Source organism: Buteo buteo, chromosome 2 (genome assembly GCF_964188355.1).
Source record: "Buteo buteo chromosome 2, bButBut1.hap1.1, whole genome shotgun sequence".
Classification (NCBI taxonomy): Eukaryota; Metazoa; Chordata; class Aves; order Accipitriformes; family Accipitridae; genus Buteo; species Buteo buteo.
Genome location: NC_134172.1, coordinates 20529691 through 20662745, shown reverse-complemented (window position 1 = coordinate 20662745; position 133055 = coordinate 20529691). Strand labels below are relative to the sequence as shown.

Genomic DNA, 133055 nt, shown 5'->3' with positions numbered 1-133055 from the left:
TTTCTTCCTTTCCTTGAGCTTTGGTGCTGTATATTATATGCTGTCTAGATCTAGTCAAACTTAAAAGCAACATAGAAGACATTTGATGGAGATCAGCCTTAAGGTCAGTTCTTTGTTGTCTTTGCAGTTTGCCGCAAATGGTTTGATGAAGGAAAGGGTAGATTCAGTGAGATGGAAAGGAGCAGGGATACTTTTTTTCCAATTTATATTTAAAGTGGTCAAAAAGCCTTATTAATGTAAATCGTAAAGACACAAATTCCTCTTTTTTTTTTTTTTGGTTAGTGCTTTCTTCCTTTTTTTTCTGTTAAAGGGACTTTTTTTTTTTGGTTAGTGCTTTCTTCCCTTTTTTTTTCTGTTAAAGGGACATTTTATTCTGCTCTGGGGTATTGACCGTTTTAATCCTCCAAACACACTACTCAAACCTCCTGGAGGTTTCTGCCAATACAGCTAATTCAGGCTCCTAGGGCTGCAGCAAGAGAAAAGTATGAGAATACATGCAACACTTGTGGAGGCCAAAGGTATTAAAGGGTTCAGGGAGGGGTAGGTCCACTGAGGGCTATTAAATGTAATGGGCCAGATGCAACTGTGGTGTTAGTGGAGATGTGGACTCTAAATGCAAACTGTTTGGTTAGATCAGGAGATTTTGAAGTATTGTGTATGAGGGCTTGGAGATGTTTTTATTTAGTATGTGTCTGTTTTCTAGATAACAAAATCATGTATGAGTGTTGCAAATGTATCAAGTTTTTTATTTCCCAAAGGTAGAAAAGAAAATGTACCCTTTATGAAGCTTCCTTTAAATAAGATAACATATAGGAGAGCATAATAGCTTCACTTTAGGCAGGCTAGACACTGCTAATTTTTGAATGACTTGTTCTGTTCTTTTTGGAAATCCAGTAGAGTTTTACCAACATTAATAGATTGAGCCTTAAATGCTTAAAAATTTGCAATGCTAAATACATGCAATTTAGATAGCCACAAATTACATGCAGTAACAAAAATGAACTGAGTATGATTAGCAGAACACGTAAAGGAGAGTACATATGGGTTATGGTGAGCTTCAGCATTTAGAGGAAAAATGATGAAAAGAAAGAAGAAAAGCAAGCTGCTTATGGAAATCATTTTCCAGCTATCCTGGGTCATAAATAATTTGTGCCAAAACACAAAGCACTAAAAATATTTCTTCAATGCAGGTTTGACTGTTCTAGTATTGGACCAAGCAGCTAAGTTTGAACAACTGCTGTGTGCATAGGTTGCATAATTTTTTAAAATTCTTATCCCTTCAGGTATAATGGAATATCTATCAGCTAGGACACAGAGACAAGTTTGCAGCCTTTAACATTTTACAGAAGAAAAAAGAAGCTGCATGCATACAAAAAAAAAAAACTTAATTTCTTTATAAAACCAAATTACACTATTGTTGACTCCATGTGAACAAGAACATGCGGGTTTTTTTTACCCTGCATTCATTGTCTTTTAAAGATAATGCAAGTTTTGATGGTGCCTTAATGTGCCATCATTCCCTTCATAATGTGAAAAATGCTTTCATGTTTCTGATAGGGAAATGATAATTTGCAATCTTGAAGAGATTGTCACATAAAGGAGATTGCATGTACTGAACTGCATATGCTGCACAGATGAGGTAATGTCTGTGGTGCACACTTGAGATTAACCTGGTTGAAGCACAGAATACCATTTTAATGATGAATTAAAAAGCAAAGGGGTGTGTGTGTGTGAACATATTACTTTGGGCAAAAAGGTGAAATCCTTCTCTAAGAAGGTTAAATGTGAGAGAAAAACGCTATGCTGCAGAAATGAGCTGGAGAATTAATGCATTGTCAGAGGGAGTTTGGAGAAAAAGAGTATCTTCCCAAGTTGACATATGACTTAATGAGGGGCTGAAGAAATGTAGTGGAGGTGTAGAGGGGAAATAGATAAAAATAATTCCAGTTTCCTCTTACCATCAGACTTCCAGGTGTTACGTGTTTTCTTTGCCTCTTGAGTTTAATAAAAGACTTGTGGGAGTCAATGAAAAGACTTTTGTCTCTGTGTTCTATTTTTCCCCAATAATAGAAATTTTCAGAAAAAAATGAAACACCAAGATAGTCTGAAAGGCATTTCTTTAGATGAGGTAGATTGCAAATTATTTCCGTACAGGACAAGCAGTATAATCCTAGATCACAGCTCAGCTTTTAAACCAGTTTTGATGTATTTTCACAAAACTAAGGCTTTAAGAAATATAATTGCCAGACGGTTTCAAAATCTACTTACTACTGCATGTGATAAGCTATGTTGAAACATACCCTTCTGAAAGTAATTTAGATATGATCAGTGCATATACTACCTGAAATAAACTGCTTTATATACAAAGTGGGGGAAGAGCATGTTTCATAGATTACTGAACTGAAGCTTTAGAAATGTGGCACAGTATTGAGTATCTGTATAATTTTTAGCAATTACTGAGACTTTGTAGCTTAATGATTGAGAGTTTTTACATTTCCCAGATGCAAGGAATTTCAGTCTCTGTTGTGCAAAGAAACTTTTTGGTTTAATTATGTATATTTCTTTTAAACTGAAATCATAAGGTGCTTCACTAACCTGCTCCATTTATCACAACATTCTTAAGAGTGCACCTTCAAAAATAGTTTTTGTGTAAGTGTATAAGTGGAAAGGAAAGCTGAGAGGTGGTTTTATTAATTGAAGAAGGTTAATCTCGGATGGTGAATTTCTTGTGTGGATAATCACAAATCTGAGCAAAACCTCAATTGTCTGCTGACGTGCCATTTCCACTAGTTACAATGAAATACATTATATTAACAAGATGAAGGATTATATGAATATAAAAGTCCTTAGATAAATGTTTAGAATGGTAGAATATAATTCTTGATAAGCAAAAAGAAGAAAGAGCTATAAACAACTGTATATAGTGTCAATACTTTCATGCCAGCCAGCGAGAAGCCTTTTCCCTAGGAAGGCAGCTGGAAATACCGACAGAAGCAGGATTGAAGTCGGTGGACTCCAGCTTGAGGATTGCTGCTTGAAGTCAAGCTGCAACCACCAGTGAAAAGTGATTTCAGTTAATGCACCTTCCTGCACAGCATCTAGACAAGTAAGTGGAAGGAGGTGTTATTCCTGGATTCGCTTAATAGTTACTTTTCAGAATATGGGTTAGTCTCCTTGTGTCTCCCAGGCCCAACACCATCAGCAACGCAGCTGCCACGATGTGTTTCATTTTAGCCGCCGAGTGAGGCCACACCATTTGCTGCGTGCAGGGGATTTCCTAGCCAGGAATCGCTATGCTTTTACTGTGCAAAGCATGTGTGATGAGCCTGAAGCTTCTGGGAAGTGTTGGATTTATTGTAAATGTGCAATAAATTTGGCACTTGGGGAGTGTTTGGGGCTTACTGTGAATGTGTGAATCAGCCATGCAGTCTATTAATGGCAAATCTGAAGCTTCCAGGCAGTGTCTGACTTACGGTGTGTGAACGTACAGTTAGAATCACAGGCTGGTTTGGGTTGGAAGGGACCTTTGAAGACCATCTAGTCCAATTCCACCCCCCCCTGCCCCGGGCAGGGACACCTTCCACTAGACCAGGTTGCTCAAAGCCCCATCCAGCCTGGCCTTGAACACTTCCAGGGATGGGGCATCTACCACCTCTCTGGGCAACCTGTTCCAGTGCCTCACCACCCTCATGATGAAGAACTTCTTCCTTACATCTAATCTAAATCTACCCTCTTTCAGTTTGAAGCCATTGCTCCTTGTCCTATCACAGCTGATGTGGACAAGCACTTCAGAAATGCACTGCATTTCCAAATGAGAAGTAGCTGGAAACGGGGACATGTTTGGGGAGACCTGGACTGGGGCAGCTCAGCGCAGATTGTTGCAGAGCAGGTCAGTGCCTTCTGGCAAGTGGGGAGACTTCAGGCTTTGTCTTAGGTTTGTTGTTCCTTAAAGTGAAAATTGTGGGGTACCAAACTCCTGTAGAGTGATTAGAGGGCTGTAAAAGGTCAGAAAAAAAAAATAGGTGGGTTTTTTTTCACTGTGGATTTGCATTCTCTTCTCATAAGCTGTGTATGAGACAGTGATGGAGCAGAGAATGTGGAGCTCCCGGAGAGGCAGCGTTTGGGGGAAACAGCTACAGGCATGAGTCCAGACCGGTTCTCCTCATCAAAGCAAAGTGTGCTGCCGTCTCACTGTACATGTGCTTTGCCTGTTTTAATAAATCAGCTGGAGAATGGACTTTTTTTCTTTTTTATCTCATTGGGAAACATTTTGCTGCTTAGTCTTGAACCTGGAGGCTATTTTTAATTTTAAGAGGATTTCTCTCTTGATGAGGTGATAACCTAAAATGGCACAGAAGGATTTGATGCAGCGTGTTTTCATTCAGGGGCTCTGTTTTAAAGTCAAGCCTAGTGATAGAAAAAGGCAGCTTGAAAAGAAATTGTTAACTTTATAGACCTAAAGATGTTCACTTTTCTGCACATGTGTATTTATGGTTTTGAACATCACACTACAACTTATATGCCAAAGAAATACTTGGATCCCATGCAGTCCTGCAATGGGTTATACATTTCCAGAATCTTATTGTATACGTAGAAATACACATACTGCATAAAGAGCATCTCAGAGAAGAAGCTAGGGAAAGCTGCCTGGCAGAGGACAGGAGGGGATTTGAGGATGGACTCCTAACAAAACACTGAAGAAGATTGGCACTACTTACAAGGTTAAAGACCAAACAAAAGCAAGAGGGCAGAAGGAATGTCACCGCGTTAGGAAATATGCACTGACAGCTAATACTGTTGCTGTGGATGGATGTTTCGGGCACAATAGTTGGTAGCTGTCCCAGGACCAGCACAATTGGTGCTTCTGCCCTACAAACAGCTGGTTGTGGGTGGTGAAATTGCTGCCTTAAAATCAAGTCAGGCCACTACCATCCTTTTTCTTTTCCCTTATTGTTTCTCTCTAGAATGACTGTGACTTCCAGGGGCATCTTTAATAATGTTTCCTTGGCAAATGCACCAGAGGTATCTCTAATTTTTTCACTTTGTTTCCAGAACTGCTGCCTATTTCTTTCTGTTTGCAGCCCCTACCCTCACCCCAGGGACATGATAGAAGGCTGTGAGCTTCTGGAGTCAAGAATCAGTCCCTTAACTGCCATAAAAAGTAAAAAAAATCAATCTCAGTGAACTTTGGCATCTAATTGGTGTGAATGAGATGAAAGGGATAGCTGACTTCTGTGACCTCTGCAGGATAATTGTGTATCCCGTGTTGTGTGAATAAAGGGGTGTGCCATAGCTGCAAAAATGGGAACTGACACCATTTTGCTCTTTAACAACATCCACTGGTATGTCATCCAAGTACATTACCATCTGACACCCTTCATTTCTCTTCTGCTTACCTCCCACATACTTTGTTTATTTGCATGATGTAACTTGGCAAGTTGAAAAGTTTGATGCTTAGAATTGTTGAAACTCTTGTTCCAGCTTATTTTCATAAATGCAAGTGTAATTATTAGTCTGCTGATACTCTTTCCATCTTTACTAAAGCAAGACAGCTGAACAGAGTCAGCAGAACACCTGGGCACGCTCCTCCATGTGTTGCTGTATTGGAACTTGTAGGAGGGGCACATTGACATAGGTCTACATTACAGATAAGATACTTATCAAAGGAATAGGTTCTTCAGTGGTGCAAACTGCCATGTACATTTTTAGGACTGAGGTCTGCTCTCTGATGTTGGGTTGTTTTTTTTTTTTTTAAATTCTTTTGAATTGATTTTGTGGTATTTCTTTCTCAATCAAAAATGAGTAGTATTGAAAAGGCTTTAAGCTAAATGGGTTTTATGTTATACACTTGTGAAAGAAGTATTATTCCCATGTTTTCATTTCATTAAAGCTTTTGTGTCTGGCTGTAAACCAAGCTTGTGCCATGTTTTACTCCTCATGGAAGGTTTCAGAGCAATCCAAGCTGAAGAGCATCATCTTACTACATTACTTCAGTCAATTCAAAAGTTGAAATGTTCATGCTTGTGTTTTAAATTACATATTTAAGCCTCTTTCTTCTGGAGTTGAGAAGAAGGTCTAACACAGACAGTATGAGCTTGCTTTCCCTTCCCTTGGTTAGGATAGAGAGTTATCCTATTGCATAGAGAAGCTGTATGGTACTAATTATGCTGTAGGAAAGCTAGCACATACTGTGTGTGTGTGCAGGAGCTTGATTTGTTCTGCTCTCATCTGGTCTGTGGGAATTTATTTGACAGTTGAAGGGATGTTTGAGCTGGCTGTTAAGTACTATGGGAGCATTAGACAAATGGGACTGAAGATACTACTCAGGAGAAGGTCTGTGCAAACATCTGTCTTGCTAACTAATTATACTTAATATAGTTATACTCAGTAAACCTTTTGCTAAGAAGTTTGACTCTCCTTTTACAGCTGCAGTTATGCTGTAAAGCTTTTAGTACAGGTACAGTCATACTTCTTATGTTGGTACAAGGCAGCATGTACTTCAATAAGCATCCTAAATAAGTATTGGAATATAGGCTAACAACATAAGTACTTTTACCATGATATATCCAGATCCATGGTAAGAAAGACAGGAAATACAAGTTTATGCTGGCACTGTTAAAATGGCAACACCTTTTAGTTTCACAGGGACTAATCTGTGTGAGTCACTGATGATGAAAAGGTTATGCTTGAAGAATCTGGTTCAATAACTATTGTATTTAGATGGAGCCTTTCCTGGGCTTTGGACCAAATTTTAATTTTTAACTTAAGGTATTTGTAAGTTAGAAGATATTTCAAATGCCTCTGGATTTCTTTTGATGTGTTGAATGTGTTCCAAAGTCAATAATGGTTTGAAGGACTGGGTTGTGCTTGACAGAGTGGACTTCAGAAATAGTACAATTTACTTTTTACTACTGTAAATCTTTGCTATGGGAAAGTCATAGTTAAAGCCAAACCTGATTCTGTCTGCAGGGAGGGCAATGCAAGGGAAGTAGGTGAGACTATTTTCTACTACAGTGATTAAGAAACAGAGCAGTGCACTTTAGGCTGTGAATTAGTTTGGAAAGGTAACATTTCAAGTTGTGGAATAAGCGAGAAGGGACTAAAGCACTTATTGTGAGCAGCTTGCTTAAACACAACATTAAGCTACATGGGAGGTCTGTTTAAAATCACTTTGTTTAGCAAAAAAGCAACAATTAGGATTACAAACATTTTGCCTGTTAACATCTAAAACTAATTTCCTGGCTGTGACTTCATGGGAATATCTGTAACATATGAGAGACCTAAACCCAAACATTGATCAAAAAATCTAGAAAATATCCAGAAGTATGTTTGTATGTGATCCCTGGCTGGTTTCTTTGAACTATCTCAACTTTTCGGCCTCTCATTTTCAGGATAAGCTGTGAAATGTAGCTTTCCAGTTATGCCTGGCTGTGAAATTATATTTTCTAGGAGCTGGCAAGTCCTTTAACTGTGCAGACTCTCTTCTTTGGTTGCCCCATGTAATGAGACACCATGTGTTTGGAAACATCGTAAGAGGTTAAGTACATTGGCTTTCCTTCCGACCACTCCTTCCTCCCAGAAGTCTCAGATGCTGCTTGTAGGGTTTTGCTCTAGAGCACAGCCCCTGTCTTTATTTGGGCTGTGGCTGCCTTGCAAGAGCTATGCCTGCCCTGGTGCTCACCAGGCTCGGTGATTGCAGTTCTCTCTGAGCAGGGTTTCAGCAGGGTTTCTGTTTTGCTCACAGCTTGTGCAGAGTGCAGCAACTCATTTACTCCCTGACTTGAGTTACCGTGATCCTATTAAGTCCCAGCTGCATTCTTTACATTGGCTGCCTATAAAGCACGGATTAATTTAAATTGGTAGTTTTGATTTTTAAAGCGCTTAATAGTATAAAGGTTGGCTATGTTTGAGGATCATCTTCAGCCTTCACCTTCTGGGCATCTGTGGTTGGCCACGGTTCACTGCATAATGTTTCCCACCCTCTTGCTCTAAATTGGGATGTATACTCATCATTACGAGGGTGCAACCTGCTTTATTTCTCACCTTTTTGAAAAAGCTGCTTCTTTTTTTTTTAGTGTGTAATGGAATTTGATTACTAACAACAGTTCTGTACCTTCTTTCCCCCCTTCTTTGAAGTCGTTTGACAGGAATCCAACAAATGCTGTCTTAGCAATCTTGCTAATAAGTATATAGCTGCTCAGTGGTAAAGCAGGGCACTGTGCCTTTGGCGAGGGTCTGGATAATGAGCCCTGCTCAGCAGCACAGCAATGTACGGGACAGCAGCTCTTCTCTGGAGGTCCATAAGTACAGAGACCCATTTTGGGAGAGCATTTTGTGTTTAAAACACTTGTATTCTAATCTTCCAGAAGAGCCACATGTTCAAAGCATGAGCCTGCAACTGCAATACACATACGTCAGACTGGGTGACTTCTAGGACATCAGCTGTGATCTGCTCTTCCACTGCAGCAGTGGTTGCATCTAAAGGACTGGTGAGACAGCTGATGCACCTTCCCCAAGAAGGCCAGTTAGAGCGCTGTTCAATAATCTAAAGGCTGGACTGAGGGTCCTAACCTAACCCCCAAGGCTTGAGAAGGAAGAGGGTGCTTCATAGTGGACCTAAAGAGGATGACAGTCTCTTTACATCCATCTCATCTGAAAAGCTTGTTTCTTTATGGATTAGTGCTCCCTCCCCCTTGCCCAAATGTACCTGTGAAAACAATTATCTGTTTTAGGCCAGACTACTTAGTACTCTGAATGATGCCAAAAGGTGTGTTTGTGGGGAGCGTGTCTGAGGAAGAGACTGTGTTAAGAAGGTGGGAGATCAGCAGGCTACATAATGCATGAGGAAATGTTTCGGGGTCTGTCAGAAGAAAACCCTGTCCAAATAAAAAGTGTTTCCACAGACTGGTTTGGGTCACAGAAACAGCTTATTCTGATGATGAAAACGTTCCACGTGTCCATGCTCCTACTCAGAGTCTTTTCTGTATTAACATACTGCCATATGATGTGAGTCCAGCAGTTTAATTATGTTTTGCATGGGTATCTCCTTGAAGCTTTTATTGCATTGTTTTTAAAGATGTTGGTTTTTTTTAATGGGATGCTATCACTCTGCTCTCTAGGATGATCAGTTCTCTGCTTTGCTCTGCTTCTAATCTTATACCATAGCACCTTTCACATTATTTCAGGTGAGAAGGGGACTATTATAAAATGCTTTTATGGTGCCGTCAACATATTTTATGCCTTTCCTTCTGCATCATAATCTTTACGGTCTGAGATTTTTCTCTGCTCCTTAAGAGAAATCCATATGGGACTGTCCTCCCTGACCTTAGAGCAGCTGCAGTTAATGCCAAACCCAGGAACATGCAGCAGACGCCCCTCGCTCATGGATCTGGTAGAGCATGGTCTCAGTAGCTTCTCTGTATTTTGTTCCTCATTCTCAGCTTTATTCCTCTGCTGGCCCCAGTACTGTCTCTTCCTTGCTGCTTCAGAAAAGGTTTTTTAGTTTATGCCCTCCCCTTACGCTAAACCCTCGTTGCTACAATCTGTGGTGTGAGTTTCCTTCTCTCCCTAGAAGTAAATCAATTGCTTCTCTTATCAGATTAGTCCTGCTTGATTAACTCCTCTATCAAGGAAGCTAGGTGCTCAACATTGATCCTCCTGGGAAAGTGAGAACTTGGAGCACTGTGGTGGGACGCTGCTCAGTGGCTTATTATGTGTCTGTCAGATGCCATCATTTGTGGAGGGCTTGTGCAGGCAAGCAGTTGTGCAACGGCGTTGGAGCTGCCTTCTGCCTGCCCCGCGTTTGCCCCTGGCTGCCAAGTTTTGGGTGGAGCAGGCAGCGTCTCTCCATCTGTACCCACTCAGTCTTCCCTTGTGTCTTTTTTTCCCCCACTCCTCTTCACAAATTGAGTCACCAGAGGACTAAACTGGGTGGCTTTATCCACTTTGTCCTCCAGTTTGCTGGCAAACAAGACAGTTACAGGTCCACCAGTCAATGAAGGGGGAAGGAGGAGAGGGATACAAACACAGACAATAAGCCATGCACATCTTCCTAAACTGTGGTTGTGGGGAGTGTGTCTGATGAGGGGACTGGTGTGGGAGATCAGCAGGCCACATAATGCATGAGAAAGTGTTTAGAAAACACTTAAATAACAGGGGGAGACCATCTATTTTCTTCCACTTGCTAACACTCTGGGAGCTGCACTTGTCAGCAGCCCCAGGAGCCGTCTCAGCCCCGTAACACACTTCGGCTGCCTCAGAGCAAAACAGTATGAGGGTAAGCAGGGAGCTGCATTTCAGTTTTGTCAGGCTAGTGGCTGACAGGGGAAGTGCCACGAGGAGCGATACAGGATTTTTTTAAGGACATTACTTAAATCCAGGATGCAGTTTCAAACACCACAATTCCTCAATTAACACTAGCTCGTACAGAAAGCACGTTCTTCTCCCTCTTTACTGGGGCCTCCAAAAGCATCATCGTACAGCTGGGTCCAGTTTTGAGGCTACAAATGTATACTCAGTTTTTCCCCTTCCAACAGATGCAGTGCCATCCCACTCTTCTGCACCCTGGGGTGTAAGTGCAGCCCAGTGCAGAGATGCTGCAGCTTGTGGCATGTGAAACAACTTGGAAACTTCTGCTCCAGAGCACTTTACGATGTAACCAGATCAGACTATCATTTTTCCTTCCACACAGAGCTTTGCTATGACTGAAGCATGCTCATCATTGTGCTTAACTAAAAGCAGATGGTTTCCATTGTACCCTATAAAGAGATGATCATAATTGCACAGTACAATTTGATATTTTAACAGCCTCCCGCCCCAAATACAAAGTCTTTGGCGTAGCACAAATAAACTTCTGTCTAAGACTGACTACTGAACTAAGTGGAAATACTTAAGAGTAAAGCCCTTCAAGGCAGAAAACATTTTGGTTTTGTTATGCAGTTCCACAGTGCGAAGAAAGATAGGGCCCTGACCCAGAATGTGAAGTTCAATTTAGCATTATGTGCCAGGTTAAAGTAGGCACTAATTAATCAGACCTGCTTGGGTAGAAAGGATTCTTATGCACCACTTGAATCCAAGCTGCTGGGGTAAGCAGGCACATCTCGGGAATATGGGACTTTCTCTTAACCAGAATCAAACATGACCCTGTTATCCTCAGGTGGTGGAAGGCAAACTAGAACTGTTGTCAACCCCGTAACTGCAGGTAGCCTGTGCATCTGCCTTGGTATGCCAAATGTGCTGTAGACATTAGAGCGACTGAGATATTCTTGTAACAAAACATTTTTATGCATCCATTTAAAAATACATAAAATGGAAAAGAAAGTAGAGTGCTCTAGCTTTGGGCTTCCTACACAGAGGCAAGGTGAAATAGCAGAAATGGAGAAATGTAATGAGTTAAATCACCTTCCAGGCTTGTATGCAAGAGCCAAACATCTTCAAATCTCAAGAATCTGACAAGTGCCATTTATTCCAATAGGATACACATCACTAAATAAAATGAGTTACTATGAATGAATCAGATTGAGTGGGAACAAAGTAGGAGCTCTATAAACTCAAAGCATATTGGGCAATAACTAAAATGCCTGCAAATATTCAGAGCACTAGGTAAGAATGAATTTATGCCAGCTTGCAAAGAAGTATTTTTTGTATCTTAATACTTACAACCAAATAATTATTTTATGTCATATCACTGATGGAGATGAGAGTAGAAGCTGTGAAAAGGGAATATCATTAGGAAAACTAAGATCATGATATTGTTTACTTCGGGAAAAGAGAAAAGCAGTTACTATTTTATTGAAGTTATAGCAACAACTACAGCTAAGCAGCTGCGTGCTCATTCTGAAACTGCATTCTGTTCAAACAGTAATTGTTACATTTTTTTTTTATTAGACAGTAAATGGATGGCTAGGCAATTCTCAAAACAGAAACCTGTAAATCCATTTATAAAATGTGACTGACAATCAAGAAGCATCACTTTAACAGATGATTTTTTCTAAAACTAGGCATTACAAAAAATGGAATAGGTCATTCTGTCTGGCTTAAACCATTTTGATTATTTTGTTAAATCAGGAAAGGGAATATTCAATTTAACATGTGCAAAAGCTATTATTTACATTGTTCAGTACGTAGAGGCAGGATCGCATTAAGAGAAACTGAAAGAGGAAGAGAATAAACTATTCTCAGGGTCCACTGTAGATAGAACAAATATTAATGGGCTTAAATTGTAGTAATGTAGAGTCAGGTAAGGTATTAGAAAAAACCTTTCTAATGATATAGCTAGCGAGGCATGGGAAGGAACAGCACAGGGAAGTCATGGAACTACCCTCCCTAGAAAAGATTAATCCAATTTTCGCCAATGTTTATCTACAGTTGAACTGCTATGAGACAGACTATAACTATCTCTTCAAGTCCTTTCCAGCCCTGTTTTCTAACAGTTTTAATAAGGCTATTGTTAGTGATTTTAATCTCACACAAATCGCCTTTGCCACTTGAAGATGCTGCTCTCAAGCTCTTCCTCAATCACTTGTTCATGCACGTTCCCTTGTGGTAGCATGAAAGTAGATCTCTCGTCAGTCTCATGCAGGAGTAAACCAGCATCATTGTCCAGATTAGATTAAAGACAGCACACTGCTCTGTCTACGCAGCCTCTGCTCTTTGCTACCACGTTGCATTGTAAAGGATATGCTGATTTCCAGAAACAATACCTGCCATACAGAAATCAGGACAGAAAGGAAGAGATGAAACAGACATCTCCTTTAACTGCTGTTTTTTTTTTTTTTCCCATTAAATATATGAGAGTTTGAAAAAAACAGGTGGACAGCACATATAGAGCAAACACTGGATACAGGTGGGGTATGGGACCATCAGAATGCAATGAACCTACTCACTGCTGGGACTTGCTAACTAGTATTACATTGGAAAAGAAGAGGTAAGCACAAGGGAGGGAGCTGGAAATTCAGATTATGCATTTAGGTTATGTAGTTGACATAGAAAAATATTGTTTCCAAGAATTTTTAATTTAAACATTTCTTTTGCCGCAGTCCTTGCATTAGCAAGCCAGTTGGATCTCCTACCTTGAGTATCATTATTGCCTTCAGGTTTTCTTCAGGTGAGAGGGGAAGAAAACATTTTATCAGAAAATATATTCTTTTCCTATGAATTCTCATGTACACAATTCTACTAAAGGTCCTCCAGCTGCTTGCTGAAGTCAGCAATACCTGTCAAACACAGTGTGCCCTGTAGCAAACTCCACAAAGAGAAATGGCAATCACCCTTATCAATGCAGAAGAGGCACGAGGGAAACATCACCAGCTAGACGGCTTGGGGATGCCCCTGTGTCAAGAGGTTGGGATGAGGAGGATGTCCACAGGTACCAGCAGGGTCTTGTAAATCTTGGCTATGTAGCTATATGAAGACAACTTGGAGTGTCAGCTAGAGAATAGTGCTGTAGGGGACTGCAGGAGTAAACCACCGCTTCAGAAGTCAGGGCTGGCTTAAAGCTTACATGTAGTATACTTACTGGAAAGTTGAATCTGAGCATGTCCAGAAGTCTTAGGATAAAAGAGAGGAGAGCCTAACTATGTAACACTTCAGCTGTTGAACAGTTTGTTGGAGCAGGACAACCGGAGCAGGTTTTTAGATCTGGCACGTTGTGCTGGTTTTGTGTATTAGAAGCTTTCATTTTATGCTGTGAGGGAGGTGGCACTGAGAAATGACCTACCAACAACCACGTACATCTGTATTATAAAAGCAGTGCAAGAATTTGGCAGCCTGTTCAGAGGGCTTGGTAGATGGTTCGCGTGTCATGCACAGAGAACCAGCCAGGGAGCTTGCTGTCTACCATGGCTAATGTGTCCACATAACTTGAGCAGCACTCCTTGAGCACCATGTTCATACTGAACCCTAAACAGCTGGAGCAGCTGTGTGAAGTGCACGCTTAGATTAATACTAGAGACATCATTAAGTGAGTAATTAAGAAGCTGAATCTCTCCCCTCCCTATCACTTCACCTACTTGCAATAGAATAGCTCCTCCACCATCTTCCCTGGGGGAATGTCTACTTTATCATTAATTCTCTCATCTGTATTTTACAGGTAAAAATATTGCTGAAAATATTGTCTTGCTACATCTGTGGAATAAACTGAAAGGAACTGAAAAGTATTGTGCATGTGAAAAACACATGTATTAAGAGAATTAAAAGTTAGTCACAATGAAGACAGAAAGACCCTTTTCTGCCATTTGCCCACAACGTGCAGCACAGGCTGTATCATGTGCTGAAAGCCCTGACAATCAAAGCCTTGAAATTCTAGAAAGAGAAAGCCCTCCCTCCTCCCCATGAATTATTTGGGCTTATTCCCAAGTACTTTTTAAATAACTGGTTTAGCATAACATATTACACACATTAGCAAACTTCTGCCAGTCCTTCTATCAATTAACTATTGTGGATGATCTTCCTGGTTTTGTAGTAATATTAGGATTTAGTCCATAGAATCGTCAATTACAAACCTCCGTATTTGCTCTCAGAGCACAACCTAAGCCCTACAACCCAAAGGCTAATGTTTCAAGCCACTTAAAGTAAGCATGGAAGAAGAAGAGTAAATCTAATGAAAAAGTTTTAAGTTTCTTCTTATCTTTTCCTTTGCGATATAGGCTCCATGTTCATTTTAACATCCAAAATTCATCTGTGAGTGATCAAAACCATAGTTGAAACACAAGAACAAAGGATTTACCTAGTGAGTCATCAAAGTGCTTTATTTTATAAAGCCTTGCTCATGTTTGGAGTGTAATCTAAGCACTAAAATATACAATAACGAGTCTTCCTTGCCTTGTCCAAATAAACAGTTTATCAACAAGAATGAGTGACAAAACTGCTACACAGACAAAAAGAATACTCTGCTGTAAATGTCTAAAACTGTCTAAAAATGTACACTCGTTGGCCGCAATTAAATATGTACTCCAAGTATGTGTACCTCATTTTTACTTCAGGGTCTCCCTGTGGCCTCATACTTTAAGAAGCCACAGCATGCTTCAGAAAATGAAACTTGGCTGAGAATGCAGACAACTGGGGTATATAGGGAGAGGACAAAAAAAATATCAAGCCACAGTACCAACTTATTTAAATACATACAATACAAAAGTATACACATACATTACAGTGCTGCAGACATCACTAAGTCAAATGTAACAAAAAATCCTGTAGGAAAGGTCGGGGAAAGGAGAAAAAAATTAGTACACAGCAACAGGTATAGTATTGCCTTTGGCCGCTGAAGAGAGTGTAATGGGTTGCTATTGTATAGGCTCCTCTGAAGTAAACCACTACGTACATTATGCACAGTTGCAGGCTTAACAGCACTGACATTAGTTATGGAGAAGGCATGCTGGCACTCCTGATTTGAGTTATAAACGATGATGGGGAGGGTTTGACTTCTCTTACATTGCCTACAAAATCTAACAATTTCAATAAAGAAATTTTAAAGGCACAGCTTTAGCACAGTGTATAAGTAGATAAACTTTTAAGCATATGTAAATTTGTCTCTTTCAAGCATGGAGTCTTTCAGGAAAAATACAAGAAGAGAAGAAATACAATGTTGTTGTTTAAAAATTTTAAACAAGTTAAACATGATCAGCACAGTTTTAGGCAATGTACTATACAATCAAACTTGAGTAAACGGTAGGACAGGTCATTTTGATGCTAAAAGACGACCTTGGGAAAAATCCCTCTGAAATATCCTTTCTCATTTTATTGTAAAAGAGTCTATCACGGAGGTGAGCGAGACATTCACTTTAGTACACTACTGCACATTACACCTTGGAAGATGACAAACATTACTTCATTTGTACTGCAAAATAACTTTACATGTAAACTCAAAAGTCATATATTGTACACGGCTCTGAAATTCAGAAATATCCCTGCTTTCCTAATAATGTAAACAGTAAAATTCAGGGTTCATTTTTGAGGGATAATCTATAATAAAATACCGCTGTTTCAACAGTACAACATAAGCATTTAAACTTCAAATTCCCAGTAAATTACAAGGGAATGGATTTTCTATCAGTGTGCACAACTTTCATGATGGGTGAAAGATGAGCTACTATTGCCCAAAACTATGCGCTTCTTCAGTTAAGCTTTTTTTCCACTTGTAACATTATTAGTTCCTATATTGCAAGAATATAAAACAAATGAAAACTTCAGGTAACAAAGTGAAATAAGCAAAGTTTTCCCTTAACATAAGTTTACCGTAGCAAAAATGTACATATAGCATGAATTACGTTAGCTCTTTGTAAGATAAGAGACGCCGGCTCTCAGATGTCTGAGAGGTTGAACTTCCTGATGCAATGTGCTGAAAAGAAGACAAAAATGGGAGAGAGAGAATAAAAAGGAAGAAACCCAACTGCTAGGAACGAAATGGGAAAAGCCTCCGGCACCAAGGGCTGTTGCAGCTGCTTTTTTAAGGAGTGCCAGTGTGCAGGGTGTAAGTGTAACATTCGCAGTAAGGTTTTTATTATTATCATCATCATCATGAAGAATACTGTCATGTATCTTTTTAGTTCAAAATATAAACTGATCCACAGTTTACAATTTGATATCAATATTGTAGATTTAACATGCATTTACTCTTCCCCACCCCCACCCCACACCTCTTTGCTCATTTATTCCGTTTCAGCTGGTAGCATCAGAGTATTACTGTCTCAGTGCACTCTGAGTAAGCTGTTCTATTTATTTAATTTATTTTAACTTTTTTTTTTTTGCACACACAAAAGAGTCAGAAATAGCTAGAACTATGCTGGGAATATCAGGCAGCTGTTAAAGCGAGTACTCCACCCCACTTCAGTCATCTTTGCCAGCAGATGTAAACAAAGGGGTTGCTTTCTGCAAGATGAGCGCTTCTCCGAGTTCCTTTTTTTCCCTACACTTGTAGCCACTGCTGCTGTCCCCAGGTCTTGTGTCTGTCCTATGTAACATGATAGGTTACGTCAAGATGTTGGCAATAAAGTCCAAGAAGCGCTTTGAATACTGTTCAGGATTAACAGTTGAAATTTCTGCACCAGCCTATACAGAGAATTGGGAGGGGAGAGGAAAGAAGGAAGAACCAGTGTTTTATTTGATGCTTTGTCACCGAGAGTGTTACTTACTCAATGAATTTCATGTGCAGTCTCAACCAGACACTAGAAACACAAATTGTAACGGCCCTCAAGCAGAATCTTACTGATGCCTATTTAGGCTTCACACAAGTACAGTGATACTCAGTACTCACTACCATAATTGTAGGACACCCATCTTCCATTTCTGAAACACATTCTCTTTACTTTCTGTACTTCTCTTTACTTTCATTGTACTTCAGTCTCCTATGTAATTTCTACTGCATACTTAACCATGCTACCCACTGATTCATCAACAGATTCTGGTCTGTTGAGCAGCAGCGCCTTCATATACAGAAGACCGAATTATCATACTCGGATCTGGCATGTCAACACTTCTGTAAGGTATATTGCTATCTGAATGCTAAATAACCTGGGTTGAAATATATGGTAACAATTAGTAACATTTTTTCAATATATAGGCATTTAAATCTGGACTCACTGAATAAGCTGTACAACTGCTATTTCAATGAAGTCACAATTTCATTCATATTTTTATTCGAGGTTTTCAGAGCGTTAGCCACATTTTTCTTTATATTCTTCCAGTTTTACAAAAGGGGAAAATTGCATGCATGCAATTAGTGAACAAACTTCAGTGTCAGGTGGCTCAGGATGGAGACAGCGAAATAAAATGGTTGTACGAAAGTAATGTGCTGTAATAAGTTCTAATCACAGTCAGCTTTAATAATCAGTTGTTATTCACAACATATTTTTATCCCTTATTTATGCCAGAAGTGTGAGTTTTTAAAGTGTGCTACATTCAAAGTTCATTAATAATTGCCAGATAATGGCTGCATGTGGTCTGCATCAACTTTCAGCTGCTCTGAGAGCACAGAGAGTAATGATAGCATTGTTTCAGAATGACAAAAAAATACCTTCTACAGGCCTGTGCAGGGCTTATTGCTAGGCATTCCACATCACTCTCTACTATAAACTAAAAAGCCCTGAGCCCAGTGCCCTGATCCTTTAGATACTTAGACAGAGGAGGCATTTTAGCCTCATGAACAATTATGCTCTTTTACAAATATTTATGAAATTTGAACCTTAAATCCCCAGAGGAGTGATAATGATAGGTATAAATTGTAATTCTGGAAGACTGGGCTGCTTCACCATGACTCTTTGGTGTCTGCTGCTAAGCAGCAATTTCAGCCAACATAAAGAAATTCATGGCAGTCAGACAGAAGCCTTCACTGAATGGTCTCTGAGTATTTAACATGTACATTTTATGTTTAATTTTGCAAATTGTACTTTTTTTTTTTTAAGAGGTCTTGTAAAGTGAGCCACATCATATGCTGAAGAACTAACCTTCAACAGGCTGTATCGAATAATGAAACCATCACTAGGGCCCTGCATCTGAAGTAAGATTCACAACAGCTTTCACAGTGCTGTATACTAATACAAGTGTCTGGTGAACAGGTTTATTTGCAAAAGTAAGGTGCATCTCACAAATTTAGGACAAAGTCCTAAAAAGGCATCCCACTAGAGTTCTTTATGGGTAAGAAACCTATGCGTACAGCTGAAAAGGGAGTTCCACTCTGAGTATGTAACATGTAGCAGTTACTCTGTACTTCTGTATTACATATTAAACTAGAGAAAAAATTGAAAAAATTCTGATCTATTTCACCTTTCCCTAGACTTCCTGAACTGTACTATATCAGTGCACTAAACAACAAAAATGCAGAAGTATAAATGGAATCAGAGGAAAAAAACAACCCAGATACTTACCCCATGCTTTACCGTTTTTGCAGCATGGGCAGCTTTCTTTTTTGCATCATAATGAGTAAGAATGTCAATAATGGCCATAAAGTATACTTCCTTCCTAGGTGCATCTGCAAATGGCAAACACATGGCAGCAAGAATGACTTTTGAGACATCTTAATCACGAGTCCTCCTTCTAACAAAGGAGACTGTATAAGGCTCAATCAGCAGCTAAGACAGGTTAATGTCAGTCAGAGTCACAGATCTGTAAAGACCACAGGCTCAAGTTGTCCTTAATTGAGAGTTTAACTGCACTCATATATAATGCAAAACCCCCTAAATGAGTGTAAAATAAAATGCCAGCATACAGAAATAGGAATTACTTCTCACTTAAAGTAATGTGGATTCCATCTTCCTTTATGGAAAAATTATGAAGTTTTCTACGGAAGGTAATGCTTCTGTGTCAACAAACAAGATCATATTTTCATTATGCATAAAAACATGTATTTATCCATGTAAATCTTATAAAAAAAAGGTAACTTTCCTCTCTTGAACAGCCACAGGTAACTAGTTATACTTAGTTTTACAAACATCAAACCCAGTTTCAGGCTTCTTACACACTCCTTATGACAAATTTTTTAGCTGGAACACAGAAATTGGGTATGAGTGCATAAATTTTCAAAAAGCAACCAAAAAAGTGAAATATAACTTGGAATGCTGCTTTTCTCATTCTTTCTAGACTGTTTTTAACAGTGTTATCTTATCTTCCAGGAAAAGAACAATTACAGATACTAGATTTCCTGAAAGGGATGAAAAAACCCATGAATTAACTTCGAACTGCTGTATCTGAATAGCTAAGCCAGTATACAATTTGATTGTGTAACAGGTGAATTATTTGACTGACACATCGTGACACATCACGATATTTAAGAAATATGCTTATAACAATGCTGAGCATTGTAGGTGTCTTCTGCTTTCTGCTGCATCAAAGAGCAACTCGTTTCTTCTTCTGCAGAGTGAATTTATATTTTGCAGTTTAACTTTGCCTTTATGTGGTTGTGAAGACTTTAGGATTCTGGTGTAAGAATCAAAATATCTTAACACAAAAATATTTATTACTGCTTACTTTCATGGGATTTTATTCCATAAACATCAATAGCTGGATCAAATTCCCCTGGAGCCAAAGGCAGTGAGCTGTTCAGCGTGTTTCCTGGACTGTCTGGAGGGGTTCCAATGGGGTGGGTCCCATCACTTTCACCTTCCTCTTCTCCATCGTTCTCTTCACACTCTACTTCTTCCTGTTCAGCTCTTTCAACATCATGAATTCCAACCAGCAAGCTGTAGTCCATGAGTTTTAACTGAGCGAGGAACTAGAAAGTGATAATAAGCAATTTATCAATATCACTGAAAAATGTAAGCCCCACTAACAAACAGAAGTTACACAAAGATCTCATCAGTTGAGAAAAACAGGCACTTCTAAGAGAGAGCAAAAGGGAGGATTAAGTGATAAAGCTATCAGAGAGATACTTGAATTTATTAAGATGCAGTAACAGCACACAGGTCACTTGCAACATATTATAAACAAAAGCTGTAGCCCGCTCTCCGAAAATCCTCAGGGAAAAATCATTTTTCCTGTAGTGAAGACCAGTGCCTGTGCGAGCCGATGACTGTCACTCCTGTCTCGTGTTTCAATTAGGGCTATACTGTCACCGCTCAATGTCCAGAGCAGCCTCTGTGCTATCAGGCATGTGGCGTGCTACGATCTGGTGCTAAATCTGTCCCCTCACTCCCTTTTAAGCCTTATTAAAAAATTGTGAAAAAGTATTTAAATATTCTTGCAGTGGAAAGTAGTGAAGTGTTACACCATGAAGACATGAAATGATGCTATATTCTCTTTACAGTGACAGGCTCACAAATTAAATCATGTAAGCAAAACATGAATGTGAATGGAAGGGTGGTTTTGAATAAAGACTGAGGACGGGAATTTTTAGAAAACTGAAAGATGAATACACTTTATGTATAGACAAAGTGTTATTTTAGTTGAGGAGAACAGGATAAGGCAGAAAACTAAGAGAGGAGGATGGAAATAATGAAGGTATGAAAGCAGGAGGATGGGATAAACAGTTCAAGGGGGTGAGGGGTAGCCAGGGCAGACCTGTGCTGCAGCCTAAAAGCAATACTGTGATTTTGAACTTGTGGAGCCCTTGCTCATTGTATGTACAGAATGAGGCTGAAAATACAAATTTTTTCAGTTTTTAGAAACTAAAAATGGTTATAAAAATGAAGTTAGAGCAGACCAGAGAAGAAGGAATTTAAGCCAGACTTTGGAATAGTGATAGTGATGAAAGAGATGAGTATAAAATACTAGGAAATGAGAAACTGCAGTTTGTTAAAATCCTGATTCTGAGAAAAGAGAGGAATCAGAGATAACAAAGTGACTGTAAATTCAAGTGCTAGAAGAAATACTGTGAGATTGAAAAGAGGTTTTAAGAAGAAAGAAGAAATTGGCTTCTAATATTTTCAATATAATAAAGTGAAAGACTCTTCACAAGACTAGAAGAGATCTAAGTTTGAAGAGATGATGTACAATGAAGAACAAGAAGAACAGATGAGATTGGCCAAAGGTGATGGAGTGGAAGGACTCCAGGTATATCATTAGGTACTTGATAAATATGAAGACAGACAGGAGAAAAATCTACCAATAATCATATAAAAAAGCATGAAAGAGAACAGACTCTTGGGAGAAACAGCGAACTGCACATTAGAAGAGAATGGCTCTTGGGAAGAAAGTGTGCTACTGCTGACAGCAAAAAGACTTAGGGAGGATCAGCACAAGGAAAAGATCATCTGAATTTAAATGGAAAAAATATCCTTATGTGCTTTTTTTCAAGACATTTTCAGTGGAATAAGGAAAAATTACAGGAAAATAGACAAGAGGACACCAAAAGAGCAGTAATAGATACTTGTCTGTTTGAACACAGGAAGGGGACATAAGATTTGATTATGAGAGAAATACAGAAATGAAACTTACTCAGTGACAAACTAGAACAGGTATAAAGTCATGTAGTTTAGAATACTACTCCATAATATGTTTAACTATAAATACTGTATGATAAGATAATCATATGCTAAGAGTTGCACATTTCTTTAATTGTAGTGAAATGCGGGTGTTTACACATTGGGTATAAAGCACATACTATCAGTTAACTAACAAGGGCAGAAGAACCAATAAAAGAAAAACAAGGTTAAAGAACAGCTTGCTGTTGTTAAAATCAGGTGCCAAATCACTTCACACTAGTAGTTTACATAGATATTTAACAATGCCCTGCATAAATTTCAAAACCATAAAAAATAATCTCTCAAGACAAGATCTGGAATCTGCCATTATATTCACAATCTGGTAAATGATGTAGAAGATCACACACAATCCCCTTTCTGGGGTAATAAACTATCTTCCACGTTCCTTGCACATACTTAACATACAGTCTCCAACCTACTGACTGTAAAAGCATTAGTCAGCAACAGCAGTACATGTTATAAGAGCACAAAACTTAAACCCAAATAAACTTATCTCTAGAGCTGCGACATCGGTAGAGCAGTTTTCCAGCACAATATTTTAAATATAAAATAAACACACATTGATATTTCACAACATATTTATGTTTTCATAATTATCATCACCATAAATTTCTCATCGTTACTATGATGGGAAATTAGATTTCCTCAAAAGAAAACCATTGGGTAAATTCTAAAGTTACAGTATTTTGTTTTGTGGAACTAATGAGATACAGATCTGAAGAACTAGACAAGTAAATTCACAGAGCCATTTTGTTATAAATAGCTGAAAGTCTTATTAAGTCACAGACAAATTTTGCTATGAGGTCTCTTCCAACAAGGAAAACAGATTTTAGGCTTTGAGTATAAGGGCTGCAAAATACTGTGTTTAGTGACAATATTTTCAATTATGGAAACTAAAGTCAAGCTGTGTGAACTACTTATGCCAATATTTATTTTCTTTTATTTGCTGAACTAAATCAGTTATAATAAAATATTACATTAAATTCACATATTAACACTTTTCTATTAAATATTGACTATATTCAGCCAATTACAAATTTATATGAAAGCCTACATTAAGATAATGAGTCCAACTGTTGTATACAAATTACTGAAGCACTCTACTGTTGCAATACAAAGGATGATTTAAAACTGGATTACTAATATGAAACAAATTGAACATGCATGGCTGTGAGTGGGGATGCTACATCCTCTGTTATGGACCACAGTCTGTGTACGGCCTCAGCTCTGGTGTACCTCCACCTGTAAAATACAACTAACAACACTCACCTCTCTCTTGGGGGCATTTGGAAGTACTAGGCTTGTAAAGCACTTAAGTACTAAGTAGTACCATCATTTTAACATCATCAAGGCAGTGACAATGTATGGCAACCAGCTATGGCAGCAAGCCATTTATCACATCAGCAAAAGCAGTGATCAACTCCTGAAAGTTTAAATTGTGTCTCATTTAAAACAGTCAGTGCTTACAGTCTTATAAACAAGAGTTTTAATTAATGAATTACAGGTACAATTTCCTGGGATATCTGTAATTTGCCACACATCTTAATCCCATATAACTGAACAGGCACATTCTTACCTCAACATCCTTTTTGAGTTTCTCAAGGAACATCTTTTTGTTATTCTCATCAATATGAATCTTTTGGCCATCGTTAATAAAATCATTGTCTTTGAACGTCGGCAGCTCTTTGGCCTAAAATAAAACAAAACTCCTGTAAGAGCGGGATCGCAAAGAGGCGTGTGGTGAAGCTGCTGGCCCGGCGTGGCCCCCCCGCCGGCAGCAGCACCTCCGGAGCCCCCCTGCACCCGAGAGGGCACTGCAGAGCCACCCCTCCGGGGGAGGCAGAGGCACCTCCATCACATGCAGCTCTCTGTAACTGCACCCATGGAGCCGTTTCCTTAGTTTATCCCTCCTGTAGGTGGCCTAGAAGGTATGTGTTTATTAGGCATGTGGCAAACGTAGCCAAGACAAAATCTCCGACTCAATATTTGATTTGCATCGAACCTTGATTTGCATTGAGCTTCTTCCAAGACGTCATTTGTCAAAGTGACTGGCAATAAGTGAAATCGAAACAGAATCTATATATACTCATAACAGAGTGCTTGCATCAGATCTTACAGATGAAGTCAGATTGGATTGCATTTTACATAGCTACTGAGAGTGTTTCTAAGTGCCTAATACCAAATAATTATTTGAAAGCATCAAGTGAACAAGAATTATGAAAAGCTGCTTAGAAGTGGCAAATGCCAGAGAAGACCACTGCCTTTTAAATACATAATTAAATATTCTTGATGTTGGAGCATTAGTTGATTATCTTCATCTTTAACTCTCCTGTGAAGCGATTTGCAACAGCATTAAGGAAAGCCAGATAGAGTAACCACTGGATTCAGTACTAAGACCCCTCAAACGGGCTCTGTTTTCAAAGGGCAATGACTGGAAGTTCACTTAAAAAAACCCAGCAAGCCAAAAAACAAAAGAGCAGTTCCTTCAGGGTATTTGGTCAAGCAAACTGGAAGTAATAGTAGCTTCTGCAATCAGAGCCTTTAAAAAATTGGCGCATTAAGAGCAATGAAAAGCCTTTCTCCCTGCCCCCCAACTTTATTCAACAGTATGGAAGAACAGGTTTTCTTTACAAAGAAAATGTTGCAGAACAACTGAGTGCTGCAACCGTCAATGAGCATGAACGAATGGGTACTTTGAATAAAATAATTTCCCCTTAATCTGAAAGTCCTTCCACTAGGAATAAAAGACAGCTAACATCAGCCTACTGGAATGTCCTGCATAAGTTTAACTAGTCAGACATTACTTATAACCTTACTGGAGATGGTATTTTTCATAGTTTATTTTCTTCCTATGACACAGTAAGGAAAAGAATCTCAGTGGTTCTTTTCTCTGCTCCAAAATGTACATATTGGAAAGCACAGCATTAAAATGTGAGCATCACAGCAGACCCTGAAATGCCCTCATAGATCTTTACAATGGCCAAAAGTTCTTTTTGCTGTTGGGCTGCACACAGAAGTGGCTGAAATACTCCATTCCCCAACTGTCCAAATTTATTTTTCGGACCTGGAATTTGTGAATTGCCCAAGATCCCACAATGCTGCTTTTGTTTAGAAAAGTGACACTTTTCTTCCAATAATTGCTCAAAACCGCTTAAGCAATTAATAACATTTTAATAGTTTCAATAGTTTATTAACTATTTAATAGTTAATAAAAGTTATTAACTTTTAATAGTTATGAATCCATGTTAAACCCATTGCATCCTGAGACCTATGAACTCTGGAAAAAAATAAGGTCCTAGTCTGGCTGCTCTGAATTATTACTGTATTGCATCTAGAACATTCTGATATATTAAAATAGCCTCTAACAGAGACGCTCTATATTTTAATTTAAAATAAAAGGAAAAAAACCCCAAGCAGCCAAGATGGAGCTATAACCATTCATCCGTCCCAGACTCCTTCTGTGGAGGAGTCATCCTGCAGTGCTCTGCTGCTTTACTTAAACACAAAGTCAGACAGTTCTTGAAACTCACAATGAATTGTTTACTACAATATGACAGCACAGCCTATTCTTAAGTGGTTTAGGATGAAAATGAGTAGGGGAAACATCAGATAAGCATTCCAGACTAACAGCTGTAGAGATTATCATATACAATCTAGCAAACCGTCCCATGGACCAGGGCTAATTCTGCAGAGGCAGGACTGCAGATCCAGGGATGTTGCCAACACTGGAGGATGGAATCCAGTGCGTGGGATGCTTAAGAATGGAGAGGAGATTTGGATGAATTAATTTAAGATGAAACAATAATGAAAAGAATGCAGGAAACCAAGCTCCCTTCATTTCTAGTGCAAAGTCACTAAAAAAAAAAAAAATCCTCAGATTATCTTTCCACCTAGTATATTTGAGTTATTTATTAGACTAGGCAGAGGATAAAGTGAAGTAAACCCATTAATACTGAAAAAAACCCCTATTAATGCTGTTTAAAGCTTAGGTGTGAGTAAAGAGGAAGGATGTGCTTGTGGTTAAGATGCTGAGATGCAGGTTCATCTCTAGGCTCTGCCACAGACTTCCTGCACAGCACAGCATCAGCCAGTCAGACCAGGCAGGCGGTGGGAGGGGGAAGTACTCTTCTCCACTGAAGATGGTCCTATTTTCAGGAAAAATAAACTTAAATTACAAGCAATGTCTTTTTTGGAAGATGCTAGAGCTGGTAAGTCAGTCATGCAGGTGCCATATTGCACTTTAACCTTGTCTCTAATCTATTTTTAATAAAAGTGAGCTAGCAAAGCTGACAGCCGCATTTCTTGCCTGCCATCACAAGACCCAAGGGGTACTCCCAAGGACATCCAGGGCAGTGAATCAGCTCTCCCAAAAAGCCAGACTCTTCACTGCCTCGTGTGCAGACTCCCCCAGTCCTCAATAATCCTTCTGAGGAATTTTATCTGAGGTCATTTTTCTTCACCCAAATGCCCGTAGCTGTGAAGACTTGGCAAGTGCAGAACTGCATAAATTAAAAAACAGTACTGAGGCATGTGAAGAAAAAGGAAAATGTAAAAGCAGTGGGGCTAAAAAGCTATGTGCCAGTGGTTGCCCTCACCACATTATTTGTATGATGCCTCCCAGCCTATTGTCTTCCCTCTTTCTGGGTGTTATTAGACAAAGCTTTTTTTTAGTGTGCTAGGCAATATCATTCTCTCTATTTATTTAAAGCTGAATAGCCCTAGGATACTGTTGCAGTCACAAATATTACTAATGACAGCCAGCACTAGTAGTGATTCTAGTAGTACTTTAACTGAAATTCATGTCTTAAAATTGATTTGTGAATTTAGGAATTAAAACCTATGAAATATGCAACTAGAAGGGGCTCTCATAGTTATTTAAAATTAATAATATATGTGTTCATGTTGAAAAATCCGAATATGTACATTTTCTTCTTATGCACTGAAATAAATAAATACAAGGAAAACCACGCTATGGCAGTTGAAAACATTATCTGAATGAAAAAATTGAGGCTTTACTTTAATGAAATAATTGATTCAGTTAATTTTTAATGAAGTCTCAAATATTTCCAATGAACGAAAATCCTTGTTGGAAAAAGATTCTCCTAGAATGTAATTCATTATAATGAACATATTACTATCATTAAAGAACTAAATATTTTAAGAGCTGCACAGGAGATGAACATCTAACTACTTCCATTAAATTAATAATAGATTTTCTTTCTGAACCATCTCCATCGTTTTTAATCCCCTACTTAAAGATGCAAGAAAGGCACAATAGATTTTACAAATATGAAGTATTTATTTATTAAAAAAGCGTGTTATTTGCACACTTCAGGTTTGCATTCCAAAGTTTGCCATGGTCACAGAGAATTTTAATGGCAGGAAGATTTCACTGCCTTTGAAAAGGCTGAAAAGCAGTAAAGATTTCTTTGACTAAGATGACAGAATGTGTAAAGCCTGATTCAAAAACTAAAATTATGGTGAAACAGCCCACTGATATTGTTTTAAAAAAAAAAAAAAAATTATTGAAAGGTAAGAACCAGATGAATTTTTATTTCTCTATGCATATGGAAATAGTTTTTGCAGATTTCTTAACATATCTCAATTCATCATCCTATCCTAATGTGTTGAAATGAATATTAGCAATTTTTTTTTTCCAAAGGGATTTTTGTGCATCATGATCAAAAATCACGGCTAACATTAATGCTGACATTTTGGAAGAAGCTTGGTAAAACAGCTGTAGGACTGTTAAATTTCAGAATAAGTCTTGGATTGAAAAAGGAAAAAGACTAATTGTCTTCACAATCTGGCAGCGATTTTTCACCTCACAAAGGCAAAGATTAGGTTGTAGGAGAAATGCTGCATAGCAGTCTTATTGTTTGTTTGGAACTAGCCATGAGTCATGTTATTCACACAGCTAACCATGGCAAAATTGGGCTTACAGTTTATAACTTTTGAAAATCGTATAAAACATCTGCCAAGAGTGAAGTTCCACACCCTAGGCTTCTTTTCACAGCAAATGGCTCACATACACCTTATTTAATTTTTTTTTTTTTTAAAGTTAGATTAACTTTAGACTGACTGGGCTCAGCAGTATATATAGAAGGCAGTATTTTTTAAAAAAGGATATAATGTTATAATATAGTTTAAAATAATTTTGCACAGGTGGTTTTGAACTGAATCAAAAGTCTCAAGTCACTAATCTACAAGATGGAAAAATAACTAGAGCTTTCTCTAGAAAGCTGAAGGTTGCAGCTTCTTTCCTCCAGTAGTTATGGGAGCTGGGTCCAAACTTCTGTTGTACAATTTGTCTTGTCCTAGACAGGGGTTTCTAACAGAACAAGGGTCTGCAGCTCCATTTGGCATCACAGGACTATAAATGGCAATGGAAATAGAGCTGTGACCCCAAAATGGGGTTTGAGAGGGAACACTGGAATGGTTTCAGCCAGTGTAGCAGGCATTTTTGTAGGACAAAAAAAGTTGTGCGGAACATTGTAGATGGATTAGGAATTCGAGCATGTACCAAAATAGTAACTATATGTCTTTTCAATGCTCAGGGAAATACATCCAGAATTATCCCTATAGTTAATGTCTTCCTGCTGCAAAATGAACATGCAACATATAAAATGCAACACGAAGTTCCCCTTTTATTTTTTTTAAATTCTTTTAACATATGGAAAACAGACTTTTAAACAAACAAACAAACAAAGGCAAACTAGTGATTTGTTTTGAAAAACAATAATGGGATTGGTGTCATGTGAAGGCTAAATGCTGAAATAGGAATCTGAACTCTGAATGACTGTTCCTATCTTTGCAATGTATTGCAGTGTAATGTTTTGAAAGTTATAATCTCTGTATATGCAACCTTGAGATTCATTTCACAGAGAAATCTAAGACATGATTCACATATCTGTTGTGTGAGATAGGAATATGAAATCACTAAAAGAAACAAGTAAAAAAAATGCTGTTCTGAAATTAGCAATTTTAAAATAGCAGGAAAAAATAGCTCAGATTTTGGGATAATCTAGCTTGAATGAAGTTTTACCTATTGACATCAAAAGAAAAAAACTAATTCAAGACCGAGTAATCTTGTTGCTATGTTCCTATACTAAAATATTTCTTCCTTTAATTATAACTGTCCTCTCAGAAATCAGTTAATTATTATATGTTGTAATATATAACGTAAAAAGTAAAGCTAAGAAGTGATTTGTTGCATCTAGCAGCATCTTCCAATCTAATTATCAGAGCTATGTATTCTGCATACAATTTAACTAAGATGTAACGAAGCTGTCAACTATGGCAATTTTTTTTCCAAAAAGGAACTTGAATAGAAAAATCCTTTGTTCAAATGTATTTACTGTAGTTTTTCTGCATTTAGGCTTATTTATGAAACAACACATACCACAAAGGTGGCAAGGCAACCAGTTTTAGATTCATTTAAACACATGTAATAATCTCTGAAATTGCTCAAGAAAGATGCAATATGATGGGCTTCTGTTTAGTTAGGTTTTATTTTTCTTCTTCTAATTTCCTTCTGAGTTGCTCACTCACAAGCAACATGCTTATGTTCTTTATAAGAACAAGTAGACTCAGCTGTAACTGCTAATTTGATGTCGTACTGCAAGTATAGCATAATTGTGAGCAGGGGGACCACCAGGGGAGTTCTGCATTATCCTGGTTTCACTTAAGAGGGCAAAAATGTCCAAGGAATGAATAGAAAATGCCCACTATTAAAATAATAAGAACAAAAAAAAATAAAATAAAGAGAACTAAAGCCTAAAAAAAATAAGGGAGCAGCTGCCAGAATTTGACAACTGTTGAAACATACTGTTCTTTTAAAATTCAAGACATCTGTAGGTGCACGTTATGATACTTGTTGCCAAGAAAGTGATGCCTTTGTTATTAAAAATATCACTTATAATGCAAATGAGAAGAATTGTGTGTTAAGGTGAAATCTAAGGGATGGAGCTTGTCTTCACACCGATTATCACAAAATATTGAAATGACAGTTTCAGAGCTTCTCATCAATATGTCAGGGTATAAAACAGTTGAAGACAGTCAAACAGGAGATAAACTGAAAACAGGACAGAAAAGTAACAATCTCAAAGTCATTCCAGCCAGCTTGTCTTCCTAAAAACTGATTTAAAAACCAAGTTTGAATACTTATTTTACACTACAAAACTAAAGTAGAAAAATTATTTTCCTGATTTCTTATTTTATAGTCCATTAAATCTTTCTGCAGAATTGCCTCTTCTTTATAAACTAAGTAAATAACAAAAGACTAGTTTGATACGAAAAAGATTTAAGAACATAATTTTAGCCAAGTTTGCCATTTCAAAGTAATTTATCTAAAATTTAGAGTCTGCATTAGAATGTGACTGAAAGACTTGCTCTTCTGTTTTCTGGCTTCTGCGGCTTTAAAAGAGGCTAACATACTATGCTCAATATTCTGAAAACTATTTGATTACTTTAATATTGGCATTTGAAATTAAATGTGAATTACTTAAAAGCCCATTTAAAAACTACAGCATTGCCAGACATTTTAGCCATACATTTTAGCACCAAAAGCTTCCTGTCTTTTATTACTTTTCTGTTTTTCAGATGTGAATAGCAGTGGATACCTTTATAATAAGTAATTAAATAATGCTGCCATTAATTGAAATTCTATTATTATTATTAATGTCATTTCAGGGCGATATTAATAAATGGATGATTTAACTTGTCTCTGGCTAAAAATTAGCTAATAAGTTACTACACCAGCCAAGTATTTGAGATTGTCTGGTTTTGTTTAATCATTCAGAGAAATTTCTTCTAACATAGGAGACGCCAAAATCTCTTCAGAACATTTGCTAAAATGTTTGGGTTTTTTTTTTTTCTTTCTCTTTTTTTCCTCCTTTTCAAGCTAAAATTTTCCAGGCGTTTTAACATCTTTTAGATTGGCTTGAGATTCCCACAGAAGACAACAAACAAAAAGTGACATCTACTTAAGAGAAAGTGGAAGCGAAAAAACATGCTACAGGGCTCTCACTTGCCAGTTATGAATAATGGACTATTTCCATACTTATGTCAACACAATTCTTAATGTGCTGAAATTGGTGCCACACGTGCAGAGATATATCTCATGATAGCAGGTCTTTAGCACTGCTCAGAGTTTCAAAGACAAACTTTCCTTGTCTATTTGTATAAATACACAACCCCCTTTTTATTTAAGCTTAAAAACTGCATTAGAAACACCTGAGTAGTTTAGATGAGTAAACCACTGCAGTTCTAGTGCCTGTTGCAGGAGATTCAGATCACAGCGTCGATGAATGTTCTGAGCATCTACAATACAGACACGCAGTAGTGTATTCTTCTGACCCTTTCAAATCAAACAGCAGACTCCAAATCTTAGACAAAAACCAGGTAATAAGCAAAATACTATTCTTCCCTTGCTTGAATCCCTAAAAGTGTTTGTAAAATGTTTTTCCCTCTATGAACTTAGAGGTTTACCCAGCTAATTCCCTTTCTTAGAAATGTTTGTTCCAAGTGCTAGCTTGTGGCTTCCCTGCTGCACTGCATTGGCGTTTGAGGGGAACAATGAGTAACAGAAGGCTGTTCTAACAGCCTTAGACTGTCTGCTTGCAACATCAATAAGCTTAGTGTAGTTTTGTCTCCAAGAAATCAAATTCTTTTGAAAAGAAAATGATGTGTGAGATTTAAAGTAGCAGAAGAAGAATATGGGGGACCAGGTTTTTTTATATTTCTTTCACAGAAGTACTCAGGATAAAAGGTGAGGTTCTAGATGTGTTGAAGTTGATAGGAATTTTTTATTGGCCTTACTGAAGTTATGATTTCACATCAAACATAGAGAATAGTTGTTGTATACAGTTATACAAAACCACACAACTTTGTTTCAACTTAGCTATAATCAAGTTCAATAGTAATTTTGCCATGAACTTACATGGCAACAAAATTAAGGCACTGTTTCTTTGAGGTTCTCACTCAATGTATTAACTGCAGTACCTATGTACTATTATTAATCTATTTATTATTAGGAGACAAATTCCTAAAACTTCTCAAAACCACCGCACTGAATATCTGTATAGTATCAGCTCCTGTATAGCTGAATATATGTAATTATTGTTAAATTTTACATTACTATGCCAAGCATTAATGTTGCAACCTGAAGTAGTCCCATCAAATAATTTGCTCTCCTAATTTCTGTCAGATTATTTTAGTACTACCAGCAGAGGTTTTCAATGACACTAGGTATTGTTTGTAAGACACTGAAGGGTTAATCCCTCTGCTTCAAAAACACTAGAGTTGTGCTACTAAACAAGAACAAAAATAGACCACAAGAAAAGAATGGAGACCATTCAAGACATGATCTTGGGGGCTTGGTACAGCAAGAGAGAGCTAATGCTCACTACTGTAACTGCAGTTGGCATTTGGGACATGGTAGCTGCCTAATGCTGGAAGAATGCTAAGTGTTTGCTTGTACCTTAGGACCAAGTGGAATAACTTTGCAGAGTTTTTTATGCAGTGAGAACTGTAGGACTGACAGCTTCTGCATGTCCTTAGTGCAGTTGTGCAATCTGTAGAAGACTCAGAGAGGCAGATATGGTACAACTAATGCTTAGGAGAAAAACAAATGATCTGAATGGAATTTGGGGACAACATAAAATGAAGTCTTTTCAGTGAACTGCTGAATGATGTTATGTTAATTCAGAAGGAATGTGCTTGGAAAAATTAAGAAAACAAGGGTCATGGGTTCCTAGACTTCACCCAAATTTGGAAATCTAAGAAGTTTTAGACGATAGAAACTATGTTGCACCTTCAGTTATCTGTAAAATCTCTAGATAAACCTCTCCTGAAGTGCCATCAGGCTATTTCACTGAAACCTCAGAGAAATGTTGATTTTGAGAACATTAAATTTTCCAAATGAGTTGAAGTTGGAGATGGAGAAAACCAAAGTGATCAATTTCCTTTCAGAGCAAAGTTTCAGCCCAGAATTTGAGGGAGACTGTCTCTCATTATAGCTACAGGTACATCTAAGTCTGTTGTTTGCTCTTTTGTATGAGCTTTACGTACCCAAAGATTCTCACAATTCAAGGTTTGGTTCATCTTTGCATTCACTTTAGAAGTGGTGCCACATCACATCATTCCATTAACTGACATGAAGTATCCATAAATCTCAATATTAAAGAGAAAGAGAAAGAGAAAGAAGATGAAGAAGCAGGAGGGAAGAGAAGAAAGTCCTGATGTTTTCCTACCACAGGGCAGGCCCTGAAGAAACTAAGAAGAGAAGAGAAGAGAAAAAAGGAAAAGGAGGAGGTAGAGGATTGGCTCACTTACCTCTGAAATCTCAACACCATTGCAAACCAATATTCAGAGGTCTGCAGAAAATAGAGGAAAGATAAAGGAGGGAATAAGGTAGAACTCAAGAGGGGAGAATAATGACAGAAAACAAAGAAAAGGGGCAGAACAGCACTGGTTATGTTTGTCCTGAGACTAGCTAGCAGGTTAGGTAACTGAAAAAGAAACAGAAATGCACCATACCTTTTCTTTGTCACTGGCTTCTCGAGCCACAGTAGAGCCCTGAAACAGAAAAAATGGATCTAAAAATGTGCATATGTCAGAAACTAATTTGAAAATGTTATGATAACAGGTCAAAAAGTGGATGAGCTGCATCCTTCTGAACTTGAGAGCTGTTTTAAAGAAAGGTGATACAGTAGGTAGAATGCCCAGGGCCACTGAACTGCTGCAATCACTTTAAGAAGATGTATCATGAGAGAAGAAAGATGGATTAAATCCTCAAATGCTCTACATCTATTGTCCTCCTGACTGCTGGAGCTTCTTCCTCATGTCTCATCCTCATTTTGAGACTATCACCCTGGAAGTTCAGTTTTCTTGGCAGACGTCTCATCTTTTTGTGCCAATTTAGCTGTACAGTTATGGAATAGCCTATTCTATATAACTATTTGGACATATGTAACACACATTTGAAAAGGATGTCACACAATATAAACACATAAAAATATTTAAAAGATCACAAAGTACAAACAAGAACAAAGCACCTCACAGCAACATGAAGTTAAAAGAAGAGATGAGACTGTGGATTCACAAGATTTAAAGTGCTTGCTAAAGAAATTTTGGACATATTTTTATTTTATTTTATTTATTTTTTAGCTGAAAGCTAGTAGGCAATATGGTGCTTTCTGAATAAGCTGGAGGTGACAAAAAAATGGCTGTGTGTATTTCCTCACAAATTTCTTGGAACAGGACCACACCTTTAAGTACCCAGTGCTCGTTTATCACATAATAGCACTGGAAGGAATAGTAACTACAAACGTGATAAGTGGACATCGAAAGATGGGTAAATTAGCTCTATCGTTTGTTGGAAGGTGGATATTGTGTAAAGAAATGCTGGAGTGGAGTCATTTTAGTTTAAAGAAGATGAGGATCCCCAACCACATCTTTTTATACCATGTTTATTCTGTTTGCAGAGAGAAACTCAGAAAACTTAGAAAGGATGGAGAGAAAAGATTAACGGGACAGTATGTCTTAGGTATTATGTATGGCCCAGCAGGCAGGGATTTCATCACATTATATCATTAACTGATAATAAAGCCTGGTCAAAGTCTGACATTTTAGTTTACTGATGATATACCTTTTATGTGGTATTCTGTGCTCCAACAGACTGCTCCAATAAGACTGCTGGGCTCAAAAAAAGATGAGCTGAAAACCAAACTGGAGGAAAAAAAGTGGATTTACAATAGTAAAAATTAGGGAGATTGCCAAATTTGACACTGAAGTAATTTTAATAAAATGCCTCAGTGGCCAGAAAAATACCTTTGAAATCCTATGCTGATCTGTGGTCTCTTTTTCTTAGTATCTACACAGGTAGAAACTTGTGCTACTAGTGAGCTCTAAGCCAGTGTCAAAAATACTCACATATGAAAAAGGACCCTGAACCTACAACCGCAGATGCTGTAGCAATGAAAATCGAGAAAAAGTGATTTATAATATACGTAGTGGCACTAAATATCTATTCAGTGAAGGAGTTTTTTTTGAAGAATAATATGATATTGATGTTAAATTTAAATTGCAAGAGAAGTTTATCTTTAAAGCAATTCTGTCCAGCTGGACAAACTGAATAGAGTACAGAAGCATTCACAGAGGTAAATAACAGTAAAAGCTGTTGACACCAATGCTAAGAACATACTGTATATAATTTATGTTTCTTTCTTCATCCCTTTTTTAATGCATCTGGACATTACGATGCTCTAAAACACATACAGTTCTCAAATTAAAAAAACATCTGTCTTGGGTAAGCTCTGCTGCCAGTAATACTAAATACCAAAAAGTCAATTGTTGACAGTCTGGAAATCAGTTTTTATAAATCACATGCAGTCAACTATCTTACCAATTGATAGGTAGATACTTGACAATAGGAAAGGATGGTGCAGTATGTAGCATTACAAATTTCTTAAGACAGAATGCTAAATAAACATCATAAAACAAGCTTGCAGATGTACTTAGCAGTTCAACACGTAGAAATTAAATGTATTATAAAGAAGTAGGTTTCTAAGGGGAGACTTTACAGAGGAAATTAAAATACAGTCCCTTAGGTAGAAAGACTAAGACTGCATTCGTTGTAAGCACTGTACATTAACTACTGGCAAAATTACAATGAACAGATAAACTTTCTGAAACAAAACTAAACCACACCTTATCATAAAAGCAACAGAAATTTTGTTTTTTAAGAACTTCTCTTTTTTGCTTGGGTTATTTTTAAAATATAGAGTGAAATATGAAGCTTTTGTAGTAGCGATGTACTTTGTTAGTAGCATTTAAATGGTTTAAATGATGATGGTATTTAGTTATTTTATAAAAGTCCTCTGCAGAATCAGTTGTGGCTTTCCATAATGTTGATAAAAGCCTATAGGAAGCAGATTTATTATTGTACTTGTGCGAAGGGTTCTACCTTTACCCATTAGTTACATTTACCAAACATACCCAGTTAAATTGCTGCATTTAAAAATGCACAATACAAATAAATTTGTACAACTTCTATAAAACCATCCTTCAGTTTTGCTAAACCTGGGTGCAGAAGTAAACCAGCTAATGCTGGTTCTTACATAACACAATCTTAAATTAATTACAATTCTGAGCAATATTCAAGCATCAGCATAATCTAACATTTATAGTAAAGACTTTCAGCTACTTTGTCAGTTATTTAATCAGCAGTTATTTCTCACCTTTAAATCATATTTTCTATAAACAGATAAACGATGGCTGAACACATTTCTTGTAACAATCATATATACTTCAACTCCATCAACAGTAAGCCGGTACATGCCCAAAAACTGGGGAAGAAGTGTATTCCCATGACACTCCACAATAAACTGCAGAAGCAAAAGAAAAAAACAGAAATAAGGATGGATACATAGAATATAAATATATATTTATACATTTTTAAAGATAAACCACCCAGAAACAGCACATTTATTTGCTGAATATATATTTGTGTGGAGACAAACCTTCAAAAAATCATGCCAAATCAAACCCCTTCATCAGGAGATTATCCTGCTTTTAGGCGAGTGTTTAAAAATTAAATTCTTGAACTGCTTAACTTATAACTCTTTTCTTCTATAGACAATCTCATAGAAAGAGTGGGCTCCATTTGACAGACCCTTCCACTTGTATGCTCCTAAAAGCACACCTAATGCAGATAACGTATTTGGAACTGACATAAAAAAACAGAAATACTTTTTCAAACATCACACTGCTGTATTTTGTACTCTGTTGTCCCAGATTAATCTGTATGTTTCTCCATTCTCAATATTTGTTTATTATGATGAACATTTATGGCACTGTCACCAGCAAGGGGTATTATTTATTATCACCAACTTTTTGCTAGTTCTCACGTGATGGTTGCATTTCAGGGTCAATAGAGTTGAGCAGTGAAGTGCAAGATCCCTATACTTTTTATTTACAAATCATTATTTTTCCTTAAGGTCACCATATTCCATTACAAACGGGCTATTAACCTTGAAAAGATTTGCCACCTGCACCTGACACCTGTGTGGTTTTTTTTAAATCACTTGCCTTATAACTAATAGTTCGAATTTCTGTTCGAAAGACTACTGGAGGAAGCAGGAAAAGTGCAGACTATATTGATGACAAGAACTATTGATGAATGAATATTTATTCCCAGAATAAAAATGCCCATACTGTATTAATCCTAAAACCAACTCAAACACATCCACTTATATTTTGTGGAACTAAGGAAAAGTTAAGCCACAATGATGCAAACCAGAAAATGACTCACCAGCTGTCCTCTTTCTGTTATTACCAAGTCTCAACCAGAGGGACTCGGAGAAAATTTAAAAATTCAAGCCCCAAATAGGAAACATGAAAACTAACCAACAGCCAGCTTTTAAAGCAGATCAGCTTTTAAATATTCGTTGAATACTGAAGCTACTGTTTCTTTTGTGCCAGAGCGATCTGGTTATTAGAAACATATTATTCTAAAATACAGGAGACTTTAGAACAAGTTAACTGAATAAGCCATTTGAATTGTTTAACAAAGGTAGTAAGTGTTTGGTAACAAATAATGTAACAAAGCTCTTGGAACCCAGGAGATTTTGCAATTTTGGGCTCCTCTGCTAATTTTAAGGAATTCCTCTCACTAACTTTATACAGGAATCTGCACACACCACATACAGACTTTCCTTTTGTAAATGGCAAAATAAAAATAGAAAGATTTAAGAGTCCTGAAAACAATCATGTCCAGCAAGAAACGAAGGGAATGAACAACAAAGATGGAAATTGTTGACTGCGAATTGAACATAATTTTGACTAACAACTCTGACACACAAACTCTGTTGAATCTTGCTGGCACAGTTTGGGCTGTAACACTACTTTCTGTCTGCTGTATAGCTGTACTGGAGGTTACAAGCCCTGAAGCAGAGAACACATAGTCATGATGCAGTTGTGCTACTTCACAGCTAAGCATTTTTAAGCTCAAACTGCCGATGAATGAGCAAAACATCTTAAGCTGCTGCAGAGGCTCAGTGAATGCAGGAAATATGATTGCATGCCCCAAAATACAAAGAAGTTTGACAACAAAAGACCACAAAAACAACAGCAGTCCTGAGCAGTGCACAAAGACTGATCAGTTTGCACCTGAGATGACTTCTGTGTTTAACAGATACAGAATTTTTAAGCTGGAGTTCTTGAATTAGAGGACTTTCAATCATAGCGTTGTTATCAACCTCAGAAAGCAGTTATAACGTGTTACAGGATACATAGCTCGCTTTGACCATCAGTAGTTTCTCTTAGAGATGCGATCATAAAGTGAAATTAGAACTATTAATGCTGAAGTTACAGAAAACTTGTTTAAAATACTAATTCCTATTAGTCAAACTACATTGATTATTTTGTTATAAACATCAAGTACTTGGCATATATCCTGCAGGTAAATACTTTTCTAATGCTTTATAGAAGGTGGGAAGGGTTGTTCTTATAAAAACATTTACTGAGTGATTCCTTCTCTACGATGATTAGGTTCTGCAAGGATGATAAAAATGAATCTAGCTTCCAAGAAGAGTTTAGTGCCACAGAATTTCAGGCCACTCAACTCTTTAATGGATCCAGCCATTCCTAATCTTATGGCTTTTAACTACAGAATTTTAGTTAAAGTAAATACTATTATTCCAATTTTCCATATGGGGATGTGAGACGCAGATATCATCTGAAATCATACAGAGAATTTGTGCCATGTGAAAGAACAGCAGCTAGGCATCTTGAGTACCAGACTAATAATTATGCCCCTGCCCTCCCTCTCAGCTGCTAGGGTCACAGTCTTGACACTTAAACCATCTCTTCAACCCTAGATAATGCTAACTCTCTAATTTTAACTTTTCTGGTCCTGAATGTCCCCATCTGTAAAACAGCATTATCATTAACATAGAACATGTGCAACACAACCACTGTAATAACATAAAATAAATCCTTTGGTTAGCAGTATACAACCCCCTCCCAAACTGTTCGGTATTACATAACTACAAAAGAAAGGCAATTAATGACAGTCGCTTAAGTCCTATTTGTAAGTTAGAGTTAGCCATTTGCTAAAACTATTGTTTCATTTTAATATTTTGCAAACAAGCCTTCTGAAAGGGCACTGTTACTAGCATGCAACACAGGACATGAAAAGCTCTGCTAGTACTGCTCTCCACTTGATAAAAAGGGACTTGGCCGTGTTCTTGCAGACTTCTAAGAGACCTTCTCAAAGCAGACCATGTACTGCGACAGTTGTTTCCTACTCGCTGCTGAAAGTGGACACTCATGCCATTGCAATTTAAAGAAAAGCCCCTAAAATGATTTCAGTGTTTCCCATGACAGCATTTCTTATCCTGATGGGGAGACAAAGGAAAGAGGGAGGAATGCCACTTGCTTTCATCATCTACAAGGTTGGTCTAGAACTTCCTACCTTTGAAACTATCAATCCCCCATATCTGCATCACAGAGTAGGCAAAACGTGTCATCTGTTTGGGTGGGAGTCCAGCAGGACTTGCACTGGTGACTGTGGTTGGTAGATTTTCAATTTGTCCATCTTGATATAAATGAAGTAGCAATTTAGTCACCTCAAGGTGCTTTTTAGGAATGATTTCCTGAAGTTTCCCACTCACAGCTGGAATAAAAGTGAGCCTAGAAAATAAGCCAGTACATGCTTAACAGGACTGCTAAATTTCAGTGAAAGAAAAGACCTTCACTCCTTTAGGTTAACTCTTTCTAAAAAGAACATTAAAACAATTCTACCAAGCAGCCTTGCTAAATAAAACTGTAACACTTAGCCAGTACATTTACAAGTCCTTATATGCAGTAACAAGATCCATATTTTTTAAAAAGAGTGTTGTAATAAACACCTCATCATTTTTTTGTTAATTCAGACAATTTTCATTTTTCTGCATGGCATGAGGATAGTATTACCATTAATAAAAGAAAGTATCATCGGCATGTTGACACATTTTATCAGCTATGCAGCATAGGTTTCAAATACATAATTTTCTGAGCTCTCTTGAACCCCATGCTCAAAGGTGAAAATTAGTAAGAAATTCTTTATGACCCTATAGTCCCATTAATTTTTGTATAAATACAGCTTCAAGATTCCTTAATAAGAACAGAACTTTCCCTATCTCATTTTACATGAAAAATAAGATTCTTAGCCTCTTGCTTCCCCATGGTAATGCTAGTAAGATATCAGGATGACTAAAAGATAACATAGTGCATATAACTTATTGGTAAAGAAGTTATACAATTTTTGGCTCTTTTTGGAAAAACACAGGGTAAAATTCCTGTTTCTGTTATTTCTCCTCCTCCCCTTGGAGATAATCTGTGGAATGATTTGACATCAGTAAAGACTAAATCTTGAGTTACATCTATCTTGGTTCTATGTGAAAACTCAACATTCCTATTTCTCCCAGGTAGCCCTATTTTGCAAACATTAATTCAGAAATACACAACATGCTCATTCTCCGTTACACCTTTATATATTATTTTCACGATTTTCTACATCATGATTAAGGCAATCATGCTTGAATTATCAAATGCTTATGTGACAAGCCTATACATTCATTAGGATACTTTCATTAAAGAAATTGAATGGCAAGTGATACAATTATTTAAAAACATTTTGGATGCTGTGAAGGACAAGATGTTGACACTCCTTTTTTGGGCTCAACTTTCTCTTTCAAATCCTCTTGCCTGCAACCAGAAATACCCTCCACCAATGTGTTGTGTGCACATGCATTGACATGTGGAATTACTCCCCAAAAAGGAGGTTGAGAAGTTGTCCGGAATTGTATCAGGTGTCAGAATATTCTGATTATTGCCATTTTCTTGAACCCTAATAATTTCACAGAAAATTATCTATTAGGTACTTATGTGACACATCGAAAGGATTAATTAGTTGAACTACAGCACACAGTTACAGATTTTCAAGGCATATGAAGCTGTTTTCTTCTAGTAAGTCATATAAGAAAGTAATTTCATTTAAAGAAATATACAGGTTTTCGGATACAAGCCCTGTGATTGACAGCCTTACATTTAACGTTGTTTCAGACTTGGGCCAGTGTTAATTTTACTTCAAAGTGCAATTTAATCTAAATGTTACCACCAGGTGTGATTATCTAGGCTGCAGATCTGCTACCAGGAACATTATACTTGATACTGCTACAATCAAATGAGTCATTGGGCATGCTGATTTCTTCTGAAAGTGCTGTGCACAGCATCAATAGCTTATATATATAAAATACAATAAATATATAGAAAATATCTGCTGGTGAAACCCAGGCCTCAACAGAGCCAGTGCTGTCAAGTCCATCTGCCATTTTGTGTAGTTAGATATTTACCTATGAAATTTCACATCATTCAGTGAAGATTTTTGATGTGTTTTTCAGTAACAGTTCTAGCCTGTGTTTGTATGGCCCTTTTGCATATTGCCCTTTTGCAATTCCATCTAATGGCCATGCTAATGAGTCTCCTTTTTTCAGGGTTACTTCTCCTATAGGAAATGGAGGGCCCACGGATGCAGGTGAAATGTAGACTGTTCGGATGAGAACACATATATTCTCATCTCTACTTTTTCTGCTTATCCTGGTTTTTCATATCAAAGCTGCTTTATAGGTCGGTTATCTTAGCACAGGGCAGAGGCCACGTCCTGTGCAGCCTCTTGATTCACATAAGGAACTGGTTGAAGGGGTTTTCTCAACTGTGTTTCTTCACAAACCTCCCATAAATCTTCACCTCTTACTACATTAGGACGTACAGAGAGTCAAGGTCACTGTTACATGGTACACATCCTTCTTCATGCACATTTGTGTTTAAATAATAGTACATTATATTGCCTTGCTTTGCCTTTTAACCTACCCTTTCCCTTCTTTTTGTGATACATACAGATGCAACTCATGAAGAAAAATGGGAGAGCTGGGAGGAAGCAAGCCATTGATAACCTGTGCAAGTAATGACATGGAGGGAGGATGACACAAACCTCAATGTAACTCTGCTTTACCAACCTATCGGCTTGATGTCAGCCCATCTCAGTGCAAATTCCTAGACACCTAGCCCCACTTTCTTTTCTGGGGTATTCTCCAGCCTATGTTGTCACCAATTCTGTGACAAAATTGCTGTTAGTCTACACTAATGTTTTTCTGTCTATTTATGATTTTAATGTTTTCTCCTACCTTCCACTCAATAACCTTGTGCTATTCTTGATTCCTGTGCAGTCCTGAACCCTGCTCTTGGTGCAATTTCCCCCTTTTTCACCTTATTGCCCACATTTTTTTCCCTTTCGTTTGCCTTCCTGTTTCTTTCATATTTTTTTCCTCTCCAGAAGCTAAGGTCATATTATTTTTTTTCCTGCTTTTGTTTTCTTCTTTATGCTGTCATCTCCCTTTTTATCTCATTCTATTCTTTCCTTTCTTCCCATTCACTTCCCCATCACTCCACTGTTTGCTGCCTCCAGTAAATGGGCAGTCTCTCTCCTTTGCCACTATTCACTATTTTTGCTGGTTGCCAGGGAGACAAACAGGCAATGCAGTAGGTGTCAGTTCTGCATACAATTACCTGTATAAGGAAGAGAACGTGCTGTCAACAGGGACTGCCACCTATAGAAAACCTAAAGGGTACCTGCACTCCTGAGTAGTTTTATATTGGAAGGCTTGTATGCTAACAATTCCCTCTTGTTCACCTGCTTTGAGATGGCTTCTCAATTTCTCTTCTTTACCGAAGTCACCTCAGTGTCAGCACTGAGTAATAATAAATCCCTTCTGAAGTCTATTTTAATGGCAAAAAAAAAAGGTGTTCAAAAGGTGTTGGTTTTTCTGAGACACTGAAGTTGCTTTCATTTATTTTTGAAAATTTCTACCCTGCCCATCATCTATTCTCAGAGATCACAGGACTCCACTTTTACACCAATTTAAGATTTAAAGCAAGTTTATCTCACTGGGAAGGGCAGGGTATCTTGATTCAGACATTTCAGAAACTAGAACATCTGCCTACAGAATTTTACTCAACTGTCACCAATTCCTGCCCTTGAAAATCATATCTGTAGTTTAGAAAATATCTACATATATACTAATATCTACAATAGTATATTCTGTATTTTATGTAAATTAATAAACTTTTTGCACAGGACAATACATCCAAGAGAAATATATAAACATAGCTTGAATATATTCTGAAATGAAGTTTTCCTTTAGGAGGAAGCAATGTATTACCTGTTCCTTAAACAGAGGGTGAAATCCTGGCAACAGATTTATCATCACAGATGGCTTTGCTGAGCTCTCCTTTAGCAATGCCAAAGGGAGCAGTAGGTTTAACTCCATTTTTCTGGTCCATGCTCTTGGGGTCAGGAGCATAGGTTTAAAACAAAACTGCACTAGATTTGGAGGTAATTCCAATGAATATTTGATTTTGCTCTCAAGTACTATTTAAGTATTTAACATGAACATGCTTGATTAACTTACACAGTTTTAAATGGTCAAACTACATCTGTGAGCCCATACAGCAACAGCTTTTCTAATGTTTGAAAGTCTGACCCATTTAGGCGTAACAATGGTTCTAGTGCATTTGATAAGTAAATGATGTTCAGCTGAAGTAACACTTGAAGAGTAGCAAGTTCTACCATTAATTGATAGTATATCAATAATATAAGCAGCCCAAACCAATTGCAAATTATCATTAAAATGTGACTAAAAGCAGTGTTTCACACTATGTATCAGAAAATATTACAGTAGTTAGAAACTGGCTAACATGGAAATTCACAGCATAAGAACCTAACATGTCATATATATTTGTATTTACTATAACACTTAGAAACCTAGCTGGTTCACACTAGCCCATTTTGTCTTTAAAGGTAGATAGAAGGCTGGTCCATGCATGATGGACTTTATAGTCTAGTCATAAATAACAAGATGCTTTGCAACTTTAAGTATGGAGAAAGACATTATTCCCCCTGTTTGCTTAGAAGTAGTGGGCTTAGTGTTTTGTTTTGTTGGTTTTTCTTTTTAACTTTGCAAGAGAAAACAATGATCTCTAGTGTTCCTACTCAGTACTAAAAGCATCAGGCTCATCTGATGAGTTGACAGAAAGCTTCAGTGTTTAGACTGAAGTGTTCACCATCTGCTTGAGGTTGTGGGCCTGACTGCCACTAAAAAAAAGGCATCACATCAGACAGGGTAAATGAATGCAAGCAACTCCATTATTTTGGATAGTAACTATAATTTACAATTGTCAGGACTATTATTTACAATTCAAGCTTTAACTTGGAATTGCTATAGATACTTATATGCTGTTTCTGTAGTAACTTCTCCTGACACTCCTTCAAGCCTGGTTCACTTTTAGTTATTCACACATTTCTAGTATGCAGCCTTACGCTTGGAATTTGATCTTTTTGGTTTTACTGTTAATAATTTTTTAAATTTTAAGTAGTGGTAATAATACAGTAAATTGTGATGCACCTAACTTGGTTACTTTTGCAAAATGCCATGCGATATTGCAACAGAATTTTACCCAGAAAGGAGAAAGCTAGTAACTCAGCCAAACTAACTTATTTTCACTCCTAACAAGTTACTAGCCATTCTGTTTCTGAAAATAACTTGATTTCTCTAAGGTGTACAGTCATGTCCATTATAGCTTTGATTAATTAAAAACCAGCCAATATAGACTTAGCATTTTTAGACTTACAAGTGTTTACAGGCTATGCACAATTCCTGTTCCTTTTGTAAATACCTAAGTATATGGACCGTGTAACTATAACCTCAGTTCCTCACAGCTTCAAAGAACAAACGGGCTATTGAATTTTCAGACGGGTGGAAAGAGGAAGGATGGAAAGAGTTGGGTGAGTTTGTGGACTATACATCTCCTCGATCTCCAGTTACTGCTAAAATAACCTTTATTTCTACTTTCCAGTGGCAGTCTACATGTTTTTTCATAACCTTCTGGTGAGTCCACAAAAAATCATTGGTAGTTGGAGTTAGATTTTGCAGGTGTTCCTGGGAAAACTGCCCTACTACATTTCTTTGCTGACCACACTAACTCCCAGATGCCTCATCAGTAGTTTTGTAGTTCCAAAAGGTGCAAGGAGAATGACAGCTATTTTGCAAGTGACAGCAATAAAGACATATCCAGTCCCTCACATTTCTGACTTGGCATGGTCCCCTCGCCAGTATGCTCTGTTTAAAGATAGCTGTCCTTTTGTATTTATTGTAAAGCAGTTCAAGCAGTCTTGGAAAACATTTGATAAGGCTTGTTTGGTCCCTAAGCAAGGACAGAGGTACTTCCAAGGTCTAGAATGATTCTATCAGCTGGAGCTGTTAGCCTTAATATGGAAACAGTTGTGTAAATATTATAGTTTAAATGAAACTTATTCAGAGTTTCAACCTGGGGAAGAAACCTGGAATGAATTTGTAGAGGGGAAAAAAAAAGCCTGACAAAGAGAGAGGAAAGAGATGATCTGTCATAAATGGCATGAATTTCACTCATAATCATGTCAGAAGTAACTGGAAGACAATTACTGTCTTCTTGGGCAGGTGAAAGCAGGTACAAAATACCGAGGGTTTACAAGTTACTGTTCATAATGGATAGATGATCTAGCTTCAGGTCCTTTAAGGGTACTTGATCTCTAACAAGGGACAAAGAGTCTTCTAAAATCCACATGAATCACCTCACTAGTCTTCATGCACCTGAGAAAGGTTATTCCTCCCAGGATGATCCCTGCACTACATAACTGGGTCTGAACATGTCTGCACACTTCCTTCCTTGGAAGGCTGAACCTTTCAAATACAGCTCTGCTCTAAGAGCAGCCTGGCACAGGGTTTGATGTCAGGGCATGCCACTAGAAGTCCCAAACTAGTCCCAAACACAATCACACCTGGGCTGTGAAGCATATTTAGCTGGTCCAGAAATTTTCATATATGTGGTAAGTGCTGCTGACGATCACTGAACTGAAAGTGGAGAAAAGCTAACAAGCAGACTTTTCCCTAAAAATCCAACATTTGACACTTTTGTGTGTAATTACAATTAGCTTCTTTAACTGTAGCAGCAGTTACAATTAAGGAAGATACTGGGCAGTAAGGTAAGTACGCAAGTCAGTACAGGGCACTTGACATTTCTTCTGTTGGCAGAAGAGAGTATGCCAAAATAAAATTGAACACAAGAGAACTTGTTTTATTGACAAAGGCTTCCACAGGAGTACCAGTGCAGTATCTGAAAAGTCTTGTACTACTGCAACTATGCCATCTGACAGAACCATAAAGTTACATCCGTACCAGTGAATTAGATGGGTCTTGGACTGTCCTCTGGCATCAGTTCTAATTGGAATGGAATAACTCACATCCAAATTATTAAGTTCTCCTCTAAAACAGGATGCTTATATTCAAACTCCTAAGTAGGAATAGGAACTGGCCTGAGTTAATACCTTGAACCTTGCCCAGAATTACCTGGGAGACAGCTAGCTTGCCCAAAGCAAAACCATTTATGAGCTCAAGTGCCAGTGGATGTTATCTGGCCTTGCATTTTTTACTAGTAGAAAGTTAGTCTAAGGCCAGTCTGTGTGGGATGACTTGGTCAAGTGAATTATTAAAACCTTTCCACCAGGAGAAGGGGTTCTCTAGACTTTGTCAAGCAGGCTAAGATAAGCTTCACTTGTCTGAAAAACATCTAGAGAAATGGGAGGACAAGCTGCTGTACTTAATGATTCCAAGCATTCAATTTCCAGCAGCAACACACAGGACACAGTATCAGCTGTCACCAGAGTTAGTGGGATTTAATTCAGATTTTCTTTAATTAATTCAAATGATTTTGTTCAGCACATTGCTGAAGATACTGAAATTAATTTATTTCATTAAAAAGTCCAATTATTAAACAGTCTCTGTACTTAAGTTCCTCTGCATTTACAATGCTTAGTAAAGTGCCCTCAAGTTCTGAGACAAAAAGAAATGCAAGTTGTACCTTTATGAATCTTTTGGAGGCACCAATGAGAGCTTTCTTATATGGATATTTATCCAGTATAAAGTGAAATTAGATGCCTGGTACAGATAACTTTCAGATCATTATTCCTTGTAACCTAGCCTATTATGAACCCCGATGTTTGAAAGCACTAATGAAAAACGATTCCAAATTATTAAGTTCATTCATGTTAGCACTGTCTTCATTGACACTCTTGAAAGGAGATGACTGTTTTGAAAAGCAGTATGAATTTTCAGCTGGATAAAGTCTCAAAATCTGGAACATTAATACTAGCTTCTAATGCCAAACACGAAACAGTCTAAAACTTTAATTCTGCTGCATTGCTTCACAGATCAAACTCTTTCAAAGCTAAAATTTTAAGTTTGAAAACTCTAATAAAAAATAACACCCAAATTACAATTAGGTAATAGTTTAGAATTTCTCTTTGGTAAAACTGTAATTAAAAGATGGTCTTATGAACATTTCTGATAGTGACAATGTTTATCCACGTTAAAACAAACACACAGTGGTCCTACATGTTATTTAAACAGAAGAACAACATGCAGAGAAAGAAAAGAGTTAATATCTAACTCACCAAAGGCTACCCAAGCTACTCTGGACTTGGAGGGCATTCAGAGATCTCCCTTCAACACGGGAAGAGCGGAGAGGGAGACAGCCAAGCAGCACTACAAAGATAGCTGGCAATACCTTCAATCCCAAGCACACCAAAAGCATGCTTTTGCCTCCCTTCCATCTCAAAAGATGCCTTTAACACTGCTTTTACAATAGAATCAGTATTAAAAAAAAAACCCAAAAACAACCACAAACAAAAACATTGCAAGACAAAAAAATAAACCACCTAAAACAACAACAAATAAGCCCCAACCCAAAATGTCCTGAAGTCTTTACCTGACATCCCAACCCATGGAAGTGAGCAGGAAGATGGAAAGAAGGGCAAAAAGCCCCTTCTACTGGATGTCATATTTTAGATGATTTTTAGAGGCTTTTCTGGTTTCTGTAGCTTTAGAGCTTATTCAAACAGTTCTGGGGCTAAGAAAATTAGCACTGATTTTATTAAGGCTTCTCATATGTCCCCAGATCTGCTCCCCCCTGTGTCATCCACACAAATTATACACTAGCACAGTATGACAGCTACCAAGGCCGATTTGAGGGATCTCCATTGTTCACTTTTGACTTTACTGTTACCAATTTTTCATTTCTCATACAATACCACTTTAATTGTTTGAAATCCGTTGTTAGTGAAACACAGAACATTCAGTGATCAGACCAGGAAGAAAGATCACCTGCACCATTCATCTACATGTACATAGACATCTCCAAGCTAGCCCAGAATAAAGCAGATTCAAGCCTGGGAGTCCACTAGCTGAAAGAAGGGCATCTTCCTAGTAAGGCGAAGGAGCTTATGGCCTCCAAGGTAGTATCTCTGTATTGTGTACACATATCATTTTACTTAAAGCTAGCTTAGATATTCAGAAAAGTGCAGCCTTGTGAATTGCAGACATATAATAAATTGCTCATGCAAAAGGGAAAAAGTCTGAAGTGTCTCTTTCCATAATTATTCACTTAAAACTTCTAACACTCTAAAAAAGATTAGCATTATAATATTTAAGAAGAGATCCCACACCCCGATAATAATTAGCATACTACCTGATGGTATTTCTTCAGTATGTTGTGCATTTCCGCTACATCTTCACTTGTTATAGTTTTGATGATATATCTTTTGTCGTAAGATGTATGAAAGCGGGCACCACTGCGTGCTTGGGAATCATTGGCAAGGGGTGCACTTCTTGTCAATGAATTCTGTCAATTGATTTAAAACAAAAAAAAGCATCAAATCAGACAAAATTATGCAACTTTTAATTAGAACAAATATAAAGCATTTACATTTATTTTTAAATCTTCTTCAATACATCTGCACCGAGCTGAATTCTGCAAAGCACGTAATCACAGACCATGTTATCTTGACAAATCACTTCAAAAATACTCTGAGAACAAAAGAATGTTTGGGGGAAGGCGTTGCCCATCAGTGGTTCAAAAGTCATTCTCAACGCTGAATGAGAATTTATTGCACTTTGTTATGCACATGTTATCAGCTTTTGGGGAGAAAATGTACAGTAATTAAAAATCCAAAAGGAACACTGTATTACAGTTATTGCAATAACTGTAAATAGAGGATTCATCTGTAGTAACAGTATCACTTTAAAACTGAGCAGGATTTGCTCTTGAGCCCATGTGATCTGGTACATAAACAAGATCACAGCTAGATTTCTGAGTTCTAGTACTAGAGCTATTCCAATAATTTAATACCTAGTGTTAAGCAAGTGATATTATTGTACAGTACCTCCTCTTGTAAAATACACCCACCTTCCTACAGATTCGACAGGGGAAGATTAGTTAATGACTGTACAGTAGTTAAAAGAAAAACTGCTAGAGAATAGTGACCATTTTTAGACTGAAGCCTGAGACTACTTGCGCTTCAACAGTAGCAAAAGAAGCCTTCTGCTTTTTTCAGAAAATAAGAAGTATTCAGATTGGATTTCTTCATATTTAAAAACAGTAAATATAAATTAGACAAAGTATAACTACTTGCTTTTGGCTGGAAACATATTTCTTTACCAGTAAGAGTTTATGCCAATTGTTACATACTTGAATTACACCATTATTTTTTTTTTAAGTAAGTAGTAACAGCAGCAGCACAGCCATGAGAAAACATAACGATGTTCTTACACCCCATGTGTACTTACATAAAAATGGACCATACTCTGAAAAGGTTAAGCAAGTTAATTACAGACTGCTGGAACACTTCCATGTTTATGAAATAAACTTGCAGTACCCATTTGGTATATCCCTACTAATAGCAGAAAACTCCAGCTCCTGCTATCATCCTCATTGTACCATACTGCACAAACAGCTGTTGCTAAATTGAAATATACTTTCCCCCTCTTCCATACTGACATAGCGTAACATTCTCCCTGCTAGAAGAAAAGCCATTTTCACAGGAAGTTTTAATAAAATTTTGTATATAAATGCAAATGTTGCAGATTGCTAAATAGCAAAAGTTCAGCTCCAGCAGCTACAGAATACGACATGTTTGTGTAGTTTGATAAGGTACTATGAACTAAGTCACAAAACCGATTTACACTGGAAGAATGATAATGCTTTCAGAAAATAATTACAAATAGGCTCAGTCTACCACAACTAGGTACCAAACGCACAACATTCTATTTTTATAGGAGCTTGTCTTATTTGGAAGTTTTACCATTGATCAATCTGTTCACAAGCTCTATGGACTTCAGCAGGAGCTGGACACACGGATTCAACCCCAGTGACAGAAGGTCAGTAACGAAGTAATAACCTCGACCAAGAGATAAGGGCAACTAGAGCCCCAATTTAAGAAGGCACTTGAACACATACAGTTATGTCTCCATATTTTGGAGACCCATTGACTTCAACAGGCCTTCACAGCATAGGTAAGTGTTAACCCAAATGCGGGATGCTTTCTGAAATCAGTTTAATATGAAATAAAAACATTTTCCCACAAGGTTACTTTGTTCAACTGAAATACGCAGGAGTACTAGAAATAACAGTAAATCACCTAAAACCACATAGCTCTACAAGGTCTTACAAGAATGAAAACCTTAACTATGACATGTAGGAGAAATAAATCTTTGCACACTTCTCCCTCTATATTTCTAGGCTTGTGCAATGAACTAGAGTCATTACTAATATCTATGATAAAAAGTGATGTCTTTCTCCATTATCCTCTCTATTCACTAAAGAAAGAAAGGGTGTGGGTGCTTCCCTAATGTTTATAAATAAACAGTTTTTCTAGACTGATAGAACAGAGATTTAGGGACAACCAATGCAGATTCAATTCCTTCTCTGCACTGGCTTTTGGACAGCCAATTTTAACAGATGTGAGTCCTGATACACCATCACTCCACATGGTATTTAAGATACTAAAGAAGGGAATTTAAGTATTACTGAAGTTTTCTTTACCTGTTTTCAGATGTTTCCTATTCAAATTAATTTCCCTCCACTCCACCACTGAAATGTTTTTATGTACTGATGAAGTCTATTCAAGAGAACAGGTATCATCATAAATGGACTGAATTTTCCTAATGCTACACTTGATGTCAGTACTCTGTTAGTTTTCAAACTGATTCATGAATAGTTAGTCGTAGAAACCATCCTCTGTAGAAACTCTCTCTGTTCTAGAGTCAGGACTTGTTTCCAGGGCATATATTTAATAGTTTAAGATGAAGAACTGATAATCGAAGTTTTAAAAAAAATCGTGCAAATTCAGTTACCTTCATCACAAACTAGAAAATATGATGTAACATAATAATTATTTTTAATTCTGAAAAAAGCTAAAGCATGGGTAACTGTTAGTGTATGCAGTGAATTAAACTACTACTAAGTTATTAGGCTGTAATTCAGTTAGCAATAATAAAGGTTACTGGGTAATTATTTGTTATTGTTCCCAGCAGAAAAAAGTGCATTATTCTGAGGTTAACTATTGCAATAAAACAGTAACCACAGTTTTCTGAATGTATTTTTCCCATAGAACCCTAGTCTCCAAACTATATGCCATGTGTTATAAACCTCAAAAACAATTAACCTGGGGGGAGACTTAAGTTGTTTTGCTATAAGAAAGCTACAAAAAAGCGTACTTGCTAGTCTGCCACTGAACCTCTGAAGGAGGAGGGAAAGAGGGAAGATGGGAAGGAGGACCTGAACTAGCATGATTCTCCAAAATTTCAAATCTCTTAAGGTATATTTTAACATTTTTCACCAAAAGGCTTGTCAGTTTTGAGTGAAATTCAGACCTGATATGAATTAATTATCTTGCTAGCAATGTCTTGACTGAGATACAACACATGGCAGATACTTTTTCTATGGACTTTTCAGTTGCTGAAGCTCAGTTATTAATTCTGTGGCCAGAAGGGGACAAAAATAACCACTTTTGACTTCAAACCTTCTGAATGCTATTCATATAACCATCTGCTTTTTTACAGTAAGTCTGTCTCTTTTTGTCTTTATAAGCACTATTTGCACAGGAGAGCTTTCCTAAGTTTTAGGCCTTAAAATAATGTTCTTCCTGCTTTCCACAAATCTCCTGCCATACCATCGTTAACCAGGAATATCTAGTATATAGGAATATTTATGTAGCAACCCATCAAAACAAACATAAATTTATTCAGATTTCCCCTCCCCCCCCATGATGGAATACGATGTGGGGGGGAAACATAGTGACAAAGGATGAGGAAAAGGCTGATGTACTTAATGCTGCCTTTGCTTCAGTCTTTAATAGTAAGACCAGCTGTTCTCAGGGTACCCAGCCCCCTGAACTGGAAGACAGGGAACAGAATGAAGCCCCCATAATCCAAGGGGAAATGGTTAGCGACCTGCTACACGATTTAGACACACATGAGTCTATGGGGCCACATGGGATCCACCAAAGGTACTGAGGGAGCTGACGGAAGTGCTGACCAAGCCACTTTCCATCATTTATCAGCAGTCCTGACTAACTGGGGAGGTGCCAGTTGACTGGAGGTTAGCAAATGTGATGCCCATCTACATGAAGGGTCAGAAGGAGGATCTGGTGAACTACAGGCCTGTCAGTCTGACTTTGGTGGTGGGGAAGGTTATGGAGCAGATCATCTTGAGTGCCACCATGTGGCACATACAGGACAACCAGGTGATCAGGCCCAGTCAGCATGGGTTTATGAAAGGCAGGTCCTGCTTGACCAACCTGATCTCCTTCCATGAGAAAGTGACCTGCTTAGTGGATGAGGAAAAGGCTGTGGATGTTGTCTACCTGGACTTTAGTAAAGCCTTTGACACCATTTCCCACAGCATTCTCCTGGAGAAACTGGCTGCTCATGGCTTGGACGGGTATACTGTTCACTGGGTAAAAAACTGGCTGGATGGCCAGGCCCAAAGAGTGGTGGTGAATGGAGTTAAATCCAGCTGGCGGCCACTCACAAGTGGTGTTCCCCAGGGCTCAGCACTGGGGCCAGTTCTGTTTAATATGAGGGGATCGAGTGCACCCTCAGTAAGTTTGCAGATGACCCCAAGTTGGGCAGGAGCGTTGATCTGCTTGAGGGTAGGAAGGCTCTACTGAGAGATCTGGACAGGCTGGATCAATGAGCCGAGGCCAATGGTATGAGGTTCAGCAAGGCCAAGTGTCGGGTCCTGCACTTGGGTCACAACAACCCCGTGCAACGCTACAGGCTTGTGGCTGGAAAGCTGCCCAGCAGAAAACGACCCGGGGTACTGGTCAACAGTCAGCTAAATATGAGGTGGCAGTGTGCCCAGGTGGCCAAGAAGGCCAACGGCATCCTGGCCTACATCAGAAATGGTGTGGCCAGCAGGAGCAGGGAGGTGGTTGTCCCCCTGTACTGGGCACTGGTGAGGCCGCACCTCGAGTGCTGTGTTCGGTTTTGGGCCCCTCACTACAGGAAAGACATTGAGGTGCTGGAGTGTGTCCAAAGAGGAGCAACGAAGCTGGTGAGGGGCCTGGAGCACAAGTCTGATGAGGAGCACCTGAGGGAACTGGGGTTGTTTAGTCTGAAGAAAAGGAGGCTGAGGGGAGACCTTATCGCTCTCTACAACTACCTGAAAGGAGGTTGTAGCGAGGTGGGGGTTGGTCTCTTCTCCCAAGTAACAAGTGACAGGACAAGGGGAAATGGCCTCAAGTTGTGCCAGGGGAGGTTTAGATTGGATATTAGGAAATATTTCTTTACTGAAAGGGTTGTCAAGCATTGGAACAGGCTGCCCAGGGAAGTGGTTGAGTCACCATCCCTGGAGGTATTTAAAAGACGTGTAGACATGGTGCTTAGGGACATGGTTTAGTGGTGGACTTGGCAGTGTTAGGTTAATGGTTGGACCTGATGATCTTAAAGGTCCTTTCCAGCCTAAATGATTTTATAATACTTGATGAATTTAAAAATATGGACAGCATAAGTAATAAGAAATTCTGACTTAAAAAGAAAAAACATCTGTTACACTAAGAATGAATCAACCAGTACTCCTTTTATCATGCTTCTTTCATTTCAATTCAGGCTCGACAGAAAAAAAAATAATATAGAAACTAGTCAGATTCAAATAGAAATTAATAAATTTAGTCATATTTTAAATCAAGTGGAGAAAAACTTCTAAAGTCACTGACTTTTTACTGATTCTTGTTTTTTCCAGCAATAGCTTTTTTTCTAATGGAAATGAATTCTGCCTGATTGCTAACTATAATGACAAGTTAATTTGCAAATAAAACTATCATATTGAAAATGTTGCTAAAAAGAGAATATAATGCATCCGTAGATGATTATTTAGCACACACTTTACTGTTTCTTAATGCTTTAATGGGTTAGAAATGGTGATGCATTTATTTTTTATTAGATGGCTATTTTATTATTAGTAATCTATATCAAGCTTAATTAAGAATGCATACAGCTATCATTTTACCACATGCATATTAATTTGTCAGAATAAACAAACCAACTTTATGCTAAGCAGCACCTTTCCATACATGCACAGGTAACTCAAATGCCCTCTCTACAATAATGACTGACTCTAGTAATAAATTATAGTTTAAGAACAGATGTTTAAACATTGAACATGTTTAAGATAAAAACAACCTCGAATTAAGCAACCTCTTTGACGTTGTATTTTCACTAACTCTCCACTCCTGTGATAACTCTCTCAATAAAATGCTCTCTTCAGATACAGAATATGGTTTCTTTGAACTCTGAAAGAAGGTGGAACATGGAGGATAACATTGTTAATATTACTATTTAGTGTGTTTTCTTTTGATACTTGCATAATTTAATAAATAAGTATGGTTTAAAAAGTTGAAAAAATAAATCTAATTACATCATATTGTGCTGATTACTAGTAATTGCATTACCATTTTCTTATGCTGATAAACGCATGGCTGAGTTTTGTCTGTGGACAGTTTCATTTGTAATGGTTAACTCTCACTTTTGTGAACAGAGAAAAGTTCAAATTCCTTCTAAAGTAAAGCTTCCAGGTACCATGCAAAACACCTTACCTCTCAACTATACTAGTTGTATTTGTTTACAGTCAAAAATCAGTCTTCAATACATATACTGTTGCCTGATTATGACAACAATGAATCTTTAAGCAAGAGATGACAAGAATTGGCCTGCACTGGTAAGTCATCATTTGCAAGTAAGATCAAGGAACAGCTTCACTGAAAGGATAAAACTAGAAGAATTTAAGGGCTTCAAAGAGAAAACAACATGGCTATTTAAAACCACTAATATCCTTCCCTTTTTATGGAGGTGAAGCTAACTTACCTGTTTGACCCAGACTGTTAAGTAGAAACCAAAACATTTTGTGCCCCATTCAACCCTGCCAAATACTAATAAATTAATAGTACATATATTAGAAGTGAAGAGATTCTTTGTTGGAAAATGTTTCTCTTGTAAGTTAAGACACAAAATGGTTAAGAAGGTCCTGCACTTAAGCCACTTCGAAGCATAGCCACTAGTAAACCTATAACTGATAAGAAATCTCAGACAAAAATATCAGTAACACCACATGTGACATCCAATGTGCACTTTACACCACTAAGACTGTGGAAAGTTTGTTTCTCTTTTAAAATTAGACTTTAGACATATCTAGATAAGTAAAAAAGTTTTAACTTATTGTGGGTTATCTAACCCAAGTTTCTAAGTCAATCATCTTAATCTTAATGCAGACAATAATGGGAAAGTTATGCAGTAGTGCTCATCAGACAGACTGAAAATACACATTTATTTGAATTGTACTGCTCTGTAGTTCAGACTGCTATTAGATGCACTGTATAGACTCATTTCTTACCCTCAAATGCAGTTTTGTGAGACTGTACGTGGTAAAACACTCCTATGATCCAGATGACTTTTGCCAGAACGCACAGATACATTTCAGTGATGATTTGTATAAAAAGTGAGTAAAGTAAGTTGTACTATAGACATCTGTGCACAAACACCTTGGAAGAAAAGCTGATTGAACCTGTCTAAAGAGACCAGTGTAGGGCTTTTCTTCTGCTTCCTTGTTCAGCACTAAACTCAGCTAATGGAGACCCATTGCTGTCCCCAGCAACAGTATCTCCTTCTTAGGTGAGACGTTTGTAGGGTACTGGGAAGGAAATAAAGAATGAAACTCAAGCATCTTCCCTTTCCAAAAAGAAAATGTAAGCAGGGTTGAGGGAGGGTGAAAGGAGAGACAGAGAGAGATAGATCATGGCAAATACCAGATTGAATTCCCTCTGGTGCTGCTTCTTAATTAGGGGAAGACTAAGTGGAATATGAACAGATGGGAAACGAGCCACTCCTCACTTAGCACAGATCTATGAGCCACAAAGCCAGAACAGGGATGATATCCTTCAGATACAGACAAAAAAATGCCCGGCTCTTACCCTCCAAAAGATAGAGGTTTGATGATCTAACAACCCTTTTACCCTCACTTACTGCTACTACATAGCACTTCCATATTGTGTCAGGAGCCAGTGGAGCACGTATCTAGCTGTACAATGTTGGAGCATTAGTCATAATAAGTTAATAAAAATCACCTGCTTATACTACAGCCTTAGTGAAAACAAAACTCAGAGAAAAGAGGGTCACACTGCCCTGTCCCCTTCAGATTTTCCCAGCCTTCTCCAACTCTGCCACGGTGTGCCTCGGTCCTCTGGCACAATTAAAACATCTGTCAGCCACACATACCCTGTTCCACTTAACAGCTTCACTTAGCAACTCACTGCAAGTCTCCTGCTCCGAGAGTGCATGTTCTGCCAATTCCCCATTCACTTCTCATTTGTGAAGTTTTAATCTTGTGCCTGCTGTTTTTTTGGTCTCAGGAGAAAGAAAGGGTTTTGTACTTTTAAAGTGTGAATACTTTTATGAGGTCATTTAAAGACTACGCTAAATTACTTGTGTAATTACTTATACAACTGAAGACACATTTAACATGCCAAGCTCAGAGATACTTCTACTAGATAAATTTCTCTTTCATGGAGAAATTTCTACCTCCTCCTCTCTCCCAAATAGTTTTCTTCTGAGAAATTACTGGCTGGAAGTCTCACTACCTTTACATAAATCAATATTAAAAATATCACCTATATTGCACTGAGTAGCAGGCAACCAGAAACACTCATCTGGTCTTCAGTGCTGAGAGGCTACAAATCACAAAGAATTTGTCCCATACCACAGAATTAATTTCTGATAAAATAAAAATACAGTTTTAAATATAAATGTGTAAAAGCTACACCACTTACTAGTATTTCATTTTCCAAAGAGTACTTGATACAGAAAGTTAATCAGCACACCTAAATTACACATCATCATTTCACCCAAGAACAGCATATTCTTCAGCAAATTCACTGAAAGGCTATTTAGTTTTACTATAGATCCACTCTCTTCCCTCAGCAGCTCCACTCTCAGCAATCTGTGCAGAGTTTTATTTCCTACAGTAAATATATATTAGGTAAAGAAAAAGTTTTTTTCCACAGGTGCTCTTAGGATGTGATCCACAATTCTTTGAAGTGAACAAGAGCTTTTCTGGAGCCTTCAACAGAATTTCATAAACTAGAATCCAACACAACACCTACCCATCAGAAGCCGTTTCATTTCATGCAGCCATTCCTAAACTGAATTTCAGTCTCTGGTTTTGGTCAAGGTACAACTTCCAGAAAGGTAGTCTTGATTTTTCCAACCTCAAAAGACCAAGATTTGCCACTGTAGTTTTTCTAGTGTCTAATAATTTGTGTTGCTGAAAAGGTGAGTCTAACTTTCAATTTGAATTATTTCCTTTTCTGGTCATTCCTATTTATTCTTTCCTGAAGTATCTAGTATTGTTTTTCTGCAAGGATACTCACATACTACTTACTTCTCAACTCTAAATTTTGTAAGTGCAGCGGGTCAAACTGTGACTCCCCCACAAGGCTTCCTCTATGTCCTTAAATTCCTTTGACGCCATTTTTCTGTATTTTTTCTATATCCAAACTTTCAACATCCTTTTTTAAGATGACTAGCACCAAAATTATATATAGTATTAGCTTCAGGTATAAAATAAACAGATGTTAAAAAAAGTTAGAGCTCTTTCTGGTCTTATTTTGTACCTTCCAATTTATCCACCCAAGGGTGCAGTCACTCCTTCTAGTCAGGCGCTCACACTAGTGCTAAATTCTTGTCCTCTTTGACCCCTTGTTCATTCTCAGAGCTACTACCTCCCTGAACACATCCTTCACCTCTGTAGTTCTGCACTCCTTTTTATCCATATAGCTATTCATTTGACTATTAAAAGGCATCTCATCTGGACAGGCTCAGAATGCCAGGCAACCAAAGTGGTTTTTGTACAAAATCCTTATCCTTATCCCACTTTGCCATTTGGACAGATTTTGCATCTTTTGCAAGTTTTCACTATGCGAAATGTCAATTGCTCATTGACAACTACATTTTGACTGTTGTCATTTAATCATCTATTACTTACATAATTTTTATTTTTTATTATAAAACCCCACAATAATTGGCATTTTAAAAATCAAAGTCACAAAATATCAAGCCAAATACTTTGTAAGAGGCATCCTCAAGAGTCCTTAGAAGCCAGCTAAAACACCACCTAATGCTCTATCCTTTGGAAGTCTATTTTTACCTTGCACATTGGTCAATAAAAATAGCAGCTTGTTGTTATTAAGTAACAGGAATGATATTATTGATAATGTTAGTTACACCAACACCAGATATCAAAAAGAGTAAACTGATTTCCAGAGAGACTTTGGTTGTTCCTAAGAGCAACAAGTTAAGCTGTTTGGAGCTATTTTTTCCAACAGAAACCATTTTTGTGAGGAAAACACATGGAGCAGAGCCACTAAAGTACAGGAAAAGCTTGTCCCCCTGCTCCCTCCATAATTGCAAGCTATATTTATAACTGGCAAAGCACTGCCCTCCTCTTCAAAGATGAACTGCTGGTGAGGCTCTTCCTCCTTTGCCCACTTTGCTTAAAATGTTCACAGCACGGATATTTATCTCCACAGTGGGAGGCCAAGGATTAGCCACAGCCTCCAAGAGGGTGGAGAGATTTAAAGGTCAATTTAATTAGCTCATTCTAATCTCTTACACATCCAGTGTAAATGTCATTGTTTTCTAACGGCTACTTTAGCAGACAAGATTATATTTTAGAAACTTTGAACACGTGAACTATGTGCTGGATGTAATACAAATACTTCATGTAACTAATCTAAAAAGGGAGCCTAATAAAAATTGTCATTGAGTCAGAGCTTTTCCTAAAAAAGAGAAAAAGGGCAATAGGAAAATTCTGGTGCTAAAGCACGGATAGCTTCAGAAGAACAGTAATCTTTCAAACTGACTGGCTTAACAGCTTCTCATTGATTTAAATCTTTCCCATTTCGCGATGTCTGGACAAAGGCAAACAACGGTTTCTGGTACTGTGATCTCATCCAAAAGTCGTGGAACGCAAAAACGAGCTTCACAAGCCCAATGTACCCTAAAGACAAATCAGATCACATCCCAGGCTATTTAAGAGTGCCTCTGGGCAAGCTCTGCATGAACGAATAGGCAAAAACAAGTGCACAGATGATGCTCTGTGATGACTGAAATCATAGGTCAGTGTAAAAGCCTGGCAGTGGTTCATCACTGTTGGAGAATTACATACACACGGTCTGGCTGTTCTTCTGTGACAGCAGTTACAGTGGTGCTGCCTGGCCCACGCACAGCTTCCCATGAAGACAAGCCTGCAGCTCCCCCCAACCTTTTTTTCTTTTTACAAGACCTCAGCAATCATGGATATGGATGAATTAGACCTGGATTACTGATTAAGAAGCATATCAGAGAGACAGTGTCATACAACTGGACATAGATGCTCCAAGTTTTTTTGCTGGAATTTGAAACAAGCAGCCCACTTCTGGGATGGTTCAGGACAGTGTTTTGCCAGTGATTTCTAGAGAGAAGAGAGGTAAAGCGCTAGTGTTCTAATGTAACAACAGAAGCACCAAACCCAGAGATGTCTGGTTTTGTCGTACGGCGACAGGTAGGGAAGACTTTTGGGTTTACTTTGTATGCTGGCACTGTGCACTCTACCGTTGCCATTGAGCAGGTTCACGTCTGGAAACACTGATGAGGAAATGTCATCAGGAAACACTGATCTTTGACACTGACGCGTGCTTAAGAAGTCTGGCATGTAGCAAAGCATACCTGTATGGTATTACAGGTACATACTTTACATATGGTAACATGTTACAAGCACATTCAGTGGTATGACCTCCTCTCGCCTTTGGCAGCTGTATGGGCAATACTGCATGACGATTTCCTGAGAGCCCTGCTTTTGAGCTGACAAGAGACCTACAGTGAATGTCATGGGACCTCCAAAAGATGAAAACAGGACAGCACTGGTCCTGTGATGCACCTGTCAGAAATATCGAGTCCCTTCTATGATCTTGTTAAGATGTGGATGTACACACTCTCACTTTGAACATCTATGAACGTTTATAAGCAAATTGCATTCAGGGAATGATTACTGTGGTGAAAGACATGAAAAACTTTGACAGAGGAAGGTGAAACACCAACTTTTTTTTTGCACTGAGCTATCCTTCCAGGAGAAAGGTTATGGGTTCCTTGTGTTGGTTGGATGAGAGTTTAATGAAGAAAACATGTGATTCTCTCCTTAATCAAGTTATCCTATTGAGCCTGTAGGTCTGGATTTGGAGCTGTCAGCTTAAGGCATGCACTTGCTTTGGAAAGAGTTAGGGCTCTTTTTATGGGAGCCTGTCCTCTTCAGCCCTGCATAGCTTGGCTTGATGCTTCACTTTCAACGGCTATCATCATATGAGCTCAGGGAGTGCCTATCAGCTCATTTTTTTGATGTTGCCAGCACATGCTAAACTACTTTTTTCCTAGTTTGAATACCCAATTGTGAATGATACTTAGTTTAGGCAAGGAACTGCTGAAAGCAAAGCAAATTAAATGCTTCTTCTAGGGAAAACTAAGAGAAACTGGAGGTTAAAATTTCTGTTGCCATACATACTAAGGTTAAGTCCCACAGTCACTAAATTCTTATCTGGGCTCACACTTAAAGCACCAAATCCTAGAACATAACATTCAGACTGAAAACCTCACTTTTTACGTGCTGGAAAGACCACAAATGCCACAGTTTTCCTTAGTACAGCTGGCTCAACACCTTCGTACCACTACTGCCTATGTCCACATCAAATAAGATGTCAGCAGTTCTGAACATCTTGGTGCTAATGTCCATTTGGGATCCGCTGTATACTCTGCTACAGGAACCTCATCTGACAGATGAGCTCAAGGACTTTTCATGCACTGACAGGTGACCTACCATGCTAAAATGACCAGCACAGGTATTTTCTTTTCAAGACAGTTCTTGCTTCCAGGATTTTTTAATGCATTTTAATTAAACATTCAATGAAAGGATCATGTCTTAGGAAGAAGATCCAACTCCTAATATAGTTGTTGCTGACATATTTATTGCTGACCTTGTTGTCTGTGGTTTGATGCTAGAGGTGGCTCATTCCTTCCCAAACCAAGGGCCAATAAATGGAGGCATGAATTTCAGTGCAGAAGCACCAGCAGAGAGCTCTGATTAATATTTGTTTGTCTGAAGAAACATATAATCTTAGATTGTAAAATAGTTTTTAAGCTCTTAATATGATATCTTAGGATTGGATAAGTCACACAAAATGAGCAAAAATAGTAATAGGTTGACAAGAATTTAGGTGATCTGAAGTTTAGATACTTAAAAAGAAAATTATATTAAAGGCTGACCTCTGAAAAATGGACCTAGAATTTGCATTATTTTCCTGATGTCATATTAGACTCTGGACTATAAATCTGTCTGTACAGAAAGCTGTGAGATGAAACGTAAGGAGACACCCATGTCAGGAGAAATGAAAGATACTGAGTTCATATTTTTTTTATTAGGGAAATTGCTTAAAAGCAGGAATTCTCAATTTTCATTTTAGATTTTAATATTTTATAAGGAAAAATGCACATAGAGAAATAATAAGCATCTCTAAATTAAAAAGAACTTATAGACCATCTGCTAAAAGTTCTTTATGAATTCTTTGTCCCGTACAGAGAACCTCTACAAACTGCTCCAGCAGACAGGCAAAGTCAGATCTGAGCATGTCTCCTATTACACTAAGTACTAAAACTTTAAGGGAAATCAGTTGTGCTCACCCCCGTCCCCAGCAGAAGTCTCATTAGGTACATGGGGACATTGGTGCCCTCTGGTATGAGCAATTGTATTTTATTGGGCAAGAACCCAGTCTCCCTCTTTTGCCTAGCAGAATCCAGATGTAGGATTCAGCAATAACTTTAAGCAAGAACAGATGTGTTGGAGCATAGTAAAGTTAAGTTTCCTTTTCCAGAGCAACAGCAGCAGAAGCATTTGTAACAGTAGTAGAGCCTATTTTTCTAGAGTTTGTTGGAGGCCGTTAAGCTAGCTGCTTGCCTGTTAATCTCTCATAATTCTGCAGTTTACAGAAGCTAGTCCTATAATTCTTCTGACAGAATTGTACTCTTGGATTTTGTATGATAAGAAATTATGTCTACCGAGTTGAAAAGAAACTCCGAAGTTACAACAGCTACTCCATATACTTTGGAAAAAAAAGAGGCCTTTCTGTAGAATAACCTTTGCAAAACCAATGTCTACAGCTGAGGGGAACACATAAATTAAAAATGAATTTAGATCTGCAGTGAGGAATTTAATTTGACATCTGTTTTCTAATCCATTTTTTTTCTTTTCTGCTAGGAAAGTTAATGCTCTCAAGTATTTTCCTGTCAATGTTACAAGGATCTCAAGAGTTAAGGAGTCTTTCTCAATGAAATAAGAAGACACCAACAAAAATACAAGACCAAGATAATTTACCCTATCAAGGCAAAATCTGTCATTATTTAATGCTCTGGCTTGTGGAATTACTTTGACACTTTGAAAATCATCTTCATTCTGAGCTCTGTATGTACTTACTTGTAACATCCAACAGCACAAAGCAAAACAATAATCTCTTTACCTTTGACAATTTATAGTCTGTGTAAGTGGTTAAAATGGTTTTAAAGTTTTTCCGTTATTCAAATGCAATTTTGATTCATACTAACTAATAATCACTTGTGTTCCCCTTTCTAAGCAAAACCAGCCAGACCATTTTTTAATTTGATGCAATAAGTATCTTAGTAATATGTGATCACCAAGAAGGAAGATCAGGATCATAATAAAAGATTTTTTTTGACATAAGAACAAAGTTTCTTAATCTAGATTGAAGACTTAATTTGTCATAACAAGTTTCTATAGGCGATCTTTGAAGGTTTAACTAACTCAAGGTTTAACTAACTTCATACTTTGTTTTCCACATTGCTGTCCATAATAAAGAACGAATCACCAAAAAACCCCACTCAGTATTAGCAACCACACATGAAACTTTAATCCTAGTTCAGTACTAATCAAAATGTCTCTCAGAGATGCCCAACTAGCTATGAAAGACAGACAGATGTAGTACAGATTACCAAAACTGCCTCAAAAAAGGAGTTGGTTGGCTATGTGAAGGGAGGGAGTCCGTTATAGGAACTGTAATTGCCATTACTAGAAATGGCTTCCTGTAAGGCATGAACCATATACAATTTAAGGAATTCACCTGACTCTGAAGTCAGACTACTTGTAGGAAAAAAACTGTATGAGATTTAAATCTCTCTTCAGGGATAAGAGGAGACCTCTGTAAGAGAAGATCCCTATACTAACCATTTCATATGTGAACTAAGCCTATGTGTTAAGCAGTCCACAAAACTACTGTACAAAGTGAATAATACAGTGTCAAGAATTAAAATGAGTGTTGCTTAGTAATTAGAGCATACACTACCAAATTCTTTTCATGAGGTAGGGTTTTTTTTTAGTCTTTCCTTATGAGTAAGCACTATCTGCCCTCTGGAACAACTCATCAAGGATATCTGCAGAACATTCTGAAAACAAAAACATTCTAAATGAATGTTCTTCCTGATTTAAACTGATGTGTCTGACTAATGAACATGGTAACTGGGTTTATTTATCGAAACCAATCCTATCTTGCTCAATAATGGGAATGACATTGTTCACAACTGATAATCGTTCCCTTCCTGAAAATCATTATGTAAGAAAAACTATCCAGAGAAAGTTATTTGCTATCTCTTCCATAAGCCTTCACTCAGCTCAATACTGCACAGGCTTTTTCCAATTCATGTTTGGCTCTGAGTATAAGGCAATCATTTTAACCACCATTCATTGGAATAACTTCCTTGAAGACAAAGATTATCTGGAAAAAAGTATACACAGTGAGTCTCCCTTTGTCAAACTAGATTCCCTTTTTAGATCACAGAGAATGTAACATTAACATGAAAGCAACTTTACTTTTAATAGGGATAATCCCCATCTTACACATGGGGTGACCTGAATTTTCATTTATGTGTATTTCTGTAAAAACAATTTGATTTTGAAAGTGTGTTCAAAATACATTACTACTTTGAGCATTAAAAAAAAATAAATTATCAGAACAGTCCAGTAGAATAAGAATTCAGAGTGATAAATTGCTTTGGTTGAGGAAAAAAAGAGTAGTGAATGCAGACATTGCCTTCCCTTGGGTCAAAATTAATATTAACTATCTTGTGTTTTTCACTAAATATCCTTGAAATACTAAATAGCACTGAAGATTTTTTCTAACTAATACATAATTTTGTTGAATTAAAAACCAGGATGTGCTTATATTTTCTTTTTTTTGTTTTTTTGTTTGGTTACATTGTCAAAAAACCCAAAACACATAGCTGCAAACAAGTATTTTTGTTTTTAATCTGAAAATACTGACATTATATTTAGTGACAATCCTTTGTTTTATCATTGTTATCATTAATAAATCCAAACAGCAGTATAACATAGTAATAACAGGAATTTCTGTTGTAGAACAGCAGTGCAGATGGAAACATTTCACAGTGCTGTGGAATACAGCATTTTTGATTATGCTAAGTTTGCCAGTTTTAACTAATGACAGTCTTCTAATATATATTTACTAAAAGATAGCAAGCATGAGCCAACACCATAATTTTAAGTTTAGGAGCAACCACCTGTCCTTCCTCTCTGACACACTGATCCTTTTCTTTTGTCAATAAAAAGGAAATCTTCATATTAAGGGATCAAATAACTTCCCAAACAAGATCCTCTTTGGTCCATCAGGAAAATCAAATCAGGAATGCAATTTGATTTAACTGTTTCAACTGTTGGCCTGAGTCTTGGAGTATGTCCTCTTAAACAGTTCATCAGTAAACAGTAAACAGGATAATGAAAAATCATGTGATAGGATCACGACAGCTCTACCAAAAAAACCCAACTCAACCCTTTTCTCCACCTACTGGCAAAATGCCTTACCAAAGTTACAGTGGCCATGTACCGAGATCCATAACCTGATCTCCATCTACACTCCTGCAAGCATGTTTTAACCCATCTATGCTTTCTAACACATTGTTTTATATTGAAAAGGGGAAAACTGGTAAAAAGGATAGTTGAAGGACTTAGGTGTAGATTTTGGCTGCAGTATTCAGTCTGCTCTATGTAGCAAGAATGGGAGTGTTAACTGTACAAGTGCATTTTGTACAATTTGTTTAGCTACTTGAAACCATTTATTAAGTATCTTCTCTTAATATATCTTAGTGACAGGCTACAAATCCAGCTGCAGCCCAAATACAGTTGCAGCCCACATCAAAATAGTTTGAAAGAACAAAGGAGCATGAAAGGAAGCAGCACTGGGTTACACAGCAAGTGCTCTTTAGGACAGGACATCTTGCAGTGTGACTGCAGAAGGAATTACCCCTGTGACTGAAACAGTATACATTAGGAACAGTTAATGGAAAAGGGAATTGTCAGTGAGTATTGGCAAATCAGACTGAAGCAGACTTTGAGAACTTTCTTTTGCAAAGACAGAAAGAAGTTTTGACTGCAAGGAACAACCCTGCCAAGTCTAGAGCAATTTCTTGTTTTGCTATATCTGCTCTATGCAAGCGATTTGTCTCCAGATCCTCACAACAAGGGGAAAAGGAGACATGATGAAGCAGCATGAAGTTAGCAGGCCACAGGTCACTCTTTTCTAAACAAAAAGAGTATGAATTAAAAAAAAAGCTGTGGTCGTTTCAGAAACCACATGTCACACAGACAACACCACTGAAGCAACTGTTATCTAAGTGACCCAGCTGAATATAGCATCTCTTGTCAGTAGTGTCCAGACATTGTTTTTTCTTCCTATTGCAAGAAGTATCACCCTGCAGTTTTAATAACATGGCTTATGACTGGGAGGTACTCTAATGGGAAACACGGAGGACTAAAGATAGCCGAGGGTAGGAACCAGAAGACAGCTGGGGCAGGCAAAGAGGAAAACAGAAATGTTCTGCTTGCTGGTGGGGAAATAGTAGAAAGAATGCCTTCTTTTTCTCTTAGTTTTCCTCCAACTTATAAAAAAATAACTTTATTTCAGCACATTGGCCTGCTTGTTCACAACTGCAGCATTACTAATCTTTAAAATCTGTATAACCACTAGTTTAGGCGTTTTGAAAGAGAACTTACCTGAAAGTCTTGATCATCAATTCCAAACCTCTCTCTTAGATTACGGAAAACCATTGGACAATATTCCTTAAATTTGAAATGACTTGGCATGTTTTCTCTGAAAGAATATAAAACCAAATCAACTTCATTCACCTGCATTTGTAATAAGTAACTCTAGAGTATTCTGTCTCAATTCTGTTCAGTTCATACAAAGCAGAGGACATGGAGATTTACAATCTCTCTTCTAATGCTTTCTTTCTTTCAGTGAGATTTGGTCTCACTGTGTTCTTTTCTTTTTCTTTACAATATTGAATGGATTTATACATTTTTGTATCTAACAAGCTACAACATAACTGGATGAGATAAACACAAACTATATTTTGGTAACTTTGGAACCTGAGCTCAAAAGCAGAAAAGAATGCTTTCCCATTGCCCTAAAACTACTTCAAAGGTGAAATCTTAGATTGAATTATACAAGAATTACTATACTGTCTGTGACACCAGAAAGTATTGACAGTACCAAAGCTTACAAAAATTTTGACTCATTCAGTACAGGGCCGATTTTAATATCCTAGTGTTGATTTCAAACTTAGACATGAGAAAAGTTATTTTGACCTTTGCCACAGAACAGAAGATCCAAAGTAGCATAATACTTCCTTTTCCAAAATATAATCTTGAATAAAATTCAGGTTATACACAAAACAGCATTAATAGTTTTGTTTATCTGTACATACTGTTCATGAAGCATTTTATTTTTGAGAGACGTAGATATTACATGAAACAATCTTAATTTTGGAGCTTCTATATGATTGTTATGATTTTGTATTATGGATTATAAAAAGCTGAACATTATTCAGCTTTGACATATGCTTTAAATTCTCATTCTTGTTCAAATATTTCATTTAATAAAAAGTACATGCATGTGATTTTATGTTTTTAAAAATACCCAAATAAATGCTTATATCAGCCATAAATAATCACACCAAGAAAGGATTGCCTTCAATATGTAAGATATTAATAAGGCAATAATAAATCATATGGAGGAAAAATACTACCCAGTGGCCCTTGCTGTTGCTTTTCAGAACAGCACAGATGGTTATGTTTATCGCAGGATTAACGTAATCATCAAAACTTCATTCCCATGAACTGAAAAATAACAGAGTTCATAGTACTTCATAAAAATATCACTGCCACTATCCACTTCTACAAAGAATTGTTACTTGTACTTACTTGTTGAAAAGGTGATTGTCCACCTTTATCTTTGAGTATGCTTTGAAATCATCTGGCATCAACATAACAGGGATTTGAACATGGCTCAGTTCATTGATCTAGAGAAAACAGAATATATTTAGTTGCTGATGTCTTTGCAAAGATGCTGCATGTGTCTTAATTACGAAAATGTTATTCAGTCTATTATTTCTTGTGTATAGGTGCTGGGAATCAGTGTAAGCAAATGAAGAATGCAAAAGCAGTTTTATTCTTTCCATATTAAATTCAATCACAAGATTGACACTTTGGAAAAGAAGAAACAGCATTCCATATTTATACGACTTTCAGGAAAAAAAGTGCTTCAAAGCACACCTGGAGTGTACTTTTTATGGAAGGTCAGTGAGGATGCCAGCAAAATGGTCTTTAATCCCAATGTTCTTGTTTCGTCAATTAAGCTACACTTTCAGAAGATAATTCAAATTCTATATTTCAAATTACTATTTACCTTTGCAGCTTACAAAGTAGTCTTACATGTCTGTGTCTTGAACTATTCACAGAAAACAGAGTGAAATTTTGCTTACACGTGAATGCACACACTTGGGCTAAATAAGCAGAGGTTTGTTTCTTACACTAGTGCAGAACTCAGCCAAGTTTTTGCAAGTCATAGCATTGAGGCATTGTTTTGATTGTTCAAGTCAGACAAACTATTTAAATAGCTAAATTTTTTGCTTAAAAATAGATGGAGAAGTTCTAATGTTTTTCTTATTTTGTTATATTTATGGGGACCGTCTATTCTTTCTAGTATTGAAATAAATAGTCATTCTTCTCAAGAACAGGGTTTTTCATACCTATTTGAAATCCACTTCTGACCACATCTTTATGATAAAATGTAGACAACTTTATCACTACCTAGTTGGTAGGCATGTTTTTATTACTGCATGTATTAATCTACCCTTATTTTAGTAAATTTTAACTGAAACATGATAAACATAAGACAGAGAATTGTTAGCTTGCAATGCTGCTTTCAAATCACGAATGAGATACCCATTACAACAGTCAACAAATATCCATGACATACATTTTACCTATGTTCTTACGGTGTTCGACACCCTGGTAACGCGTCTCAATTTACCTGGTCAAATCTTCTTGCTCATGCAGAGCATGTTCTGCTTCAGCAGTTTTCTACAGAGTTTAGAGGAAAACCCACTCTATATGAATACAAATGCACACTAGGGGTGGATATAGCAACACAGGGGTGCTCCTCTGCTCTTAGCACTGCTTATCAAACACTGTTTTCCAACTAGGAAGCTGTTAGTTGCCTGTAAATGCTATCCTGCTTAAGAGAGGCTTTCGGAGAAACCTTCACTGAAGCAGCTATAGCTTATAAACATTGGAGGAAAAAACTGCATTCACTGCAAGTATGACCTTTTGAGGAACTGAAGTTAAACAAAATAAGAAAACAGTGAGGAGCCTTTTAGCTCTTAAACAGAGGAAAGCAACCAATGGAAGCAGGCAGGTCAGGCAGCCTCATCACTTTTCAGTACTTTCCAGTCCCAGTAACATTCCCTTGCATGTCTCATTTTTATTGTTTGGATCCCTGCAGCCCACAAGAAAACTGATAAAATCTGTTGAATTTACTTTACAGAATACTTCTTTGGAAAGCCTGAAAAGCTCTAGATAGAGGCATGGCAGTTATATAGCAGAGCAGAGAAAGGAAATAAAAAGATGTTTGGGATGGGCTGAATGTGCTCTGCTCCTTGGAATTGTTGGGAGAATGCTCTTTCCTCCTTCCAAAGGGAGAGAAAGAAGAAACTCCAGTAAATTTTTGAAAACACAGCTGTACAAACCTAATAAATCATGCTGACACCTCATTAAATACGACATAAAATAACAAAACCTTGATCGAAAATCACTACATCTAACACACATGCTCTTTACTACAGTTGATATCACCGTACATCAATTTCACCCTGAAACCATAGGGCAGGTTCATGAGTCTGCAGAACTAGTCTAGCTGTTGTACAAATAAAACTAGGCACAAGTAGATATATTGCGCAGAGATATGAAACTTTAGATTTGCTTATACAGAATTACCCACTCTTTTAGAATGCTAGATCATACAACAAATTCCATGCCTGAACGAGGGATAAGATACATTCATGTACATTCTAACCAAAAGCGATCCCAAGAACACCTTCCACTGAATACTGTCAATAATGCTGAATTCATACATCTTCAATCATCTACAGTAACAACAGGTTTGCTTGCAAATCTGAATTTTAGATTATTAAAATGGCATTGATCAAATTTTTACATGCATTTGCTTTCTCAATTTGTTGATGTAAATTTTCTCTGGATACATCTATAGATTTGCTTTCATGTTGCGAATATTTACATTTGTGCTATAACGGCACAGTTTTAATTTTACCTGTAGGCCTTACAAATGCCATCTACATAACAGAGTAACATAGCCAAATGTGCTCATATTTGCATACTTTAGAGATTCTTTTATTCTAAGCAAAATTTCCAAAACACTTCTCCTAGGAAGTTCCTTACAAGATGTGAATGTACACTCCTCCCACCTCCCCACCCCCCAAATCAGGAAAAAAAAATGCAGACTAAGAGCAGGTTTGGGTTATTTTGTTTTGGTTTTTTTTTTGAGGGGTGTTGGTTTCTTTGTTGTTTTTGTTTGTTTGTTTTGTTTTTGTTTGTTTTCTTCCCCCCCAAAGATTCATCCAACTCTCAGGTATGTAAAAGTAATTTCTCTAATATTTTAGGGAATTCCTCTCTAGCAGAAGAGGAAAGTAAAAAAGCAAGTGATGAACACACAGTAGAAATGACCTTTGGTATAGCATACCAGCTGAGTAATGGCATGTCCCAGTGGCACAGGCCATTAATTAATTTAAACCCTTCAAGTGTAAGCTCTGGTTCTTTGTGCAATAGTACATTTTTTGGATAGATTTGATAAGGCCAGATTGCAAAGTGCACACAAGACAGAAAGGAATATCCATGTCATTAGATCTTGGTGGAAGCTGGAACCACATTGCAGGTGGGGGAGGACGGTGTGGTGCCGGGCGGAGAGAAGAAACAAAATCCAAACTCCCCCCCAAACAGCTCTTGAAAAGGAAGAGGTCAGAGGGATCAATTCTCCACTTTGCCATCACCATGTAAAGAAACAGTCACATCTGAAAGACTCTAAATATGAAACACAAAGACGACATTTTGAACCTTCCAACTCATTTCAGATGAAAATTTTGTTTGTTTTTCTGCATTTGCAAGTCAAGCGTGACAGAATATTTTAAGATTCATGTGATACCTTTGCCAAGTATTATGTGCATCTCTTCACATTACCCACCAAATACAGCTAGCTCCCTTAGCAATAGCAAATGAAACGTGACTGTGAGGATGAAAGTTCAGTATTCCCAATTACAACAGAAACTGTGTTACAATAGCTGTAATAATTACATAAGAAATAAGAAATACCCATTTTTCTCTAAGGAGTGCTTCTGAATGTAACATAATCATAAGCAAGAAATAATTTCCCACAAGAGAGAATCACAACGCATAAATGAAGCAGAAAGAGCTCACTGGACAGAGGACTGACTTGTTGCTGAGGACTCAGGATCAAGCATTCATTTAATTACAACTACTTCTAAGAGAACCCACATTTACAGCATTTCTACAATAAATGCATGTGCATCATACTGAGAAAGTTCTTCTAGTCATGCAACCTACATCCTTTAACTGCCCTGATTTGTTGTTGCCAATGCAAAGTTTTGCTGCAGTTTGTCTTGTTATTTGAAACTGACAATGCTTACTATATCTTTGAGGAATTTAAATCCCATATAATAGCCTTAGAGAATGGTTTATTTTAAATATAAATGACTAAGATTTTAGTTGCACAGTAACCATGCATATTATGTATAATACCTCATGTCTATTAATAACATTTGTAAACTCATGCACACAAGATATTAATAAGTGACCCAGAAACCTCTCTAAGTAATTTGTTCAAATATCTTCTGTGATATTGGTATAAAACCAGGTGGTTATGTGAGATGGAGACATCCCCCACAACTTACGAGCTTTAAGGAAGAACAATTTTAAAAGCCTTAGACTGGCATCGCCCCTTTAAACACTTTGTACAAAAAATTGTGGCTGTAGAGATCTGCTCAGAGCTGTGGCTCAGTCATGGCAGGTGGGAGGGGGCCGAAGCGAAAGGAGGCTTTCAGGCAAAAACCGGCTGATTGCAACTCATTTTGCTCCTGCAGGTTTAGGATTGAATTCACACTGTCAGGAAAACAGAGGTTGTAATTAAACTGCAAATAAGGGAATAATAAAAGCCTACTGGACATTGAATAAATAGTAAGACTCAGCTGGTAATGATTCTGAAATTAGCACACAGAGAAGTGTTCCCACAAAGCCATCTTATATTTGTGACATTTCAAATAAGCTTCTCTAATTTATATGATTTGAAATCACGCAATGAATATATCATAAATTGTTAGGCATTATTAATGGCCCTTATTTAATTCAGATACATTCACCCTAAACACCACATTACTAGGGCAATGCATAATTAAACATTAGTTTTCATTCTGTCAGAACATAAGCAGCAATAAATTGCTTGTATGCAAAGCAGACAATGAGATATTTAAGCAGCATATAATAAAGGCAATTTACAGCATATATTGCATATTTAGCTAGAGGAGCCAGAACAATGATCCTGTTCTCCAACAGATACAAGCTGATGCCTATCACTATGATGCTGCAGCAAGAAACCTGTGTAACACATTTCAGCTGGTATTATTAATTAAAAAAACAAACCCCAAATGCAAACAACCGTACAAAATCAAAGAAGCCACGTACATCAATGTCCAAAATTTCATCCCAAGCACATCAGAAATCACATGCAGACTACTTAGCAATGCCTAGCGGTTCCTTTTGAAACTCTCTTCCTATTTAAAGCCTTCATTCTGTACATGGTTTCTTGTATTCAGTATCTCAGCTTTAATATACAGCATAAATACTGTTTCTTATTAATTTAACATATCATCCAGCCAAACTCGCTGGCTGAACCTATGGGGGGGGATGAGGTGTTTTCACACAGAACAGCTTGATAAAACATCTCAATTGCAGTTATGGCTCTTGGCAGTTTCACACACAGGAAAATCTGCTCCTCTGGATGCTGGATGTGGCTAAAGTTGTGGAAGTGCTACTTTCTTTTCAGCTCTGTTTATCTCCCAGCTCTCTGAACTGAAAGCCAATTCACAGCAGTCTAACTCCTGAGACAAACAAGCTACAATTGGTTTGTTACTCAGAGAAAGTCAAGTGCATTTTTCACAAATTTGTGATTTAAACAAAGATTTTGGAAGAAGTGGGAGTAGAAGAGACTTTGGAAGAAATAAATTATTTAGGTCTAAAAATAGAATTGAACTTCCAACACCACCAGCAGTTCTAAGATTTTTATGTTCATGGTTTGCTTTCTGCATCTCACTTTCTTCTTTGGCAAGGAAACTTACACAAAGCTCTGAAGAGAAAAAAATATCAGACTACTTTTTGTGCAGACAAGGAGTCACCATTTTGACAGGGCCACAGACTTCTTCAAAGGCACAGTTAGTTCACGTACCGGTAGGTCAATGCTTGCAAAAGCAAGCCTATCGGCTTCTAATGGATTGCTCTTAAAAAACAAGGCTGCAGAACAAGAACGCAACAGAGGAAAACTGTTTGGGGTACAAAATTTCACATCTAGGACACTGTTATCCTTCATTCTTCCGGCACCTTCTTGATAACTGAACACCCTGCAGGTCTTACCAAACAGCATTTTCCTGATTACTAGAGCACTATCATCTAGAAGATAAAGTTTCTTAATCTTATTCATTCTGTTATCCTGTAAAAAGCCATTTCTAAAGCTGTTCCTATTTTGCAAGGCGTAAGGGTTTCGGTTAAAGCACAACGGGCCGGGTGGTGACAGGCAGAGCTATAGGCAGGCATTTACATCCTCCTCTCCCCAGATGTGGAACATGCTGCAGTATCGCTACCAGGACAGTAAACGCCTTGTGTTGAAGTATAAACTGAAAGTGAAGTGATTATTTTACAACTCTTTGAAATCTACCTTGAAGGGTCTGAAAAGGGTGGATGAGGTCAGCAGCTAATCGATTTTGTGGAAGACATTTGCCTGTTACAGGGCAAAGCCATCATTTGATAAATGTCATTTGACAGTTTAAATTACACTCAAAGCCATTCTTGCACGAGAAATAAAAGGTTAAGCTAAGTTCTGCTGTAGAGAAATAAATCAGTTCAGCAAAATACTCCTTAATTTGTTTTAAATGAGGTTTTCATCATTTCAATCACACAAAAATTAATCTCCCCATCCCCCCCTCCCCTCCCCCCGCCAAAAGCACAAGGCAAAAAATATCCACACCCAGACTGTTGTGGGTTTTTTTATAAGCTACACAATGTGCTAGGAGTTTAAATGGCATAGGAGACTTCTCCTATATAAGTAATTTCTGGTTACCTATACAGAAACAAGTCCTGAAATTTAAGCAATTATATGACTAAGAAAAACACAAGGTAAAGCATTTAATGTTCTCTGAGTCTTTAGGATCATTTTAATTTAAGGTATATGGAGAGAAAAAAACCAACCCAAACCAACATAAAAGGCCACCTACCTGCCAGAGTAATAGACGTTGAAGTTTTACATGTCTCAAAACATCTACCAGTAATGACTAGAGCACCTTCATGTTTTTACAGTTCAGGTGATACCTGTCATTAGATTGTTGGCTTTCAATGAAATTCAGTAATCTAATACTAGAAAAGTAGGCCAAATTGAATCAAATGTTTTTCAAATTGCCTTAATGCAGAAGTACATACTTTTCCCAAAGTACTAAACACAGAATATCCGAAATACTTTACAAAAATATTAAATACACTTCATGGATTTAGAAATTCTGAGAAATGAACACATCAATTACAGCTTATTTACTTTTTATCAAAAAAGTAGCAGGACTTTTCTGAAGTCTTATGGTCTGTCTGCCTTTGAATTAAAAAAACAAAACAAAAAATTTCACAGCATACCCCAAATGTTTTCATGAGACTTTTTAGTTGCTGTTTTCAACAGTGCAAGGATATCTTTGGGGAGGGAAGGTCCGTACTACATGCATCCACGTGGAAAACAGGATATTGTGACATACCCGAGAAAGCTCCGAACAGGATATTGTGACATACCAAATACAGTCCCAAAACAGAGGAAAAAAAATGGTTTTGAAGAACATTCATTTCTTGGTGTTTAAATTTGGAATATCAGGGCCCAAAATCCAAATGAAGGATTTTATAGCTTGGTTATCACTGCTGTTCACAGAGTTTGGAGTGACAATGTTTAAAGAACCTACAACAAGAGCACCAAAATCACATTCCCTTTACAAATGTTTTGATGCAAGTTTTTAAGTCTTTTGGACATTTGCACAGTCTAGAAAAGCCAGAACATCTGCTGTATACTGTCAGACAAACGTAAAGCCACATTTCTACAGATTTGGTTAAACTTCCTGTAAATCTGCTTACACCTTTCAGTGAGTGCAAAAATTAACACTTCATAATGTGCCAAATAATCAAAGACAAAATATAAATTAAGCGGCTCAGATATAATGCCTGTCATGATAATGCCCCTTTCTCCTAAAAACCTAAGACAAATGCAATAGTATGTACAAAGATACTAGTGCACATTAATGAAGTGGAAAACAGAGTAATAGAAATGTGACTTCTTTGTGGCGGAGATTTTTGACATGCAACACAGTTTGAGTAGCAAATGGCACAAAAAAATAAAGTGCAGTCTCAGTCCAAAAGGAAATTTTAAAGCAATGAAAGTCCTTCAGATTTGGATGAGTTGTGATGCACACAATACAGATGAGCTCATCCTTGTTTGCTAATGTCATAGTTAAGAAGAAAACAAGACAAGGCATACAGCTCAGACAATTTAGCAATTTGCAAGCTATTAGCTAGTGGGCTTGCCACAAAATTGATAAAAGAACATTTTATTTTTTGAGCAGAAATATCTCGAGTCATCTTTTTAAAACTTCAGTTTGTGTGCTGGGAAGTTGATGCACTTTAATACAACCTTTCATAGCAATAGGTATCTTCAGTTATTGTTTGAAATACTGATTTAAAATACACATACCTGTCACAAGGTCTGACAGCAATCTGGTCTATATTATTCTAATTAAAGAACAAAATGCTTATCTGGCAACAGATAAACTTTAAGTTCACTTGGCTTTGTCCTGAAAGCTTCACAAGAGAATACCTAAAAAGAGGAGGATGCTAGGAGGCACCAAGCATTTATTTATGATATAGGGAAAGGTTTAATGAAAATAACTTAAATTCTATATACAGAGTAATCTACAACTCACAGATAAATGTTCTGCTGATTTTCTAAATGATGTCTTGTGGATTCTGGAAGAAGAGTTCAACAGGCAGGAACAAAATGAACTACAATTACACTTATATTCCATGAATCATGTCACTCAGATTTGGAAAACAACCAAACTGACCAACCAACCAAACAGAAAACACACTTAAAGGAGTCTATTAAATAATGCTCACCTCTTATAACAGCTTTTAAGATCATGTTTTTCAAGTATAACTTTTCTGAACAGGAAAAATGAGTCCATGCAGTGAAACAAAATTCCCCTAAGCAGCTGAACAAATACAGAGATGCTGTAGCCTTACCTGAATGCTATAACTGCAAAATGGAATTCAATAGAAAAAAAAATTCTCTTCAACAAAGAAAGGCAAAATATAATGGGAAAAGAAACCTAAGGAACCATTTCACATATAACACATGCAACTCAGCTGCTTAATAAAGAGAAAGGCTTTAAGAGCATCCTGCCTGAGAACAACAAACTGGGATGGCCGCAGAATAAATGCCATATAGTAACAATTTAAGGGATCAGATGGGCTTCATTATTGTTCAGAAGCAATAACAAATGTAGAAAAGCCAAATGTTTTGGTTACTTTTACACTGGCATAATGATGGCATGTACTTCACATTATTATTATTACCATCATTAATAATAATTATTAAGGAGAAGGAAAACCCAACTTGTGAATAGGCTTTTTGGTAACACACTTTAATGTGCTGTCACACATTCTAACCTCACAAATATGTCATTATTTAGGAAACTGTTGACTTGTGAAAAGATGACATTAAAACATGATTCCTTCTGGCCATTTCTGACTATGCATTAGGTGAAGGCCGAAGCTGTGAGGCAAATATTCTGAAAACACAAGCAATACCGTGTGCATTATACAAATCTAATTTATGAAGTTAATTAACTGAACACGAGTGACACCAGAAGCAAGTACACGAAGGTCATACTACAAGTATTTAACTGTTCTGTAAAGCGGCACAGCAGCTATTCTTGGTGACATGGACCTTCCAGAATAATCAGAGAGCACAATGTACAGAACTTGCTCTGCCAGCGCACGTTAGCCTTCAGCTAAAACAACATTTTTTAGCTCTCAATCTATATCTTTCAGGAGAAGTAAGAATTTTCTATGCAGCACCATGCAAAATACTGTACTAGAAGTCCAAATGGGTAAGTATTGCGTTTCCTTGGTTTAGAGAAATCCCTTCATTTATCTCCCTGCATCTTGTTTGCACTGTATTCCTCTTCTATTTACCATGTAATTTTTTACTCCAAAGTAGTGTAATGCCTGAGGTCAGGCTAATAGGTTTGTAGTCACCTGGGAGGGTTACCAGTCTTCCAGATTTTATCAGGATGCCATCCAGAAATTTTTTGCTGCATGAAGCCACTGTATGGGCTCTGTTTATGAAAATGCTGTCAGAGCAAAAGCAAAAGTTGTTGCTAGTCAGGACAGCACGACAGCTCCTGGTAGGACATAAGAAAGACCTTAAGTCTCAAGGAAACCAGAAAGAGCCTGAGCTGTGTAGCAACCTCAGAACAGACATTTGGGATTGTTTAAGTGTTGTTTTAGCACTTTCCTGTCCACCTCTTCTGTGGTCATCGAGGCAGGAATCCTTACTTGTTCTTCCGTATACAGTTTCTAAACATGCATTACTCTTCCCTACTCACAGACATTAAAATACACATTCATTCACATACATACTCTGCAGCTTCTGGCTACTGAAGCAGTGAGTTTATGTGCCCGTTGTTCAGTGTTTGGGAAAGAACAATATCCTGGTGTGTTTACAGTGAGCCAGGTTTTGCTTCTGCTCTGGATATGGTTTTTCCACACAGAATCCCAATTTATTTTGGCAGTAATGCTATATACAAAATTTCATGGATTTATTGTCATTACTTATTGGATATTAACTGCTCAGATATAACAACTGCAACGTTCATTTTGCTGCAGGCCGAGTATTTCAATTACTGCCTTGTATTTCGTAGCCCCAGAAAGCCTTCCTGGCCTCGCAGAAGAAGAGGGGTGTGAGGGGAGGGTGCAGCAGAGCTGCCAGGGGGTCATCGACTCTCGAGTACCGTCACCCTCCTAGTCCAATTAAATTGGGTGTTGAAATGATTATACAACTCAAGGTAAACATCTTTTTTATCCCTTGATGCAAAATAAAATATAATTTGGTAAAAGCAACGCACTATAATTGCATGACTTTTTTTCCTCAGTTTACAGGTCACTTTTGTTATGGGAGGATTTCATGAGCTTAGAGGGACAATAGCACACATTCAATAGGCAAGAGAACATAAATCCGCTTTCTATTTATATTTGTCATAGCCCATAAATAAAAAGCAACTCTGGTGGTTTCAGTGCCGTTAATCTGAACATACACCAGTGTCACGGTGCCTCTGAAGGGAGATCAAACAGAAATTACCAAACTTTGTCATTCAGTAAGCATGGCGACAACAAAACATCACTTTTACTGTAAAGATGAAGACAAAAACAAACTGTAAAGATAAGAAATCTTCTGTAGTATTTTCTACTACATGTTACATGGTAACATTGTTCTGAATCCAGTCAAAAAGCATTTCCCATGATTAGGTGGTTGATGCCAGTATTTGATCAGCTGCCACTCATTTCCTCTCCTGGACTCCAGAATCACATTTGCAAGACTCAGAGAGCAGAACCAGCCCACAGAAACTCTCTCTCACGTCTGAGTCAGGTTATGTATTGCTGATGAACAGTATGCAAAAGAAAACCTAGCTTTTTGATTATTTTCATACTTGAAAACCCAAATTAAAAAACATTTAACAGATTTAATTTGCCCCTTAAGCAAGAATTTCATATACATATATACATATTTTACACACACATACACATATAAATAAATTAATAAAGAAAAGCCCTGAGCTACCAACACGCATTTTCAACCATTAATGCTAATCTTAATATAGGAAATTCTCCAATGCAAATTAAAAAAAAAAAAAAAAAAAAAGAGCTCTGAATAATGCACCCACAGTGAGCACAACATTGCATTTCTGAAGAGTTGAAGCCACGTAGTATCAAACCAAGCAATATTTTTGGGACCAGAGGCATGAGCAGACTGCCTGCACAGTACAAGGGCCAGTTAACTCGACTCACAGCTGCTTTGCATCACCGCAACAGCACAGGCGATCTGGAATGTGCACCCTTATGCCCTCCACATTCCTCTGTGCACACATACTCATTTTTCCATTTTCAGTCTTACTAAGAAATATTTTTTGAAGAACAATGTTAAAAAGAAAACACTGCCCTTAGTTTTAATTTGAATATAAACCCAAAGAACTGAAAAAAAGTTTTGGGGTTGTGTTTTTTTTGAAAGAGAAACTCACAGTAAAAGCAATTGTAATTTTTCTCAAGGAGACTGCCTTTCTTAAGCTGCCATACCTTGTAAAATGCATCATAAAATGAGAAATAACGATAACCTGCACTAATGACTGGACTTCCTGCACACAAGACAGCCATTAATTTCTACTGTTAATTAATTTCTACAGTGGCAGAAAGGCGGAGTGGCTGAAGGGTAAGGTGGTGGCCCTCCAAGCCACGAGGACTCAGAGGGAAGTACACATACAGCAAGTTAAGGAATGTGCTTATCATTTTTCCACCATCAGGAAAAATAGAAAAACTATGATGGATTAAAAGTATCTACTTCAAGCTCATAAGCTCAGGCTTTTCTTCTTGCATTTGATTCCCTGTCGTGTCCCCCATAATTTATGGAAGCATTTATGATTTTATACAACTTTTGACTGAAAATGCACAGTTAATGCTGAAATATTTTTCAGGAAATGTAGAAGATACACTTCTGCCTAGTTACAAGGAAGGACTCAAGAGGAAAATAGGTTCAGTGAGCCACAGGTGTTTACAGAAAAACATAAGGCCCATGCTTCAAACAAGTCAGTGTTGCCAACATCACCCCCAGAAGCAGCACTTCTGATCTTCCCCATTGTTCCCTGCTTTTGCACCATCAGTTTCCTCTTCTGACCTACATGGGTGTGTGGCCAGTTGTGTGATGAACCAAAGCTAAAACCCAAACCAAGCCTGCCGAAAAGGATTTTTGCTCATTTGGATCATTTGCCAATCCTGCTCACTGTGAGGTCGCAGGACAGCAGAGGCAGCAGAGAAATGCTTCCTTTTGCAATTCCTTAGCTTAAAAGGTTTGGACTATGAGCTAAACCCCCTCAAGTTGGAAGGGGCTGCCTGCAGTCCTAGATGTGATTACTACAAGGTGAATAAAGGTTCACCCAAAAATTTATTTTTTAAATTTAAATGAAGTTTTAAATTCAATACCTTGTAAAAAGTATCATAAAAGGAGAAATAACAGTAACCTGCACTAACGACTGAACTACCTTCAAAGAAAAGAATTCTGACAAATGTTGGCAGCAAAACCAAATAAGTACTTAAAAAAAAAATCAGTTTGCTGAACTGTGAAACCAGCTTTGGGTAACTAACTTGTTTTTCAGGTACAGGCAGAAAATTTTCTTCATTTCTGCTAACATGGTTGAACAGATAGGTCATTCAGAGTTGAGAAAGCAATTGGGAGTCAAAAAAGCAAAAAGACTTGTTTTCCTTTTCTGGTCCCCTAATTAAAAAATGTTATGGAAGATGAGATCTAGTTTTGAAATTGTAAGATATGTTTGTGAGTTGAACTGATTATAGTCTTCAGATAATACTTCCTTTGTTTAAAAAAAATATTACAATGTCAAGTATAAAACTTGGTTTGATTAACTTATTTTCCACTTTGTGTATCCAGGATATTTAAGGTTGTTTTATTAACTTAGGAAAAAGAATGCTGGTTTATTGCATTGCTTTGCAATTTCTCAGATGGAGCTTGACAAAGGGGATTTAAAAAAGGATCTCTCTGTTAAAAAACAAGCTCTTGCCTGCCAGCCCACTGTCAAGAATCTTCAGAGGAGACAGGCATAGAGTAGACCTTCCTACTTCGAAAGACAGCACTCACTTCATTAAATAGTAATGCAAAACAGAATTAAAATCAGTTATATATTAACAAAAATCAGTTGCTTATCCATTTAAGCTTCATTTAAATTTAAACTTCTGCTTTAAAATTCACTATAGACTTCTGCCTCAGCTCTATAAGGTTCCTTAAGGAGAGCCTTGTTTGACATGGTTTTGCCTCATGCTACCTTTTGGAATCTTAATGGAAGAGATTTCTCTAATTCCCAAGTAAACAGAATTTTATCTATTCACAGCAAGAATATGTGCAACTGCTAGGAAGTAGCGAAGAAAACTAAATAATCCTGAATGCTTGGCTAAGAACTGCCATGCCTAAGCCTCAACAAGATGGAAAAAAGTATACATCCTTGAAAGAAAAGCAATTAGATTTCTTTTTCAGTCTTAAAATATTGTCATTCTCTAATTCAAGCCTGCACGACAAGTTTTCAGTATTTACACATTTTTCCCAGGTAAATATAGTGTCTCAATATAAAAGAAAATTCCTACCAAGTTTTGCATCATTTATCAAATGCAAAACAGAGGTACCCTATCTTGGATACCCAGATATAAGAAAAAAAATACATTTATTCCAGTGACTCTAAGTATAAAAAGAAAAACTTAAGACTACGTTTATCGAACTTCAAAGTTTGAAGCAATTAATAAATTCTGAAGCACACTCTATCTCTGCCTAGGCTTACAGTTGCAGTTACATATGACCTTCAGATCATCAATAAGCTTTTTATCAGCCAGCAAACTTTATATCACAAACTCCCAAATTTGCATTCAAACAGCAGTGAAACTAAAAGCTCTGCTGAACTTTTGGTTAGGAAGATTATCTTTACAATGCTCATCTCTGTTTTTCTTCCTTAGACTGAAGACTTCTTTGCAGGCTTCAAACACAGGAAGGCTGCCAGCAGCGTAATAATGTCTTCTTGTCTTCAGGCTTTCTGTACTGTCTCCCTCCCACTTCTACTGTCTAGTAGTAGATAAGCCCAGAAGGCAAGACAGATCAACCAGAGCCAATTTTCAGGAGAGCTGCACTTGGCACAACATGAGGAATATGTTGTTTTTCCAGGGTCATACTCCAGGGGAAGAAAAAAAGAAAAGAAAAAAAAAAGAAAGAAAGAGAAATAAAGGAGGTAAAAAGAAATGTTTTAGACCACAATGTGTAAACTCAATGGGATAAAGATGATTCATATAGCCCTGGCTGGTTCAAGTGACCTCAAATACTAACACAGATACCATCAAAGAAAACACTAAATAAATACACATTCTAAAATAACATAGCATCTATCTACCAGTGCTAAAAATAGCCTTGTATTAATCTCTGTTAAAATACTCAATGATGGATAAATAGATGCTGTTGTACTGTGATCACTCTAACCGTAGCAGCGAATGTGCTTACCAGACCCAGGACTGAAGACCTAGAAGCAAGAATTAGTATTTTGTTCCATGTTTGTACACTGCCTAAGAGGAAAGGTCCTCCCGTTCCTCCAACACAAGGGCCCCTGAGCATCACCTGCAGTGCAAATAGACTGTCATGGCATAAGCTCTAGAGGGACAAATACATAGGTATTCGCAAAGAATTGAGATAACTTATCCCTCTCTGTAGAAGTGGAGGTTTTGTTTCTCAGTGACTCATTAATGAAATAAAACATGTCAAGGAGAACTGAGTATGACTAGCTCAGATGAACCCGATAAGGAAAGCAGCCAAGTTTCCTCAACAGTAAGGTGGAATTAAGGACTAGTACCACCTAGAAAGACATCTGAGTTACTTCTTTTGAGGTTTTAGTACACATGAAAATCATATATACAGAATGCTGTATTCTCATATTATTCCACTCTGGTTTACCATCTGGATATTATTAGTTTTATCCAGGTTGTAATGAAGTTAGAGCTAGCTCTGCACTTGAAAAGTGTCACCAGTAAACCACAGCGTAGGTCTAATTTATGCCAGCAAAAAATTTGCACTTTTGCCATTGTAGCTTACTTCATCTCATATGAGCTGGAAACATTTGGTACAAGCTATTTCGGGAGGAGTATGGTTTCACAAGCAAAATGAAAACACATAGCAGCTCCTGTCTATCAGCTATGCTTGTCAGAAACCAGTTCCCACTAGAAGTATGGCTGGTGCACCTGTGTCTTCAGCGCCCAATCTTCCACGGGGTTTTGGGTGGCCACTTTAGAGTACTTCTGGTCTGGCTTTCGGAATTGCCAATGGAAACAGCTCCCACTGACTTTTGTTCAATTTGGGGAAGTCTATACTCCCAAGAACTAGCAAGACGATGTTTCTGATTGAGGTTTGAATACGAAGGCAAACCTTATCAGTGGAGATTTATTTAGGTCAAAGTTTTCAAACGGAAGTAGCATTAATTGCTGTTGAGATCTCTTTCCTGTGAAAACTGCATCAGTTACAGTCAAAATAAAAATCCACAACAGATATTAGGCAAATACTTGTGTAAATAAGTTAGCATTAAGTGATGAGTTTACTGTTGACTAGTGGTACCGTGGAAGCCAGTTTCCCTGTAAAATATACAGGTCTTACAGCCTAAGGAAAGTATTAAAAAGCCAGTGACATAAACCAGGAAGAACTTTAACTTTAGAAAGTATGAATTTTGATATCTCTCTTTCAGCTCCTGAGACCATCTCGGCACACCAGACATTTGAATTCTGATTTAGTAAGTGCTCTGGAGTAAGTGAAAAGTCCAGACCATGAGAAGGACTTAATGCTCCACTCAGGGAGAGAGAAGAAATGCATTTGCAGCAAAATAATTCAAATGCTTACGTGGCTCTTCAACAGCATCTATCCCATCTTTATACAGTTGGTAATTTTAATATTTTTTGTAGTAGATTCTTTGAAAGGAGAGTGCTTAAAGAAAAAAATGTTTCCACGTTCGCAAATTACTGTATTTGTTGTTTTATAGAACCTAGGGAAAATTACAAGTGTAATTTATCCTTAAAACATCCACTTCGTTGTTAACACTTTAAAAGTATATTGAAAGCATTTGGTGCAATAAAGAGGAAAATAACATCCAAAACGTTAAGTGAATTGTTTCAACAGAGAAATTTATGTAACTTGTTTTTTACCTTACTAGGAGTTACAGATTGTATTCTTTCTTTATGCCACTAAGGTATCTGAATAGCAGGCTGAATTTGGCAACAATGTGCTTTTTTCTCTGCCTTAATTCCAGGTGGAGCTGGGTGGGGGTGACTAGTTTGGCTCTAGACATCTGCTACTGTAAAGGCAGGGTAGATTTCACTTCCCATTCCTTTGCTACTCTGCTAATCAAATATTTGCAAAGCACCTACTTAACAGGAACTAGTATGTAGTATGATCAATTTTTGGAGACCGAGGATAAAGATTGTTGACTCTTATGCAAAATACATTCTACCTCAGAGAATATAAATACAGATAGTCACATGAGCAAGTAGCAAAGACCACATACAAAGGTGGTAGGAGAAAAAAACCCAAACCATCAATGCTAGAAAGACACACAACAAGCAGGAGGCCTGTGAGCAGCTGCTCTTTTTGTGAGAACTAAACCTGTGCAAGCACTTTGAACTAGTAGCACTGCTCGCTGCAGGCTGAGGAGGGGGAAGACAAGGAAGGAAGAGGAGAAAAAATACAATGCCTCAGTTTTGGTTTCTTAAACTTAATTTGATGCGACTTTTATACATAAACACGTGTCTTGTCAACACACTTCAACATGAAATATGCAGTGTTACTGAAAGAGATATTTTCTTGGCCCTAAGTCTACATCTGAATTATCAGTCATTTACACTGTAACTAGCTTGAGATTTGTTCTCTTTCTATATCAGCATATTATGTTTCCTGTACATTTTCCTGATGCTTTAAAATTGTATTTTACAACCAGCCACAGATTGTTATCCATTTTTTAATAAAAGGAATGGTAGGGAAAAGGAAAACAAAAGTCATTAGCCAAAATAATCCTAGACTGGAAAGAACAACTAGCAAACAAATTTATACCGGCAAAACCTATTTATTCATTTCTGAAATCTTAACGATCCCAGAAGACTTTCCACGTCATGTGGAGTGAGTCTAGTTCTTTGATTAGCATATAATTATTACCATACATCATTTCCATGTGAAAACTTTTATATTTCATGCACTAATCCACCCTACTTTCAATGTAATTTTAGAAGGGCTCCCCAATATTTTAAATAGAAAATCCTGGGTGCACTATTTAACCTATAATCACATCAACTTTGATTTAGTGAGATTTTTTATGTTCATTAGTTAGGAAACCTGAGTTATAAAAAAAATGAAGAGTGCTCCCATTCAAGGAGAAGCCATGCTTTTCTTATCTGTCACTGTCTGAATGAAAATATTTATTTGTAGCAGGAGCATTACCCCTGAGAAATGGTTAATGAACTGAAGGAGCTTAACCATACCTTCAGGAAGATTTGACAGGACTTAGATCAACTCTTAAAAAAGCAACACAAATATATCCTAAGAGCACTGAGGCAAAAACCTGCTGCCACATTTGTGAGGAGCCATTTAGCAACATGGTGATGAACAGCAACCTGGAAAGCAGGCTTGTGCTAAAAATAACCAGTTCTCTTTTTCTGGAAAAAATCAAAACATGCTCAGCCTCCAGAAGCAGAAATCTATATTAACAGAAAAGGAAGTAAGCAACAATGATAAAGTCCTAAAGACAGTTTCTATGTGCAATGTAAATAATTAACTGATTACAGGCTGGATTTGCTCTTTGAGAAGAAAAGAGCAATCCCATGAGGAAGGTCTGTTCACAATGCACGGTCACTCACCTCCCAGTGTTACAGCTCCAGTAAAGATCTCTGCCTTTGAGCAAAGCAGGATTTAAGTCCAAACACCTTGATTTCCTTCGCCCTCTCCCTCCCAGACTGTACTCTACAGGAAGCCTTGGTCCGGGTGTGACATATAAATATGTGGTTGTGGACATAATCAAGATGAGCGAGCAATTACTATGAAAAGCATGCAAAAGTTTACAGTCAGAAGAAAGATTCCTCGCAAACACTTTTTGGCATTCAAGAGTGGGGATTCATCTTGATGGTGTCTTTTCAAATGCATGTTAGGGTCTCTTCCAAAATAATCTCTTGGTTTTCTGCTGAATCACCAGTAACCAAGGAAAGGAGAACACACTAAACTAGTGTCATAGCAGGTTTTTGTGGGTAGCCTTCCCCCTCTCTCTGAAATGCCACACCAAGACATTGGATTCAAGATAAAACAAGCCAGAGCCCTTAAAACAGAAAGAAAAGAAAAAAACAACGGTTTTATCTAGTAGGGAAAAAAAGTCACTGGTTTTTTGCGCAATAGAATTAATGCTGATGTCAATATTCAGCTTCAAGACAAACTAATACTGTATGAAACGTACAATGTAGAACAGATTTTAAAGACAAGATGTTCGAAGTAAAGGTGCCTTTGACTAGGGTCTGAAGTTAGGTGCTTGGGCACTCAGCAGTGCTGAAGACGCTGTTTGTGTTTCTGAGTTTGACGTAACTATACCCGTGTCTCAACCAAAACGTAGCAGACTGGTGTCTCCTGATACCAGACAGGATGCACAGTCACCATGTTATCAGCTCCTGCCGAGGTTCACAGGCTTGACTGTCCTTTCATCCCAAAGGCTGTGGATCAAAAATATCTGCAATGATGCCTATATAGTTGCCTCATAAACTCCCTGAAATAAAAAGGTGAATCAGACTCTCAGTGTCTGTCTTCCCTATATCCAAGAGAATATGGCCTAGGCTGCAGTATTTGAACTACCATAACTTAATGGAAATTCCCACTGACATTGACAGGTTAACAGGAAGAAAAGCCAAGAACTGTAGAAAGAAACTAAATGAAGGAGAGAGAAACTCAGCAGCAGGAAGGAAGCAAGCAAAAATTATCCAGACAGAACCTAAGGTATCAGCGTGACGCTTAACCTAAAACATCTATTTTTGGAGTTAGAAGTTGTTCTGGGCACGTCATCTGCCCAACTATCTTTGTAGTTGTGCATGTTTCTAAATAAATAAACCAACAGAAGAAGGCTACCTGGCCATTCATACACAGTGAGTTGGAAAGGAAACAAAAGGAGACTGACCAATAACACAGGTAAAATGGCAATTCTGCACTGCAAGTAAAGAACCACAAATTCACCAGAAAAGAGTGTTACTCTTGTTCCAATCTTTTCTGACCCAAATCTTTTTATTGTAAGGAAGAGCCAAGTCAGCTGCTTTCTGAATGAAATTTAACTGCTTTTCTATAAGCTGAACAACAAAAATCATAAAGCCTCAGTAAGAAGAAATAGCAACGGGCCCTCAAAACGGCTTTTCACTGCTTCCTGAACACTACTTCCCATACAAGTCATTCATTGTACCTAATATCAAGGCAATTTTGTAGTCCTGTGTTGACTAAGGTGGGGAGTTGCAAAGAGCCCAAGCCGATCTGGTGCATCCCTCTGTGCCTCCCCCCTTCCTCCCCGCCTCACCCCCAGCCAGTCCCCAGCAGGTGCTTTGCTCCTCCTCAGCCACAGGAACGACTTTGTTTTCTCCTTCCACTTTCAGTGATTTAACAGGCTGAAATGGGTCACCACTGTGTCATGTCAGTGCCAAAGCCAGCACGAGAGAGCGGGATGGGGCGATACACGGCATGACAGCAAGCAGTGAATTAAGCAGAATATTATACTGTTGTACAGTATTTCATCGCAAGCAGTCCATAGCATAACCCTGTGGTAATCCTTCTGTCCACATCAAGGCTTTTCATTCATTTATGTCTGGGGTCAAGTCATCAACTGAATCTAAACAACTAGTGTCTTGCCTCAAATTGAAGGGGACTTTCTCAGGAGACTGATTGGACACAACTGTGACAGTCTAACTTGTCAGACCACAGTTATAAATAAGCAAATGACATGGCACACACCACATAACTTTCTGAAGCTCCAGAAGCTTGCCGAGATCTACTTATAGGTTTCAAACACTGAATTCATAAAACTAATTCTTCTCATACTATCCTGACAATTTTAGTTGGAACAGAATGCTAGCAATAGGTTCTAGTATCTGATTATTCCGGGATATCTCTGGTTAACCAGGAAACACAGGGATGCTTTTCCTCTACATTAAAAAACCCCACAACTCCAAACAAAAACAAATGTTTGCACCAAATCACTCTCTAACCTGCTTAAATGGGTATTTAGTGCTCTGCACGGGGTATATTCAATTTTTTGCTCTAACTCTTTACGTAAGATATGTTTATTTGAAAAGATGTAAAATAAAATCTTTATGAACCACCACATTTACTGGTTGGTACTAAACTTATATAGTAACTCCCATTATACTACCTACAGTGTAACCATAATGCATGATTAAAAAAAATGTGATTTTCCTAGTACTAAACACTTATGTCTCACTGCCTGATAGGGAGTTTGGTGTTTTAAGACAGCATAACACCAAACAATATGGAACTGCAGACTCTTGAGTAGAAAGCTACCCCTGTTTCCCTGAAAAATACAATGAAATCAGGGAGTGTCATGAAAAATCCTACATTTAATTATAGCAGTAATCTTTCTGAAAATTTAAAGATGTGTTTAAAAGTTGAAAATATAAAATGTGTTAAAAGCCCCCCCAGCTGGCTCAGGTACTATAAATTAATCCAAAGCGTGTCTTCAACAAGATACAGAAACACAAAGCAAGTTTTTCAGGTTTACTCCAGCAGCATTTGGGAAGCAAGTTGCAAGGCTGAGAACATACATGCAAGTAATTTCAACCTTATCAGACCTGAAATTTTACTTAGGTCTAGACAGATTCAATAGGAGCTCACACAAGCATGTATTTAATTAGCTGACGCATGCACAGCAGTGAAACTCTGCCCACTTAGAGCCCCACCCAGGCTACAAAACCCAGCCCAGCAGCAATAAAGCTTGCACTTCTAGTAAACACAAAAGTATACGTTGCTCCAGCAGTTACACTACTAGCAGTAGCAACAGATCAGTCCAAGTTACTAACACACTGTCAACCAGAATGCAGATGCACCGGTATCCATAACTGTATTAGAAATCCCTAACCAAGCAAGGAGAAATCTTTGGGCTGGATGCTATCTTCCACTGATGGGGTAATCTCAAAGCAAAAAGAATTAGTACAAAAATAGAATGGTAGAGTCTACCTTCAGCTATTGATATTTCATTACTTCAGCACATTAAAAAAACAACAACCCCCAACAACTCAAGAACTTGAAACTACACAACAGTTTTGTTCTCACAAATTATCGCTGCAAACAGATATAAGCAACTTGCAGTGGACTTTTCTAACAAGTCATTTTATTCTCAATTCAGTCTTGTTTTGTCTTTTCAATAGGAGTTTCTCTTATGTACAAATGGTATTAAATTTTTTTTTGAGATCAGCGAAAAAATTACCATGAATTCAAGACCAGCTTCCCCCCCCCCCCAGAATTACTAGAGAAGATAATAAGCTCATTTATGCAAGCCTACCGGAGCATATTGGCACACACTCTGCCAACTCCTGACTTTTACACATCCCTACTGTGAGTTTTGAGAACTATGGGGTGCTACAGCAAAAAATCTGCAATGACTGAATTAAAGGTTTAAAGACTTTTTCTTAAAAATGAACAAATCACAAGCTTTACTAATTATCTCAAAGATTTCAAAGTAACAAAGATACATCTAAAAACATGAACAGTAAAATCAAACCAGAAAGTACTCTTCCTGTGTCCTTGCCTGCAGATGGGTACTAGATTAGATGTAGTGCAGGACTGTTGAGGTTGATTATATTTCACTCAATATACTCTTTCAAAACCAGTGCCTGATAAACAGGAAACAGATGATCTAGAAAACATTCATATTGAAGTGCAGTTTATGAAATTCAGAGCAGGGAATATAACAAGATATTGCAGACCTGTTTTTTGTCCTGTCTTACCAAGTACTTGTTAAATAAAATTAATACAGCTTCTGAAACTCCTTCACACAATTTCTGTTTCACAAGCAAAACTAGGCACATCAAATGTAAGAGGCTGACTGTTCATTACACAGGTCATTCCTTCCACACGGAGGAAATTCCTTTATTCCTCCCTGAAGCCCCAGCACCACTGCAGTTGGGTATTCTGGGCTTTGCAGAGCTCAGCCCAGTCCCACCACCCTTTCAGTGAGTTACCAGCAAGCTCAATACAACACGGTTGCAGGTAGCCACCGGTCTCACCATCCGGGGAAGTTATGGGCTATCTAGAGGTCGATTGATAGTTTTTTCTATTAGGGGAGAAAGCACCATTTTCCAAACCTCTAAGACTGCTAGAGATGAGATTGCTATTCCTTCTACAGTACTGATGACAAGGAAAACGCAGCGGCTTGTGCAGCTCGTGCAAGGCTGCTGGATGAGGGCAGCTTTGGGAGATTAACTCTCACACCATTAGGCACTGTGAGCAGCCGGGACCACTGCCACCTGCCTTTCCACTCTCTTGCAGCTGGTCCTGGTACAGCAAGAAAGTGAATCATGACAAGGACAATGACAATATTCAGAAATTACCTTAGAAAGATGCAGTGACTTTTCTTTTTTTTTAAAGCACCAGAGATGAGTGCAGGCTAACAGAAGCAGACTCTGCCGCTCTCGTCAGCTACTGCACAATACCAGAATGATAAGGAGCATTTTTCTTCCCCTCTGCACAATCCTGAGCTGTAAAGATCACACAATACCACAAGAATCCCTGTTCTGTTTCACACCAACTATCATCAGCTGACAGCACGGTAGAAATCAAAGGATCCATTCAATTGCTAATCACTTGTTGTCAGATCAGCTGTAGATGCTTCTCTGACAAGGATGCACATAATTTAAGAGAGAGAAATACCACAACAGGAATGACTCGATATTTTTTAGGAAGATGACTGTGCTTGTGTAGGATTTTTTCATTGACACTACTGAATTTGCTATTTTTGTCACATCCTTCAACCTGTAAAAACAGAGGTGTATTTTGTGTGCTCTGGTGCTTGATCAAATGATCATGTTTTGCAAACACTTCTATAGAAAAAATGCAGAACATTACCATTTTAAGGAGCTTTGCCTGTTTTTATTTAAAACTTTACAGCTCACTAGCAGCTAACAGCAGCATTCATATGCTCCAGTGCTCCACCCTTTGTCCTCAGAGGCTCTGCTTATGCTTTGCAACCAGATGACTAAAGAAATCTCTACCAGTTATTTGTATCATATAAAGAAACCAACTTACAGACTGTGATACAAGTGTATGGAAGAGTAGCAATAGGCGACAAGAAACCGAGAGGCTTGAAACTCCTGAGGTCTACCTGCAGTGAATTACATCTCCGTGTTATCTCAAATGTTTCATAGAATATAAAGGGAAAACCTTATGGGAGATTTAAAGAAGGGAAAACCTTATGGAGGATTAATCAGTGAAGGTACAAAGATTCAACTCTCAAGCAACGGAACACCTCCTGATACAATGCAAACTACCACTACTGAGCAAGGTACTTCTCAGGAAAGCAAATTTACTCCTAAAACGTCTACTGCCAGTAATGGGTACAAAATCCTTTTCCATTTACATCCTCTTTCTCAACACGCATTATTTTGTGGCAGAATGTGGACTAAATGGATCTTTGGGAGGTGGCAGTTTTCATGTTGAAGCTCTGAACTGCCTTTATTCCTTCAACACAGTTACTGCATTGCTGATAAAACCCAACTCATTTGGGCTCACAGAACTCTAAGGTTAATAAGTAACTTTTCAATATTTAAAGACAATATAAAACCCCATATATATACACAGAAGAAAACCAACCAAAAAGCCCATTGTGTTAAGAAAATGATAGGGGGGACTGAGGCCACACAAATGCATAAATAATGCAGGGAATTGCATCCTGTATTTTATTATCTAGCAGGAGACATGGGAGTAAGGAGGAAAAGGAAGAGAGGAAAGGTATTTACAGAAGGAACAAAACTCATCAGTCACACTTTTTCTGGTACAAACTATTATATTAATATGGCAGCAAACTTCAGGCAGATTAACAGACTGATTTTTTTTTTTTCCGACTTCACACAAAAAAAGAACTTTTAAACCCTTCACTGATAAACCTTCAGGAGAAACGAGAAAGCAGCACAGATAACATTATTACTGATATACCATTTGGTTAATTAGCATTTTTAACCCCTAAGGAAACAGTAAAAATGGGAATTGCATGTTGTTTCAAGCACAAAGAGAGAGCTATGCAGTAAGTTTTTCTCAGGTGTTTGTTGCTAAGCAATCTCTATCTCCAAGATGCTTAAAAAAGGATGAGAAAAATTATCATGGACATAATTCAGAAGTAGTCACAACCAGGTATCAGAACAATTATTAACAGCCTTTTTTGATTATAACAGATATTTAGGATAGAGAGCATAAATTCAACCCATTACCAGGATTGCAAACTGACCTACTCACCTGGGTATGTCATGTGTGTAAAGACTATTTGATTAAGGAAAGCCTGGACAGCAACTTTCTCATCTGGCAACAGCTTGTTCTTTTCTTTCTGGAGGTGTTTGAAGGGGTGTGTGTGTGGTAGTGATGTCATCACCCGTTGCACAAATCTGAAATCTTCGACTGCATTCCCATGCATTCTGTCATAGCAGCATCAATTCCTGCTGCAGGAACCCAACCTATTTACTACAGAAACAGATTCTCTTGAAAGACAGCATCCATTCTCTGAGCAAGCAGTAATTGATGTTCCATTCCACTTCCATTAGACTTCATGTCTCTACAAGCTATTTAACTCTGAATTTCATATTCGCTATGTCTTTAAGTTTCCACAGAAACTTGTGAACAAATCGCCATATTCTAAAAAACAATTAACTTACTGAGTGCAGGTTATGCTACAGCTGGCTCACTATTGTTTCCTCTGTGGCCTCAATATTTAGGGTTTAAAATGAGATTTCAATGGAAATTATTGTCAGTTTGAATTCTTTCATGAAATCTTCAATTGCCTCCTTACACAAGGATGTTTTTTCATTGTAGCTGGATCTGTACTAGCCATTCCCATCTCGGGAGGAACATAGTGTCATTAACTGTCACACACAGCGCTCTGAGGCTGCATAAACACAGTCAGGCTTGTCCGGTTTCTGCTCTTTTTCCATCACTACAGAAGCAACTGTAGGATCTAGACTAACCTACGTGTTAAAATATTTAAGTGCTGTTCTGTAAGCTAGACTTCCTTCCTCTTCTCCCCTGCAAATTAGAGCATATCTTTTTTTTGGAGGTTGAAGGTTTTGGAAGTTCCTGTATCGACTTTAGTTATTTTACAGTTTAATGTGGCAGCTTCACATGCCAGTACATCTGGCACATCTTTATTACGCTACTTTGTGTTCATCGTTGCTTTTCATAGGCTCATGTAATGCAGCAACCACAAGGGCAGAAGTATACCACTTAGAGAAGACAGACGCAAGAGCCCTCAAATGCTTTACTGCAAATTGTTCTCCAGAGATCTTTCAGAACTAACATACTCAGCAACAACTTAGATGCTCTTAACCTCAGCTCATCATCATAAGCACTGCTAAGACAAATTCTGAAAGTTCAACAAGATTCACCAGGAGCATTAGAACAGTCCATCCCAAGATGAGGATGGCAGAGAAGGTGCAACATGAAGGATGAGGTTCATGAATACTTACAATGTGTTATCAGTAGGACTATCTTAACAAGTCCCAGAGGAAATCTTAGCCTCTCCCACAGGACACATACTTCCCTGCAGTAAGTACTATCAGCATGACAAAGAATCAAAAATGTAAGATAATTTCCTTTTTTGTGTAATAAAGCCACAAAGTTCTTGGATATCCTCCTGTATACCTACCTCCCTGCTTGCAGAAAGTTGTATTTCCCAAGTAAAGATACTCGATACTATTTTTCCCTTCACAAGGGTGAGGGTCTCTTAACCCATTTTTAACAAATTTCCCTAACAACTTCAACTGTTGACAATAATAGAATAGAAGCAAGTTATATATTCAACATCTTCTAGAAAGCTTCTGTAGGGAAATTAGCACCATACAGCCCAGTACAAGATTTTACAGGTAGGATAAGATTAAGAGGAAAAAAAAAAAAAGGCAAAAAAAAAAGGCAAGTTGATTTGACATGTTAATACTCTCAGATTTCACTTGCTCACTCCCACATAATCCCAAGTACCAAGATGTTGTGCCCACCACATGGTTTTGCCACAGAGGGAAATTGACTTGCTTTGGTCTCCTGACATTTTTGGGGTCCCCGACTGGTGATAAAACCTGAATTTTAGGCTGATTTTTTTATAACCTTTTTGTGGTTTAACCCCAGCCAGCAACTAAGCACCATGCAGCCACTTGCTCACTCCCCCACCCAGTGGATGGGGGAGAGAATCAGGAAAAAAAAAAAAGTAAAACTTGTGGGTTGAGATAAAGACAGTTTAATAGGTCAGAAAGGAAGGAAATTATAAAAATGATGATGAAGATGATAATAATAATAGAATTGAAATATAAAAAACAAATGATGCACAATGCAATGGCTCACCACTCACTGACTGATGCCCAGTTAGTTCCCGAGCAGCGATCCCTCCCAGGCCAACTCCCCCCAGTTTCTATACTGGGCATGATGTCACATGGTATGGAATATCTCTTTGGCCAGTTTGGGTCAGCTGCCCTGGCTGTGTCCCCTCCCAACTTCTTGTGCCTCTCTGGCCTTCTTGCTGGCTGGGCATGAGAAGCTGAAAAATCCTTGACTTAGTCTAAACACTACTTGGCAACAACTGAGAATGTCAGTGTGTTATCAACATTCTTCTCATACTGAACCAAAACCATAACACTATACCAGCTACTAGAAAGAAAATTAACTCTATCTCAGCCAAAACCAGGACAATTCTTTAGGAGTCACTGATTGACATTGGATGGTGCTTTGTCTCAAAATCACTTTAACTTCGGTTTCCACAGGCGTTAGGTCAGGCTGCATACCCATTACCTGGTTTTCCTCCCCAGCTAAGAGGAACAGGGAGAGCACACGGGGTGCGCTGCAGCTTCATTACCATTCTCCCAGTGCTAGGATGCAGCATCCTCTGGCAGCCAGTTGTCAGGGCCTTCCTTTCAGCCTTTTGGTCTTGACATAAACAACACATTCCTCACATTTTACAGCTAGGAATGGTGTCCTTGGTTATCAACACAGGCCATTTTTAACCCTTTATTCTGCAGTCTTCTACAATCCCTACCATGAACATTTCTATTCATACTGCATTTGTATCGATCTTAATGTTTCTGTTACAAAACTCTACAATTCCACAGCTTTTTCAAATGACCACAGAGTTCATGCCTAGATGAGCTTAAAGGATTAAGTCTCTAAGATATCTTCAAGCTTTTCTGTGGTCTAGTTTTGCTACAGGAAGGAGACAGAAAACACAACACATCTTGTTTTTCTCCTTTTGCCTCTGCATCTAAATCCCTGATAGTATATATACACTATTTCAATCTGAAAAACGTATCTGGGATTTCACAACTAACTATCTGAAGTTTTGAAGCTTGTTATTCAGTAATAAAACATTAACAAATCAGAGTAAGAGCCTGTTTTAAAACAAAAGACTTCTGTTGGGTAAAACAAAATTTAAAAAAAAAAAAAAAAAAAGGACCACAGGTATAACATGAAGGGATGCATCACCTACATCAAAACCCCCTTGATTTATATAATACATATTAATCTTAATGTTTGAGCTTTAACTATTATTTTCATTTACCAGTGACTAATATATTCTTTACTAAATTAAATAATTTTTTTTTTTTTTTTTTTTTTTTTGCTGTGTAATAGGGTGCAGCATGCAGGCACACACATAAACCTGTGGAGCACAGAGAAATTAAAAACTTCCTTGGCTTCTTAGAATATTAGAAAATGACGGTTGACAATTATTTACAAAAAAGCAGCTTTTTAATTCAGAATTTGTATAACATACTGAAAAAGCAAATACTTTAAAAATGGATACCAGCTAAAGATAACTGCTTAAACAGTCTTGACTATAGTTTAAGGACTTTAGCAAAGCTGCTTTTTTTGAGTCATCTGTGCTTTACTATCCAATCTGGTTACTTTTAATCACCATCTTTCAACATTTTTGAGGTAGCATATTTCACCCTCTCACACATCAGTTTTGTTCATGTGTGGAGCAAGAAAGAAAAACTCTTGCAACTTTAAATTACCTAGCTAAATAAGTTTAAGTTAAAAAAAAAAAGTCCTCTCAATACCTACAAAATAGGCCTCTGCCAGGCATAGCTAATTTTAAGTCTAAAGTTTGGATCACGGTACTTCGTGTAAATGAGCTCTTATTCCAGTTTAGTACTCTGATCTTTAAAATCTGAAGAAATAAGCATACAATACTTTCAAATTTCAACTATTGTAGCTACTGGCACTAACGCTTTCAACTGTAGAAAAAGACTGTGCCTGTGTTGCCTATTAAGAAAATTAATCACTAAAAAACCCATTTTAAAATGGTTTTTTTAAGCATATTGTATAAGAGATGACTGCTTACTTAACTGACTGGGGTGAAGGCATTAGGTGACAACTTCATTGGCACCTCCTTCTAAAGGGGCATCTGTCTTCTCCAAAAGTTATTATTTTTTAGACTTTAGGCAAAAGCTGTTCTTCTTTTCTTTTTTTTCTCTTCTTCAACCATATACTTCACCTCCTGAAGTACTAGGAATAATCCCCATGCCTAGGTGGGGAGATCTGGTGAGCATGAGGTCTAAAGAGGCCGGAGTGGAGCACCCACCTCCAAAAGGCAGGTGGCAGGCAACGTGGCAGGGACGTACCTTCACATCCCTACTTTAAGTAAAGCAAATACACATCCAAGCCACACTTTGCTTTTGCAGTCCAAATTCTGGGTCTAGACATAGCTGCTAATTGTCTGCTTGGCAGCAGAGTCGAATCTGGGATGAGAAGGCAATGCTGGAAATCATTTTTACATTGAGATAGGAAGAAAATCCAGTCCCTTGTGTTCCCAAACCCATCAGCAAATGGGCAGAGTGAGAATCAAAACTCCATTAGGATCAGTTAGTCTTATTGATTTAACTGGAAACTAGATAAAGCCTTAGACATCTGATTCTATAACAATGCTTTCTACCATGCTTCCATCAAACCATGGCTTGTTCTATATGGAAGCCTTGGTACACCTTCTCATAGGAATCACTCTTTTGCCATCATTTCACTTCTCACTGTATTTATATCCAATACTGTTGAACATGTGTCAAGTATAAATTTATTAGAGAAAATAAGCCATATTTATGCTCTTACCATGCTCTTCATTCTCCTACTCCAAAATGAAGTTACATGACCATTTATGAGTTCAAGAATGTTTCTTTAATATTAAAAACTCAGACTCTACTGCTACACTTTTAAGCTGATGGCAACCATCGCTAGAAAGACACAGGCAGCATGGGCAATGAGGTGAATGCCAAAACAAATCCTAGGCAAATCCATGACAAACTGACAACCATTGCTTGCTGCATTTTATTTCCCTGTTGTTTTACCATGAGCACTTACCCCTACCACCTGTGTTTTATGCAATCATCCCCTGATAGGTATCGAAAATGGTACAGTTGCAAGAGGTTAAAAGAGTTACTATCTTCAAAATTAAGAGTATGTCTTTTTTTTCTAAGACAACAAAATTGTTTCCACTATTACAAAGATCTAAAGAAAGAACCCACAATAGGTACATGTACTACGTAAAATCCTTACTTGCTCCAATAACATATGAAAATCCGTTACTATTGAATTTTAAAGTGCAGCAACCTTGGTTTGAAGTTACTAACTCCTGCTAATTTATAAAAGGTCTTATTGTATAGGAAAATTCCAGTTTCTAAGATCACAGTTGGCATCTGTTTTTATATAAGAGCAAAGTTAAAACGTCTAGCCCACACACTTGCAAAAAGAAGCCCAAGTGTATAACCCATAGAGGATTGAAACTAAAAATAATCTCTCAATGAGTTTTAATTTTTTCCCCAGGTCTTATTTTCACGTACGTGGGAACTGACAGTGTTGCTTTTACCAATGTCTAGTCTTCACATTTTCCAGATGGAACTAGCCAGTTGATGCTGCTTTGTAGATAGAAGGAACCTGAAGTAAATTTAAACAGGATGATGATTTTCTTTCAGGTTTTAAAGAAGCACTTATTTAAAAACTGGTCTGTTTTATCTTTCAGTCCCTTTTAGCTTTTGTAACCCAGTCTCTCCACTAGGAAAAGGCCTAAGCTTCTGGCCACGTCTGCCGTGTGCATTCAATAATTAGCTGGATACAGCAGGATTAATTTAGATCCTCAAAACACAAGTAGGTACTAATGCTTACTATTTTTTAGAGAAAAGGATGTCTGCAAGAGGAAAAACATCCCATACTGCACCCCACCCCCTGCCCAGAAGCTTCATATGAAATCACTCAGATTTCTTCAAATCACCCCTTAGGATCTCAGATATTGGGGGGGGGGGATATTTTTTGTAAGAGAGGGAGGAGGAAGTGAAGAGCAGGAGAAAGAAGGCAGTGGATGGTCTGTTTTTAAATCAGCAGCCAAACAGTTCTGCTGGGCAACTGCTGGTGCAGCCACAAGTAGGATGGAATAGGTGAGACCTTTTAATGTATTTTCTCATTGCATATATTTAAAGCCCCTATGCTACAAACAGCACTGTTACCTAGATGTTTCATAAATATATTTCATATAACCTCCAAAAACTGAAAGAAAGCACCTGAATGCTTCATCCCTCTTGAGAACTGGATGGGCACATTCTGTTGAGGTAGGAGGCACAGAGGGCAGAGCTTGCTCTCTGAGACCAGAGGCTCACCTTCACCTCAGCTCCCCAGGGAACCAATGCTCACCTGGTTCTTACACCTGCCTCTCAGCTCCAGAAGTAGCATTTTAAGAATTAAAGTTCCAAGGCATGACGAAGCTCTTAAATTTTCTTTTATTTTGTAGGTTGCATTGTTTGTTTTTCGCTCTAAACAAGGCATAGGTATTTTTCATTTGGGGGGCGCTTACAGCTGTTACTGCTGTATTTGGGCTGCAATACATTAAGGGGAAAATTCCTAACCCAATCAAATCTCAAAGTGGAAATATCTGCAGGCATAACATCAGACTTAAGCCTTATAATTGCACATGTGTTTGTACATGTATCAAGGGGGAACAGAAGACAGTAAATTAACTTGCTTTATTATCAGGAAATTAATTTTGAAGTTTTTTCTAAAGATTTGTTGATATCATTAAATTTAGGACTAACTTGACATTTCTCATTCTGATATTCAACAGATGTTTTCAACACACAGCATTTTGAAACCGAGGCATATTTCTCCACATGCCCTCCTGCCCCAGCACATTGTAATCAATAACCAATATGTGAGGACACACTCTGATTAATTTTGCACATGAAGTCTTGAAGAATGCAAGCACAGCTTTCTTTTTACTTAAACACATTTATACTTCTTTTAAGCTTCTCAAAATGTTTCTGAAGTTCAAAAAGACTTGCTGCTTATTGAGATCAGGTTTGCTGGGGAATCAGTCTTGCAATATCTCCTCCCTTGCCCTTTAGCCACCACCCAGTGAATGTATTCTACCCAATCCAGTGCTGTTAAATAAAATTAAGCTTGTATTCCTTCTAGAGAAGCCACCAGATAAGACTGTACATACAAGTTATTTCCTTTCACCTCTTCTTGATTATGATAAATAAATCTGCACTAGAATGTTTTTCCTTCAAATTATCAGAATTAAGTCGAACACAGGAGATCAATGCAGAGTTTTCACAGATGATGGTTACTGAATGACTGGATCAACTTTGCCCAGATAGGATTCTCTAACCAGAGAAACAGAGCTGGTAGTCCTTCTACCACACCGTGTCACAACAAGGCTTTATTTTACTCTCCATTTGTGTCTTCAATCTCTTGCATTTATGCATGGAAAAAGAACAAGTAGAGACTTCTTTACTTTAAAGATAGGTGCCTGGTTTCAAGTTTTAGCAACAGTTTAAGTTCAGACTTCAGAAGGTGCTAAATTCTTGAAAATCCGTAAGGATTTTAAGAGTACGGCTCATTGCATTTTATGGAGTCCATATAACAGCTCAAGCAGTGCCAAGAAGGGAAGTTCCTGCTGCCTCCTCCCACCTGCTTCCAGCCACAAGCTCCTGCATCCCTGCCTTCTGCCCGCTCCTCAGGAGTTGCCTAAACTTGCAAATGGGGAGGAGAAACAGGGTACTTTTCTGCTATTCTAAGGAGTTAAAACAGCTTATGGGAGCCTATCTCTTTTTAAGCACTATCAGGTTGGTTAGCAATGCAGCTTGATGTCACTCGTGCATTCCCATGCAGCAAATAGCATAGATGTATTCTGCCCAACTAGTTTGCAGATTACTTCCATGACATGCACATCAAATTTGAAATAAAAAAATATATTTGCCTATCTAGGAAGTCCTGACAGATTCTTCTCAGCTCCACAAAAGATGGATCTTAAGAGAAGCCCAAGCAAAACCCCAAGACATTTTATTAAAAGCCCCTTACATCTGAGGTATTTTACAATTTGTTAAAATGTTAAGTATTACAAAATAATTTTGAGTACAAAATTCAGGACAGAAAAACAAAGCTCTATGCATTCACGTTTATTGGGATCACTACAGACATGGACAAAGAATGAACAGACACAAACAGTTAAAGCAAAGAAATGAGTAAGAGGTAGTGCATACTAGACTAAAAGACTTATAAATAAGTGTAGGAAAGAAGGTCAAGGTATTAGGGCTTAGCAGTTTCAGTCTCCCCTCCCACATGTGCTGGCACTTAAGGGTGAAGAAAATCTAGCTTCCTTTCCTGCTGCTACTGTACAGCTACCTCGAGACAGCCATTTGTTTCACAGTGCATACTTAAAAGATGACAAGATTAACTATCCCATCTCCTGGGAAAGATTTTCCTCCTGCAGACAGTGATACATAGCTATCAGTAATTTTTTTGAAACTGACAGTTACAGTCTTAATTCAGGAATAACTGAATTAATTTGTGCAACAAAAGCTATCAAAGAGTCTCTTAAAAAATGTTACATGTCTTTAACAATATCTTAAAAATGGAACACGGTCACTTAGCATTCATTTCCCTGATTGCAAGTCAATAGAGCTGTCTTCTGACCTTCTTCCAATGACCCTGGTCAACAAATAGTGCTCTTATTGATTCCCCCTAAAACTTTTTTTTTCAACTTAGTGTGGAAACCTATACTTAAATGATTACAAACATTTAATGTTATTAGACCTAACAAGATACTTCAGCATATGAGTAAACTACAGGTGTTAGAACTGTAGCCCAGGTTCTTTTATACACTTTGAAGCCTTAAAGCGATTTACAACAAACAGTAGAAACACAATCAGCTATCTGACAACATAACACAGCAGCCCTCTGTGAGGCAAAGGTGATGTACAACCATGAAATAACTGCCTTAGAGTAGGAAGCATGCGTTAAGGGGCAAAAGAAAGGGATGAACCTCTTATGACCCTAAAACACACCTTAAATATCCTCAAATAAAACTACAGATTAGAATTCTGCTGATGCAGATAATATTTTTTTCAGGACCACTAAATGAAACAGTTTTTCACATTTCAATAATATGCTGTGACACCACCTCATCAAGGAACAGAACCCACGATGTCCACAACAGTGAAGCCTGATGCTGACAAGCTCAAAGAAGCAACTGATGCCTTTGATCACCCTGATGTGCCACGAACAACTCCCTTCACTTACAGGTAGTCAAGGAAGATACAAAGTCCTATTTTCCTTTTGAACATTTAGATGATTCAAACTGATTAAAGAAAAAGTAAAAGCACTGTGTCTCAATTTCAGTTTGTAGACCTTTTAACACAGAATGCTTGCTCACAGAAACAGACCCTATAAAGCAAAATTACAGGGCAAATCAAAGATGACAGAATATGATAGAATTGTAGTGCCTCAGTGTGTAGGCAACATGTTTGAATTTCAAATAAAATAATAACTAAGAAACACAGAAAAATGGAGAAGTGACCACACAAAGGAAAATGAAGTACATTTTCATCCTCTCTCAGGCATAGCAACTAGAGTGACAGACTGCACATGAATACATGGAAGTTTATTTGTAACTGAGACCACATAAGAGAGTATCAGTGAGGTTTAAGAGGTTTTGCATTGAAAAACGTCTTTAACTTCCAACAATATCAATTATTAGTTTTTCAAGTCATCTTTTCCTGTCAACTCAATATAACTGAGCAGCTTTAATGATAGTCTTACAGAGCACATTAGCTGTGCTTTATGAGGGCAACAGAATCTGATCAAAACTATCCAGAAACTTCAAGTCTACCATGAACATAAATGCAAGGCATGTAAACTTCATGCTATCATATGAAAACATCTTTTGTTTATTAAAATATTCATATAAATAAAAAAACTTTCACATAAATAACAGGAAGAGTACACTGAACAGAAAGTCTTTTAACTACACATCACACATTATAGATAAGTAGGTAAGTAATCATTAATCACTTTCCTTCAATATTTTGATGTTATGTCATAAAAGTCAGGTTAGTAACGCTGCTCAGATACTGTTAAAGCCTAAGTAAAAACATCAAAGCAGTTTTACTGTTTTTGTTAGATACTGTAAGAGATTACATAGTGTCCACCTCTGACCACTCATTGCAATTCCTTTATTTCACTTCAGCCTTACATTTTTTCATTAAGACTCAAATGGAACAAGTGGCAGCTTTGGACTTGGATAAAAGGTCACTTCTCACAATTTTGTACTTCATTCATCTCCTCAGCTAAAAGCTGTAGGAAAAAATTAAAATTGCAACTCATTCTTACACATCTCTTAACACACCAAGTAAATTATGTTATCACTCCATTCAAGACCAGATTTTAGTTACATTTTCAAAAGGAGAACGAGATGAAGGTAACACAGCAGCAGAAATATATATATATATATGCGCCAAAGGAAGCCAGTGGTCCACGTAAGCAAGCACCCCAACTGCTGGATGATGCAGCACTTGAGGTAAAGGTTTGAAACTCATCAGCTGTAAAAATTCTGTGTTTGAAAAAAGCTATTAACCTAGCTGCTGATTACATTACTTGAATCAAGGGAACAATCTTTAATTTTAGCTAAGGTGCTGTGTTGAGGACAAGGGCAAGATTTACTTCTTCCAATGAACTCTTCAGCAGAGCTTTACCTCCATCTGTCCTTTTACAAGGGAAAGTAAGGTTCATCATTTCAATTATCCAGGTGGAGAACTGAAAGCACCAAGATTAGATGGCAAAGCAAAGCCTAAACACAGGTCTTGATTATCAGTTGCCTCCCTCACAGTGATGAGCCTTTTGTACAGTGTCTAACAAAATTGACTGAACTCTCACACGTTAAATTGATGAAGGGAACATTAAGCTCTATCAGAGTAGCATCCCCTGCATGAACTCGTACAAGTAACTATATATTGCAACATTTCTCATCAGTAGTATTTTTATTTAGACTATTTTAATAACAAACATGACATACATAACCAAATTGCAAAGAACTAGCTGGGAAAGCCTTTAAGTCAAACAAAAGAAAAACATTAAAAACAAAGGTAGCACTATATTTGGATTGGTTTCAAATTCACTACAGCAAGAGCATTAGAATGCAATTAAGTTTTTACCATACTGTAAGATGTTTAAGAGTACATAAAATATACATTAGTTTTGAACTGGAGTAGCAATAGTTGTCGTTGACAAAGCAAATGTCTATCACCTTGATAGTTTAAAATTCAGTGCTCTTCTTGCAATGTAGACAGCAAGTCTATAGCATGTCACAATGATCTGTGAAATAAAGATTGTTAGCTTATATCCTCTAAAAACTCAAATTTGCCGCATGAAGAATCACTTGGTTGTTTTTAATCTGGTTTCTATATCTTTCATGGAAAAAGGCAAAAATCACTTCCTACCCAGTCCTCAGTTTAGCTTGTGACTTTTGAGACTTCACATCTCCTTCAGTCATCTTTTTCCAGCCTGAGAATCCTTGACTTTTAGTCAAGTCTTCACATCAAAGCTGTTCCGTATCTTTATCATCCTCGTTGCCCTCAACTGAGCTTTAAGCTCTTCTACACCTCTTAGCAAGAGGGGACCACACATAGGATTCAAAATGTGGGTGCAAACTGGATTTACACAGTAGCACAGCAACCTTTTCTGGCTTACTCTTTATTCCTCTAGTAACTCACAATTGCTTGTTTGACTCCTACTGAATGCTGACATTATACTAAGAGCTCACTCCTGAATGGTTATGGCTAGTTTAGCATCCATCATTTTATATGCAAAGCTGGGGCTGTCCTCCTCAATGCATCGCTTTCAGGTAGCTACCCTGACAAATGACAACATTGGAAATTCAGTCACCTGAGTTCTTCTGTGGCTCTTCGTAGCTGTATCTCACCCTTACTATCCCATATAAAGCTTGCTGATTATATTAATTTCTTCCCCACTGGTAACCAGGGCTCTTCCAGGTAATTTAGGAAAATATTAGATTCCCCACAGTAATCTGTCCTGCCTAGAAGTAACTTTCTCTAATGATAGAGCCAAGCATTTACTTCTACACTATGTTCTTTATCTTTATAGAATTAATTATTTATCAACACAAAGGCCTTCCCTTCTTGTGCTGTGGCTAACTAGCTCCCTTTAAAGCTAGTGAGGGACTCTCTCAAAATCCACTTGGAAATTAGAGACACCTAAATTACTCTTATTCACATGGTTATTGGCCCTCCAACAGCCTCCACAAGGTTGCGAGACAGGTTTCCTTACAAAAGTCACATTGATTTTTCCCAGGCAGAGACTATAATGAAGAAGTGGTGGATATCTGCATAAATAACACTACTAATTTGACTGTTTCAGACATTAGGATTACAGCCTTGCAAGTCCTATGGTCTCCTTTACCTAAATTTTGGCATCACACCTGCCATTCTCTATACCCCTGGTACCATGGTAGACTTGGAGAAGAATTTACATATCACCATCAACAATTCTGCTATTTCATCTGAGTTTTTAGAACCAGAGCAAATACCACCCCTGTCCTGGTACTTTGCTGCTGACCATGTTGTCAGCTACTTTCATAAACTCTTCTCCTGTCTGTACTGTGTTGGACCCACCAGCTGAGCAGTCTGTTGCAAAGACAACTTCAGAAACTAGAACATCCCCTGCTGAACAAATACACAAATAATTTAAATTTCTCTGCAAAGGCTGTATCTACTACATGTGCTCTGTTAATAGCCTGATCATCAGCAATTCCTACAGGCAGTCTGGAAACCTCCTGATCTGCAGGAAGAAAGCATTATTATCAGTTTTGATGCTTTTTGTTAACCACAAACTTTTCAGTGTGTTTCTACATCTAGACCACTACACTTGTGATTTTTACTTAACTCAGTTGAACATTCCTTCTGCTCTTTTTTTGTTTGTTTTAAAGGCAGTTGTCTTGCTTCCAGTTGTCTCCTTCATACTACCCAGCTTTCTTCTGCCCTCTTCCAATTTTCTTGCTAGATGGCACACACTGGTGCTCTGCTTCAGATATGATCTCTATGTCCTATATCTCTGTCTCATTCACTACACTCCATTTCACCTTGAGAGATTTAGGTCTTAGGAGCTGTCTGGTTGCTTTCTTTTTAAGAAGGTTGGTGGGGTTTCTGTTCCCGCCCCCCCCCCCCCCCATCTTTTTTTATAGCATCTCTTTGAATGAGATAGACTTTGATACATGTATTTGATGATGCACAAAAGATTGGAAAGGCTGAAATCTTCCTTTAAAGAATACAAGCCAGTCTACTCTCACCTACATTTCTTTGAGCCATGCTGTACGATGAGATGTGTGTAATAAGCACAGCCAGGCCACACCACAGTATTCACGTTATACAAGCAGACATTTCTATTGACTCTTACAATAGGTTTCAATCCCCTAAAAAACAAAACAAAACCAAAAACCCCAAAAACCGCAGAGGGGAACACAACAAAAAAATCTGAAGACACAGAAGCATGGATTTAGTAAAGTTAGATTTACACCTCTCCTAAATGTCTGCCAGATTGGTTTATTTGTTGGGGGTTTTGTTTTGTTTTTATATATAAAATGGTAGCTGAACTTTATTTGTTCACCAACTCCTTCTCTCACTGCAAGATATCAGCAGTGGAATAAATCCAGTTTCCACATGAGTAATTTATATGTGAATTTAAAAAAACCATGCTGATCAAAACCCCCCAAAACCCCACAACGATATCATCCAGACTGGAGTAGTTAATGAAAAGTCAATAAATTCAAACCACTTGACATACCCTTGTAGACAGGGTGCATGTGGATTGTTGACAAACTACACAAAACCATTCACAAACAAGAACACTTTATTTTGTTTACAAACCCCAACTATTAAAGGAAACAAGTACATGGCAATAGTTTGTTACTTGTCAACCACTCTGAACAGAGAGACAGTGCCCTTACATCGATCATATGGCACACGTGCTAAATCAAGGTTAGGTTTAAAAGGCTTCAAAAGGGTTTATACAGAAACAAGATTGATCTGGGAAACACACATTTTCAAAGAAAAGATGACAGGAAGAAACAGTGCATTTGTGCTCAAAGATATGATTAGTTACAAGCATTAGCGTTATCTCAATGCCATCACATTTAAAAAGTTTTTGCAGATAGGCTAAATACATGTCTGCTTTCAAATACTGATGAAATTACAGTTGTGAGATAAGACACAGGAGCACTAGCATAGATTTTCATTTCAAGTATGTGATGACCAAAATGTGGAGCATACAGGAGTTTAGGGAGGAGGGGAAGATGAAATCCCTTTGTAGGGGAATGGGAAGGATTCCTCTGGAAGAGAATATAGGTAAGTCAGCAGTTCATAAACACACGTGGTGTTGCACTAACTGAAAATCTTACCTGCTTCTCTCAATCACATATGTTACTGCCTATGGAAGTGATCAAGCTACCTATTTTCCTCTCTGTTAAAAAAGCCAAAGTCAGGCTCCCCAGTAGAAGCAGAGTAAGAGCAGAGCCTAGAGAGGGACAAACATATTGAGAAATTATCCTTGTGTGCCAAGTTTTGTGTACGGAAAGCGTGTAGGAAGGGTGGGGGGCAGCCGAGCTCTTGCTTTCTGCCTTTTGGAGAAGTTGCTTCATAATCAGAAAAGCTTTAAAATACAGACTTAAAGATTTCTGAGTATACTAGTCAAAAGCAGATGAATAAAACCATTCTTTTCAACCTTCTGAAATGAAGGCACGAAAAATACCTCCATCATCCTTTTTGGTAATTCTTATGTCTGAGCACTAATGTAAAAAACCAAAACAACCCCCACACACCACAGAAAACAAACAAAAAAGACCCAGAGGCTGCAACACAGCAGGAAGATACCAGAGCTAGTGCTAAACTAATAGCTTGCACTAGAAGCAGTCAGTGCACAACAACTCAAGCTGAGGTGAACTGCTTATATTAATTACTGGCTGATAATCAAGTACTGCTGCCAAACCGCTTGTGCCCAACACTCTGCAGCTCCTGAGACCCAGAACATCTCTGCCAGTATAAGCATCTCATTTGCCTTCCAACATAAGTCTATCTTCTAATAGCATTCCTACTATTGACCAGGGTGCCACAGACCCTAAAAGGGCAGCACTGCTCCTTGTTTTGCAGCCATACATTCGTTAACCAAGCCTCAAGCAGAGAAGACTCAGTCTCAGCATTGTAGAACAGAAGACAACTGGTCTAATTGGGGGGGGGGGGGGGGGGGGAGGCACAAGTAAATCAAGCAAGTCAGGGTCTTGGTTTAAATAAATGAGTCGTCCATTTTCAGGAGACATTTGCCATATTTAAGTCTGCAGATCAGATTTATACAGATTGCGAGCTGAAGCATTTCCTAAAGGAATTAGTAACTGCTTATCTTTAACCTGATCCTTTCATATGTATTGTCCCATATACACAATTTTGCAGTTGGAGCCCGCACATGCCTCAGGAATTTTTGCTATCACCACTTAAAATGGATTATTGTAACTGCCTCAAATTTATCTGTGGTTGTATTGCATAAATCAGTAATTTAGGTAAACAATATGAAGCTGTTTTATGACTAAAACTGATGATACACAAGTTACTTAATGTTTTTGTTTTGGTCAGATACATGCACTTAGTAACTGGATGTGAGCAACAGGCAGTAAATGTGGATATAGGTGGTACTGCCATATACTAGCTGGGACAATTCATACAATGCATAAAGCTTTACAGCTATACTGGGGAGAAGAATATAGCTCAATATTTCGTTTTCCAGTGTAGTCATTGTAAAAAGTTCTTTATTTATAAAAAGTCTTACTTAAGATGCCTTATAAAGCAAATATGACTTTTGACTGCATGTTCCACACACATCACAGCAAGGAGAAATGCATTTTCAGTAAGTCTCTTGGGGTCATAGTAGCTGTTTCAACTCATCAAGCAGAAGCCTGACATGCATAGTAGAGTGTTTATTTCAATGCAACTGTATATGCTGGAATTCTCACAAGTCAAATGACTACAAGACCTACAGATCTCAGCACATAGGAAAAACTCCAACCCTTATGGAACAGTCATAGGGCCAATAATTACTTAGCGCATGAGGAAACCAACTGCAACAGCTAAGAGAAAGTTGCAGTTTACAGCTAAAGCTTTTTTGTTGTTGTTCACTTTTTAAATGGTCCTTTCCTATCTTTCCTCTCCCCACCAAACAGAAGGAAGCCACATACCCCAAACTTAATTTTTAACTAGAGTATTTCTGATAAAACATGTCTCTTCTAATAGCTGCTAAAAGGTAGGATGGGGGAAGAGAATGGATTTTCTGAAATTAACTAAAAAAGTCTTAAGAACTCACTTCTGTAAGTATAGTAAAACATACTTACACATTCTGATTATTTACAGACACTTATTTGTTACATTTATGCTTAAGTTGATACAATTTGGAGTAAGAGTAGCCAGATCCACATCAGCACACTACAGACGTTAAGCCACTTGCTGCAGAGTATCATCTTCCTTTCATGTATTTTTCTGTACTCAACCTCACTTTGCTTTCATTTTGCATCAGTAAGAAATAGTTGCAGTAAGTGTCCTTTAATACATGAATGCTCTGATCAGACAAAACGCAACTTAAGCCTTTTGAAATTATAAAGCATATTATATGAAGAAAGCTGGAAATACCCACACATTAGAAGTACTTCTCTATCAAGCTTGCTTCCTCCAACTACCACCATAAATAAGTTGGTATTTTCCCCTCCCCACTCCCCCCACATTGATTTACATAGTAAGGAAAAGCAGAAGCCAGTCTGGGAGCTGGGCACGATGCTGTTCTTTTTGGTGCATTTTGAGAGAGGAAGGAGTGGAACCAGCCACATGTCCTGCTTCACACAAGCCAATGGTCTTCCAAAAGGTAACGGATGGACGATACACATGTTGGAGACCATCTCTTTGCGGGTATTCTGAAGGCAAAACACATAGGAACAGAAGATGTTCCACACAAGCTGAAGCAATCGCCATCTCACAGAAAGATCAAACTATTTTTTTTTTTGGTTAGTGCTCTAATGAGGGGAGGGGGGAAGAGTCCCCAAGTTATGTTTGCAAAATCCAGGAGTTAAATCCAGGATTTAAAAAACAAAGAAGAAAAAGCCATCTTAAACAATTATCAGATTCACATTAAGAAACTGTATTTAGTTAAGAAGCACTAAATGATCTTAAATACACACTGGCTGCTCCTTCACAACACTTGCTCAACACAGGAATGCTTTGTGTTATCTACTCAGGGACCTGTTAGATTTACCTGACACATCATTACAGCTTTAAAAGGGTCAGTTCTGATTTGACAGGTTAAGTGAAACTCTCCTTGAAAAAAAAATCAATACAGCAACTACCTACAAGAACAACTGTTCTTTCACCCTGTTTCAGGTGTTAGTTCAGGTATATCATGCACACACATTGTAGTGAAAAGTAACTATTGTCTTTTGTATAGAAGGCCTATACATAAAAAACCCCTGAAAGTTACATTCAAATTATAGAACAAAACTTGTGCTGAACAACAACAGTTAAAGTCTACAAGAACTAGAAAAACCTGAACAGTCTTATGCAGGCCTAATTTTGTTCATTTTCCTACCCACAGGCTGCAGACTGTGCATCACTTCTTATACAAAAGATATGAATATCTATAATTTACACCACAACATTAAATTTGCATTAGCTATAGAATTAGTTTTCTCACTGGTTTCTTGAATAATGGTGCTTAGAATGAGGCTAATGCATTTCAAAACAGTTTACCTTGTAGTTCCAGAGTGTGAAGGCAGGACCTTGATTTACCCACAAGGCACAATGGAGGTTCAGAAATACTAAAAATAAATTTGATTTTTCTTTCTTTGGTCTTCCCCCAAAACCTCAGTGTTTAAAATAAGATTTTAGTACTTGGCATATTTAACATCCAACTGACATTCACACTTGACTTCCAAGTATTCAATATTTCTTCAGACTAGAAGTAGAACATTTGCTTTAAAACACATTGAAATAAATGTATCCATAATGCTCACCACATCATGATAACTAACAAGTCATTTAACCTTATGTTTTTTCAGTGAAGGACAGAATATAGCTCCCTAGTTTTACCTCCCTTAGCTTTAGCCTTAGTTTTAATTGCCTTAGTCTCAAGATGATTTCATTTTTCTAGCTCATCTGCACAATACACATTCCCATTTCTGTAAGAGTCAAGGTACTACTCTGCACACAATAGCCTCCCCTCACTACACAGTCTTGGTTCATCTCTTCAGCATTAAAAAAAATGCATAGCAAAGGCACAGAAGTCTTGCTTAAAGGTATAATGTGGTAAGTATTGCTGGAGTCTGATCCAAAACATCATAAAGTTTTGCAGGAACCTAGAAGACTCGCTACACATAGTCTTCTGCCTGTTCACTTTCAACAATTTGCAAGCTAACTGGAAACTGCTGCAAGGACCAAATGTAAGACTGGAGAAAAAAATGCAGTAATCAGACCCATCATTTTTTCATAAATAAAAAGTCATTATTTAAAATTCACAGACCTCTGTAACAACATAGCATATGTAACAGCACACTAAAACATTGCAAATTTTATTGCAGAATTTAACAATACTGAAGGAATGACAAGGGTAGTTCAAAGACACTAAAAGCTATCTATATGACATCATTGTAGTTACACTACTATTGTAAAATGATATATTAGTATTTAGAAAGAAAAGACACCTAAGCGAGAACCAAGAACCTAAAGAGTTTCTCAAATCATTCAGATAGGTGACTTCTATTTCTCTTACAGATACATACTTATTTGAAGGCTTCTCATCAACAATTCTTTACAAGAAGTTTACTGAGGCATAGTCATTTATTTTTGCACACTTATGCAGTTACATTTTTGCATCAATTGTCAAAGATATTTTCCATAGAAACTACTACCTCACCTTTTATTGCTCCTGAATTCAATTAGATTGACTCCTTGACCTGACAAACCCGTAACGCAAAGAAAAAATCCCAACGTACTTCTACATAGAGAGCTGAACTAATGCAATATATAGTCACCTACTCCATACAATCATACTAGCACTCATACAAATGCTATGGTAATCTACTCTCCTCTTCTCCCAAACTAACTGTGGTATCAAAGTAAAAGGCATTTGTAAGTATTTTAACAGGAATGCACTTGTAGAACAAGACTTGTCTGACATTAGCCTAGCAATTCTTATGTATTTATTCTTTGGGGTCTGAAGTTTGACAAATTACCCATTTCTTCCAAATTAAATTAAAAGAATAAACTCATCCTACCACCTCACTTTAATATGTTCTTACCTACACTGACATATCTTGAAGTATGAGGAATCGCCCTACCATTCCATTTCTTTGCAACCATTTCAGCTGTAGTAAAATGGATGAGCAGGCAACTGATCCAGCAGGCTTGTGACCAAACTACATGTCTGAAGTCTTGTCAAAGGCCCCACCTACCATGCCACAATTCTGCTATATTAGATTTTTTTTTTTTTAACCAGTTAATTATGTCAAGAATAGAACAGACTTCACAAAACTAATGCAGCAGTGACTCTTGGGAAGATTTGAGGCTGCCAACACAAGAACATTTTAAAGCTTTTAGAACAGCTAGATTTTATAAGAGAGCCCTAGAAAAAGTGATGTAGTGGACTGCATCCTCTCACATAATGCTAGTGTTTCAATCTTTACTGTGCTTAACATATAGGACAGATCCATGTCAGCTGTACAGCTGCCGTTAAGTATTAAAACAGATTTTAAAATGAAATCTTAATAGTTAGAAAAAACCCACATTTTAACACATACAGACACATGCAGATCAAGACTCAGTGGCCACAGTTAAATTTAATCATAATCCACACTCCATTAGTGGCTGGAAGAGCTCCAGAAGCCTTCTGTGCCCTTGGCCATCTGCCAAGACCCCTGATTGTATTTTAAGTCCCCTGAAATTACAAGGATATATTTGAATACGCCATTCTCCACTCTTGGTATGGTATTTACAATTTTCTTCTGTTGCACATATAAAAAGTAGCTGTCTATCTCACCACAAATACATTTGCATTTTACAGACATACAGTCAGACATACTTAATGTCACCTAAATTTCACATATGTTTGGTACCTTTTGCAAAGATGCTACTAACCCTTTTATTTCCAGGCTTCTTGAACCATAGGAAAGCAAGGCATTAGTGACACATAACAAAAGCTATAGCTAGCATCCAAAATTTGAATTCAAGTATGAAATTTAATCTATGGAGATAAAATCAAAGTTCACAAGCATTTACTAGTGCTATCTACAAGTATGCTAGAGCCAAGCATCAAAACTCTTGTCCAAAAACCTCATTCAAGTCTACTGCTCATTGGAGTCATGACATGCACTAATACATAGCTCTTACAACAGCATTGTGCAGAAAATGCTGAAAGGAAGAGGAAGTTAAAACCAATCACAATAACCAAAAGCCTTTGTGATACAACATCAAAATGAGATAAACTAGTTCAGCCACATACCAAGGAAGCTGGGGAATGTAACACCTCCCAAGAACATCTGCACAATTCTCTCTGAAGACCTTCATATGATAGTATTTTGTTGATCTAAGGTATCAAAGAATATCCAGGTTATGGGGGAAAAAAAATAAAAATTAAAAAATCAAGGTAGATAGCCATGACTGAAACAACACAACTCTTGCAGAAACAATGATGTAGAGGGGGAAACAGGAAAAAAAAAAAAACCAAACCCAAACCACAACACTCTGGTTCAGTAGCAGGTCCAGAATACTCTGGAAGTATTTGATGCACATGCCCTATGTGAAGTCAGCTCAACTCTGAAGACTCTAAGTCCACACTGAGACCTGCCATCATTAAAGAAAAGGAAGACCTAGAATACGTGCACAAAGTGGATGCATCATAACTCATGCATAGCCTAGAATCTGGTCTTGAAAGCACATTAATACATTAAGTACTGCCAGGTATGGAAGCTTAACAGCATAAGAAAGTGAAAATACTTGTCAGAGTAACTGCTTCAGACTCAAAAGACTACTGTACAACACAATGCAGCACTACAGTGTTAATTTTACTCATCGCCTTCTCTGACTGTAGCTCTGTGACTAAACTAGCTTGTAGGCCAGATCCAGCCTCCTACCCCTCCCAGCATTTGACAGGTCTTTTGTTGAGCTTAGCTGGTAGAGACTGACCCAACCAGTAGCCAGCAGTTAGATCAGCTCAGGCTGTGGGTTTACAGTCTTTTACTTCATCTCTGAGCTGAATTACATAGTTTGCAGCTTGGCAAGTGGGAACAGTCTCACCTCCTCTTCCCCTCTCTACCCACCCCTTCAATCAGAAAGTGAGTCAATTCAGCCTATGAACCCAGCAAAAATGACAATGAAACAAAAGCCCAAAACACAGACTTTTTACCAGATTAGTCTCTGGTCTTTCAGCAAGCTGGACTGATTTACTGGATGATCAGGCAAATACTAGAGCCAGCATAAACTAAGCAGTAGGAACTCAGTCTCCTTTTATTAAAGCCACAGACACAGTTGAGAACTTGATGAGAGCTATTTATCCCTTTACCTTATGCCACAGGTAGTCCTGCTGATACACTGCAATTTATACTGATGGGACACAGTCTAGTAGAAAGACTGCATAAGAAAAAGACTAGCTACAAATAGGTCACTCAGGTGAGAAACCACTTGAATTTGAAGCATGTCTTTTATTGGAGTGGCAGAGGGACGAGACTTATGTCAGTCTCTGAACAAAGACACAAATTAAAACAGCATGTTGGACAGCAGTAGATGCAGAAGAGGTTTTTTTAGTAAGCCAGTTAACTACTAGATGTACCATAAAACACATAGCAGTGCACTGTGGCTGCACAGAAATATGTATGTCATGTCAAGTGGAGTCCTCTTACATTTTTTGCCCATGTAAATATTATACCTGCTTGCTCAAGACAGCTATAGAGCAGTACTGCTGTGATAATTTGCAGGTGTACCCAATATGAGTGCAGTTAAAACTGAAAAGAATGAGGTCAAAGGAATGCAAGACACTAAACCCAACGGCTTGCTCCCCTTGCAAGGGGGACAGACTCATTGCCCAGCTACTCCCACCCAGCACCCTGCCAGGCAGTTCTGCCTATCCCTTTTGCACTGGCTCTGGTACTTGTCAGATCCCATCAGAAACTAATTACTTAGTTTCCTAAAAATATCTCCTCCTCCCTAAAAAGATATTTCTCCTGCCTAATTGGTAAGTTTAACAGCTTGGCCAAGGCTACAATACTGAGGATGGTGAAAAAAGGAAGGAAAGAATAGGACCAAGAACAACAACTCCTGCTGCTGAAAGGAGGTAAAAGTGAAGTAACATATAAAACTGAACCACAAGTTAAAGTTATCCCTTCCAAGACTCCTACTGGGAGCATATATTCAGATTTCCTAAAGACATGTAGATGCAAACAAGCTAATATAGCATTGCCTATCTGGCAAATTGTTTTTCAGAGTAAGCATAAATTGTCCCTCAGGGGAAAGATTTACTAAGACACAACCCTAGACTGGAAACGGACACAGCCACAGAAGTGTAAGTGATGCACATTCAAAAATAGAAGGGAAGAGACTCTAAGCATGCAAAAAAAGGATAACATTTCTTTTCTGTAAGATGACCTTCCACAGCCTTACAGAATGCCAGGAAGGAGTCTCATCAGAGGACTAATTGAAAAAAAGTAGAATAATTTTCTAATTTCTTGACAAAAATGCAGAACAGTTTGCTGAGGTTTCTTTACCACTTACTGCAAAACCCACACCATTAAAGACAGGACACTAAGATGGATTAAGTCTCACATATTCATTTTTAGGTTCAGCAATAGACTTAGACTTAGTGTCAGTGTCTCCCATTGGGACAAATGGAAGCATTTCAAAGATCCCCAAAAGTTACCATGGATATGGACTATCTGTCTTCAAAAATGTTTTTTTACAAAACCCCAAACAGAGATTACACCTTCATTTCCTTCACACTTTAGCTCGCTAGCATTTGCTGTGAAGAAGTCAGAAAAGCATTTCCATTAAAAAGACTGGTATTTAAATGGGCAATATCAGTCATCCGATTTTACTGCTTCTTCTCATGACACAGAAAATGCAATATTGATTAAGTGTTAAGAAAGGTGAAGCTACTTAGAAGAGTCCTGATCAGACAGAATTTGGTTTCTGTTGCTAGAGGACAACAAGCTCAATAATAAATCAATTTATTAGGATAAGTCTGTTGGTAAAGCCTATACCAGCACAAACTTCAAGCAGCAGCAGACTTCAAGAGATTTCACTTTTTCTTCTGTTGCTCCTCCCTTCCATCATCACCAGAATTAACACTTTCCAAGTTTCGAAGTCACTAGCCTCTGGTGCAGGGAGAGAAACCACTACAGCCCAGATCATCTGGTTCACAGCTGGCTTAGACTGAGACTCAGCCCTTCCTCTGCAGCAAGAAATCACACAGCCCAACTCCCAACATGCTCTCTTGCCCACTAACTGCTCCTACCAATGCTTAAAAAGGCCACGAAGAGAACCAAGTAATTTTGCTCATTATTTTACACGAAAGCAACTCACATCCCACCCCTGTCCTCTCTTTGCTCTTCCCTTCTTGCCTCCAGACAGGATTAGTTTTTGGCAGGACACGCGACTGACCTGGCTGACCACACGGCCACACTTGCACTGCTGGCAGAGGGGCTCTCCATCACATTTGCTCACTCTGATGATGAAGCCATGCCTTTACTTAACAAATCAGCCAGAAATCAGAGAACCATGGCTCTGTCCCAGAAACACATAAACCTCCAAACAAAATTCCCCTCTGTCCTAGGATACACCCTCTTCCCCTTCCAGATAGAGGGAAGGTGCTTTAGATCTCTGGAAATCTTTAGGAGCAAAGCCATTACACTGCAGCTTTACTGGCTTCAGGTTAGTTATTTCATGCTTCCTAACCTTAAGTACCCCTGGGGGGAGGGGAGGAAGAAAAAAGAGCTAATAAATAATTTAAATAGTTCATTAGTAGATCACTGTGGAAAGTTAACAAGATTAATTAAACGCCTTTAGTTTCAGTGTTGGAGCTGAGTGACAAGGAAAATGTCACTTATGTAGAAGATGTTTATATTCACACAGGAAATATTTTATATTTCCAATAAGCAATGCAACTATTATGTAGTCATAGCCTGGATAGTTAAAAGATGATTAATGATGTTGTGGAGAGTTTCCATTGGTTGTTAGCTTAACTCAGCTTTGAGGCTACCTTGCACTATTATTTGTTTCATTCAAATTTTTGGTGGCAATTATCTTTCCAAAAATTTAGACATCCACACAATAAGAACCTCTATCTGATCAGTCACCTTGTGTGCTTTTAAGAGAGGATTTCACTGCCCATTACCTGGGCCAGCATGAGGCCTAGGCTGGATTTGTTTGACTGCATTTCTAGCACTATTTAACATGCCTTTTCAAGGTAGCTGCAAAGCTTTCTGCTCACAGAGGGAGCTGTGAAACAGGTAGCTAGTGCAACAGCAAATCTGGCCAACTCCATCAGAAGCCCCAGTCAAATTCTCCGGAGCACTTTCCTCCTTGCATTACTTATGCAAATATATGTAAATGCACAGGAACTCAAGGCTCTAGAAAACACTTCAGAAAGCCATAGGTTAATTAGGCAGGAAATCAGCTGTTCTGTCCTGGAAGATACAGTAAAATTCAACAATACCAATCTTTTGACTAGTCTATTTCTAAAAAAAATAACATATTAAAAAAATTGCAAGCTCCCCTCAGTTATGCAGTGGTAGAGCAGTGACTCACTGCACACTGTTTATTTTATGTACAAGGAGCCTAAAAGCTAAGCTTTTTCATTCCTGGTTTGTCAGGCTTGTTGAAAAAAATGGTCTCTGAAGCCTCAGTTTGGAAGAGCTGTTATAGCAAAATGATCCCAAACAACATCAAATGCAGAAGGTGGGACTGGACCCTTTTGTCCACCCTACCTCAAGATCTAAGCCATTACATATATCTGAAAACTTGGCTAAAACTAACTGGAAGCTAGTTTGTCAGATATACACATGTTTTTCAAAGAGAGATTAAGAAGTCTGGCACAAATTGTAGAGAGATTGTTGCTGATGCAGTTGTGCCATACAGTAATGCTCTAACAAGGTTTAGCATTCCTGGACTAAATACATTTCAAGAACCAAGAGATCATTTTCATAAACTAAGTACGCTATACAGTTACAACCCACAGAATTATATTTAAAACATTTGGCACATCAAGCACATGAGGAGAGGAAAAAACATGACTAGGCAGACAACTACTACTAGTCCATATTGCAATCTGGTATGGAAAAAGTAGGGTGCATCAGAACCATAGAGCAAAGCTTCAGATATACTCCATAGTATCTGAAAGCTGAGTATTTGCATCCCTCAGTGGAGCTGCGTGGCAGGAGAGGTGACACACAACAGCAACTTCTGTAAAAAACTTAGAGGGTTCAATTCCTTAGTCTACCAAATAAGGGGAAAACAGCACAAAACATAGCTAGCATGAATGTGACAAACCAATTCTGAGCTCAAATTTGTCAGCTAGGAAAGCAATGGTAAGTAGTGGAGAACATGTAGCTCAAAGATCATGCTTTACTATCTCAGCCCTCTGTTGTTCCTTCCACCTACTTGAAGACATAGTATTAAATTTCATCATCCAAGTGATCTGTGGCAGCTTGCACCACTATTTGAGTCAGTTTTCAGTGAAGCAGGTGAAGAAAAGTAGAGAAGCTTTTGCAGTAAAAATACTTGTCTTGATGAGTAGCTACACAACTTCCATCTTGAGAACTCTACACAACTAAATCTATGTTCTCCTTCTAATGAAGGGTCTGTTTTTTTTATTTTTTAAATATAAACAGTACTTGCCATGTCAGAAATGAGTTAGTCTCCCAAATTAACTCTTTTCAAAGCCTTTGACCTGTAAGTCCAATGTTCACATGAACACTTCAAACACACACCCTTTTTTTTTTTTGAGGTACAGGCTATATATATGTCAAGAGTCTATCAGCAAGACACAGATGATCCAGGTTCCTTTCATTTTTGCTTATCAAGAAGCTAACATTGGTCAGAATACAAGTTTGACTGAAGAACGAGCAACCCTGAAATATTAGTTATGTGTTTATATGTGACACATCTCCTGGATGATGTCTTCAGTTCAGAAGGTGGTCCCACAGCACCACAAATAAAAGCAAGCAGGTTACTCCAGCTTCAGGTGTTACTTCCCACCAGCTGAGTACAAGAATGTCTATGCCCTTGGCCAACTCTACTACAGAAAGTAACACACATTGATTTAAACCATCACATTTTAATTCCACTTTGTTTACAAGTAACACAGGCTCCCTTAAACTATGAATGCAGTTTTTAAATTACTTTTAGCCTTGCTATTGAAGTAAACATACACACATAGCAACAGCTGCTTGAGTGACTGAGTTACTGTCTGCCAGCTAGCTGTATTTCTATATGCCTCAGCACCCTCTGTTCTTAATTAAACTTAATTTCTGAACTTTTGTTCAGCATTGTGCTACCACAAGAGTAGTTTGGTATCCTGTGACAAAGCCAAAGAGGAATGTTTTCCTGCCCCCAGTAACTCGTAAGACATGTAGATAAGCAAGCATTTGTACATGCCAAGTAAGGTAAAGATGGCTTAGCCACTTCAGCAACACAGCCTCCAAACTACCTGTCATTACATACATTTTAATGAAATTGTTAGAAACACAGCTTTTCAGGAAAGAAGTCTCTGCATTTTGAAGGGCATTTATAATGATGCGAACAAGACCTCCGGCAGATCGCTCCAGATTAGTTAGCAAGAATTATCCCATTGTAGAAGTCACCACTGTTCACATCCCAATGGACCTTCATCATTCAGGTGATCAACACATCATGCAGGAGGAGCCACTACTTTCAGGCTCTTCCAGTAAATTCTTAGGTGCCCAGCCTTTAATTGTGAAGGAAGTCATGTTCAACCAGAAAACCTTAGGAAGTAATTAACAGGAAAATTAAAAAGTTGATGACTTAAATATGAAAAGCCCAGGAGATTTCCTCAACAAGATAGGAATACTAAAAAATATCCTAGCAAATGACAACTTCCAAGGAGAAGCTTGCAATATACCTTCTCTGAAAGATTCAGCAATTACCAAAATAACATCTGCAGAGTAATTAGCTTGAAAAGTGAACTAAACCCACTACTACCAACCACCGATAATTGCTCTATGTGGGGGGAAAAAATGCCCTGAGAAGTGGTGTTGAGAGATGTGGTGGAAAAGGAAAAAAATCCACCCCACTCCCACCGAGAAAAAGGCATAGAGCACTAGCAAGATTCAAGATGCTCAAGACTTCAATAATGCTTTGCTTTGATGTACTGCAACAGAATGAGCTGAGAAGGGATGAGGAGTGCAGGATTCTGTGAGCCCAGAGACATCTGAACCCTATTAACATCCCTGAGCCAACATAGCCTGAAGGACATTGCTCATTCAAATGAAATAACCAGCTACAACCGCCTGCAGCTGTAGGTAGGAAAGAGAAAGCAGCATTGTTGAATCAGCTGAAGCCCAAAATAACAGCTGGAGAAACTGCTCTATCAGGAACCCCCTGCATCCATAGAAATGGACAAGAGGTTCTGAAAACAGTGGTTGCAGTGCTTTTTGCCTGCAAGCAGGTACATGTGTTTGTTAACAAGTACTGAGATTTTGTTTCTGTAAATTACTTTTACCACTTGTCTTCTGTGGGCCTGGGGAATATCCAGAAAGCTTTTCTTGTTTGTTTGGTCCTGTCCACTGTGCAAGCACAGGGGAAGGCTGGTTTACATACCACTGATTGCAAGTGAATCATGAGTCAGACTGAAAACTCACTAATCTGACTGACAATTCTGCTTAAGACCTGAAAGAATAATTATACCAGAAAAATTTATCTTCAATCCTCCTCTGCTAACCTTATTATCACCAGAGGGGGGAAAAACATGGAGAGCAGCAGGGAAGCCCTAGTTTGCATCAGCCCCAAGCTGCTGCACAAGAGGGTGGTGCTGAGCTGCAGCACCTCACCAAGCATCTGTCACTGCACTTCAGCTCAAGTGAGTCATTTCTGAGCCCTCCAACTGCAAGTTTGTGGTTACTGAGGAGGAGAAGAAGGTTGGGTATGGGCTTTCCAGTGAAGTCAGCTTGTTTGAGACTGCTATCTTTCCCAGAAAGACAACCAGCTCTTTTGAATAGCCAACTGAGACACGATGTGTTGATAAGTGTTTCCTCTTCAAGGACTTACTGTAAAAATAATTTTATTTCAAGTATAAGCCTTTAAATATTAACACTACTTGGACCAAGCAGTCTCAGATATGTACTTTATGAATCAAGAATTTATTTGCATACCATAGTTAAAGCTGATGGTGTATATCCTTATATAGGCTGCTTGAGTGACTCTGGAAGTTACCACATCATTTTTCTTTCAGGATGGGAAAAGGTACAGAAAACCCCCAGAAACAGAATAGTACATAAGTACAAATCTACTTTCATCATTTGCAAAAGAAAATCATGCAAAACTTCATGAAAAGGGATACTCAATTAAAGAGGTACAAAATTTTAGAACCAATACCCTGAATGCAAGTGTTTGTGCCACTGTTCTCGGAATCACATAGAAGCCAAAAGTAAGCTTGTCTACTGTTAGGCCTTTATTAAAAAAAAAAAAAAAAAGAAAAAAGCAAAAAACAGTATTAGGATCATAACTTCAAAATCTAATATAAAAATAGATATCCCATTCCTCACTCAATTGCTTTCTCAATTTTTGGTATTTTGCAATTTGGTCTCCCAAAACTAGCTCTAGATTCAGATCAAAATACAAGTTAGAAAGACTGAAGCAGGAAGCTCAGAGATTAGCAACCTTGCTTTTATTATGTCAGTCTTCCGATTTTTGCTCAGCTCCAGGCAACGATAATACATCAGATTTACATGCTGTAAAGGCCCTCACAATTACATACTTAGTATTTCTGAGCTCCTCTAGAAAGTTTTCTGTTATAATCACCTACAACCCAACCCACGATGAGGGCCACACCACACGGTAACACCAATAAATACCAATAACTAGAGACAAATTACATGGCTGAGAGAGAAAACAAGTACACTGAACAAACAGAAACACAACCAGCAACACTGCGACATCAGAACCTGCTGTACCAAAAGTGGTTTTGGTACCTAAATGATCTAGCAAGGGTCTGCAAAACACTGGGCAACATGATTAAAGCAGAACTAAACTCTGCAAAACAGCTTTAAGTCTACTTTGCAACAGGACATGCCACAGATGAAGGGTGTTATTTCAGAACTCTTAGTTTAATAACAGAATTATTGAGGCTTGGCACCACAAGCTAATCAGATACTGCTCAGTTTTAGTTCAGTATAATAAAATTGTTACTAAGCTGCTTTCTTTTGACTGGTCTTAGGCTAACCAAGTTCAGTATTTTCCTCTCTTCCTCCTCCAAAAAACCCCCAAAAGTCAGTGACTGCTACAGCCACATGCTTGATATCCTACAAGAGAACATTTAAGGTAGGATTCTCAAGAATTACTATATTTTTTACAAAGTCTTCCAAATGTTGGTATTTATCTCTGAAAGCAGTTTCAAAAATTTCAGCCCCTAGGAAGCCATTACAACTTTTCTGAGGATATTTACTCTCTACCTGGATAGGCAAATTATGAGATTAGATGGTTCAGCATGTTCCAAAGATCAAGACTGAAGAGATGACCAGAAAATGACAGGTACAATATAGACAGTTCTGTCTCTTACAAAATACATGACTATTTCAAAAGGTTAAAATAGTTGAGAAAGGTCTCCATGTTGAAAGTGCAGAATCCACAGTGTTCTCTACTCAAGTGTTGGGTTTGGGTTGGTTTTTTTTTTTTTTTATACTGTGGACAACAGCTTAACTCCAGGCTACCAAATATGAAATTGAGCTGTAGATAGGATATCACTGGTCAAAGAGTACACACCAGAGCTATCCAAGTCCCTCCAACTGTCCTAAGAAACTATAAAAACTCACCTTAAAGTACACATACATCAGTCTCTTCCCTCCACTCTCCCTGCAGTGTGTTTGCAGCTCCCCTTTTTAAGCTAGGGCTGACACTTGTGGATATGGCCTGTTGCAGTATGAAAACCCTACCCTATTCACTCTTCTGCATTAGTTTTTCCTGTAGCCTATCTCCCCAAATGAACTTATCACAGGATCAGATCAGTGCCAGAGAGAGAGTGGAAACAAGTCCAGCAGCCCCAGCTTTAGCTGGCTTCAGTATTATGGAGGCTGTGGTCTGACTAACCTTATGCTAGCTTAAACTGGCACTTCGTTACAAAGAAGTTGTTTTGCCCCATCTTTTCTGCTTTTGCACCAACTCCACGTTCTTTGTGCTGGCACAGCTGTTTGCACAGCTGGACAATGAACTTCAGTGAATTATGGCCCATCTAAAAACTCCTCAAAATGTATTATTTTTTGCTGGATTATTACTTTGGAGCTGGGTAATCACTGATAAGGAAAACAGATATGGCTGAACTTGTTAACCAGGAAGACCGGAACGGCAGAGACTTGACTGATAAAATGCAAACACAGGAATAGCAGAGTTGTGAGATGTGAGACAGCATATGACTGAGACATCAAGAGGGAGACTGGGAAAAGTGAAAGATTAAACCAGTTAGCTCAAGCAGCTGCAAGGTGGTTCCGTAAGTCTCAGCCTCACCAAGGAGCTCCACAGGCTTTCTAATAATGCCACATAAGGGAATGTAGGGTTTTTTTCAGTTTTGTCTTACAATCTAAAAGGATCATGCATATACTCACAGCTGTGTTAATAATATTAAGGTTGCCTTGGGAACTTACAATGCACACAAAAGAGCTGGATTAGACTAATTACCTTGCCTCAGTACACAAGGTAGTTGTTCACCAAGTCTGATGAAAAATAAGTACTCTAAAAGGTGTATGGCCATTAAGTATTTCTACTGCAAACTATTCAACCCCACTCTTTGAAGATAGAGCTAATGTTTTCTTTTCAGTTTGTGACATCCATCACTACAGCATTCAGCTACTTCAAACAATTTTCACAACACCCTTATTAAGCAATCTCTCAACACAAAACTAATTAACTTATTATAGAACAGCCCAGGCTCTATAGGAAGATCATAAGACAGATGTTCACATAGCAAACCACATGCAAGAAGTTACCATCTCAACAATTCAAAGCTAACCCATTTCACCACTAACTGCGATGCAGACCATGAAGACCAGCAAGGTTTGTCATTACCATCCCATAGCCGAGGTAGCCATTTCTTAGACTGCTTCAGCTATTTTGCCAAGCGCAAACATGTGCTTTACCAACAGTGTAAATGAGGAAGAGAAATCAGGACTTTTGTTAGGCATCTAACTAGCAAGCATCAAGTATAAAAAGTGGAAAAACATGGAAATAGGCCTTGGGAGTAAACAAAATAATGAATTCATACTGGAGTATATTACCCACAGGAGCAGTCATAATCACTTAAAAGTCAGGAGAAAATGAAGATGAATGTGTACTTTCAAGCCTTTAAAACCTCACAGTTCAACAACAAAGATAACTAAGCTTTCAACAAGTTAAGGTATCTGTAAACCAACATGACTACGACTCTAAGTGCTGGCAAGACTATACCAAAGACCTGTAAATAACAGGTAGTTTCACCATACTCTAAAGTTGTCATGAAGTTGCATAATGTACAGCTAGCCTATGGAACCCTGTGGTACAAGATGTTTTCAAGAAAGAACAGAAAACAACTGTACAGCAGGAACTGCATAATGGGGTGAGTCAGTTATATTAAACAAAGTTTGTCACCCTGAAACTACAGGAGGAAAATAAACATCTACCAGGCTCTGGCTGATGGGCATAATGCAAATGTCTGCTTTAATGAGCAAGGAATTTGAAAATAATCCCCTAGACACTCTTTCTTAAGGCATCTGGTGCAGGATACTCAAGACAACTAAGTTGAGTCAGCAAAACAAATTTGTGCCACCTGTTTGCTTCGCTGAACCCTGTCCAGCCCTCTCTGCTGTGGTTAATGAAATTCCATTTCAAACCCTATAGGCCCCGCCCGCCCCCCCCCCCCAGCCTTTGCATCACCTTATCTTGTAGAACAGAAGAAACTACAGAAAGTAGCTTTGAAACTGCTGTCAGAGCTCTTTTCATAGGTCTTCCCATCTCATCCCTAATAGAAGCTATTGTATGTGCCCCTTTCAATAGTTCAGAGAAGAATATGAAATATCACCCCCATTTGTATTTCATGCAGGAATATTTACTACCTTTAACCTAAGCATAATAAATATTTACAATTTGTATTTTTACTAGTCCATCCACTCAGTTGCAAAAGCAGTATCAAACTAATTTCTGCAGTACACAGAGCCTGACACCCAAAAAAGAACCAAGTTTTCTATAAATAGCTTTTCCTGTTCTACTTCCTTCTATATACAAACATCTGGGCTGAGTGCCCATCTGACTTTATTTTAAAATAGTTTTAATTGCCTTATTATCTGCTCTGCTGTAATCAGTGCTTTTTAATACATTGTTTCTTCCTGCTTCTTCGAAAGAGCCTTCTCCCATGTAGCCTACCACCACCTCCATTAAACAATTAATAAGGTTTGTTTTTGTTTCCAAGCTCACTGTTACAAATCTTGAGTTAACTCTAAGATCAGTAACTTTAACTTTGTCTTAGTCATTTTGAAAAGCCACTTAGAGCACAATTGCAGTAGTGACATTCTGCATTAAATACAAATACTAGTAACACAGTTGACAACACAACTGATGAGTATCCTTCCCAGTCTCAAGACAGTTTCTAACCAACCTGTTGTGCTGACAGTAAATGCCATGAGTCAACATTACAGTTCCATATCCTCAGGGTGCCACTAGTCTCATCATCATTTAAGAGTATATTAAAAATATGGACCCAGAAGTTATCAACTCCCCTAACTTATGAAGATATGTTGCCAGTAATAAGTGCTGTGGGTTTGTTTTTGTGGATTCCCACCACCACCCCCACCACTCCTTTAAAGGAAACTGATCATAAACCTAAGTCAGCAGTTTTTATTCTGGAGGGCATAACCTAGCTTTTAATTATTTTAGGCTTCATCTTTCTAATGATCTACGCAACAAGCTCTTTTCAGTGTCATTTTCCTAAATGTACAATGTTTCAGGATAGGAAGTTCTTAGGACAGAGGCTAGGTAAGTCAATACTAAGAAACTTGATTTATGCCACAAACTGAGAGGGTACACATTTACCTAACAAGCTCTCCAGTGCCATGTTAAAACATAAGGACAGGCATGAATAAGTGAGCTATTTGTGTATTGGTCTGGATAAAAGTTTGTAACAGGGAAGACAAGTATGTTAGCCAAGAAAAAAAAACCCAACTGAAAACTGACAAGAACACAGATATTTTACAGCTTTCTGTAGATACAGAAGATACCATGATCAAATATATCCTAGTATGTATGAGGGGGAAGATGCATTTACTTGTCACGCTTTTTTTTCCTCCCCACTTCTAACTGTAACAGTGAATGAATCCAGGAGTTACACTGGCAGATAGAGGAGTCCCACAGCTGTCGCTTGTTTTATTATTCTGTCCTGGTGTTGTTCCACTTCTGTTAAAAGATAAAGCCAGATTACTACAGCTGAGAGTGCAATAGTAGCATCAGGCTCACTGTGCCTCATGTGAGCAATTGAAGGAGGCCATGGACTTTATTATCAGTTGAATTCTTCACCCATGGAAAGTATGCTCTTTCTGATGTACCCTGCAATATGGGGGGGGAAGTCATTTGATGCATGTATTCTTATTGTTCTCCTTCCTTATTAGGCAGCAAGTGCCACTGAGAAGTCAGGCACTGCTAAATTTTTAGATCAGCTTGTAATCATCCAAGAAACAGATGGCGATTACAGATTCCATGGGCTGGGGCGGGCAGGGCGGGGGGGGGGTGTTGTTTGGTTTTGGTTGTGTGTTTTGTTTTGGTTTTTTTTTTAAACTTGTACAGTATGCGCAATAACTGCATTAGACATTCATTTGCCTCTCCTAAATAATGTTTCATTTAATTGTTGACACAGTAGGTGAGTTCTCCAGCAGCCCATTCTTTACCTCAAAATTAGCTACAAAAAAAACCCCCACTTCTAGTAATTTTCTTCTGTCTTTCGGGGTGATATGTTTTGAAGGACCTAAGCCTAGCTCCCTACAAATTCCCAGCTTTCCTAACAAGCTTCTAACAGAAGCAGGCAACCAACATGAGTGAGACCAGACTCACCATCATTGTGACTGGGATGATCATCATAGGCTGCAGAAAACACAGAATCCCTAGCTTTCACTTTTGGTACAGAAAACAAGGGAGGGAAAAATTACTTCCAAAAGCATTAGGCAAAAAGTTACACACGACCTTCCTTCCCTCTCCTCCTTCCCACAGTTATTGGAAATCCAGCAGCAGTGACAATACAGAAGTAAGAATAAGGATGTTATTTACCGTATCAGTTGTAAATGAAGTATTATTACAATTATGTTAACTAGCTAAAAATATAGCTTTAAGTCACACTAACCACTGAGTTTAAGTGTTTCAGTAGCACAGCCAGATTATCTTTGACACAGGGTAAAAGACCGAGATAAGATCAACTCGTAATGATGCAGATGCCTGCAAGATCCAAGCACACAACAATTAGTCTTTGCTGCTACAAGTCATCAGTATTATAATCTCATCTACAACATGGGACACAGTTGCTTTCCCTTTCACTTAGCAGAAAGTTTCATTCAACAGCATATTTCAGCATACTGAGAAATTAATTTACAGCTCTGAATGTGAGCATGTATTTTCTCACTTCTTAAGATACTTGGGTAATGTTTACGTGTTTTCCACTCACATGCCCTTTTAAGTTATTACTGAATTTGACTGCATTACCAAGCAGAATTTTTCATTAGGTCTCTACTTCTACCTAAACAACAACCAAGACCACCAAAGCAATTTGCTTGTGTAATTTATAAGAACCTTGGGTAACAGACACATCCCTGCAAATTTTTTCCCCATTAAGAATTCACACCTTTGCTGTAAGCTCTCTGCTTTCTGACACCATTGCTCAAGATGTCCCTTTATATAGTCACGTTTCCTCCTAGGACGGAAGAGTTAAGAGAACAGTTCTTGTAACTTTCTCCTTAGATGGAGCTTCTTCACACGTTCATTTTAAAATCTGAAAATCGTCCAAAGCTCAAGTATAGTGGTATTTTGGCCCCAAGATCAAAAAGTTTAAAAGCCTGCAGAAAAATCTGCTTTTCCCTTTTTATCTTCACAACATGCTTCCTTCCAATATATGCCGCATCCTGTCAGAAATGTGGGAACTGCATCTCAGCTTCACCATTTCAATACATACTTATTCCCCAAGACAGTTAGTAAGACTCAGAGCCTGCTATTGTCTCATTAACTGATATGCACCACAATGGAAGTGGTCTTAAAATATGATTTTTCAGATGACTACTATGTTCGAGTTTACTTAAATACTATCATCATGAACTATGATCTATGCTCATTTCCTAGTCTAACCTTTAGCTTAAGGATTTCTGTTTATTCTGCTAAGAAACCTAAGGATCCTTAATTCCTGTTCTTAATGAATCCACACACATAATTTGTATTTCTCCCGTGAGAAATTCTTATTTGTGATAACAGAGTCCAACCATCCTGAACACTTACTTTCATTTGCTGAACAGTGCCACATCAAGCATTACAAACTGATACGGTAAGCATCTGACGGAGGAACCTGCAACACTTCAGTGCTGCGTTCTTGGCTAAGAAGAGATGTTTAGATTTGGACACATCAAATTAACTTTTTTGTTTTTCATGCTCTCTCATTCAGAGGGATTTTGTTTTCATGGGGCCCAAAGCATTATTCATGATTACACCTTGCAGCAGGGTAAACAAATGGAATAATATCTGCAGAACACTCAGCGGATACTCACTCTTCCAACCATCATCTTCATATGAACATGAAGCTGCATTTCTCTGAGCACACTGCATTGCTGAGCTTGCTCTTTGAGCCCCCCCAACAGAAGGATTTTTGTTTACAATTTTTAAATTTATGTGCGTGAACCAGTATGCTGCTTTACTACATTTTCTAACAGGAACAGCTATGCGCGCCACAGTACACTACTGCGGGAGTCATGTACAGTGTTGCATTTGTCACTATTTACTTTGTTATTATTTGTACTGGAGAGGTCTTTCCTCCAAAAGTAGCGGTAGTTCCAGTACAAACGAACACGCGTAGCAACGAGCTGTCACAACAGGAAGATCTCTGTTCTCGTCAGAGATCTTCTCCCTCTTTCTCCCCAGGGAGACCGCCGATAGCTAACACACTGCCTGCCATTCAGCAGAAGTCTCTCACCCTGTAATTATCAGCTTGCTGTCTTTCATTAAAGAGGCCTGTTTGGGAATTTTTCTATGAATAATGCTAGCCACTAAAGGAGCAAAAGAAACTTGCATATTTAAGCCCAATTCTGGCAAACTGCATGTCGTGCACTTCCACAATTGGAGATCTTTTTGCTTTATAGATAAATATCTAGGTTCTTATCAGTTCATGACATAGGATGTCACTGCTCACCGCTGACCCACAGAAAACTTGAAATCCTTTGTCACCATTTCCTACCAACTCACAGGGCTATCTCACGCAGACTATTTAACCTCACTCAAGCTTCTCTTCTGTCTTCCATATCATATCGGTACATACAGCTAAAGCGTTTCCCCCAGATCATCACTTCAGGCACTGTGCTGTTTAACACAGATCTAACAGTGCTTAGCCTTGATGCTCAGCCTCCAGGCTTTGGGCAAAAACTATCAAAATGTACACAAAGGAAAAAAACCTCACCGGATTTGGATGTGTAGGAAACAAAAGGAACGCGGAGTTAACACAGACTGCTTTGCCTGTATCACGATGCTGTTACAGAATTTGCAGTCTAGTCTCAAATAGCACTTTGACAGTTATTCTTACAAGCAAGCAGCAACCCATATAAACCCAACACTTGGACGTACAGACTTTGCACCAGCAAGAGAAGAGAGTAAGTTTTTGGCTTAACCGCCCTGAAACCTGATTTTTGGTGATCTTTGGGCTCTACACTTTTAACCTGCCGTGGTAGCTATTTAAAGATGTAAAGCTGCGACTTGAGCCTCATAATGCCCAAACCATGTGACATCTTTACCAGGCTCCTAAATTTAACGCTGAACAGCAGCAGTCCAGCGTTACTGCACCCGGCACAGGGACTCTTTTGAAGACAGAGCAGCCCATCATCCGCAGGGTGATATAGCACTCCGCAAACGTTGCAATTCTGCTGCTTTACCACATCAAAACCCGGCCCTCCTCCCCTCCCCCAAGCGCACAAAACCGTCAAGAGACACTTGCTTAAGCAAACTGCACCGAAGACGGCAAAAACTTCGCCAGTTAAACGCCAATAACTGGGTTTTGGGGGGGTTGTTTGGTTTTGGTGTTGGGTTTTTTTTTTTATTATTTTTTTTTTAACCGCAGTACCTTTATGCAACGCCCGCTCGCGGGTGGCGGCAGGAGCGGCTCCGGCTCCGCTCGCAGCCCCGTCCCCTCACGGGCACCACCCGTGCGCTGTGGAACGAGCGGGACCGCCGATCGATAGGACACGGGCTCCCGCAGGCGCCCCGCCACGCCGCGGCCGGCGGCAGCTCCGCGCCTCCCGGGCGGCCGGGCGCGCATCGCCGCCGCCCCGGCAGGACACCGCAGCCTCCCCCGGCGCCCCCCGCCCGCGCTTACCCTGCGCCCCCCTTCCCCCCCCCCCGCCGGGGCGGAGGGCGACGATCGGCGGGCGGCTCCCGGCGGCACGTGCCCGCCCCGGTCCCGTCCGCCCCGCACCAGCCCCGCATCGCCCCCTCCCCCGCAGCCCCGGGGGGAGGGGTGATGCCCCGGCGGGGCGGTCGGTGGGTCGAGCCGCGGCGCTTACCGAGTGGTTGACCCCCCACATGAGGACGCTGAGCAGCGGGTCGCTAGCCCGGAACAACTTCACTTTTTGCGCCACGAAGTGCTTTTTCTTGGTCTTGGTTTTACTCGCCATGACGGGCACGATGCTGCTGGGGGCCGCCATGGCGCTGCCGGCGGCGGCGGGAGGGAGGGAGAGAGGGAGGGAGGAAGGGCGGACGAGCAGGAGAGAAAGGAAGGGGCGAGTCAGCGCCCCAGCCCCGCGGGCAGGCGGCCGGCGGCGGCGGGCTGGCAGCCGCGGGATGCCGCGCGCATCCCGGCCTGGCCGCCGGTGCCGCGCGCTGAAATGGCCCCGCTCGCGCCCCGCGGCCCCGCCCCCCCCCGCCCTTCGCCGCCCCCCTCCCCCCCTCGCGCGCGCGTGGGGGAGCCGCCGCCCGCCACGCACCGCGCCGCCGCGCCGCACCCCGCCCCCGCGGGCGGCGCGGGAACGCCGGCGGAGTTTCGGTTCCTGCCGCCCCACTGCGCATGCTCGCCCACCCCCACCCCCCCCCGCTCCTCTCCCCGGGCTCGCGCCTGCGCGGCCGCTGTGGGGAAGCCGTCGCCCTCCCGGCGGCCCCTGGAGGGGGGAGGGTGCGGGCGTCGGCCCCGCCGCCCGCAGTGAGGGGAGAGGGGCCTCTGGAGACGAAGTCGAGCTGCGCGCCCGCCTGGGGAAGAAAGCGGTTCTCGTCCCCTGCCCACCGCCCCGCTTCCCGCCCTCACGCTCGTCTCCAAGTCCTGCGGGAAACAAAACCTACCAGCGTCCCCATCTTTGTCTAGCTAACCCTGCGCACCGTTACCCTGCGCGGTTTTTGTAATATTTACCCAAGTTTCCAGTTCCCCTCCCCATAAAGAGACCTCTGGACCGAGAAGGGCCCTCCGAGGTAGGACTTCACCAACTGCCCCTGACCTAGCTCTGGTCTGTGAGCAGAGCGATTCGTTTCAGCCGGCACACAGCAAATCCTGAAAACTCCGTCTCTTGCACAAGTATTGCACCCCTATAAACTATACTCCTCTATTCATACCCACAGCAAAAAAAAACCCTAAACTGTTTCTTAACTGCGTCTGTGGCCACAGAGGATGTGGTCAGTGACAGACGACATCCTGCAAAGGCACATCTGCCCAGCCCAGGAACACGGTACACAACATACGCGTTCCTCCACCGCGTGATGAGGGGCCTTGATGACAACTGCAGTCACTGCTCAGGGTCAATACACACAGATAACGCAGAGCATACGTCTTCTGTGCGTTTACAAGAAGTCATCCGTCAACTTCTGAATCACGCAAACTGACCTGCCTGCTGCAGATCTTGCTTTGTTCATCGGCCGATCATTCAGCAAGGTGACCAGATCCTTAGGGAGAAGCAAGAGCAGGGCTGCTCCACGAGGGTGGACGAACTGGCAGGCGAGGGTCATCCCAGTCCAAGCAGTGCCCTCGGCCGTGGGCCCCAGTCCCACAGGGTCCACGCACAGTGGGCAGGGCCAGGTGCTGGCAACAGCACACACCGGCAGTCCCAGAGAAGCTGAGGGGATGAACCAGGTCCATCCAGGAAGGCACAGCATAGGCACAGGGTCCATCCAGCAGTCCAGAATGGATGGAACGGGTCCAGAAACAGGACTGCAGGCAAGCTACCTACAATACAGGCCCAAGGTACAGCCAGAATACAGTGCTGGAGACAGGTATACCTACAACAAAGCTCAGGCAAAGACCTACATTGAGCCCTCCCTGAGCTTAAAAGGAGGTCCTGGGCAGAGAGCACTCCCAGGTGAAGCTGTTCAGGGCAACCAAGGTCAACAAGTGAGCTCAGGGCCCTGACACAGGCTTACACAGCTGCTCATAAATTCAAAAACTTGTTGCACCAAACACAGTTGTTCAAGTGTCTCATCCTCCCCATTTCTCTTTTGCCCTTGTGATCTCAATAGCAAAGTTATCTATAATGCTGGAATCCAAACCAGTAGTGTTTAATCTCCCTCCTGCATAGAAGCAGTTACTGGGATTTGTTATATGGTCCATTTTGTGCATCTTATGGAGAGTAGGAGAGAACAGAGATGCTATATTTCATCTTCTGTCTTTTTTTTTTTTTTAGAGCAAGGAGTTACTTAGGAGTTACAGAGAGACTAAACTGTAATTTTTGTCTTGAAAATAGATTCAACAATGACAAAAAAGTCTCTTATATTTCTACTGCAGCCAATGGAAGCAGCTGAACAGTCAGCACCTTTGAATAAAAGCAGGTCACTTAGATGCCTAAATATAGATTTGAAGTCAGACTTTCAGAAGAGTTCAGTACGCATTTTATTCCTTACATTATGCTTAGAATGTGACATCTGAGTATTGTACAATGCCGCACACATCAACCTGACTAACACCCGTCACATATGTGTCTTTTCTCTTCTTTACAGAGTAAATCCATATAGTGAAGCATTTTGGTTTATAAATGTGTCATAAACAACAAACAT

General features: G+C 38.5%; 1 protein-coding gene across 2 annotated transcripts; it reads right to left on the bottom strand.

Moving 5' to 3' along the window:
• Positions 1–11444: 11444 nt before the first annotated feature.
• On the bottom strand, positions 11445–130922 carry PIP4K2A (phosphatidylinositol-5-phosphate 4-kinase type 2 alpha). Of its 2 annotated transcripts, none has more exons than XM_075047698.1 (10): positions 130589–130922; positions 67743–67840; positions 66534–66630; positions 48573–48725; positions 36152–36298; positions 33450–33488; positions 23488–23601; positions 19960–20203; positions 18861–18964; positions 11445–17046 (listed from the first exon to the last, which is right to left on the bottom strand). In XM_075047698.1, the coding sequence occupies exons 1-10, from the start codon at positions 130727–130729 to the stop codon at positions 16966–16968; spliced, it is 1218 nt and encodes a 405-aa protein (XP_074903799.1). In that variant the 5' UTR covers positions 130730–130922; the 3' UTR covers positions 11445–16965. The 2 variants fall into 2 exon arrangements, with proteins under 2 accessions (XP_074903799.1, XP_074903807.1); XM_075047706.1 differs by lacking the exon at positions 130589–130922 and adding an exon at positions 85905–86021.
• Positions 130923–133055: the final 2133 nt, after the last annotated feature.

Bases quoted from the DNA above. Each gene is read 5' to 3' on its own strand.
- PIP4K2A (XM_075047698.1), bottom strand. From the start codon at position 130,729: ATGGCGGCCCCCAGCAGCATCGTGCCCGTCATGGCGAGTAAAACCAAG. The intron at 48,726-66,533 runs GTAAGTTCTCTT...ATCAATTGACAG, and splicing joins TTGATGATCAAGACTTTCAG to AATTCATTGACAAGAAGTGC. The intron at 36,299-48,572 runs GTAGTATGCTAA...TTGCTTCTGCAG, and splicing joins TACTGAAGAAATACCATCAG to TTTATTGTGGAGTGTCATGG.